The 144,179-nt window shown below is 40.4% G+C and overlaps 3 protein-coding genes and 1 long non-coding RNA gene across 9 annotated transcripts in view; 1 reads left to right on the forward strand and 3 right to left on the reverse strand.

Annotated features, from left to right (window-relative positions):
- Nucleotides 1–1,988: 1,988 nt before the first annotated feature.
- lhx5 (LIM homeobox 5) lies at nucleotides 1,989–27,325 on the reverse strand. Of its 2 annotated transcripts, none has more exons than XM_074690932.1 (5): nucleotides 27,309–27,325; nucleotides 22,197–22,420; nucleotides 21,323–21,600; nucleotides 17,991–18,156; nucleotides 1,989–3,612 (listed from the first exon to the last, which is right to left on the reverse strand). In XM_074690932.1, coding segments are annotated over exons 1-5 (1,020 nt in total). In that variant the 5' UTR covers nucleotides 27,311–27,325; the 3' UTR covers nucleotides 1,989–3,262. The 2 variants fall into 2 exon arrangements, with proteins under 2 accessions (XP_074547033.1, XP_074547032.1); XM_074690931.1 differs by lacking the exon at nucleotides 27,309–27,325 and adding an exon at nucleotides 24,556–25,381.
- A 3,261-nt stretch (nucleotides 27,326–30,586) lies between these two features.
- On the reverse strand, nucleotides 30,587–92,064 carry LOC141805744 (uncharacterized). 2 transcript variants are annotated; one of them, XR_012599729.1, is made up of 7 exons: nucleotides 91,976–92,064; nucleotides 86,894–87,048; nucleotides 54,266–54,382; nucleotides 36,996–37,181; nucleotides 32,211–32,423; nucleotides 31,897–32,038; nucleotides 30,587–30,690 (listed from the first exon to the last, which is right to left on the reverse strand). It is a non-coding gene; the product is annotated as an uncharacterized LOC141805744 (long non-coding RNA). The 2 variants fall into 2 exon arrangements; XR_012599728.1 differs by lacking the exon at nucleotides 30,587–30,690 and having other exon boundaries at nucleotides 31,455–32,038.
- A 35,988-nt stretch (nucleotides 92,065–128,052) lies between these two features.
- Nucleotides 128,053–133,304, reverse strand: mzt2b (mitotic spindle organizing protein 2B). 2 transcript variants are annotated; one of them, XM_074690441.1, is made up of 5 exons: nucleotides 133,186–133,304; nucleotides 132,809–132,986; nucleotides 132,408–132,571; nucleotides 130,737–130,877; nucleotides 128,053–128,291 (listed from the first exon to the last, which is right to left on the reverse strand). In XM_074690441.1, exons 1-5 carry the CDS (start codon nucleotides 133,289–133,291, stop codon nucleotides 128,146–128,148), a joined length of 735 nt encoding a protein of 244 aa, XP_074546542.1. In that variant the 5' UTR covers nucleotides 133,292–133,304; the 3' UTR covers nucleotides 128,053–128,145. The 2 variants fall into 2 exon arrangements, with proteins under 2 accessions (XP_074546542.1, XP_074546543.1); XM_074690442.1 differs by lacking the exon at nucleotides 130,737–130,877 and having other exon boundaries at nucleotides 128,056–128,291; nucleotides 133,186–133,303.
- A 1,155-nt stretch (nucleotides 133,305–134,459) lies between these two features.
- The window catches only part of trim23 (tripartite motif containing 23), a 10,840-nt gene continuing 1,120 nt past the window's right edge, over nucleotides 134,460–144,179 (forward strand). Inside the window, exons 1-11 of one of the 3 annotated variants that reach the window (XM_074690647.1) lie at nucleotides 134,460–134,589; nucleotides 136,386–136,548; nucleotides 137,768–137,889; nucleotides 137,982–138,260; nucleotides 139,820–140,002; nucleotides 140,977–141,192; nucleotides 141,281–141,415; nucleotides 141,500–141,629; nucleotides 141,713–141,823; nucleotides 143,653–143,777; nucleotides 143,879–144,179. The exon at nucleotides 143,879–144,179 is cut by the window's right edge and continues 1,112 nt beyond it. In XM_074690647.1, the coding sequence (XP_074546748.1) occupies nucleotides 134,491–134,589; nucleotides 136,386–136,548; nucleotides 137,768–137,889; nucleotides 137,982–138,260; nucleotides 139,820–140,002; nucleotides 140,977–141,192; nucleotides 141,281–141,415; nucleotides 141,500–141,629; nucleotides 141,713–141,823; nucleotides 143,653–143,777; nucleotides 143,879–144,058 (1,743 nt within the window). In that variant the 5' untranslated portion in view covers nucleotides 134,460–134,490 and the 3' untranslated portion in view covers nucleotides 144,059–144,179. Of the gene's footprint in view, nucleotides 134,590–136,385; nucleotides 136,549–137,767; nucleotides 137,890–137,981; nucleotides 138,261–139,819; nucleotides 140,003–140,976; nucleotides 141,193–141,280; nucleotides 141,416–141,499; nucleotides 141,630–141,712; nucleotides 141,824–143,652; nucleotides 143,778–143,878 lie in introns of those variants that run through there. The other 2 variants (XM_074690648.1, XM_074690649.1) reach the window with 2 other exon arrangements.

Genomic DNA, 144,179 nt, shown 5'->3' on the forward strand with positions numbered 1-144,179 from the left:
CACATCCCCCTCAGAGTGTGTGTGTGTGTGTGTGTGTGTGTGTGTGAATATATATCCACACACACACAGTGTCTGCCTGTCTCCTCTCACATTACCCTTTACATTAAAACCAGTCAGGGGGAAAATTACTGCAGACCTGGGCCACCGTCAGGCCCACCTGGCCTCTCACCGAGAGGAGGAGCTGAAGCCAGAGGAGGGGATAAAGAGGGGAGGGGGGGGGGGGTAAGAGGATGAGGAGGTGGTGGGGGGTCAGCCGGACCTGGTGGACTGCCAGGGCTGCCCGGTGGTGCTCGGCTGAAGTCGGTTTGATGTGAAGAAGAGAAAAAACCGAGCTGCTCCCTCTGTTAGCTGCGTGAGCTAATCCTCATTTAGCATGAGAAAGTTGATTTAAACAGTGTCTTAAATCATCTTTTTTTAAGTGTTTGAAATATCTGTGTTCTTATGTCAACATGTTTAATTTAAAATAAAGAAAAACAGAGAAAAATCTGCTGTTTCAGAAATGCACGTTTCTTTAAAATGAGATAATCAGCGTTGAAATCGATTATTGCTAAATGCTAATCCTCAGTTTCCGTGTTGTTGTTGTGTTGTGTGTAAAAAGCTGAAGCTCCTCACAGGAACTTGCAGTTTGAGCCGAGTATTTTTAAAAATGAACATCCCCCCCTTTATGGTTTTAAAAAATACTTTCGTCCACACGCAATGCAAACATGAGACCCGTGCCAGCCAATCAGAATGAGCCGCCGTCATTTATCTGTGACGTCTGACAGCCAGGCGTCTACGCAAAACCACGAAACCAGAGTTTTCCAGAATCTTTCAGAAAACATCATTTTTAGTGACATAATCAGGCCTCCAGAGGGACGGCCAATCAGATGAAAGGGGGTTTCTGGAGCAGGGGGGCTTAAAGAGACAGTGTCTCAAACAAAAAGAAGTGTGATTAAAAAAATACATATTTTAGCTGTGAATCAAAGATAGAAAGATTTATCAGAGCTACAGACAGATTAAAGGGACAGAATAAAGACTTAACAAAAAAAATTTACCAACACCCCCCCTTTAAATCAAATAAATCAATTATGGAAAATATTCATGATGTATAAAATAAAAACAGGCAGTTTAAGCTTTAAAAAATTTTCAAATTTGGTCCTATTTGTTTATTTAGCTTACAGAGAGATTTTTATATTTTGTTAGCCTCAAAGAATAATGGACTTGAATTAAATTAAATTGAAAAATATGAATATGTTTATTTAAATAAAATTAAAACAAAACAGTATTTTTTGAAATAATATTAAAATAAATTAATATTAATCAAATTGTTGATATTTGGTCCTATTTGCTTATTTAGCTTACAGAGAGATTTTTATATTTTGTCAGTCTCAAAGAATAATGGACTTGAATTAAATTAAAATTTAAAAATGTAATAATGTCTATATTAATAGTATTTTATATGAAATAATATATTTTTTAAAATATCTGAAAATATAAAAATATTTATCAATTTTTTGACATTTGATCCTATTTGCTTATTTAGCTAACAAAGAAATATTCATATTTAATTCGATTTAATGGACTTAAATTGAATTGAATTAAAATAAGTTTATATTAATAAACTATAATATAAAATAAAATATTTTCAAAATAATGTAAAAATTTACAAATATGAATAAAAAAATAATAAATACAAATTAAACAAGGGGTTTTCGTATTTCTGAATTTTTTTACATTTAGCTAAAGTGATAATGCTGTGATGCTAATGGATTATTTCAGCCTGTTTCAAAAGGGAGATTCTTTAAATTTTGTTTTCTTTAAACAGAGAGTAAATATAAATAAATAACATATTTTTATTTGTGGTTAAACCTCATTTTTTCTCAGGTTGATGTTTTTTCTTTGTTTTAAAAATGTCTCCAACGTGACGTTACTGAAGAAATCCAGGAGCTCGTGTTGTAAGAGAAGGTTTTATTACCAGTGCTATTTACATAGAAATAATACAGCCACGTTCCCTTTCCCCACTCACACACACACACACACACACACACACCATACATACACACACACACACTCCCCTTTGTATCCAAGAATATCTCAATACATCAGAAATTAGACACATTCTCTCTAAATCTTGTACAATGTTTAAAGGAAACTCCAGAAACGAGACTCCAGGTGAGCTCAGGGTGGACGAACGGAGACGGAGACGTGTGGGGGATGAAGGTCTGAAGTGTTTTCTGCTGCTCCTGGTCTGTGTTCCTGTGTCCTTTCTGCAGCAGCTTTAAAACCAAAGATGAAGCTTTTGTTTAATCTTTCTCAAACGGCAGATTTATGTAAACACGGCCGGACCGGGCTGAGGACTGGGCTGAGGACCGGGCTGAGGACCGGGCTGAGGGTCTGGACTGGGTGCGTTTTAAGGCCACTAGATGGCAATGAGAGGTTGTGAGCAGACGTGCAGCGGTAATGTCACAGATGTTGTCTGCCCCCTCTTTTGTTTTGTGCCTTTAGAGGAAGGAGACCTCAGCTGTTGAAGGAGATTCTCCATTATGGGCTCAATGTTCTTTTGAAAATCATTTCCATTAAAACATGTTTTTTAAAAGGGACAGTAACAAAAGGAAGGTCAGGTGAAGCAGTCTGTGAGGCAGAACTATCAGGGCCGGGTGGATGGATGGGTGTGAGACTCTCTGCGTGTGTGTGTGTGTGTGTGTGTGTGTGTGTGTGTGTGCTTGAGTGAGTACAAGTGTCTGTGTAATTGTGTACGTGTTTTGAATAATGGTGCAGACATCCTTCTTTCCAGCTCTGATCAAGAACACTTTTTGTGCATTAAGAGATTTAAAGCAAAGATGGAGAACGCAGATGTGTGTGTGTGTGTGTAGCGTAGGTGAGTGTGTGTGTGTGTGTGTGTGTGTGGAAAGCCGGCTCTGATGTGACACACTGACATAAAAGTGAGAATATTTAAAGCAACATCTGTGATTTCTGTGACGCCGAGCCGGAGTGGGAAACTCGTATTGCTCTGAGGAGTTTTCTGAGCGATGACGGGAGCGACGCCGAGGATTCACAACATTTACCGTAAAATAATTCAAGTCCAGTCCGTGATCCAGGACAGGAAATGCTTTGGAGTGTCTACTGGGCGCCACGCGCTGGGTTCCTGCCCGTTAATCCGTGGGGGGTTTGAAAAAGCCGTCTGCAGAAACGCCAGCCCGGCTTTCCTCCTTCCTGTTTCTCCTGAATGAACCGGACTGACCGTCAGCCCAGGAGGGTCCACGCTCTGCGCTGCGTGCGTCCTCTACCACGCCGTGCTTTCTCCCATCTCGGGGCCTTGGTGGGACATGGGGGCGCTGTAGCTGGAGTTGCTCGCCAACGAGAACGGAGGGCTGGGTCCGCCCCCGTAAGCCTCCCCGGGGACGGGCTGCAGGGAGCTGGGTAAGCCCGGCTCCGGACTCGGGGTTTCTGCGTGAGAGATCATGTCCGTGAACCTTTGGTCGTCTGACGGGTGGTGGCCCGAGCCCTCCATGGCCCCCGGCCCCGAGCCCAGGATGTACGGGGACTCGGCGGGGGACTGGGCCTGCGAGGACGGAGGGCCGTGGGGGAAGAAGTCGTAGTTACTTCCTGGTCCGTAGTAGTCGCCTTGGTACTCTGAGGAGAGAAAACAGGAGGTGAGATTTCTCTGAAAGCATTTGCATAAAAACCTCCCAGCGCTTCCACCCACCTCCACCTCCACCTCCACCTCCACCTCCACCTCCACCTCCACCTCCACCTCCACCTAAGTGGGTGAATTGATCATGTCCAATTTCCAACCCAGCGCTCTCCGACTGCCTCATCTGAGTGTATAAACAACTCCACACCTCTCCACCTCACTTCTCTCCGCTTTTACTCACTGCCTCCGTCTCCCTCACTCATTCAGCTCGCAGCCAAGCGATCAGCCCCACGGACCCCCCCATCCTCCATCACCTCCTCCCCCCACCTCCGCCCGGCACCGCTCAAACTTCAGGATCTGGAAGAGGAGCTCTGAAATGAGACCTCAGACTCCCTGCAGCTCCGCCAGCTCCTGTGTCCTCACTCCGTCATGTCTGCAGCTCCAACGCCCCATTATTCCCAGCATGCAATGCACACAGAGCTAACAGTGGGTGTTATTTACATCAGCACACTGATTTCACCATGATTTCTTTTTGTCAATAAAACCACAGGAAATAGAGCGAGAGGCCTCGGACCAGAGGTTCCTAAACCAGCTCAGATCCTGAGGCTGAAGACGCCACGAGGAGACCACCTCTGAAACCTGGGGTGTTGTTGTCTACATACCGTCCCCTCTCCAGATATCATCCCCTCAGCTTTTGGGGTGGGAGTAAACAGAATTGTAAATAAAACCTCAGCCCTGACAGGTGACAGGTAACACCTTTTCAGTGTCTACAAAATCAGCCCAGAGTCCAGGGGATGTCACCGGACACTGACCAATCGCTGAGCTCGCTGAATGTTAAAACCCGCCTCCACTACGTCACCGTCTGTTCCTGAAACCGTGAAATGAAGCCAATCCGCGCGCGCAGCCACATTTGATATGACATCGACTGTGAGTTTCCTTTCTAACAGCTACAGGGCGCCCTGCAGTCACATGACCTGAGCTGTGTCTCTGATTGGACATCAGATAATCCTAATAACTTCTAAACCGTGAAGCTAAAAAAATATTCACTGAGCGTACAGCGTGTGCTGATGGAGAAATCAGCGTTTAAGACCGTTAAGCCGTTGTTTGAACCAGGCTGTAAATATGTTTTTAATGCCAATACCCCAACAGCCGGTCCTCTCCTGTCCCCCCAGTGTCAAAGCCACAAAACCCCCAGCCCGTCCCCCTCGAACACTGGGCTGACCTGCATCTTTGAGGTTTGAGGCTTTGACAGAAATAACCTTGAAACATCTGAAGAAACTGAACCTGAGCCTACAACAATTGGGGTTAAACAGAAGTTTCCATTTTGAACACCTTCCAGATACGGATCTACGGACATCAGCATGCTTGATTGGGGAAAGGGAGGTCTTTCAGATCATCAGATACAGAAGGAAATGCCAAACACAAGGGTATCAAAGATTTTTGGGGTATAAAAGTCTTTTGTGGGAGGCTGTGAAGAGTTTTGGAGGAGGATAAGAGTTGAGAGTGGACACTGAGTCGTTGAGCTGAGTGTAGGAGATCGGTGTTGGTTGGTTTTCTGCAAAACCATCAACTCACTTTGCCCAAAATGTCTTGTTTTCAATAAAGTTTTTGGATTCAAAGTGACTGAACTCTTTGGCTGATTGGACTCTGTGTTTTCCTCCTCAGTAGTCAAAGATCAGGGTGTCAGAAAATCCAGTTATGAAGGATTCAGGGCCCACCCAGACCAGGCCGGTAGGAGACCTTGGGAGACCCCCAAGCACCGGGAAAAGCCTCAGGGATATCATCTTAAAGTTTCTCTCAAATTAAAAATGAGATATCTGTATCTACGGCGAAGCTCAGACTCTAAAATCATCCTTCAGTTTGACGTTTTGCAGAGTTTCTCCTCTGGATGTTTCAACGTTTCCTGCTGGACGAAGGACCCAGATTAAACCTGAGCTGCTTCCTCGTAGTAAGACTGAGGATATGAAGCGTTATCAGAAAAAAAAGACGTATCTGTATCTGAAACCATCGGCTGATTTTCACCTGCACGCTGAGAGACGCTTGGGGCAGAAGAGACGCTGCAAACACTCAGAGCTAAGAGTGAGTTTGTCTGGTTTCTACTCAACGTGTCTCAGAACGAGCCACACGGACAGATTTATGTGTCAAGATATCACAAAAAACAAGATTCTCACAACAGGTTTGTCCTCATTTATGGTGTCATCACTTTAAGATCTACTTGCAGACCTTTTTTTGGACACATCCACTGAAAAACACCCAAAATATTATTAAAAGAAATGGATATGAAATGTTTTTTAAAGGTATGGCGGTGACAGGAAATGATTTGGAAGTCTAAAACATCAAAGTTCAACTTTCTATTAAAAAATAATAATGACTTTCTGATGGTTTTTCTGAATTCACAGGAAAAATTTACGACAAACTAGGAAATAATTTACACTTGGAAAGATTGTGATATGAATCAGCAAACAGAGAAATTACTCACATGAGAATCTGGAGGCCTCTTTTGGAGTTTCAAAGCTGTCACTGATCTACTTTGGAAAACACTGATGCTTCTTTTTTGTTTTGATTTCTTTTACTTTTTTTTGGCATTTTTTTACCTAGTTTTTTTCCACTTTTTTTTGTTACAAAAATTGTGGGATACTTTTATTTTGAAAGGCTAACTGCTGACTTCCTGTTTGAGATAGGTCAGGGGTGTTAGCATAAAATTTGTGTGTCTCAATGAGACGAACATTTTGACACTGGTTTGATTTCTCTATGACATTCCTACTGCCATTGAGAGCCATTTTAGTGTGCCTAGGTGGCGCTAAAGAGCACATTTTGGAATGTTGGGGGTCAACTTTGATTTATATTGAATATTAGGATGAATCTGAGGTGTGCCCCAATTTTGGTGAGTTTTTGAGCACAATTAGGGGGTGTAATCAGAGCTCAAAGACAGGACAGGAGAAGAAGAAAGAAACGGACGAAATACCCTAAACAAAAAAAAATAAAAAACAATAAAATAAAAATTCAACCATTATCAAGCAAAACAAACATACAACTGGGACTTAAAATGTGCCAGATTCAAGTTTTTACAGACTTGTGCCTTAAATCTCCATCATTGTGCGTTGGTAGTTGGTTTGGCTTATTTAGTCGTTCATTTTTGTATTTTTTGTTTTCAGATTTTAAGGTTGAATCACTGCAGCTTTAACTTCAGTATCAGGTCGGTGAAGCAGCTCCTCCAATCTAAGGATTCATGATTCATTTATTTCTAATAACAGGAGCAGGTATCACCCAATGATCTCATCTCCTCTGCTGTCAGGGACTGTTGGACGTTTTTTTGCTTGCCCAATTAGTAGAAGAGTTACGGTAATAAGAATAACTCGCTTAATTATCACCTGTGATTGAAATGATAATGCACGCTGGTTCCTGTGCAGTAACGTAACACCCCTGATATCCTAGAAAAGCTCGACTTTTCTTCTTCAAGGAGAATTTTCTTGCCTGCATTGTTGAGGAGTTACGGTAATTTAGAGAGCACTTTAAAAATGGGAAGCATGCACATGTAAGAAAGTCTCAGTCTGCAGGATCCAGCCTCTGTGGACCATGAGAGTCTCAGAACCAAAGTCGTGGTCTAAAAACTCGACTGTTTACATCCTGAGACTTTGTGAGACTTTGACCTGGGGTTAAAAAACCTCCTCCTCTCCTTAACGTCGGAGCAAAGCTTGATGAATTCACTTCAAGGTGCAGCAGCGACAAACTGACACGTTAATGACAGGAAACAGCTCAAATTCCTGCTTTCACTGAAAATCTGCTGCACACTCCGAGTCTCACAAAGACGCTCTAACGCTGACTGACGTGTTTGTGTTCCTGAGCAGTTTCAGACAGATTTAGAGCTCGCTGCAATGTTTGATGTACGCAGGTGTGCTCGCGCTGATATGTCCCAGAGTTTCAGACTTTATTTATAAAACTCAGAGAGAGACTCAGGTCGTCTTCCCTCAGTTAACACGAGATTTCAAGAAGAGAAAAACAGATCGTTAGAGGATTGATGGCATCAAGAGAGAAGTTTTGCAGCATTTAAAAAAAAAGCAGATATACACTCACCAGCCACTGTCCAACTGCTCGTTAACTCAATGCATTTACGAAACGTGGCATGGTTGTTGGTCTGAGTATTTCAGAAACTGCTGATCTACTGGGATTTTAACCCACAACCATCTCTAGGGTTTACAGAGAATGGTCCCAAAAAGAGAAAATATCCAGTGAGCAGCAGTTCTGTGGGTAAAATGCCTTGTTGATGCCAGAGGTCAGAGGAGAATGGACAGACTGGTTGGAGCTGATAGAAAGGCAACAGTAACTCAAATAACCACTGGTTACAACCGAGGTCTGCAGAAGAGCATCTCTGAACACACAACACGTCCAACCTTGAGGCAGATGGGCTACAGCAGCAGAAGACCACACCGGGTGACCCTCCTGTCAGCTACGAACAGGAAACTGAGGCTACAATTCACACAGCAACACCAAAACTGGACCATAGAAGATTGGAGAAACGTCGCCTGGTCTGATGAGTCTGGATTTCTGCTCCACATTCAGATGGTAGGGTCAGAATTTGGCCTCAACAACATGAAAGCATGGATCCATCCTGCCTTGTATCAACGGTTCAGGCTGCTGCTGCTGGTGTAATGGTGTGGGGGATATTTTCTTGGCTCACTTTGGGCCCCTTAGTACCAACTGAGCATGGTTTAAAGTCCACAGAAAAAAAATGAAAAAGAAAAGGGAAAAAAATAAAAAAGAGAGAAAAAAAAGGAAAAAAAAAAGGGGGGGGGGGGGGGAAGGAAAAAAGAAAAAAAAAAGAAAAAAAAAGAAAAAAAAAGAGGGGAAAAAGAAAAAAGAAGGAAAAAGGAAATAAGAAAAAAGAAGAAAAAAGAAAAAAGAAAAAAAGAGAAAAAAAAGAAAAAAGAAAGAAAAAGAAAAAAAGGAGGAAAAAAAGGAAAAAAGAAAAAAGAAAAAAAAGAAAAAAAAGAAAGAAAAAGAAAAAAAGAAAAAAAGAAAGGAAAAGAAAAAAAAGAAAAAAGAAAAAAAAGAAAAAAGAAGGAAAAAGGAAATAAGAAAAAAGAAGAAAAAAGAAAAAAGAAAAAAAGAGAAAAAAAAAGAAAAAAGAAAGAAAAAGAAAAAAAGGAGAAAAAAAGGAAAAAAGAAAAAAAGAGAGAAAAAGAAAAAAAGAAAAAAAAGAAAGGAAAAGAAAAAAAAAGAAAAAAAGAAAAAAAAAGAAAAAAAAGAGAAAAAAAAAAAAAGTCCCCAGCCTTCCTGAGTATTGTTGCTGACCATGTCCATCCCTTTATGAGCACAGTGTACCCATCTTCTGATGGATACTTCCACCAGGATAACGCTCCATGTCATAAAGCTGGAATCATCTCAGACTGCTTTCTTTAACATGACAATGAGTTCCCTGTACTCAAATGTCCTCCACAGTCCCCAGATCTCAATCCAATAGAGCAGCTTTGGGATGTGGTGGAACGGGGGATTCTCATCATGGATGTTCAGACCACAAATCTGCAGCAACTGTGTGATGCTATCATGTCAACATGGACCAAACTCTCTGAGGAATGTTTCCAGAACCTTGTTGAATCTATGCCACCAAGGATTAAGGCAGGTCTGAAGGAAAAAGGGGGTCCATCCCGGGACTAGCAAGGCCACATGTCGCTCTTCTTCAACAGGAATTAAACTCATAGAAATCCAAAATCTAAACCAGAACTCACGCTGCCACAGTCAAAAACCTGAGTTTACCTATATGCATTTTCTGGTGTAAAGCGCCACCTACTGATCAAACATAAAACAACATATGCACTGAATGTTCTTCCTTAAAATAAAGGAACAAAAATTAGAGACAAAACCTAAAACAAACAGAAACTTTATAACGGCTCCAAAGTATTTTTGAATTTTAGCATAAAGAGCTAGACGGACGGAGATCAGACCTTTAGCATCAACGTTAGCGTAGCCTGACACCATGTTTCAGTTGGATGTGACTTCATGGACGCGACTTTATGACCTCCATTTGACGACAGGAACAGCAGAGGGAGGATAGAGCGTTAATAAGAGTCAACAAGCTAACACAGGGGTGGCCAACCTGCGGCTCGCGAGCCACATGTGGCTCTTTGCCCTTCTGTGTTTGGCTCTTTGAACCATTCATAAAAAAAAATTATATTATATACATATAGTTATGAGTAGTGGTGTACCAATCAATCTCAAATATTGATATAATGATGTCAACGTTGTGATCAGTATTGATCAATACTTGGATGATGGGATTGATACTTAAGTTTCGGTTTCTTTTCTCTACATCGCTAATGTGCTCATAGCTATCTAGATAGATGGAACTTCATGTCTCCTGCAGTAAAAACAGAAACTTGTCTTTGTGGTGTGGCTCTTCGTAGTACCACGGTAGTTTTTGTGGCTCTTGGTCTCCAACTTGTTGGCCACCCCTGAGCTAACACACGCATGACTTAGCCAGTCGCTGCAACCTGAACTCAACGCAACCTCAGAGTTTAATTAGCATTTGGAAAAACAACCAGAAAACAGCAAGATTCAACCCTCCTCCTCCTCCTCAGCTCCACCCTGACGTGAGATCGGTGGTGGCCTGTGTTTGCCGCCCCAGATGTTGCTCCATCATTCCTCCGCCCCTGACAGATGTTTCCCTCCTTCTTCAAGCAAAATCAGAAACTAACGAGATTCAGAGAAAGACGTCGTCCAATTACAGCCACGCTCTGATTTAGCGCTCTGCTTTAGCGCTCTGCTTTAGCGCTCTGCTTTAGCGCTTTGCATTAGCGTGTAGCTGCAGGGGAATTATCAACAGAGACAATAAGACCTGACATGACTTCCACAAACAAGCTCATTATTCGATCACAAACACGCCGCGCTCGTTTGGCCGACCTTGAGATTAAGCAACAAGCTTGTGCTGTGGCCTGGATGGTGTGTATGTGTGTGTGTGTGTGTGTATGATTACACTCACACCAAGCCACACACAGGCATTCCCCCCCTGCAGGCGGCGAGCAGAGGCCTGTGCCGCTGCTGCTGCTGCTGCTGCACAAAGGGTGTGAAAGCAGCGAGCGCAGAGCGATGAGAGCCAGGGAAGATGTTTTTGTCCTCTGTGTTTCTCCTCCCACTCTCTGAGTTGCAGCCTTGACGGCTCAGGCCCATTGTGTCCTCAGAGCGCGGCTCCTTCAGGCTGACGTGCAGCAGACGTATAAAAACACGGCGTCTGTTTCTGTGGAATCAGACTTCTGAGAATCACAGGTGTGTTTGGTTTGGTCCTCCACTTCACGGTGGGGCCGTTGTTGCTTTAACGCGATGCTATCATCAGACACCCGCACACTTTTGTCTATCAAAGATTTTTCCTGGATCCATCTTGACCAGTGGAGGCTAAAATACTCCACAATCCTTGTTTTTCAAGTAGTCCTGATGAGTGTTTTCCTCTGAATGGGTATCGATTTCCAAGTCTGAACACCAACTCCAGGTTTGAAATGCAGCGTGTGATTTAAAAAGAAGAGAGTGGACGCAGCTCAGCGAGTCATCAGCTGGTACTATCACAGGAAACAGAGAAACAGCTGGAAACAAGCTCACAGTGCAAACATGGAGGATATTTACAGAAATCAAGCTTTAAGTTCTAACGAGATGAGAGGAATACTTGATTCTGATTGGTCGAAAGCCTCTAACAAAAGTAGACAACCAAACGTAACTCAGATAAAATCCATCTACATGAAGAAACCCATCTCATCTCCCTCTCTGAGTCCATCCAACCCCGTCCTGCAATCCGGACACCAACAGCAGAGCTGATCTCTACAAAACCACTTGAAATCTCAGCGTTTGTAATAATATCACTGATATCAAATGTTCATTTCTGAGAAGATGAGCTGAATGAAGACAGAATTGTAAACGTAAATTATCCGTCAGTCGTCTTGTCAATAAAAATATCTTCCTTGAGGTGGACGAAAACAAACAGGAAGCTTGATCCTGATTAAAATGTTCGATTTGATGAGGCTGAAAACATTTCTTGACGTGGAAACATCTCAAACAGGAGAGTCTGAGTGTAAGAGTCAAAATTAACCACGTAAGTTAATTAAAACATTTAAATCCAAATTCATAATTTCAGTGTTTTGTTCGTTGAATGATTTCACTCTTTTCTCTTTGAGCTTTTCGATCAGTTGCGGCTGCTGGTCAGTCCAGGAGGGGAAGCTTTTTCCAGCCTACATCATAAATTTGTTTTTTTATTTAAACATTTTTTCGTCTTTAAGAAAGGTAAACTCGCTGAGGATCGATAAAACCTCCGGATCAGTCCAGAACACCTGACTGTAAAACTCAGAAGATGCTCCGGTGGAGGGTTATACTTCAAGATCTCTGACTGGCTCATTTCACTGTCAATCAAAAAGGGATTCAGCCTCAGACAGATCATCCAATCATCATGCAGAAGCCCAGCGTCCAGGCCAGCCCACTGCCTCATAGACCCCCAGAGACGCTGAGCGTCCGATGGGCGGGACAAAGCCCAGCGTTTATCCAATGACCGTCCAGTTTCCACAGTGGAACAAACCACTCTACGCTTCCCCGCTGAAGTCAGAAGACGCTCAGCGTCCGACTGTGTTAAAGCGCTGAGACGCTGCGGGGATGAATGAGAAGGAGGTGGAGCCAGTTACCTGTGATAGGTAGGTGGACCAGCACCTGTGTTTTGATTCACTTCCTGCACTTTAGCTAAATTTATTTTTAATTAATTTTAACAGTATTGTTCTAATTTTTCTTGCAATGACTGCACTGTATTTATTAATTCATTATGACCATAGTCTGTATAAAACATGGACGTAGCCTCCACGACGTCACCGTCTGTTCCTGAAACAGTCAAATGAAGCCAATCCTCGGACGTAGCCATGTTGGATGTGACGCTAGCTTAAAACTTCCTTTTTAACAGCTACAGGGCGCCATTAGTCACATGACCTGAGATGATCAAACGGTCTTAATATTTCCTAAACTGCTGATGGAGAAATCAGTGTTTCAGACCGAAGCTGTTTTTTGAACCAGGCTGTAAACATGTTTTTATGACTGGGTGTTTTCGTGGTTTCTGGTCTTTCTGTAGCCAGACTCAAGCAGATCCTCAATGTATCAGCTTCATTTTCTAAACTGGATGTTGCCCCTTGGTTCAAAAATGATCTGGTTTTGACACAGTTTGTTTTATTTTGAAACTACCTGGCTCTTTTTAGACTTCCTGTCTCACTTGATCAGTGCTTTTTGTAAATTGGCGCCTCTCTGAAGACGTCCTACATAGAAAGGACGGGTGGGAGGAAAAAATCGTTATATATCAGGATTTTTTGTTTGGCAATATCAAAATCAGGATTCTTTGACCAAAAATCTTTTTTTTTTTTCAAATTCAAAATCTTAGTTTCAGTCTTCATTTCAAAAGTTGCCACTTCTCTCCAGCAGGGGGCGAAATGTTTCTCTCTGACTCACGTCATTCAACAGGAATTAAACTCATACAAATCCAAAATCCAACACATAGAAACCAGAACTCACGCTGCCACAGTCATAAACTGTTTCCCTCCTCCTACACACACCTTGAAACATTTGTAAAGCGCCACCTACTGATCAAACATAAAACAACATACGCATTGAATCATCTTCTTTAAAATAAAGGAACAAAAAATTAGGAACACGTTTTTAAATTTTAGCGTACGCCACTCGTGTTTTGTTTCAGCTGCGCCAAAAGTTTCCACTTTTCTCCAGCAGAGGGCGAAATGTTTCTCTCTGACTTACGCCATTTTATGGGAAAATATGGCTCCTGATATAATCTGTAGACATTAACATCATCATTTAACTGTTCCCTTGGTCTGGTGTTAAAAAAGCAAACTAAAAATTGCAAAAATGTAAATATCGAAGAATCGCAATTTAAAAGGAATCGGCACCCCACAAAATCGTAACAGAAAAGCGAATCATCCCAGCCTTAATGGACAGGACGGATCAACAACCCTCAAGTTCAGCAGGATAAATCCATCAGGACTGCTCTTGACGAAGATAATAACCAGTTACCAAAGGCGGGGAGAGCACACCTCTCCTCCCTTTCCTTTGTCCTCACTGACTGACAGACAAACCTCTCAGATTTAGCTTATCTTAATCATGTTTACACATCAGACGTAGATTAAAAACTCTCATGATCAGCGACACAAATTCAACCACTTTTTTTAGAAAAGACTCAGAAACCGAGCAGGGAGAGCAGCAGCAAAGACAGAGCGAGCATCAGTGAGGAGACGTGTCTTAAAATAGCAGTAAGTTCAAACACTCGATTTCTAACATCAGTAAATGTGTTTAACGTCGGGGTCAGAGCCACAGGTTGATTTTAGACAGTTTTTCACCCTCGCTATGACAGCTCAAAGATCTCGTTCCCAGCACGCGGCGTGTTTTAATCCACTTCCTGTCAGGCTGTTTTGTCTTTTTCCCATCATGTCAAACTTTCTCGAACACTCCAGAAACTTCTGTTATAGAATCTTTAACGGTAATGTTTCTTCGACAGGTTTATTTTAAAGCTGGGGGCTGACGACTTTTCAGAAAGAAAGTGAAACTAAAGGAGTCACCTGTGAGAGATCACAGGGTTCAACTTCACCCGAGTGTGACATCTCAGCGTTTCATTTGAAGTGCGTAGCTTTGATTTGTGTCGTATGTGCTGAAGAAAGCCACCGCATTCCTCCCATAAGGAGCAGACTTCACTCCTGTGTGTTGATGTGTTAACAAAAGTCCTTTAAAGATGTTTTTAAAACTCCCAGTGAAAGTGAAAGCACCCTGGCTGAATGGTTCCCAAGGTTAGAGTAAAATAAAGTGGATCATATGCCGTACGTCTGTACAAAAGACGAGGAGATGAAAGAAAAACACGCCACATTCTATGTCCACAGAAACGCCGCGTTCAGACAGGAACAATGTTAGCGAGTCGCTGCAGGAAGTAGACGTAAAGTTTCACAATATTTCAACTTTTAACCACAGCGAGGACAACATCAGACATAAAAACATACATCAAGAAAAAAAAACATCTTTTTTATGGTTTCATGGGTGAATTTCATCTGCTGGGTCAAGGTACCCCTCACATTCAGCTAGCTTTCAGCGTCTGTCAAAGCCTACACTTGGTACCAATGATCGACTTATGGTGGTACCCATTAAACGCTGTCTCTGGGTACCTTTGATAATCTGTTTTGGGGTATCATTCAGCATCCAATCAGAGTTTTACTGAGGTGTCTTTCAGCTGCAGGACAAACCTCATTGTTATGACGAAGATACCCAAAATTTAGTTTGATTTGTTTAAAGCTATGGTCTACGATGTGGAAGCTTTGTACATCCTAACAACACAGTTTATACATCTACACAATATAAAGACCAAAAAGAACAAAAAAATCCATTCAGTATATCTGTGAGTCCATCCAATCCATCTCCCTTGCACCGTCCTGCCCATGGTCCCACCTCGTCCTTCCCCACTACCCCTCTCACGTCAGCTAGCTGCTCAGCTACTGAAGCGTCATGGAGCCAGAGAAAGACCCAAACCAGGAAGCTGTTACTGTGACCCTCCTCAGGGAAGGGAAGAAAACCAAAAAGTTTCAAAGAAAAGGCTGAAGCAAGCTTCTTGCTCTGTCAGAGGGGGCGTGTTGTTAAGAGGTGAAGAAGAGCGATACGAGCTGGGGGGCGGGGTCTTGGTACACAGAGGGGAGGGGTGAGTGAGTCTGCGTTTTTCAAATGTGTCTCATCAGACAAACTGGGTTTTAGATCGTAGACCAGAGCTTTAAATAAAAGGGTTAGGGTTAAAAACACATCAGGTTTGAGGTACCCTTTAGCATCGACTGTTAATTAAAGAGTTTAAAGTTTTCTTATATTAAAGAACTCACAAGTTGAGTCTAGTTTCTATAAACGAGCTGAATAAGCAGAAACTTTAAGTAACGGCCTGTATGTGACTCCATTTAGCGTCGTCTCAAGGAACCCTTGATAATCCTTTATGAAGTTTCCTTTAGCATTTCATTAAAGCAGCACTGTTTGCTCTTTTGCTGTTACAAAGCACCCATGTGCATATTTTCTCAGACACATTATCAGAGACTTCTTTTGACTTGTAAAGGTCCCTTAAACTCATATAAACCAGGGGTGCACCGATCACAATTTTCTGTCCAATCACCGATCTTCAAAGAGCCTGACCTGCTGATACCCATTTTTATTTTTTATCTTTTATAACTGACAGAACTGACTTTACCTCACTAATTTATTTATTCCTTGTACGGTTTCTTTCAAATTGTTTTTATCAACGGCACATGTTTCTCTTTTAGCTTGGTTTGACATATTTTAGGCCTTTTACCCCCTGATGTTTTAACTTATCTTGCTTTTTTGTCTCAGGGCTGTCTTTCTTGTTCTTTTAGCCTAAGCACTGTCGTCACTTTGTCTCGTGCTGTTTTGTGTGCCTATAACACGAGAGTACTCACTCACTGTGAACTGAATTTACCCAAGGGCAGAATAAATATCCTGAATCATCTGAATATACCCTCATTATTCCAATCTTATGTCAGTGAAAATCACTGAACGATACCTGTGAAACAATGAAATCTTTATAAGATCAGTTTCAGATGTAAGGATGGGCCAATCACTGATCACGATCGGTGCTTGTCTGATATAAACTAGTTTCAGTTAACATCTGGTTTTTGGAACCTTTGAGTATCTGTTTCTGATTTTAAGTTTCCTTTAGCTCCTGGTACCTCCTCACAGTTTGAGGGACCGTTTTGCATCTTTTAAAGGAAAGACAAGTTTATTTGTAGAGCACAATTCATACACAAGGTAATTCAAAGTGTTTTACAGCTGAAATAAAATCATTGCCAAAAATCACATCATAAAATATTAAAAAGGATGAGTTGAGGCCTGTCTCACGTCTTCTGGCAGACTGATCCAGATTTTAGGAGCATAAAACTGGAAAGCAGCCTCACCGTGTTTAGTCCTGACTCTGGGCTCCAGCAGGAGAGCCCTCCCTGAGGTTCTCAGAGACCGAGTTGGTTCATATTCATGTTAGGGGTGTACTTTGGAGCTAAACCATGAAGAGACTTGTAAACAAGCAGAGCTGTTTTAAAGTCTTGTCTCTGAGCCACAGGAAGCCGGAGCAGAGACCTGAGACCTGGTCTAATATGGTTCTGGTCAGGACCCGAGCAGCAGCGTTCTGGATGTACTGACTCTGGTCTTACAGCTGGTTTAACTGCCCATTATCATCTTTTAAAGGCACCATTCAGCTCATGTTACCGTTTATTATGGGGTACCCTCGATCATCTGTTTGAGGAAGAATTGAGAGTTTCATTCAAAGTATCATTTCCCTGCTTGTTGGAGCATTTTTAAAGGTGCCCATTATTTATTTTTATTTTTAAATTATTTTTTGTTTACTTATTTTCATTTTTTAATTATTATTTTTATTTATTTTCATCTTTATTAATTTTAGTTTATTTTCATTTTTTAATTATTTTTTGTTTATTTTCGTTTTTAATTATTTTTTGTTTATATTCATTTTGTAATTATTTTTAATTATTTTTTAATTATTTTTTAATTATTTTTTTAATTATTTTTTAATTAATTTATCATTTATTTTATCTCATTCATTTATATTTTATTTTATTTTATTTATTTTTCATTTTATTTCATTTATTTATCTTTTATTTTATTTTTTTTATTAAATTGTATTTTATTTTATTTTTCTTAATATATTTTTTAAAATAAATAAATAAATAGAGGTTTGAAGCTTTGAGAAACAACTGACACAAGATTCAGCACCTTTTGAAGACTTCCTCTATTTTCTATTTCGATCAGTTTTGAAAGGTTAGTATCCTCAGTAATCAGTAATGAAGACTGGTTGTTTCTTGGTACCCTCTAACATACATTTAGTACTTCTTTTACTTATTTCAAGTTAAATAGTTAGAAACGGTGTAAAACTATAATGAGGAATCTGTCATGAGGTTTTTCCTCTTTGGGAATGTAAATAATCTTTCAGACTTCCTGTCTGGGTACCCATCAGTATCTATGTTGGATCATCTGTTTGGGTTACATTTTGTGTTTTTAACATTTTGAAATGTCTCATTCATCAAATTTCAGTTTAACCTTTCTGCATTCATGTGAGTCATGAGTTTATGTATGGGTCACTCTGAACAATCTGTGTTGAGGTACCCCTGAAAATCTGATACAGACACAGAGAGAGTCCTTATGGTCACTGGTGTCTTTAAGTCTCTGTTTCACCTTCATCTTTAGCATCATGTGTTAATTTCTGTTCTGAGCTAAAGTAAAGTTTCCTCTCGCCTCTTTTTGTCAAAGCGCCCAAATTAAAAATGCTAATGCTTCACAACCCGCACACAACATGCTAACAGGTGTAGCTCATTACCTCCATAGTATCCGTAGGCTCCAGGTCCCAGAATGTCCGGATCCTCCAGTCTCCCTCCGAGGGGCCTCATCCTCCTCGGGCCCCTGAAGAAAGCGTGTCGCCGCGCCCCCAGCGCGCTCAGCTGCTTCATCCTCCGCTCTTTGGATCTCCTGTTCTGAAACCAAACCTGTGAAAAAACAAAAGAGTTGATCTCATCACCTGATGAAGCTTTCCTGCGTCATGTTTAAGACCCCACGGTTCCTCCATCAGCGCCACCCACCGAGCACAGAGAGCCGAGCGGACCGAGCTGAACTCACATGAATATTTATCAGCTTCCTTTACATTTTTACTCAACTTTTCAATTTCATGCTCAGTGTTTCAGAGTCTGCGCTGGAGCCATGAATCAATCAAAATGCAAAAGATCTGATCCTTCAGAGCCAGGAAGACGCAGAGTCTCCGACACCTGTGCCACAGATTGACTCTGATGTTCGGGCCTCTTTCAGTTTGCATTGATTCAGCTCGGAGTTAAGTGTCAATATTGATTGTGTTCAGGTTTAAAAAAGGTTTGTGGCATCCAGCAGGAAAAGGCTAAATATGTTTATTCAGTTAATTTATGATGATTCAGTGTTTTTAATGAAGCTGGAGACGGAGTTAAAGCAGAGAGACGGATTCTTGCGACATTTGAAAGTCTATAAATGCAGAATCTGGAGTTTTAATGAAGGTCAAATCTGGGGAGACAGCATCAAAACATGATAACACTGCTCTGACCTTTAACTGCTCTCATCCAGGGGCTAAAAATGAAGATTTCTGAATGTTTCGATCATTTTTACGCAAAGACGAAAAACTGAGAAAATGATCCAACTTGGAAGTCTTGACTCTCACTTAAGAGCTTTTCATGAAGCAGTAATTTTATAATTTTGCTTTATTTTCATTTTTTAATTATTTTTTAATTATTTTTTTAAATTAATTTATCATTTATTTTATCTGATTCATTTATTTTTATTTTATTTCATTTATTTATCTTTAATTTAATTTTTTATTTCATTTCATTTATTTATCTTTAATTTAATTTTTTATTTTATTTCAGCATTTTTAAAGGAACCCGTTAACAATTTTTATTTTAAAATTAATTTTTTGTTTATTTATTTTCATTTTTAATTATTTTCATTTTTTAATTATTTTTTCATTAATTTATCATTTATTTTATCTGATTCATTTATTTTTATTTTATTTCATTTATTTATCTTTAATTTTTTATTTAATTTCATTTCATTTATTTATCTTTAATTTAATTTTTAATTTTATTTCATTTATTTATCTTTAATTTTATTTTTAATTTTATTTCATTTATTTATCTTTATTTTTTTTTTATTAAATTGTATTTTATTTTATTTTTCTTAATATATTTTTTAAAACAAATAAATAAATAAATAGAGGTTCCCTTCAGCAGAAGTTTTGAGAAACGACACAAGATTCAGCGCCTTTTGAAGACTTCCTCTATTTTCTATTTCTATCAGTTTTGAAAGGTTAGTATCCTCAGTAATCAGTAAAGAAGACTGGTTGTTTCTTGGTACCCTCTAACATACATTTAGTACTACTTTTACTTATTTCAAGTTGAATACTAAAGAAACGGATCAGGATGAAGGTGTTGGAGTCACTGAGACATTTTCTGGGTTTTAAATAAACGCAGCGCAGAGTGATTTAAATGTAAAACCCTGACGCAGCGCAGAGCCGGCTCAAATAAACAGTCAGCGCCATAAATCAGGGAGTAAAAAGGCTCATCACTCCTGTTCAATAACGCGTCTTTGAGGAGGGAACAAAGGAGGATTTGAGGGGGAAACCATCACACGCCATATGGAAGAATGTCTGCGTGAGGAGCGCATCACACATCCAGCTCCGCGGCTGCGTAATGATGTATGTTCAACCCCAGCGAGGCAGCACCAGAGGCAGGATCCCACTGTGCTGCAGATTAACAAAAACACACACACACTCTCACACACACACACACAGAGTGAGAGAGTGAGGAGGGAAAAAAACACCTAAAACCACTTAGGCTGTGTTCTGCGTGCTCCAGCAGGCAAAGGCGACACCTGCTTATTGAGAACAATCGTCTAACTGTAGGCTACATTTTTATGGAAATGCTCCCGCTCCCCTCCAGAGAGCGTTGCTTAGGGATTACACACACACTCACACACTCACACACACATGCTGGAGAATCAGTGTGTGGCTCCCCGTGTTGAGTGCAGTGGTATTTAACACACAGTGGATGAGGAAGGAGGAGGATGACGAAACAGAGACTCCATTTTGGCTCCGAGCGACAAACACAGACGGACAGAGGGAGAGGATGGAGAGGATGGAGAGGCTGGCTGATTGATTGAGCTCTGCTGATGCTCACACACACACAGGCTGCAGTATGTGTGTGTGTGTGTGTGATATAGATGAGGTCTCCTCTAATAAGCAGAGGCAGCAGGCTGTAAGTGAGTAAGAGCAGAGAGGTGGGAAAGGGGAGGGTGGGATGTAAATCTGTGAAATCAGCGATAATTACAGCGACTGCACAAAAAGCCACATCACAGTTGGCAGAGATGGTGCTAATCATCCTGACACAGTCTGCACCCAGACACCACCAGTGTGTGTGCATGTGTGTGTCTGTGTGTGTGTTTGAGACAGGTCCAAAAACAGTGCTACGCTGCAGAACATGTTTGTTTACGCGTGTGTGTGCCTCAGTGTGTGTGTGTGTGCGTGTGCAGGGGTTCCTCTCCTCCTCTCCTCCTCTGCTGCTTTTGGCATAAACCAAATGAAACCTTTCATTAATTTCATGGCTGCGCAGCTGAAACAAAACACGAGTGACGTCCTCCACAAAACAAACCAGGATATCTGCGCATCGAGAAATGGGATTACAAGATCCTGATTTCACAGGAGGAGAGGGACGCCTGCAGGTATGACGCACAGGAGTTGGAACAGAGAGGAGAAATGCATGATTAAAATTTAAAAAAGAAAAAACAATTAATTAAAAATCAGATGATTCCTCCTCTAAAGGTGTTATTCTGTGTTTTAAAGCAGCCATCCTGGATTATTTCTGTCTCTTTTTATGGAGGAATCAGATGCAGCCTGTTTGGAAAACGCGTAAACTCTGTTGTATGTTTTGGTGAACGTGATAAAAGAGGGCAGACACAGCCCTCATGAAGCTGGATCTCCTGCTAATAGATCACATCATGTGTGGACGTTTCTGCAGCAGATAACGAGGCCTTCAATTAAAGCTCGGAGTGAAATTAACAAGTCATTCCGCTGATTTATAATCCTTCATTTCTCTCTGATACGTCTTTGTCTCGCGCACAAAGACAGCCCCTCCTCACCTGGATGACGCGCATGTTCAGTCCCGTCTCCTGGGCCAGCTGCTCCCGGATGTGCCGAGTCGGTTTCGGTGTGGCCACAAACGCGGCCTTTAACGTTTCCAGCTGCTTGGCCTTGATGGTGGTCCGGGGCCCCCGCCTCTTGGTGCCCGAGTTCTGCTCCTCGTTCTCAATATTGTTCGTTTCCTTATCAGAGGAGGTGGAATTGTCCGTCTCCTTTATGTCGTCCTGCGTCGGGTCCTGGAGATCCGGCGATAAACTCCTATCCGTACACGACGAGACTGTGAGGGGACAGACAGGGAGGAGGGAGGTCACGATCCGGGAGGGAGAGGAGGGAGAGGGGGGAGGTTGATTAGGCCTTGAGATGCGCAACACACCTGGAAACATTCGGCAGATATTTGTGCTACAATCATGGATGAAATCATCCAAACATTAATTTATTTTCTTCGTTATTTTAAAAATATATTTCTCTCTTTTTGGAGGAGTTTTAGAAAATGCGTAAAATCAATTTTGGAGACATGATTACGCACACAAAAATTACAGATAAATAGGATTAGAAATAAAAAATGAGGTTTAGTAGCAAAGAGGCTCTTCGTGAGCTCGCACAGTGATGAGCAGCAGGAGCAGGAGGCGCAGAGCATCCAACACTCCCAGCAGACCCTGGCGTACAATAACAGAGAGCCATTGTCCTGTGAAAGGTAAATACTGGAGCCACTCAGCTGACAAGGCTGTTTCCAGACTCTCTCCGCGGACTCTGCTCAGAAAACCCCACATTTGTATCAGAAAGTCTCAGATTTAAAAAACCTGAGCGCGCACAGAGAGAGAGAGAGAGAGAGGAGGAAGCAAAGCGCGCACGCGTCTCCGTTTGTTCCCTTACCTGAGTTCAAGTTGACTTCCTTGATGGCTCCGGAGGTCATATAATCTTCTTTGCACACAAACTTGTTCTCGTCGATCACGTAGAGCTCCTCTCCCGTGGACAGCTGCTTGTTACACACCATGCAGGTGAAGCAGTTCAGGTGGAACACCTTGCTGCGCGCTTTACGCACCAGGTCGCTCGGAGAGATCCCCTGCAGGCAGCCCGCGCACTTGGTGCCAAACCGCCTGGGGAGGAGCAGGGGGGACATGACATGATATCAGTGCAATTTATATTCATCAGGAATTATTTCTTCAAATTAAAAGAGAAAAATAAAAAAAATCATTATCGAGCAAAGAGCTGCGTAAAAACGGAAAAAACATCACACGCTTAAAACAGCAAAAACACACATTTTATCTCTATTAATGCGAGAATTCACCACAACAAAATATATTTATAATCAATCTGTGATGATAATTCGTTAGGTGTAAATAAAAACAGCGATTTAATTCTGATTTGCACTAATATCTGCAACAGTGTCTCCAAAAATGCGTAAAATGCATTTTTCTCAAAACATGATAAAGAAAGATTCCAGTCTTTTGATTCCAATATTAAAAAAATAAAACTGCATCATTCAAAATAATTAGGAAATAAAAGTCAAATTAAAATCAAAATAAAAAAAATACTCCTAATTTATAAAAGATAATTATTTTCCTTCCGGATATTTCGATGAAGTAAAATTAAACTGATTATTTCTCGTAATAAACAGAAAATAATGAATTTATTCTGCGTTGTTTCCCTGATTAATAAAGAATATATTAGTCCTGATGTTGGGAAATGTTTGGATGACAAAATATTTTTTGTGAATGATTATTTTTTATTTCCTGAGAGGCTGACAAACCCCGCGTGTTGAGCGCCTGTTCGTTATTTTGACGGAGGTGCTGTGACAATAACCCCACGCAAACCGTATTAGTGACAATCAACACATTGTAGCGAAGGATATATTACAGGATTAGGCAGAGTGAGAGCATCTTAGCGTGAAAATCTGCTCTTAATCCATATTCACCGCGTTAAACTGAGACAGACTGGGTGGAGGAGAGGACTCCTCCTCTGAGCCACAATGAGAGAAATGAACGCGGAGGGAGTCACCTCCTGCTTCCTCCTGTTTCCTCCTGCTTCCTCCTGCTGGATGCTTTAAAAAGCTGAATCTGATGTTTGTTTTTATGAGGTGTTGGAGGCTCACACTGCTCGGCCTTACCTGGATTTCCAGGAGGAGGAGGTGGAGGAGGTGGAGGAGGTGGGGGTGCTTAAACCTTCGGGTGAAATCAAGCTCTTCCTTTGTGCATCATTGTTTTAACACTAATGTCGGCTTGTCCCTCCATTTGCAAAGGTATCGCTTCACTCTCCCTGTTTTTTTCACATGCATGACCAAACCCACCCCCCACCTCCTCCTCCACCTCCACCACCACCTCCTCCTCCTCCCAGGGAAAAGGGCACAACTCTACTTACACAACAAATGGACATATTAGGGTGATTACTGTTTCGCCCAGCTAATGGCTCGACCATTTAAATCCAGACCTGCCGTAAAATGATGGCCAAGGCCGCGCAGGGCCAGCAGCAGCGCGTCCCCACAGAAAAAAAAAGGAAAAAAAAAACCTAATGTGTCTTACATGTCATTAGAGAGTTTGGGGAGGGGTAAAAACGCGCACACAGAAATGAAAATGATGCTAAGAGACAGAGAGCGGCGGGACAAACAAGGGCTTCACTTATCACTCAATTACCTGAAACACTTTTGGGGAACTGTGAACCGGTTAATGGCCTAATGGCTGTTTGGGAGAGTGTTGTCTGCACGTGCAAAAAACATTAAAACCAGGCACGTGCCAGTATTAAATAAAACCATCACTTTGAATGGGTTTGATCTGAGCTTCATGGTGTGACTCGTTTTTATTTTTCTGGATAAATTAAAACCTGAGTCCTAAAAAATTAATTTCTTCCTCTATTTTAGAGAATAAAAAATACAAAATTAATCTGTTTAATTTCAGATAATTTTAATTAAAGCAAATTCTGTAAGCACTCCAACCTCTGAGTTCATATTTTGACCCCTGATGCGCACGCGTAATTTCAGCTCAGGCCGCATTCTGCAGCTGCTGAAATGCTGAATTTATTCCCTTTGATTTATTGTTATTTTCACATTTTATCTGCTGCATTTTAGGATTTTTTTAAGACTAAATTTAAACCTTAATTGTGCAAACATGAAATGATCTGTTCCTCCTCTTTTCTCCACCTTTACGCAGAGACATGGAGCAGATCAAACCTCCTTCCTGTTGAGTGAAACGTGTCGTTATGAGCTCCTCTGCAGAGCTCCGAGTCCTCTCTCTGTTACCTGAAAAAGTCCATTTTGCAATAAAGCTTCCCGTCCCTGGAGAAGCACTTCTCGGTGAGGTTGCAGTTGCACTCGCAGCACTGGACGCACTTGGCGTGCCAGGCTCGGTCCAGCACGTTGAGGAGGAACCGGTCCAGGATCGGCCGCTCGCAGCCGGCACAGTGGACCATCATGTCTCCGGCCTGCAGGACGCCGAGTGCCGACCTGTCCACACGGACTGCGCTGCTCGGACTGGGGACGCCCGGCTCTACGGGGAACAACGTCTTGGCTCCGGGAGGTGTGAGCTGTCAGGTGAAAACTGGGCGAAACCTCCAGAGGTGGCAGGGTGACAATCCTTGAGGTTTATTGTAGTCCTGGTCCTGTTCTGGGTCCAGTCCTGGCACTTGTCACAATCCAAAATCCAGAGCGGAGGAGAGGCTCAGCCGCGCCAGCTGACGGAGGGAGCGGGCATGTTCCTGACGCGCGGAAACTCGTCAAACCTCGTCATTCAGGCGGCTCATTCCTGACATTTCATCCCTCGCTCCGGCTTTGTTTTGGGGCTCCACGCATTTCCTTCAGGCTCACCTCACGCCGCCACTTCCAGCATCACTGTGCCTGGGTTATCACGAGGTTCTGCCAGCGCGGCGCGCGTCCTGCGCTCACATTGGATGACGCCCCTGTTAATTCCCGTGCCAGGAGAGCCAATCAGAGCGCAGTTGTTATGGTTACGCGCTCCTAGCTGTAGCCTCCGAGCGCAGCCTGAATCACACGCCGTGGAAAGAGAAATACCAGGGCCGTGGATGCAGCTCGGTCCTGGTTTTGAGAGGCCAGCTCTCATGGAGACATCAGGGAGTGTTCAGGCTGAAAGTGTCTCCAAGAAGCTGCCTTCAGCTCCTGATCAGAGCGCGAGAGAAGGAGCAGAGGAGGTGTAGAGGAGGTGAGGAAATACCTGCACAACAGGCGCGGGGAGGCCGTGCGTGTGTGGCTCCTGAATGAGAAAAGCAGCAGAGGGAGTGGGAGTAGCCGAACAAGAGGCTAATGCTACACAGCCTCATAATGGCCCTGTGACAAAACGCTCGTGCATTACAGTGCGGGGGGGGGGGGGGGGGGGGGGGGGGCTTTCTCATGCAGAAAGCTATTTACAGGGAAATGCGATGGATTAGCTGCAGCTCATCAATAGGCAGAGCCTGCTGGTCAGCTGCTGCTTTAACAGAGTGGCCTCCAATCGAAGAGGGGATTTCAAATATTTACCAACACACTCGTTTTGTTAGTTCCAGTTAAGCAAACAGGCAGGAGGAGGAGGAGGAGGAGCAGGAGGAGCAGGAGGAGCAGGAGGCCTCACTGACTGACTGCTGATGATGCGAGGTGTGAAATCTGACTCATTTTCTGAGATGATCCCAAACATTTAGAGAGGAAGAGATCATCAGGAGGGGGGAGATATCTGAGCCAACCATCAGACAAACCTGCTCACAGCACCTGGGTGGAGGGTTTCCAGGGCCTGGTGAAGGGGTGGGCGGTAGGGGGTCATTTTACTGAATCTGCACCCTGATATTTACAGATTCCTGTTACTTTTTCGGTAGACAATGCTAAATTTTTGGTTGAGCAAAAAAAACCAAATCTATAAGATAAAAAAAATCTTTTTGTTCCTAGATTTAGTAGAGATGGGTGTCTCAAAATTCTACGGTGGTCCTAAGAGTCCACTGTATAAAACACTTCACAAAATGAAAAAAAAATATGTCAAGAAACAAACATTTTTTTGTAAGTGCATGATGTGATTTTGTACATTATATATATATATATATATATTTTTACCAACAAGCTATTTATTTATCTATTTAAATTATGGCTTGTAAATCTTTGATATTTTAATTTCCTAAAATTTGAATACTTGTGTATTTTTTAAATGTTGTTGTGAAATGTTTTAGGGTTTTTCATGTTTACTTTCTTAATATTTAAAAATTGGAATAGACATGTGTATTTGCTAAAAATTTTTGTGTAATTTTTTTAAATGGAAATGTTTGTGTATTTTCCTTTTTTATTTTGTTGTGAAATGTTTTTGTGTATTTTTTTTTTATTTCTAATGTTCGTTTTTTTTTTTCCTGTTTTTTAAATATTGCTGTGAAATGTTTTTGTGCATTATTTTTTTCAATTTGTAATGTTAGTGGGTTATTTTTTTCTTTTTCTTTTCTTTTTTAAAATTTTGTCGTGTTTTTGTGTATTTTTTAAAATTTGTGATGTTTTTTTTTTTTTCCTTTTTTTTTTAAATTTTGTTGTGAAATGTTTTTGCGTTCATGCAGTTGATCTCGAGGGGTATGGTAAAAACCCCAGTGGAAGCTTCCATGTTTTTTGTTTTGGTTTGAGGCATTTTCAAATGAATAGAGTAGAATAGAATAGAGAAGAATAGAATAGAGAAGAATAGAACAGAATAGAGTAGAATAGAACTTTATTTGTTTATTTACCATAGAGGTTATTGTTATATTGTAATTTTATGACGACAAATGAGGAAGTGATTTTAGCCTTTGTTCAGTAAATGCTCGTGTAATTAACATTTTATTGTCAGTGTTTGGTGACGTTCAGTCTGCGTCTGTAGAGCTGGTTCTGATCCGCTGGGCGTTGGGTTTCTGCAGGACCAGCTGAGCTGGGATAAGGTGACGCATCTGAAGCAAAAGCTAAAATAGTGGATGCACACAGAAAAAAACAAAAACATTTGTGTTGTTTTGATGAAATAATAAATGATCCTTCCACAGATAATAAATCATAATAGAAAATATTACATTAAAAAATTTCATCCAGACTCAGACGATGAGGCGAATCCAAGGACAAGAGTCTGATTTTGTTTTTGAAAATCGAGTTCAGTAACTGCAGATAAAAAGGAAAAATTCAATGATTTAGACTAAATTCTTGTGATAGAAATAAAAAGTCACTAATCAAAACACATATTTTTCATTTGATTTGATTTAAAAATGATTTTCTTGCTCTCAATTTACCATTTTTCCCATTTATTGAAACACAGAAGAGAAACTCTTCTTAAAGGCACAGTGCGCAGTATATGAGCAGAATTGGCAAAAAACACATTTTTGTATCAGGATGATGATTTAATATCTACCTTAGGGATGGATCCACTTCCATACAGGATGATATTCTACACCTTCATGTTACTACGGCAACACAGAGAGGACAAACTAGTAACGTGTTTTTGAATGTAATTAGAAGGAAAAGAAGCACTAAAGAATTTGTACTGGCAAAACGGATCATACCTGTCATGTATCACGGTAGCTACTGGTCCTCACAGGCCACCGTAGCTGCAGGAGTTTCATCAACAGAACAGGAGGGTGAGCAAGGGAGTGTTTCAGACTGGGATCTGATCTGCTATCACTTAATAATTTCATTTTTCTGCATCATGTGGGAAAAAGAGTAAGCAAATAAATGATGAGAAACGATCAGAGCACTCTCCAGCCAGCAGAAAGGAGGAGAGAAAAGGAGGAGAGGGCGTTAAGGAGAGCAGGCGGTGGGAAAAGGAACATGTGAGGCAAACCCCGTCTGAATGTAGCCACACCACATTGTGTAAGAAGAATAAGAAATAAAAAAACCCAGTTTGCTCTGTGCACTCAGAGGCCCAGAGACGCTCACCTGTGCAGGGAGAGACGGGGGAGCTGTCTGTGGTGCTGACGTGCAGGAAGCACCAAGGACAGCAGCAGCAGCTTTTTCTGCTTTCAATGAGGATCTGCCTTTCCCGCCGCACACAGACCATCATCGTCTCCATTGTGCTGGATTTACATGTTAAACGGATTCAACGCGCTGATGTTCTGCTGGATTCAGGCGCTGACCTGAAGCCGGGCGTCGTCATAACACGGCGTGACACTTGAGCCTCCTATAGGAGCTACATCCATTTTTCACTCACATAAAACACATTTTATTTCTCCTGTCAAGGTCTTTATATCTGTTACGTCTGTTTGATGCTTTCATTGTGCTTCTTTCACGTGTTGGAGATGTGTATACGTTTGTAGATGTTCATGATCCTGCAGCTGCTAAGACTCAGATACCTGCCTGTAGCTCTGTGAAGAAAGAAGACTGAACACTGAGGCTTTGAATTGTTCCCTTTAACCTTTTTCTCTTCAAGTTCTCAGACACTGCTCTCCTGTACTGAACCACAGCGTGATGATAGATACAGGTCCCTCTTCAGCTGGATTTTTTACATTTATATTTGCAAACTCTAAACCTGCAACTGACCATATATGCAGACAACTCTTTTCCCTTTTTCTCTAGCTAATAAAAGGCATAAAAGTCCAAAAAATAACTTTAACACAAACTGCAGTTCCTCAAGTGTCCACTAGGGGCTGGCTGCAGAGGCTCCAGAAAACACATACACACCCATTCAAACAGACTGATTAATAAACATGTTTACCACCTGGTTAAAAAATACTTTGAGTCTTGAAAGCTAGTTTCTCGATTTGCACAAACATCATCTTTTTTAGCTTTACTATTAATCTCAGATTCGGTTTGTTTTCTTGTTTTGAATGTATTCTAACAACTTGTTTTTTTGTGTCATTTTTTTAAATAACAACAGAAAAAGACATAAGGGACAAAAAGACTGCAACTTCTTTCGCTTAGAGCCAGCCTGCCTAGCTAAAAATAAGTAGCTAACATTAGTATCTTGATATGCTAACCATACATCAGCCATTAGCTATGGAGTTGCATCTTTCAGGGGGACATTTTATGTAAAAATGAATTACAAATTTCTACAGAGCATGTCGATGGATCTTGTTTTATCCTAGAACAACAATAATTTCTACAGGCCTAGTTTCCACCTCTTAAGGTTTATACTTAGAAAAAATTCAGGCTCTTTACCTCATCCTATTTGACCAAAGTTAGGCTGAGTCAGGCTTTTTAAATATGGCATCTGCTGACACTAGGCTTCAAAACTCTGCATTAGAAACAAATGGGTGACATCACAGAGATGACGCCTTTAAATTATACAGTGTATAGAAGCATGTACCCTAACCATCAGGCCACACTGTTACTGTTTCTGTAATCGTCACAGTATTTTACCGTAATGTCTGTAATATCATTGTAGTAAAAATAATTTGTAATGATAAGTAAAATTAACAGCTACCTTTTTTCAGTACAGGGTTGATCTCATGGTTACAGACTCAATCGTAATCAGACATCACATACTATACATTAATAAATGTATTATTTTTTTTAGCAGATCTTTAATATTTCAATTTATTTCTAACTAAATTTTCTGGCAACCACAACTGCCAGTTTTTCTTTCGTAAAGACAGGATTTTTTTTCAGTATAAGTTGAGTCTTTTTCAATAAGGCATCTGCTGACGCTAGGCTTCAAAACTCTGTTTTAGAAACAAATGGATGACATCACAGAGATGACATCCTTAGATTAAAGAGTGTATAGAAGCATGTACTCGAAACCATCAGGCCACACTGTAACTGTTTTTGTAATAGTCACAGTATTTTACCGTAATGTCTGTAATAGCATTGCTGAAAAATAATCTGTAATCAGTACAGGGTCGATCTCATGGTATATATACACAAATATATTATTTTTTTTATCAACTCTATAATTTTGTAATTTACTCTTTTTTTAAAAAAAAAATTCTCTGGCAACCACAACCACCAATAATTTTTTTTCGTACAAACAGGATTTTTTTTTCAGTGAAGGTTGAGTCTTTTTCAGAATAGCATTCTGACACCAGGCTTCAAAACTGTGCTTTAGAAACAAATAGGTGACATCACAGAGATGATGACCTTAGATAATTCAGTATATAGAAGCACAAACACAAATCCACCAGGCCACACTGTTACTGTTTTTGAAATCTTCACAGTATTTTACCGTATTGTCTGTAATATCATTGTAGGAAAAATTATCTGTAGATACCATAAAATTGACAGCTAATTTTTTTTCAGTACAGGGTCGATGTCATGGTAACAGATTCAATCCAAATCAGACATCACATACTATACATAATTGAATAAATCATTTTTTATCAGATTTATGATACTTCACTTTCTTTTCTTTACAAAATTTCTCCGGTAACCACAACTGCGGGTTTTTTTTTGCGTATAAAAAATGATTCTTTTTCAGTGAAGGTTGAGTCTTTTTCAATATGGCTTCTGCTGATGCTAGGCTTCAAAAATCTGCTTGAGAAAAAAAATGGGTGACATCACAGAGACGACGTCCTTAGATTATACAGTTTATAGAAACACATACATCAGATCACACTGTAACTGTTCTTGTAATCTTCACAGTATTTTACCGTTATGTCTGTAATATCATTGTAGAAAAAAAATTGTAATCAGTAAAGGGTCAATCTCATGGTTACAGACTCAATCTTAATTGGACATCACATCCTATACATTCATAAATATATTTTTTTTTTTACCAGATCTAAAATATTTAAATTTATTTTTTAACCAAATTTATCTGGCAACCACAACTGCCAGTTTTTGAAAACAGATTTTTTTTTTCAGTGTAGGTTGAGTCTTTTTCAGTACAGCATCTGCTGACACTAGGCTCTAAAACTCTGCTTTCGGAACAAATGGGTGACATCACAGAGATGACGTTCTTAGATTATACAGTGTATAGAACTATCAGGCCACCCTGTAACTGTTTTTGTAATCTTTACAGAGTCTTACCGTAATGTCTATAATATTATTGTAGGAAAAATGGTCTGTAATGATATTGTAAAATTGACAGCTACCTTTTTCAGTACAGGGTTGATCTCATGGTTTCAGACTCATTTAGATTAAGACATCACATCCTATAAATACATGAATAAATTATTTTCATCAGATCTGTAATATTTCAATTTATTTTTTACCAAATTTTTCTGGCAACCACTACTGCCAGTTTTTTTTTTGTAAAAACAGTTTTTTTTGTTTTTTTTTTAGTGTAGGTTGAGTCTTTTTCAGATTAGCATCTTCTGACGCTAGGCTTCAATACTTTGCTTTATAAACAGATGGGTGACATCACAGAGACGACCTTAGATCAAACAGTGTATAGAACCATGAGGCCACACTGTAACAGTTTTTACCGTAATGTTTGTAATATCATGAACTGGGAAAGGCCTTTTTTTAGAATATAGCTGGGGTAATGATACTGTAAAATTTACAGCTATATTTCTACAGTACACTACTTCTTTCCCCAATTTTAATCAAGATGATAATCAATCGAGTCATCTTTGAAAACATACCTGTAACAGCGTCCCCTTGGTAGAGAAAGTTTGAGTCAGATGAAATGAGTTTTGTGATTTTCGAGCCTCCTCTGAGATGTTTCATTAACAATAATAAGAAAACATCAGCAACCCTTTAAGTTCTTCAAGCACCGCAGCACAACTCAAATACCTGCAGCCTCGAATTCATCTGAAGTCCCAACACATTCTTCTCTGAGTGGCAAAATCTCGTCTCTTCCTCCTCTTCACACCACGTCTGAAAGAAGCCTTCACAGGTTGGCGCTCTGAAGGATGGATTGTCATTATCCCAGCGCCTGAAACACAGATCAGAAAGCCTCCAAGTCATGTGAGGGTAACAGAGGAGGGCTCACAAAAGAAGAAAATCATTTTTTGTGCTGGAAAAAAAGAAAAAAGAGCCTTGAAAATGTATTTATGAACTTTTTATCTGGAGGATAATGGGAGTGTGTACTGTTTACGTGTGCTTACTCAACAAACACAACACTCCTGTTTCAAGGACTGATGTCTGAAGTGAGCATCGGGCCCCTTTCTCTGCAGCTCCACGAGGCCTTCAGGAAATATCTGCCGCGCCGCACACGCTGCCTCTCCCTTTCCAGGCTTTCAAGTTTCTTTTTTATGCACACGGAGCAAACATTTCCACAAACCCTGAACCGGGGTTTGCTCCTCGAGCTCGTGGAGGATCTGGGAGGGATGAGAGGGGAAGAAAGGTTTGTGTGTGAAATAACTGACGTGTTTGGAGGAGATGAGAAATATTTGTTTAAAGGAGGAAAAAAAAACTCTGCTCCTCTCTGCTCTGTGACAGCCCAGGCACCTGAGTTCCTCCTCCTCCTCCTCCTCCTTCTGCAGCCACCACTCCACGCATGCGGTGTCACCCCCCAACCCCACACGCTCGCACACACGCACGCTCCAGACCACCTCCGGGGCCCCTCTTTGGCAGGGCCCGTCCCAGGGGAGAGGTTAGTATGATGGATGTCTGATTGGTAGCCCTCCCTTAGGGCCTCCCTCCCCGTCACCTCTCCGCGCTCTGAATTAAAAGGCCGTTTGTCTCCTCCGAGTCCTCAGCTGTAGAGCCCCGGCCTGCAATTTCACAGCACTCAGAGGGAGAGAGGGAGACCATTACAGAGGAGGTTGTCAGGGGAGCCATCAGAGCCCGGACACGCCTGAGGGACTCTCTCCTTCGCCTCCATCTTCCCCCCCTGCTCCTGTCTCCTCCTGCTCGGCTCCACAACACCTCCGTCCCACTGCAGGCAGCCAGTCAACCCTGAGCCCACAAATATATAAATATTCAAGGCCTGCGTTACACTCCAGCATGCATGCACCTATATGCATATAAGCACCACACACACACACACACACGCACACACACACACGCGTCATCTGGGACATTTTTAAATCCATCTCTGTGTTGCTGCTGAAATAAATTAACACATCACCACCGCCGAGCTTCGGTGTCACACCCTGCTCAGCTGTGTCAGAACAAAGTGAGGAACCTTTAGCTTCTCTCAGTCCGACCTTGAAATCATTTCCATCTCTTCACGCTGGTTAACACAGTTCCAGAAGATTCCTGCGCCCAGATACGCCTAAAAAACTAAAGACTAACACGCGAGTGGTGTCACAATCAGGCTGGAAAGAGTGTGACAGAAAACGGAGACCACACACGGTCTGCAAAGTTACCCGATGAGTTTCGATGAAGCGATAACGCTGCGATATGTGTTTTCCTCACAGCTACACACTGGGCTCAGGATGTAGGTGCAGTCATTCATTTACATCATTTTACACTCACTATTTTTTTTTTATTTAAACAAGTTGCATTATGGGTAAGCTCTTTTGGAATGTAGCTGTTAACAGCAGATTGTAGGAATCACTTCTTTTTTTTACAGTGTAAACTGAGTCAAGTTTTTTCACTATGGCAGCTGTTGACCTTAGGCTCCAAAACTCTGCTTTAGAGACAGATGTATGACATCACAGACTTTACCGTAATGTCTGTAATATCATCTGGGAAAGGTCTTTTTTGAATGTAGCTGTTAACAGCAGATTGTAGGAGATCAATGCATTTTTTCCAAAATTTCTCGTGCTACCGCCACTACCGCTTTTTTTTCTGTCAAACAGCAGGATTTTTTTTTGCAGTGTAGGTTGAGTCAAGCTTTTTCAACATGGCATCTGTTGATGTTAGGCTCCAGAACTCTGCTTTATACACAGATGGATGACATCACAGACTCAACTGTAATGTACGTAATATTATCTGAGAAATGCCTTTTTTGAATGTTGCTGTCAACAGCAGTTTGTGAGAAATCTTTTTTTTTCCCCAAAAAAATTTCTCTTGCAACTGCTGCTGCCACTTTTTGTCTGTAAAAACAACAGGATTTTTTACAGTGTAGGTTGTGTCAAGCTTTTTCAATATGGCATCTGTTGACGTTAGGCTTCAAAACTCTGCCTAAGTAACAAATGGATGACATCACAGACTATGTCCTTAGTTTAAACACTCTAAAACTTTCAGTTTAACAGTGGAAACCATCAGGCCACACTGTAACTGTTATTGTAACTTTGGAATATTTTACCGTAATGTCTGTAATATCATTAAATGGGACAAGGCCTTTTTAATTGTAGCGGGAAACAACAGATTGTGGGAAATCAATTTATTTTCCGAAATTTTCCTGCAACATTTTTTCTGTAAAAACAAATTTTTTTTTTTACATAGTAGGTTGAATCAGCTTTTTTCAATATGACATCTGTTGATGTTAGGCTCCAGAACTCTGCTTTAGAAACAAATGGATGACATCACAGACTCTACAGTAATGTCTGTAATATTATCTGTGAAAGGCCTTTTTTGAATGTAGCTGCTAACAACAGATTGTGGGAAATCAATTTATTTTCTCCAAATTTTTCCTGTAACTCTTTTTTGTCAAAACAACAGAATTTTTTTTATGGTGTAGGTTGAATCAAGCTTTTTTCAATATGACATCTGTTGACGTCAGGCTCCAAAACTCTGCTTTGGAAAGAAATGGATGACATCACAGAGACTACATCTTTAGATTATACAGTGTAAACGATCAGGTCACACTGTAACAATTTTTGTTACCTTTACATATTTTACCAAAATGTCTGTGATATCATCTGGGAAAGATCTTTTTTTAAAGTAGCTTTTAGCGGCAAAGGATTGTATCAAGCTTTTTTCAATGTCATCTGTTGACGTTAGGCTCCAAAACTCTGCTTTAGAAACAAATTGATGACATCACAGACTCTATGTCCTTAGATTATTCAGTGTAAACCATAAGGCTATGCTGTAACTGTTATTACTGTAATGTCTGTAATATTATTAACAGGGAAAGGGCTTTTTTTGAATAACGCTGTTAACAGCAGAAAAAATGATTAACGATACTGTAGAATTTGCAGATACCTTTTTACAGTATGCTCGTTCTTCCCCTACTTAATGGACCAATCAAAATCAAGATAATTAAATGAGGCATCTTTGAAAATATATTGCTGCTTTAAAACAAATGGATGACATCACAGACGCCACAACCTTCAATTTTACAGTGTAAACCATCAGGCCACACTGTAACTGCTTTTGGAACCTTTGCATATTTTACCGTAATGTCTGTAATCATTCAGTGGGAAAGGCCTTTTTGGAATAAATCAGTTATGATACTGTAAAATTTACAGATACTTTTTTACAGTGCACTTCTTCTTTTCCTATTTTTGTATAAAGAAGTTGCACCATGCTTTCATGCTTAAAAAAAACTGTTTTTTGTTTACGCTTCAGCCATGCAATGTGTGTAATTACAGGGTCTGACCACTCCCCTGGTGGCGCTCTCACTACTTTTGTGAGTTTACGTCTTTTCTTGAAGTTTCGAATGTTTCTTCCTGTTTTGGTTCAGATGCTAGCAGCACTGAAATGTTGCACAACTTGTCTGTTCCTACTTTTAATTAAATCCAATTATTTACACTTTTATTTCTCTGCACAGGTGTCTTTGTTAAAGTTTGAAAGTTCTGAACATGTTTTTTTTCTAGGTTACACTTATTATACCATTCTATCTTATAGATTTTATAGTAAAGAAAAAAGTACACTACTCTCTTTGTTGCTGTAGCTCTGTACATTCCCTCATTGTAAATAAAAGATTATTTTATCCTTTATGTTTGGGAATGTTTAAATGTTTTTCTGACAGTGTGTATCAGGTAAACTGAAATGTTTCTGTCTCTGTGAACAGGGTTTGCTTGTATATATTCATCAATTTCAAGGCCACCACTGACTCCTGTCCGAAATCATCCAAACAAGAATAAAAACAGTTTTTTTTAAAGGGACGTCCTGATTTCAGATCTTTTGTAGACATATGTTTATATAAACTTTTTAGATTTAAATGTCTTTTCAATGTTTGGTCCACACTCAGATCCTGAGGTGCAGCTCCATCCTGTACGGAGAGTTTGGTTTACATGCTTCTTGTTTGGTAACATCAAAACAAAACAGTTTCTTTTTCAGCATTTCTATTTTGAAATGTACCAAAGAAGAAAAACAACCAAAGCAGGAAACATGTCTGTGTGCACGTGTATATTTCCTGATCGAAGCTGAGCAGAAGGAGAAACCGTCACCGAGGAAAACAAACATGGCAGAAAGTTCAACCTGACAGGTATAATTGTGTCAATTATCCAGAATTAAGACTAAACACAAACAAACAGAGTCGCCTTAGAGCCTGCGAGCAGCAAACAGCTGATAATAAACACCATATGCACACATACTTAACACCCCGTCCTGTGTAATAGCTCTGGATACCAGCCACGGCGGCTCTACTTAACCAGGATCAGGTCGGAAGTCGCTGACGGCAGCGACGGCTGAGTAAAGTGCTGCGACTCTGTGTTTGGGTGTGAAAAGACAGGTGGAGGGACCTGGTGGTGGTAGAGAGTAAAAGCCTCACACGGCGTGGAGTTCAGCCCCCGTCATTGAGATATAATGAGGCAGATCACCTTTCACTGTGGGCCATCCTAATGAGGTAATGAATGGGGGTGTGCAGCGCACCTTTGCCCTCACCTACTCTATTAATCAGAGGAGGGTCACACACAGCCGCCAGGACCCGGCCTCCCCCATCTGGCAGCACTAATGGACCGAGCGATGGAGTGAAGGTGCTTTTAGTTAAAGAGCTCTGGTTAGTAACCAGGAGAGGAGCGAGAGGGAAGAAAACTCAGAGGGAATAAAGCTGCACAGACGCCTTTCACACCTCCCAGGTGGTGGGAGTGAGGAGTGTGGTGTACGGCACCGACCTTTGACCTCTTCTCGCCACCTCGACGAGAGATCAGGAGGGTCAGTTGGCTATCAGCGCCACCCTGGCTGCTTCAGCAGCTTCAGCAGCTTCAGCAGCTGAGAGACAGTTACAGGATGAGCCGTAGTGATGGACAGCGTCTGAGCACACCTGACAGGTTCATCCAGGAAACAGAGGGAGGGTCCGCCTTAAAGGGACAGAAACATCACAGGTATGACAGTGAGACGATATGATGAGAAGCCACAAATACAAGTCAGAAAGTCAAAATTATAACACAGTCAGTCCAAATTTAGAGATGAAAAGTCGTTATAATGAAGCATTGAAATCATTATTACAAGATAAATCTGAAAAATTACGAGTTCATCATGAGAAAATATGAATTTATGGTGGAGTAACTTAAAAAATATAAAAATAAAACTATGAAAAAGTTCATCATATTAATGAAAGAAGTCAATCTACTCAAAAAGATGAGTAAAAACGTTATAATTCTGAGGCTAAAGGTGGAAAAAAGTCAAAATCAATGGACAGAAATTTCAAATAAAGAGATAAATGTGAACATAAGTCAGTTAAAATTATGGGACGGTTATTAATTATTAAGAGAAAAAAAAAAAAAACTACTACATTCTTAAGTCATGTGTGAATGAAAAAAACACCAACCTCAAAGTAATAATAAAGTATATTATAATGATGAGTAAGTCAATTTAATGTAAGTGTGACCACGAAGTATGGAAAAAAATCATGAAACAGCAAAAACGAAGGAAAAGTTTTGAGGTTTTCATTCATACACAAGTAAAAAAAATGACAAATGATGAAATAAAACATTAAATATGTTAATCCAACATTTGTATGAAGTAGTTAATTTAAGTTATGTTTCAGTGAGTCATAATTAAGAGGTTAAATCATTGATTTTGTAAGATGGTACAGGGGTGGCCAACCTGCGGCTCGCTAGCCACATGCCGCTTTTTGAGCCATTCGTTAAAAAAATTATTGTATTGTTATGAGTAGTGATGTGCAAGTCAATCTAAAATATTGATATATTGATGTCAACGTTGTGATCAGTATTGATCAATACTTGGGTGATGGGATTGATACTTAAGTTTCAGTTTCTTTTCTCTACATTGCTAATGTGCTCATAGCTATCTAGATAGATGGAACTTTACGTCTCCTGGCTCTTGGTCTCTGACTGGTTAGCCACCCCTGAGATAGTAGGTCATATATTTAAAGCTGCTGGATGGATCTGTTTTAATGTGACTGCAGCGCCACCTTCTGACTTTTGACCAGCACCACAAGTTAAGTTATTTATCAGTGAAGTCACGTAGCGCTGTTGTTTGAAATATGACAACAAGGAAACACAAGTTTGTACCGCACGTCAGCGCTACTAGCAGGCTTGTGCTACGATGTATCCATGGGCTAACATGACAACAAGCTAACTGTCAGTTCGTACAGTAGTTTAGTAGCCCTCCATATGTAGTGCTATCGGCAGCCCGCTATAGACTCTCAAGTTTGAACAGACCACTGCAGAATAACTACTGACAACATTAGCACAAACAGATTAGCCCTGTTAGCTTTTAGCTCGTGCTCTATTCTGCTCTTGTGTCTTTTTTCTACACGAATGTTTCAATCAACGTCTTCATCAATGCTTCATGAAATGTTTACCTCAGTCTATTTTCACTTGGCGTAGATTAGTTTATGAGCAGATTAAAACTATGACGTTGATGGAGCCGTTTGTCGGAGCAACTTTTCATTAAAAACAGACGAGTTAACCTCAGGTTGAATAAGCACATTTTGATTATTTCAGACTTCTTCTTCTTCTTCTCTTTATGTCGACGACTGACTCGTTTGAGTGAAGCTGACCTGATCCAGTAAAAGAGTAAACAGATGTATATTAAAAACTTGAGTTAAACACTTGAGAGAGACACTTTAGTGAAAGAAGGTGTCAGAAAATGTTACAGAGAATTATTTTGAGTTTAGCTCAGTTTTTCTGTGGGAATGATGAGTTTTTAGAAGTGGCTCCTCCTCCTGGTTTCAGCTGAGTAATGACTCCAGCGTGCACCCTTAGCAGCTGGATTAGCAGCTGAATTAGCAGCTGGATTAGCACGGGCTGCATGAACAACAAAACAATCACATAATCCCTGTCATAAGATGAGAACAAATGCAGCAGGAATCATTTCAAGATCCTGATCAAACCGTTGGATTTTCCTGTTCATACACGTCATGAACGACCCCTCCATAGAGCTGCAGACCAGGAGGATCTGGACCCGAGCCGGACTGGACTCAGCAGGGAAAGACGAGGAGTCTGAGCAGAGGGAGAGGAGGGCTGGAGGAGGAAGGGGGAGGAACTAATCTGGGCTCTGTATGTGCTCTCAGCATCCCGTCCTCCCCTGGCTAACTGCACCGGCGACCACTTGAATTAGCAGCAGAGGATTATGGGCAGAGAGCCTCATTAATCTGGGCAACAAACAGCGGCCAGTGTGAATATTTGCACCCAGAAATTGAAAAGATTAAGTCCTATTTGACAATGACTGGCAGGCTCAGCGCTGCAAGAGGCTACTGTTAAATATTCATATCCTGGACTCCTTCGCTCTGTCTGCTGCCTAATGCGTGTGTGTGAGCGTGTTAGCGCGCGTGTGTGTGTGTGTGTGCTGATGTTTAAAGGAAAGCAATGTGCAAAGACAATAAACGGGGATTTTGTCATTTATTTTGTTCAATCAGGCCTAGAAATTGAATATTTAATACCAAATTGGCAAAACAAGAAAAGAATAAAGCAGAAAGTTTTAAATCGATCCAAAGTGTCCCCCAACAATTATTTCTTAACAGAAATTATGTTTTTTTTTTTTTTTTAAACCTAATCCCACTGTAGTACAATTATTTATAACTCATGCTCAGGTAAAGGTACCCTTTAAAAAATCTCTTTTCTCACCAACTGTTGAGTCTGTTTTTAGCATTTTTCTTTACTTTTAAAGTAAGGTTTGATCTGCTTTAAGGTACCTCCAATTTTTTTTTACAGTTAAAGAACTCACTATCATCTAATACTAGTTTAAAAACAATGGTTTGAGCCATTTAAAAATAACATTTATTGTGTTTTTCTTCATGAACATGTCTGAGTCTGTTTCAAGCCGCCCTTATCTATTAACCGTCTTTGTTTGCAGCAGCGTTTCAGCCTGTTTTAAGGTCCCCTTTATTCATCTTTGTCTGGTTTTCTTACGCGGTTTGGGTCTGTGAGGAGTAACCTTGAGGAGATACTTAGCGTCTCCACCTCCTTTGTTGTAGCAGTGTATGCCTTTTTTTGGGGGGTACCCCTCAGCTTCTGTTGAGCTGGTTTCTGTCCTGTGATGTGGTTTGTTGAGGTGTACTCTCTGAGCCTGTTCCTGACTGGCTTTGATTCATGTGGTTCAGCCTGTGTTGGAGAAATCATCAGAAACTGTCTTTAGTCTTTGTTTGCTGCGAACGCTTTGGTGCGTTTTGAGGTTAGGTACCTTTATCACCTTTTTCACTCTGTTACACGGCCTAGTCTGTTAGGATGAACCTTTAAATTTTAAAAGACTCAGTGGCCCTCATTGATCGTACGCCTGATCAGCTGTTGATAAAAGAGGCGGCTGAAAACAATTGTAATTTACATAAACACGCCCCTAAATATTCAAGGTTCAGCTGGCCCAACCCAAAGAGTTTACGACACTGAGGGACGCATTATGGGAAAAAGGAACTTCTCCATGCTGGTAATCGCCATAGCAACAGAGGTAGAGAGAAATGACGCTGTGTTGTTTGGCAGTCGCAAAAGTAGAGCGAATCAGAAAAAACTCACCTACAAGGAAACCAGTGCAGCTGTCAGCAGCGTGGATGACAAACTAAAATACAGCAGAGTTTTCAACATTTAGTCTACACGTCCTTCGTTTATACGGTGATTAATTAATCTATGTTGTCAGAGGCCACAATATTATTAAATGTTTCCGTTCAGGTCCAGAAACGTGGATAGTTTTCTTTTAAAGACGTGTTTGAGCTCAGCCGAGACTTTATCATGGACATGAGAGTGTATCAAAAACTGATAACAGCGTCTTTTTATATTTTTATTTTTTAGTAAATCAATACATGAAATATTTTTTTTATGGGGAGAAATCAGCTGACAGCTCGCTCTGCTCTGTCATAGCAAAGTATTTCATAGATCGTCGGAAGAAGAGCGAAATGTTAGAAACATTCTTGGTGTCATATCTAATCCAAGGATCTAAATATTAATCTAAGAACATCAGTTTTTATTTCTGAAAATGTTTTATGCTCACATGATCTAATTATTATCCTTCACATACGGATTTCCCTCGCTGCACTCCGCTCTCCTCTGACATGAAACTTGCGAACACGAACTCAGACCTGGCGTGGGATTTGAGCGTACCTGACGCCCACGCTCAGATTGATAAATGCCAATCTGTGGAAAGGAGTGTACACCCGTTTTTTAGGCGTACGCACGTTTGATTCAGTAGTAGTGCTAAAAAATCATTAGCACTGAATCTTAGACCTCCTGACTCCTTCTCCCCCTGAGGACAAAGAGGAGAAGACTCAGATTAAGGGTCTAAGTGTTCCCTGATCAGATGAGTCTTCAGACATCTCTTAAAGTAGAAAGGGACTCTGTGGATCATATAGTTAGGTAATTCATTCATCATTTGGGAACAACAGAGGAGAAGAGTCTGGCTAGAGATTTGGAGCCACGCTGGGCTGGGAGCACCAGGCGTCTTTCACAAACAGAGCGTAGAGGACCAGGAGAAGTGTAGACCTGGATGAGGGACCCCAGGTAGGCAGAAGACGTTCTTGTCAATGTTTTGTAAGCCAGAAGAAGAGTTTTGGATTTGATTGGAGCTGCTACTGGAATCAGTGAAGAGAGATGAACAGCAGGGTGATGTGTGCTGTTTGGGCTGGTTAAAGACCAGACGTGCCTTGAGGTGTGGTCTGTTGAGGGTTACCTTTAGGGTTAATTCATTTGATTGGGTCTGTCTTCTTTCTTTTTAACGGATATTTGTTTTTGGGTACCCCTGAGCGCTATTCTATCACAAATTGAAGGTGAACTCGGGCGTTCTTGTGTTTCAGAGCATGTTTCAGTCTGTCTGATGAAATATCTGACTATTTCTTTTTCTTGATTTTAAGAAAGTAGTTGGGTCTGTTTAAATCTTCTCTTCTTTTTTTTCTGATTTCCTTCAAGGCAACAAAACAAAGTCTGTTTCTTTGTACCCTTGAGAATTTATTTCACACCTCCAGAAAGTTAAGCTTGTTTTTAGATGCTCTGTTACCATCTTTTAGTTTTTAACACATTGTGGTTTAAGGAAAAGTTGTAGCATGTTTTTTTTTCTTTGACAAAGAGATGTCTGAATTAGCGTGATTTTTTTTTCTGACACGAGGTTTGATTTATTTTCGGTCTGTTGTCTTTTTTCTTTTATTTTCGTGTACGTGATGTTTTTATTTGAAGCTATTTTCTGACTTTCTTCTTTGTAGTTTTTGGTGGTTTTAAGGTTCACCCGTAGCGTCTATTTTCTCTTCTTCAAGCAAGTACCTTTAAATATCTGTTTGACTCATTTTCCCATCAGTTAAATAGCCCTGTACATATTTTTGTCAAACTTATATTTATTAAATGAATCTATTCAATATATTCTGATTGAAATGTCTCCACCATACACTTTCTTGTTAGTTGCTGTCATTCTGTAATTTTCCTGTAATTATTGTCCTCCTTCTACGGTGGCCCAGAAGTGCAAAACCTCGACCACAAGAAAGAAAACACAACAAGAAAAGATAGAAACACAACAACTAAAGGAGCTTGACAACAAAACAAAAATGGAGGAAGTAGGCAGGTTTCCCCTTTTGATTTAAAACTGAAGTTGTGCACTTCATGGCCACCATACAATCCTGTCAAATGGCTTAATTGACTAAATAATAATAGGATTACAAGCCATAGTCTGTCAAATAGAATATAGAAAAGTGGAAATATAGAACATAAAAAATATAGAATTAAAGAATATTTCAAAAAAGGAGAATCGGTGCTAGGCCAGATGTTCCCTATGAGCTGAGGAAAAGACCTTTAGAATCTTGTGGTAAAATAGCCCTGTACATATTTTTGTCTCTTATACTTATTTAATTAATCTATCTACAACAACCATCCATCTCTAACAACTGAAGGAGCTTGACAACAAAAAGAAATTGAAATTTAATTGCTACATCAGGGAATGTTTTGGTACATGGATTTGGCACTTCATGGCCACCATACACTCCTGTCAAATGGTTATTTGACTTAGAAAGTAATACACTTGTATCAATGGGGTCATGGCGTTGCTGTGTTTGATAACTGAAGGTGTTTTACTCATTTTCCCATCATTTGGTGGATTTGAGGTAGAAAAATGTTTATTTCTACTTTATTTCCTTTTTCTATCCAGCATTAGCGTTGTGTTTGTTTTATGGTACCCATGTCATTAGCGGTTAATCTGTGTGGAGGTATAAAACTACAGTGGATTAATTGACTTTATATGAACATGAAATGTGGATCACAGGTTGTTTCAAGAAGCAGAAAATCGTCTGATGCTCATTTCAGGAGGTGGTTGGAGGGGTACAAAGACAGGCCTCAAACAATCCTACGCTATAAATACACACATTACTGGCAGAGCCGGGTGGGGTCTGCCGCCGTGACATCCCATCGTTCTGCCTGCCCCGTCAGCCTGGCAGGAGATCCCCTCCTGCAAACGCTCAGCAAATACACCTGCTATTCATTTCCTACAAGGCAGAGGAGGCTGGGCAGACCTGACAAAGCTATTTACCCACCTCCAGCCCCGGCCGCTGCAGACGCTATCGCTAATGTTTTCCCTTCTGCAGGAGATCAATATGTTTGGAAGCAGACAAACAACCCTGCTCTGCCAGGCAGGCTCTTCCCGTTTAGCAGGCCACCACTGGGGGCCCTGACAGCAGATGTACACAACCGAATCAACACGAGGCGCTCCTCCAGAGTCAACACCGGACACAATCAACAGCGAGGGATCTGCCGCGCCAGGAATGAACAGCACAGCCCGTATGTGCCATACGAGGATCAGCGTGTTACATCCAGGAAACACGGCTCAGGAATATTCACACAAACAGCCTCAGGAATAAAATATGAAGCTTTGATTGGGTGTCGAGTCAGAGAGCTGCACGGCGAGGCGTCCTGAGAGGTGCTCGACGGATGATTCAGACGGTTTCAGCAGCAGATAAAACAAAGATCTGAGCCTGAGTAAACAACAGCAATCACAGCAGACAACACAAACACGAGGAGCCAGACTAAACCAACATCCAGGTCCCCTGATTCCTCCTCTGGATAAATCCTCAGGCTCTCCTCGGCCTCGTCTTCCCCTCGGCTGTAAGCTCTGTTTACGATTCTGCATAAAAACCAGGAACCTGTCGGAACGAGGGGGAGCTGTCCCAGGTGTTTCAACCCAAGAAGTTTCAACATTTAAAACTACAGAAATGTTTTTAAGACTCAAAAAGCTTGGGTATTAATTCTGAACAAAAATAGCTCATTTTCTGTTTCATGGCGCTGAGGTAAGACGTCACATTTACAGTGAAACTGAGACTCTCCTGAACAGATGCACAGTGCTTCTCTCTGGGATGTAACGCACCAGAGAAACGACTGTTTACTGCGTTTCTCTGATTCCTCTGGAAGTGTTTCCTGAGCCGCTCATCGGGTCATATAAAGTCTCCCCTGCAGGTCGTTCATCACTTCCAATAATACCAGATACATTTTCCAGTTTCCAGAGAAATACATCATCGTCAGACGGCAGCTGATTGGTTCTTAGATTGCACCGTCTCTGACCTCCACCCTCCCTTTTTTGTTTCTCCCACTTCCTTTTTCTTTTTCTCCCACTTTCTCTCTGCGACCATCTTCGTCCTGCGTCCTCTTCGCTCCTCGACTGTTTAAACTTTCACGTCTTCATTAAAAAGGAAAAGGAAAAGTGTTTCCCTTTGTTACTTTTTTAGTTCTCTTTGTATTTGGAGCCTTTTTCACTTCCAATGGATCATTTGTTGGATGTTTTCAGAGGTGTTTTTACTTTTTTTCTTCCCATGTGTGTCCAGGGATCCTAGATTTAACAGCCACATTGTTTTTACACATAAAATTGGTTTTAAGCAGCCTGTAACATGTCGATGCTAATCGGTGCTAGGCCAGATGTCCCCTATGAGCTGAGGAGAAGGCTTTCAGAATCTTGTGGTTACATAGCCCTGTACATACTTTTTTCTATCTTATACTTATCTAATTAATCTATTTTATATATTCTGATTGTTGTGTCTCCACCATACACTTTCTTGTTTGTTGTAATTATTGTCCTCCTTCTACGGTGGCCCTGAAGTGCAAAACCTCGACCACAAGAAAGAAAACACAGCAATAAAAGATAAAAACACAACAACCAAAGAAGCTTGACAACAAGAAGAAAATGGAGGAAGCAGGCAGGCGTCCACTTTTTGATTTAAAACTGAAGTTGTGCACTTCATGGCCACCATACAATCCTGTCAAATGGCTTAATTGACTAAATAATAATAGGATTGCAAGCCATATGGTCTGTCAAATAGAATATAGAATATAGAAAAGTGGAAATATAGAATATAAAAAATATAAAATTAAAGAGTATTTCAAAAAAGGAGAATCGGTGCTAGGCCAGATGTTCCCTATGAGCTGAGGAGAAGACTTTCAGAATCTTATGGTTAAATAGCCCTGAACATATTTTTTGTCTATCTTATACTTATTAAATTAATCTATTCAATATATTCTGACTGAAATGTCTCCATCATACACTTTCTCGTTTGTTGCTGTCATTCTGTAATTTTCCTGTAATTATTGTCCTTCTTCTACGGTGGCCCTGAAGTGCAAAACCTTGACCATGAAATAGAAAACACAACGAGAAAAGACAAAAACCCAACAACTACAGGAGCCTGACAATGAAAGAAAACAGAAAAGACAGGCGTCTCCCATTGATTTAAAACTGAAGTGCTACATCAGGGAATGTTTTGGTGCATGGGTTTGGCACTTCATGGCCACCATACACTCCTCTCATATGGCTTTTTGACTTGGAATGTAATATTATCGTACCAATGGGGTAGTGGTGTTGCTGTGTCTGAGAACTGAAGGCGTTTTAAACTGATTGGCTCTGAAAATATTATATAGAAAAATTTAAAATATAGAGTATAGAAAATATAAAATTAAAGAATGTTTAAAAAAATAAATAAATAAAAATGAGAAACAAAAGATATAAGCTTCACTTCCTGTTCCTCTCTTGTCTCCTTTTCTATCATCTCTTTTTGTTCACTTTCCTTCTTTCCTTTTTCTTTCATCCCCTTCTAATATCTCCTTGTTTCCTTTCCTCTTATTCAGCCGAACCTCCCCTGGTTTTGTCTCCTTGTGCCTCCTCGCCTCCTGCGTTCATTCACACACACACATAAAATCAACGTCTGATTATTTCTGTGTTTCATAATGACTCAGGATGAGGAGGATGATGTAAATTTGCGGTTACAGCTGTCGTTTGATGGGATTTAAATTGGAGAATCAGAGGTAAGAGGGAGCACAAAGAGGTAAACGGATGCTGCTGATTTGTTTGTGTGTGTGTGTGTGTGTGTGTGTGTGTGTGTGAATATTCCTTTTGCATGAAGCAGCTGGGTGCAAATGTGCACACACTGACTGGTCACTGGGTTGGTTTCTGCTCTTATGCACGTGTGTGTGTGTGTGTGAGTGTGTGTGCAGAGCGGGTGTGTTACGTCGTCCTGTGTTGTGCAGATAACAGCCGATCCCTATCAGCTGCATCAGGGGAGCTTAAGACCCCGACGGGCGTGAGGGGAGAATGAGTTTTCCTCAGCACTCTGCATATTACAGGATTACACTGCACCTTTAGATATGCTGGGCTCAGCCCGTCTCTGCCTTTTGGCCAAACACATGTAGATTATTGAAATAGACTGTCACACTGAGGATGAATAGAAGCAACACCACGGGGACCGTTCCTGCTCCTGAAATGAAAAACTGAAGTGAGATAATCGAGATAGGATTTGGGGTTTGACGTTGTTCAGACAGAATAGTGCTGATAATCCGACTGTGGGACTTTTTTATTTACAAAAATACGACTGAGTCCATGCCTAAAAGAGGAAACAGAGTTGGAATATATCACCAATAAGTGCACTTTATTTATTCTTATATTTTAAACACCTGTCCAGGTAAACGCGGACTCTTTAGGGGAACACAGATCTTTATTTTTTCAGAGAAGGTTTTTTATTAATCGTGATTTTTTTGTCACTGAGTGAGGTCAAACCTCACCACTCTCTGATGATCTGTGTCAGTTTCCTGCAAACTCTGCTTCTGACCAAGGAAAATGTTCTCCATTAGGGGGCGCTGTGGGGGAAACATGTCAGGATGGTTTTATGGCAGGATCAGGATTTTCTTCAATATTCAGACTATTTTTGACCTGTAAACAATATTTTTAGCCACAATTATTTCAATCATTAAATTATTATTTTTTGTCTTTGATGCACATCTTTTGATTTTATATTTATTTATTTATTTTATTTTCCTTTTTTAAGTTTTAATTTTTTATTTTTATTCATTTATTTTATTTTCCTTTTATATTTTTTATTTAATCTATTTATTTTTTATTTTTATTTATTTATTTATTTATTCATTTATTAGTTTGTTTGTTATGCACATCTTTTTAAAGCAAACTTAAAACTTACCTTTTTAGTGTAGCTTTTAACTAATTTTTACTTTTACTTATTTATCTAAAAAAGTTTGGATCTTCTTCTTAAAGGTGTATTATCTTAACCTTTAGTTTAATACATGTTTATCTTTTTTTCTATTTTAAATTCATTATTTATCTTCTTATTTAGTGCACTGCTACTTTCAGTTTTTTATTCTGTATCTTGAAGTTTTAGTTTTACACTGTTTTCTTTTGTCTTTCAATATTTTTTTTTTTTTCATTAATTTGGTTGTTTTACTTTCTTTTTTTGAGTTTAACATTTTATCTTACCTTCAGTGTTTCCTCGTTAAGGTCTCCAGAAAGCATTTCCTCAGTTTTATCAGGTCACTTATGATTATTATTATTATTACTATTTTGTTTATTTTGTTTTGTGTTGCCACTATTATGCAGGAAAAAGTGTTTTATAAAGTTTGATTGGTTTGGGTTATTTGTCCAACAGGAAATAATCAGTGTTTCTAATGTGGAAAAAGTACAATGTGGTGTACCACAAGGCAGCTGTTTGGGACCTTTACTCTTTTTAATTTTCACTAATGACCTTCCTCTGGTTGTAAATGAAGCCTGAGTAGTGATGTACAAGACATCACTGTACAAGACAACGTCCTGATGTGGAACGATCTCCCATCAGACACTACGAGTCCAAAACTGTTTTTAAACCAGGACTTAAGAAATATCTAGTGTGACTGAGACACTGAGAGGAAAATCATTTGAAGATTTCTTGCACCAAATACTTCAAACACAGATCAGCTGGGAGAAAAAAGAAGAAGCTGTAGGTTTCGACCTGCAGGGGGCAGTCTCTTTGCACATATTTAACTGTATTTCGATATCTGGTTATTTTATCTACAGGTATAAAAATGTTTGTTTACCTGATTAAAAAGTTGTGAAAATCACTGACGTTGGCTTTATTAGAAGTTAGGACTTGCGCCGTCAACTGCTAACAAGCTAGCATAACTGGGAGTAAAACTTCTAAATAACGTTACGTACATACCTTTGACTTTTTGGCGTTTCTCCTCCTCCTTTCTTCTTCTCTTTCAGCCCTGGGCTCCTGAAGGCTTCGGCTTTTTGACGATACCTGTTATTTAGCGTACTGTCGGAGCGGCGTTGATGTTGTCATCATGCTGCCTTCAGGGCCAAGCTGAGAGCAGGAAAATAGAGCCTTTTTTAGGTTTTTGTCATGTTTTGTTGGATTCTTTTGTGACATAACTGAGTTTAAGTCTGGAAATCCTTTATACATAAAAAATAGCCGCGCTGGCGCCCCCTATGACTGCCAGTGTTGTGCCAAAAGTTGATTTTTGCCAGAAACTAATTTCACTAATTTCAGCTTTTAATCTGGCTTGTATTTGTGCTAAAAATAATAAATGAATAAAGACAAGTTTTTTTTCTGCACCAAAATTACATTAAATCCTCAAAAGAGTAATTTGACTCAACCAGGACTTTTATTCCAATTAAAAAAATAAGTAAAGGGACATTACAATGTAAAAATCAGCTTATTTTGTTTGCCAAAAACTGACTCATGCCTCTGGTATTGTATGTAGATGCATGATTTGCCCCAAAATGACTTAATAAAACGCATCAGAGCGACATTTGCAAGATTTGACTCCAACCAGGTCTTTTATGACCATCTTTACTTATTTTTCTTTTCTTCTTCCTTTTTTAACATCTTGGTTGGAGTCAAATCTTGCAAATGTCTCTTTAATGTGTTAGATTAAGTCTTTTTAGGGCAAAATATTCTTCTATGTACAATACCAGAGGCATAAATTAGTTTTTGGCAAGCAGAATAACCTGATTTTACACTATAATGTCCTTTTCCTTTTTTTTTAAGTGGAATAAAAGTCCTGGCTGGAGAAAAAAAGAAGCTCCCTCGGTGATACATCTTTGCACAAATACAAGCCAGATTAAAATTATTGAACAGCGATATAAGGCAACTGGACGCACAGGAGGCTCTCAAACGCAAACATAAATAAATATCGTCAGCTGATCATGAACAAACTCGTTGTTTGAGCCCGACGACGCCTGATGCAGCTATTAGCAAAGATCAACTTTTAGCACAACACCGGCCCCCAGCATTTGCTCAAACGGCCTGAGCTCAGTCCAGATGTGGTTTACTGAGCTGTTGTTGGAAATATGTTGGTTTGTTTGTGCATTTGACAGGAAATGTAAGTGCAGACATAATTAAGACGCTGTAAGATGAAAGCTGGAGGTCTCAGGTCGCTGAATAAGATCAAATCTCCATCAGAGTTTTCAAACCGCCACGCGCTGCTCAGTCTGGTCTGTTTCTGGACGGCGAGGTTTCAGAGGAGGACCAGCCTGGCCTCTAGGTTTGACGGCGGACACGTGAGGTAACGCAGAGAGCAGAGAGGGCCCATCTCCTACGCCTTCGTCTTCTCCTCTTCCCCTTTCACGCCTCCTCCTGCGCTCAGCCCCGTCTCCCCCCGCTCCTCCTCCAAGCCTCCGGCTAATTACACCTTTTTTCAAATGCAAAGCAGCGGCAGAAAGTGAGATGATTTCTCGGCGGCCGCTTTAGGGAAGAAGCGAGGAGCGAGGAGAGAAAGAAAGCCACGGCGAGAAAAGAGGAGCGAGGAGAGACGCTGAATGGAAGAAAGAGGTGACTTTCTTTCCTCGGCTGGCGGGGACCTTTGAAGTTGGGAGAGACGGAGATGGGAGGGGGGGTCTTTCTGCGACGGAGGTAAGAAAAAAGCGAGGGAAGATCGTGTTAACGAGATGGCCTCTAAAGACGAATTAAATGGTGGGAGAAAAGAAACACGATCAGGCCCGGCCCTACTTATAGACTCCTCACAGACTCTCCTTTCAGCCGCCGAGGAGCCCAAAGCCTGAATTCCTCAGCTCAGCTCTTTAAAAGGCTTGGAGTGTGGGGTGTGTGGGGTGTGTGAGCGCGGGGCGGCCGTGGGGGCCACGGGGTGTGTGTGTGAGGGTCACCGTCCTTTAGTCACACACCCCGGCCCCTCAATGGGGAGGTCAGGGACTTACACACCGATGGAGGGTCAGAAGTGGCGGGGATTACACGTCTGCTCTAAGCCCCCTAAGATCCCAGTGTTTTCACTCCCTCTCACTGTTTGTTGTTTTGTGGTGCAGCAGACGAAAGGAAAGAAAAGGAGACGGTCGGGGAATTAGTGTAAAGCTCGGGAGATGAATGGGCATCTTATTCGCACCTCTTGTTGGCTGTTTTTCAGCCCCCCTCAAACAGCCCTCCCATTCCTTGTCGCGGTGAAAGCGCGTTAGGGTTGCCTTTGTGCGGACAAAAGGAGACTCCCCTCCTGGCTTTCATGCTCCTGCTGGAGCAACAAGAGGATTTGGCCCGCCGTGCAGCGCCGTGCAGAGCCGTGCAGCGCCGTGCAGCGCCCCCAGAGCTGCTCCCGCTTTGATTGGACGCGGACGGGAGAAAGCTCTGCGGCTCTTTCTTGATTAATCAAGTGATTCCAGTGCTCTCAATAACACCTTTCTACACTCTGTGTCTCAGTAATCCCGTGCTCCTCCACCTCACCAACCCACAGCAGACCCACAGCAGACCCACAGCAGACCCACCGTCTCCACACATCTCTTCATCAGCCTCTAATCTGATGTCAGACTGGTTTTTATTCCTCACATGAAAACAGTCGACGCTCTAATTTGGAGGATTTCATCAGGGATTTACTCCAGGAAGTGTTTCATTTTGATCCTCGGTAAACAAATCCAGACCACTTTATCCAATGTTTCACACCCCAAAAACTGGAACCTTATCAAATGTTTTTGTCTTATTTTCAATAAAAATAGTCTGATTATTCGTCATATGAGCCACGTTCACCTGACCAGTCCAGGAAAATGTCCTGTTTCAAGTTATTTAAAGACTAAAACACGACCCACGGCAACTCAAGCAGCAGGAGGTGTAAAGTGTAATTACTAAGTGAATGAGGGTCAGTGTGTTTAATCCTCTCCAGCTCAGTTTGTTCAGATATAAAAACACATAAAGATCGTGTTAAACATCGTCCTGTTCGTGACCTACTCTCAGACTGAGCAGAGTCACAAACGCTGCGTCGACGTACGTCAGCTGTTAGGAGGCGTCAGGGTCTGTCTCTGCTTTAAAACATCCAGGATGTTAAAGACAGAGAAATGAGTGTGTCTGATGTTAAAAAGAAAAAGAAATGAGCTCTGCAGATTTTCTGACAGGAGATGGCTTTGATCAACAAAAAAGATTTACCATCATGGTTTGGTCATTTTTCAAATTCTTTTCTTAAATAAATTATTATTTTATTTTATTTTATTTTATTTTATTTTATTTTATTTTAATTGTATTGTATTTATTTATTTTTTATTCTTTTATTTATCTATTTTTTATTCTTTTATTTATTTATTTTTATTTAAATTTAATTGTTTCAGTTTTGATGGATTTGAGATAGAGAGCGACATAATATGACCTCATGGGCTGATGCCTCTCCCACATACCTGTTTATCAGTTGAAAAATAGACTTTTAAAGGAAATGAAATTTTCATAATACGTGCAAAATAAAAATAAAGAGTCTTCATCAATTAAAACAAAACCTCATAAACAGAGAAAAAAATCTGTTCTCAAGCTGTTTACAGATTAAAAAAAGTTGTTGATGATTAATAGCTTTTTAAATTTAATTTTCCTTATTTTGTTGCTGTTACTTCATGTATTTATCTTTTTTATTTTATCTTTTAATTTTCAAATCATTGTTATTAAATTTTACCATTACTTTTTTTATGTATTGCACTTGTAACTTGGCCAAATTACAGCAGTACATTCCTGGATCAGGTGAGTTTTTATTCGAGTCAGAATCAGAAATCCCTGAGGGGAAACTGCTTATTAAATAAAATAAAATTAAAAAAAAATAATAATAAAATATTAATTATTTTTGTCAGTTTAATTTAATTTAATTTAATTAAAATTTCATTTTTTAAAAATACATTGAAGTCAATACGTCAACTAGCACTGGATCCGCTTTGTTATAGTCTGTCCAGTCCATACCTACTTTATTTATTAAGCACTTTTAAAAACAACCACAGCTGTAAGCAAAGTGTCGTACGGGTAGATTATATCAAAAGGGTAAAATCAGATAAGAAAAAAAAAACAGGCACATAAAAGAAAACACAGTAAAAACAACTAAAAGCAAATAAAAACAAATAAAAGAGAATCAGATCGGGCAAAGAAACTAAGTCTCGCCGATGTTAAAAGTCAAAGCATCCAGAGTCATGTCCACATGTAGCCAGGTATCTGGGAAGACTCATATATGTTTACATGTTAAGTCCTGTCGTCCTCACCAAACCACAGCTTCACGTCACTGGTTTCATGGTTTCCTGTAGACGCTGGGAAACAGAGTTTTTGGTTCTTGAATGTCACAACTGAATGATGGGGCTCATCCTGATTGGCTGGCACAGTTTTCAGGTCTAAAACACACCGACAAACATGGGTTTGAAACGCCTCGAGCCGCAACTATTGGCGTATTAGCCTGCTGTGTGTGGACGGAGGTATTTTTACAAAAGAAAGAAGGGGGGATATTTGTTTTTGAAAATACCCAACTACATGTGAACAAGGCCTTCGTCCCTGCTCCGGCAGGTTGCAGCAAATTTGCAAGGCTCCTATTCTCGCCAGATGCCAGAGCTGTGACGCGTCATTCACCAAAACCAGAAGGAGCGGGACAGGAAGTTATGGACAGAAACCACCTAAAAACACCCAGTGACTTTCAAAATAATAAAAATAATATCAAAACCAGATCGTATTTAGCTTGACGACAATAACGAGCAGACAAAACGAGCACAACCAGACCAGGAGTCAAGGTTTGAGGTTCAACAACCCAACGTGCACTTGCAGTCTGTTGATGTGTACTGTAAGTTTATCAATATGCTTTTAACTCTATAGTGAGCGGCACAAGTATTATCATAGAAAGTGAAACTTAAGGTGTCCATACCAGGTAGTTAGCCAGCTACTGACCCAATGCTAAAGCCTCATTTTCACTATGTGGTCCGGTTTGGATCAGTTTATCCTGATCCTGTTTGTGTTTCCACAGCCAACCACGCCCCCTGGTGGTAGGCAGCTGGATGCTGATAGCTGCGTCGGCTACGTGATAGCGTGATAGCGTGATAGCGTGATAGCGTGATGCCATAGCAGCGCGACACAGTGTACCCCACTAATCCAACAAAGAAGAAAAACGTGACACGGTAAACGCCGTAAAATTCATGCCGTACTGAGACGAACTGGACTGAACCGCTTGGTGAAAACGGGGCTTAAGAGACAGAGTCGGCGCTCTGTGACGCAGTCTGAAAAAAAACACCTGGAGAGCTGCCGTCTCTGGATTGGTAACTTACATAAAACGTGTACTTGAAGTAATTTTTCACAAAGGAACCCAATCAGAGGAGGAGACCCCGTACCTTTGGTCTGCTGGCGTTTCCAGCGCGTTGATAAATATCTTAATTGTATCTCGCAGATTGGATTAAACCTAACATCGTTTCATTCAGACACGGTTCGTCACCCCTCCCCGTTCCCCCGTCGTACCTGTCCTTGTGTCTCTCTGACAGTAAACAGTACAAACACCTGATATCTCTTTCTTCACGGCTCGTCGTTCCAAACACGCAGTGCGCTCCTTTCACTCCTGCAGCTCCGTTTCTGTCCGGGGGGTCTCAGCGAGGAGGTGGGCGGCTGCTGGAGATGCTGCAAAGACAAGAGACAAACAGAGGGAGGCGGGGGAGGCGGGGGAGGAGGGGGAGGAGGGTTAGAGGTGGTGATAAACAGAGCTGGGTGGGGGGTGATTTGCAACGATAAATCAAGTTCCAGACTAATCTATTTAGCATGCTCTCACCATTATCCTGTCAGTGAAACAGCTAATTAATTAACTGATTCTACATTGAAGAGCTTTTGAATGAGCCCATTTAGATAATTACTACAAGGAGCCGATCGGGCCGGGCTTTCACAGCCCTCACAGGTCCTGCTTTGGCAGCTGCCCTTCACTCCTGTCCTGTTATTCAGAAACGTTTGCTCACTATATGATCAGGACATGAAGTGTTAAACACAACAAATCCAAAAACACAACAGGAAACACAGGATCTGAAAACACAACCACAGAGAAAACACACAGATCTGAAGAGAAACGAGAGACGATGAAACAAGCATGAGAATGAATCTAAGAAACAACAAACCTGAAAAACAGATCACTAAACAACCAAACCCAAACACAACAACCAATCACCATCACATGAATCAGAAACAACAAGCGAGAAAACACAACAACAGCAAAAATGGGAAACACAACTCTCTTTATTTGTGGCTTCTTCCTTCTTTGCCCTTCAGGGCCACCGTAACCTTCCTGGTGAAGACTTTGGTTAGCACAGCCATCACCGATTCCTAGATATTTTCGTTTTGTTTCGTTTCATTGTCCACCGCTTATCCTGGTCCGGGTCATGGGGGCAGCAGTGCCATCAGCGAAGACCGATGACCCCCTGTCCTCGGCCACTTCCACCAGCTCCTCTGAGGGGATACCAAGGCGTTCCCAGGCCAGTCGAGAAATATAATCTCTCCACCAAGTCCTGGGTCTACCCTGGAGAAAGCTCATTTCAGCCACTTGTATTCGCGATCTTGTTCATTTGGTCACTACCCACAGCTCGTGGCCACAGGTGAGGGTTGGAACGTAGATTGAGCGGTAAATTGAGCTTTGCCTTCTGGCTCAACTCAACCACAACAGACCGGTATAGCGTCCGCACCACTGCAGACGCCGCCCCGATCTGTTTGTCAATCCATCGCTCCAATTTCCCCGTCACTCGTGAACAAGACCCCGAGATACTTGGACTCCTCCATTTGGGGCAAAGACTCTCTCCCAACCTGGAGTGGGCAGTCCACCCTTTTTGGACTAAGAACCATGGCCTCAGACTTAGCGGTTTGAGCATAGATTATTTTAAGACTCTAAATTGAAGTAATGTCCATGAGATGATTGTCCTGTGTTCAGAGTCTCTCAGAAATTGGAAATTTCTCCTGACGTCGCAACAGTTGGTCAGGCCATGAAGACATGGACTGGATTTCACTGTAAATTGAAATCAGACGGAGGGTCATTTCGAATGTTGAAGCACGACCAAACTATGTCTGATTCTTTGTTGACCAAAGTTAGCAGGGCTCAGCATTTCCATCCATCGATTGGCTTCCTCGTGTCTCTCTAGATTCAAATAGGTGATGTCATTGAGAGCTATGGGCACTGGATTAGGTATGACTGAATTCTGTTCGTAGTACTGAGTACCAATTCACATAAAATCAAACGGTACCATGTTTAGGTAAATAAAGTTATAAATAAAGAAATAAATATTTTACACATACATACAATGGGGAAATAAGTACTGAACGCGTCAACTTTTTTCTCATCACATTTATTTCCAAAGCTGCAATTCAAACCAAATTTCTCCCAGACATTGGTATTAACTCAAATAATCCACACATGAAAAGAAATCACAACGTTCAGGTCCATAAATAATGATTATGGTGAATTTAGTACGATAACACAGGAAAAAAGTATTGAACACACCATGGAAAGGCTGAATACTTTGGACAGGAAATGCACCATACCACCTGAAATCTGTCAGTAATTATTACTTGAACTTCCAATTAGTGCAAACCAACATCAGCTGGGCTAGAGCAAATTGATGGTCCTATAAAAAAGGTGTTTTTTTTTCACCAAGCAGTTAAATAGCACACACCTCATGATGGGTAAAGGCAAAGAGCTCTCTGAAGACATTCACAACCTGATTGTTGCTCAGCATCAGAATGGAACTGGTTACAGACTTATATCAAAGCACCTGAATATTCCAGTCAGCACCGTTGGGGCCATTATTCACAAGTGGAAGAAGCACCACCTTACCATCAACAGGCCACGCACAGGAGCTCCTTGAAGATTTCTGACCAGGGAGTCAGAAAGATAGTCAGAAGAGGACTCAACCAGCCAAGGACCACCCTGAAAGTGCTCCAGAAAGACTTGGAGGCAGCAGGTACAATTGTTACAGAGAAAACAATAGGCAATGCACTCCACCACCATGGCCTCTATGGACGCTCAGCTCGCAAGACTCCATTCCTCAAGAAAAGGCATGTTGAAGCTGGTTTAAAGTTTGCTAAACAGCATCTTGACAAGCCTGTAGAATACTGGGAGAATGTTGTCTGGTCAGATGAGACCAAAACTGAACTTTTGGGCTGTCATACTACAGACCATGTTTGGAGGAGAAATGGCTCTGCACATCAGCCAAAAAACACTACACCAACAGTGAAGTTTGGAGGTGGAAGCATCATGTCGGAAGCCCATTTCCGCCAGTTAAAAAAAAAAAAAAAAAAAGGATAATAAAGTCATAATTATCAGATAAAACTTGGAATTAATAAAAAATCTATTACCTCATAATTTTAACTTTTTTTTGTTTTCATTTCTTTTAACTGATGTTAATGGGCCTCCATACCACTCAGGCTGCAGCTATCTTTGAAACAGACCATGATGAATAATAAACATCTGGGTTATTTGCAGTGGATTTCATTTCACAAACTGAACTCACAAACAAATAAGAGCGCAGCAGGACTCTGAAACCTCCTTCATCGTTTCTTAACATCTGAAATGATCGACCTGTGGTGGTTCACCTGAAAACGATGTTTGGTTGGAGACCATCACTAGCACGACTAGGGCCGAGCAGGAAGCTCTTTATAGGGGGATAAAAACAGAGACAGAGCCCAGTGCTCCATGTGAGAGGCTGCGCTTTAAAAACACAACTCTTCTAATCCCAGAGGTTAAATCTGAAGCACTTATATCGAAATTACAGAAAAAAAACAAGCAGACATCGTAGGAGGAGGTTAATTAGTTTTACAAAACAGGGATGCTGGTACTCGAGTTATTTTTATTTAAAATAAAAATCAGTTAATCACTTGAATTACTTGATTAGTTGTTTAATTAAAGACACAGGAGCGCTCAGCAGCTCATTATGATGGTGGATTATATTTTTTCACTCCTCCTCCCGTAGAGTTGGTGTGATTGAGGCTATTTTTCTGACCTCACTGTTTCCAACTCCTGTTTCATTAAGTTCCTTCATGTTCAGATTAACTTCCTGTCTGCGACCTGAGACAAATGAAGCAGCCAATGAAACTTCTTTAGATGAAGTTATCTCTGCAGATTAAAAAAGGAGTGATTAAAGTTCACTCCACTTGTTTTTCCTCTCCAACTGTGTTGCATGATTAAAGCTATAGACCGTTAGGAGACGTTTCCTCATCAGGCGTGAGGAAGAGGAAGAGGAGTCTGCAGGTTATCACAGATCTGTGCACTAGAAATTTAAATTGGATGTTATGCACGTTTTGAAATGTCAATTTGTATTTTTTAGTTTTTTAACTTATTTGTTTTTGTTTTGCTTGTTTTTGTTGTAAAAATCAATGACCATATGTTTTTTTTTTTTAAATTGTTCAAGTAGGGGCAGACAAATATAAGAGCAACTTCTCTTCTTGCTGCTCCTTTCCTATCATGAATGTGAATAAGCAAATGAATAAATAAACGAATAAATAAATAAATTAGAGAGTGAGTTAAGAACTAAAGGGATGGACCATGAAGCCATTCTGAATTGAAAGTGAAGCACAGCATGAAAAAAAAACCCTGCAGTTCATCATGTGTCCACTAGAGGCTAGCTCCAAAAGCCCTGGAAACTGCAGTCACATTCATTCACATTCATTCACATTAGCCGAGCGTTACAGCAGAAATAAACATATTTACAGCCTGGTTCAAAAAAACATTTTCCATCTGAACAGCTCATTTCTCAACCTGCGCACAGCAAACTTTAATTCAACTTTCCAGCGCAACAGTTTAGAAGTTGTAAATATTATACTTTTTGCATAACCAGAGGCACGGCTAACTGGACTAACAGGTGGGGACAATGTAGCTGTTAGCATGGAGGCTCAAACCTAGCTTTAAGTTCAACTTTTCGTCTCATGCCTAGTTGATTAAATGCTAGGTTTAGTATGCCCTTTTGGGACGGCTACCTTTGGATTTGAGCTAGCATATTTATCAAAACAAAAAAAATGCATAACTTTAAAAAGCAGTACACAAATTCAAGCTCACAGCCACAGACATCACAGGTGATTCAGTGTAAAGTGTCACCTTTAACCCTGTTAGTTGGTAGCTGTCAATACACAGTAACTGACACGTCCAGCTAAAAGCTACCAGTTAGCATGGTCACTCTTACAGGAACTGTTTGAACTGGACTGCAGCGACACCTGGAGTGGCACACACACTATGGTGAAGACGTTACTCTGAAAAAAGCCTGTGTTTGTTTTTGAGATCAATGGAGATCAGATCTTCTTTTTAACTTTTCTTTGTTCAAGAAAACTTTTTCCCAGATCCAACACCACATGCTAAGGTATTTATCAACAGTTAAATAGAGTTGCGCTTTGAAATGTGACAAGCTAACGTTTTCAGTTTGTATCATAGTTTAGTAGCTGTCTATATGACTGACAGTCCAATAAAGCAGAATAACTGCTGACTGTGGGTTGGGATCAACATTAGCACAAAGAGTTTAGCCCTTTTAGCCTTTAGCCTGTGTTTTAGCCTTTAGCCCGTGTTTTAGCCTTTAGCTCGTGCTCTATCTCTCTCCTGTTTCTCTTTCTTCTGCTCTTCTGTCCTTTTTCTGTCTGACAGTTAGGCTCCACCATCACTACAAAATTCATTCATTTATTTTCCGAGCTGCTTCATCCTGTTCAGGGTCGCGGTGGCTGGAGCCTATCCCAGCTGTCATTGGGCGAGAGGCGGGGCACACCCTGGACTGGACACCAGCCAATCACAGACAACCTTTCATGCACACACTCACACCTACGGACAATTCAAGTGACCAATTAACCTGATGAGCGTGTTTTTAGACTGTGGGAGGAAGCCGGACCTGGAGGGAACCCACTGGCCAAGCTGGGAATCGAACCGGTGACCTTCTTGCTGTCCGGCTACAGCATTAACTACTGTGCTACCGTGCAGCCCTCACTTTAAAATTAATCCCAGAAATCATTTTCAGCAGAGAAAAACTCAAAAATGTGCGCACATCTTCATGATGAAGTCAGCTGTAAAGGGGTCTATGGGATGGACTCTCTTTCTGACCAGCCTCAAGTGGCCACCAGAGGAACTGCAGTTTGTTGCGCTCAGACATTTGCTTCATTATGAAGATCATCGTCTCATTTTAAAGAATAATGAAGTCACAGTGTTCCTGCGTCACTGAACCTCCTGAATGTGAAACATCAGCCCGTTGTGATCGTCCTCATCATCTGTGCTCCCTCAGGTCATCACGGTCACCTCACACACACACACACACACACACACACACACACACGGTGCGGTCCTGTTCATAGTGTGGGAAAGCCTGAGTTAAACCCAGACCACCACTGTGAGCACAAAGCCCTGAAACGGGCTCATCTCCTGGCCTGACTCTGCTCGGGGTTTTGTCTTGTCACCTTTTCTCCGTCCCTCAGCGGCGGACGGCTCAATCCACTCCATCAGATCACAGGCTGTCCTCCCCATATCTCCTTTTGCTCTCCTCTTTCTTTCTCCCTTTCTCTCAATACCGGTCAATCCCACATCAATACGCAGGGCTCCTTTCACAGCGTCCATTCCCAAAGGTGGCCTCATTACCCTGGGGTGTTTTGTTTGTTTGTTCCTCTGTTAAAGCAGCTGAATTGAGCAGCCGGCAGGGGTGGACCGTGGGGTGAGGAGGGCCAGAGGACGGGGGGAGGGTGGAGGTTTAGGTGCAGGAGTCCATGAGAGTCTGAAGGAGGCGGATGGAAGATCAGAGGGTGGGAGGTCAGGAGACGGAGGTGCTGTGGGTAACGTACAGTGAGGAGTGAGGAGGAAGACCTGGACTTGACAGGGTCTGAAGACAGATCTGCTCCATGGTTCTGTCTGTGGACTTTGTAGAAATCTGCAGATCTGCCTGTTGACACTGTGGCATTTTCTACATCACTTTGAATTCAGCCAGATCAGATAGGCCTGATCCTGCAGTGTTTCTAGCTCCACCTTCTGGGGTTGGATGGTTTAGTCTTCTACCTCAACCGAAGGGAACCAAAAAGTGGGACGGTACAGGTGGGTAAGTTGGGGATCTGTCCTGAGATGAGTCAGTGGAAACGCTGTAAAAATACGAGCTGTGCTGAGACAATCCGCTTGGTGGAAACAGGGCTTTTGGTTGACTCTGGTTTTCAGGAGTCAGATCTTTACCAGGAGCCACGTATGTTTTGGCAAAAACAAAGCCATGACCCCGACTTAAAACATGCGTAACAAGACAGTTTTTACTGTCTTGTTACTCATGTTCAGTTTTTTTGCAGTGTACATACTGCACCTTTAAGGAGACTAATGGTTTTGACCACAGTTGTTTCTGGTTTTTAGGAAATAATTTCGTTTTTGTGTCCAAAGTTTAATGAAATAAAGATCAGAAAAAAAATGGATGTTTTTCTACACTGCAAAAACTGGAACCTGATCAAGTGTTTTTGTCCTATTTTAAGTAAAATTGTCTTGCTATTCTCGATATGAGAAAAATCTCAGATTTCAGGTTATTTAAGGAAAAATGAGCTCTGATTTGCTGTAACAAGTTAAAAAAAAAAAAAAAAGCCCCGTGCTTTTGTTACTGGCCGGATCAAATAAGCCTGATCCTGCGTCACTGAAATCTAACTCAAATACAGGGTCGTCCAGAAAGATCTACCCATTGTATGTCTCTATTTTGTTTGCTTAGCTTTTGTCCTGGAAACTTACAATGTTGGATAGTTTCTCTTAAAAGGTATAGCTTTTGATGAACCTGAGTTAATTTGTTTTCTCCTAATGACTGTCGAGTACAGCATTGAAGGAAAGCGTGACCAGATTGTGGCCTTGAAGGAGGCTGGACTGACAACAATGCAAATCATGAAAAAGGTGAATGTTTGTCGTAAGACTGTCTGCAATGTCCTGAAACGATACAAGGAGACTGATAATACCAGCAGCAAGCCAATCCCTGGAAGAAAAAGTTCAGTCTGGACCAAAAGGGTTGTTGAGATGGTGAGGAAGAGAAACCAGAGGAATCCTCGCAGGAGCATGAGGGCAACAGCAAAGGAAGTGAACATCTCAAACAGGATCTCGGACTGAAAGCACTAAAACTGCAACATAGACGACTGATTTCAGCCACTTGTAAGAAAAAACGTCTTGACAGAGGGAAAATGATGCTGCAGGAGATCCAGGGTGCCACAGACAAAGTCCTGGTTTGGTCTGATGAGAAGATCAGATGAGAAGATGCTTGAAGTGTTTCCTTGGTGAACCGATGAGTTTGGAAACCAGTTTGTCTTCACACAGGATGGAGCAGCAGCTCACACATCCAGCGTCACACAGACCTGGTGCAAGCAGCACGTTCCTGGCTTCTGGGACAAGAACATGTGGCCTCCGTCAAGTCCCGACATCAATCCAATGGTCTTTGCGATCTGGTCTATCCTGGAGAGGGAGGTCTGAAGAGTATCTCACAGCAGTGTCAGCGCTTTGAAGACAGCTCTGATGAAGTCATGGTCAAAACTTGATGCAGAGACAGCGCGGTGCTCATGCCAGGCAGTGCCAGATCGTCTCCAGGTGATGATGAAGGCAAATGGCGGCCATATTGAGATGTTAATCTTTTTGGTGACAGAGAATAAAGTTTAGAAACTGTGTTCAATGTTTGTTATGTTTTTCTGCAAGCATGTTTGGATAGTGCGGGGAAACCGATGGGTACATTTTTCTGGCCCACCCTGTAGATCCTCTGTTGGCGTTTCCACAGCTGACAGAGCCCCCTTGTGGCAGGCGGTATGTACACCAGATGTAGTCGCATCTGTCACGTAATAGCATGACGCCATAGCAGCTCGACACATTTTGCCCGCTAATCCATCCAACGAAGAAGAAAAACGCAACAAAATGTCAGACTTTGGAGACGACAGGGCAGATCTTAACCCTGCATCTCCGTCAGTTGTTGCCTCTGTTTTGACGTTAACGAGCTTAACGCTAACGTGGCGTACGGCAGCCTGAACAGAGTGTACGTTAAAGCTTCACCACAGAGAGCTAACGGCATGTTTTCTGTATCTATGTGAACAGGTTTAAACAATTTCCTCAAACTATTTGTTTCTTTCACTGCAGTCAAACATGCGTTTTCTTCCTCGGTCATCTGACAGTTTTTAATTTGTCAGGGAATGAAGTGCATCCGTAAAAAATACCTGCCGCTCACCTTGACTCCAAGAAACGTTTGAAGCTCTGCATCAGAATTCTTTGACCACACAGAAACACAGACGCCGCTTATTTTAAGGTCTGATTTCTTCTTCTGTGGGTTTGAAAAGAGTATGACACACACACACACACACCTCCACACAGTCTTTGCGCCTCGTGAAGGACACGCGGGCCGATTAATTACGAGGAGCACGTCGTTTTAAATCTGGTGGAAGGACAGCCTGTTGTTCCTGCAGAATGGGCTGTAATTAAAAGGGAGCCGAGCGGCGGCGGCGGAAAAGGCCACACATCAGCCCCCTCGTGGGTCTGGACGCCATCGATGGGAATTTATGGTTTTCTCCTCACAGGCGTACGTGCTCAGTGTGCAGCTCTGAATCCAGACGTGTTAACTTTGAAACCATCTGCATCTGGCTGTATAGATGTACAGACATCCAAGGGTACGCCGCACAGACGAGTCTAAAACACATTTAACGCCACGGGAGCAGGAAATACACACGATCAGGGAGCACCTCGACGGATTCATTCACTGAACCTCAAAGTTTGTCTTTTTAGTTTCTGGAAAAACCTTCAAACTAAAACACGTTTGCATCAATGTGAACATTTCAATCAGAGCTGATGGTTGTAATCTTTGATGCTCGTAGTTAGTAACAAGTAGTACTGACATCTTCCTCACCACTTTATCACTTTTTGTTGTTGTTGATGTTTCTCTTTCTACGGCTGCTTGTGATGTAGTTTAATTTATGCTAAATGCTGAAGCAACTGTAAATCGATTCGCTCAAAACTGACTGAGCAGGACAGGAAGTCAAACGCTGAAACCACATTTAGACCCTGTTTACATTTCACCCCCAAACCTGCCCACTCCCCTCCCCGTTCCTTCTCCAGCAGCCATCACTGCCATCACTGCTCTGTTTTTGGCTGTAAACAGCCACATAGCTCCATGCTCAAGCTTCCCATCTCAGAAGAAGACAGACTAAGTGTCTAGAGTTCATTTATCAGGAAATGTTCCAGCTACACTCAGTAAAACTGAGCATGTGTGTGCTAGTCACTTCACGGCCGACTGCTTTTCCAACTTTGGACAGTCCAACAGAGGGCTAGCCAATAGACTGGTCCTGAATCCAGGCGCATTACCAACCATCCTCCAACAAACCTGGGACCCTGGAAATGTGAGTATTTTAGATGCTGTGTGCTGTGGAGCAGATGGAAGAGCTTTTCCTCAGTGTCCCCCCTGTCTCTGTGTTAGCTTCAGGATGCTAACTTTAGCTGCAGTTAGCCTGTTGTTTTAGCCTGTAATGTTACGGTAAAGGAGCTTCTCTGTTTTCTAAACATTGTGCACTCGGAGCTCGTGGCGCCGCTCTCAGTGACGTGGAAGAGCGGGGCGGTATCAGCGGTGGCTCATTTACATATGAAGGCCACGCCCACTAAATCAGAGCGTTCTGAACAGAGGGGCTATGAGAGCCTGGAAACAATGCTGCTGTGCTTGATTTATTGGCTTTTTGGACCAAAACATGTTACTACCATTTCATGAAGACATCAATGATCCAGATTAAACTGCAGGAAAGGAGCAGGATATGGGCGCTTTAAACCTTTTCTGAAGTTTTGCAACCAAAACGCTTCTTGTTGACATCTCACATACAAAAACATTCAACATGGCTGACTGCTTGATTGTGCTCCTAGTTGTTTGAGGAAAGACATAAAAACTACAGAGACAACAATTAAAAAGACAATATTTGCTCGTTTTTATTCGCCTATATTTCGTGATGTTTTTTTCACATCGTCGTTGATATGCTAAAATGCCGTTTTTGTGGAAACAAGAGGTTGAGACAAAGCAATGCTTCTATGTTTCATCCTGAAACTGTTGTCTCATAGACGCCCCTCTGGTTAAATTTCAGAATAAAACACTCTCAGTCAATGATAGATTGTATTTCGCTTTACATCAACACTAGGGGTGGGTGCCTTTAACATTTAAAACAATATGATACTGATGCCTGGTACTTGATTACTGGTACCGGTACTCAACACTACCAATTTTCAGTATTTTTTTTGTGTTTATGTGGTTAAAAATATTCATTTGTTTAATAATAAAATATAAAAAGAATTCAACTTAACATATTTATTCTTCAGTATATAGCTTTGCAATGCTGTGTTCATGTCCACCATGGAAAATCTCCTTCTCTTCCACTCCTTCACACTTACAAGGATGTGTTTCAGTACCGAAACATGGTACCGTTTGATTTTACGTGAATCAGTTTCCGTGAAACGGAACCGGTACTTTTGACAGAATTCGGTCAGTACCTATAAAAGTACCTAATTCGGTACCAATCCCTGGTCACCAACAAGCAGGAATAACGAGTTGAACCAGGCCAGGAGTGGACAGGCAGTTTTGCCAACGTAGCAGCTTCGTTGCTACATTTAGCAACTTTTCAGACCCATCCAGAGACTCTTTTCCCAATAAGCGGAAAAACTAGTAACTTTTCCTGGAGTTTAGAGACCCTGACGTGAAAAGAGCAGTAGGTGCTGCTGATGGTGAGGATCGACTTTAAAGTTTATCAGTAGCTCTGATCATATTTACAGTGTTTCACTGGCTTTTTATCTCTCCTACAATCACGATCTCTGCATTTTGGGATTTAAGCCCAGTGGTCCAGTCTGGTAACCTGACACACCAGACGGACAGTTTCTTATATTTCACTAGTCCATCTGGGCGGCAGCTCTTTGGATTTGTTTTCAGAGGAGGGACCTTCAGCGGCTGGTGATTGGACGGCTGCTCTGATTGACACACTCAACACAGACCAATCCACATGAAGCCACGGTATGATGTAGCTTATGAGCGCCGCTGCTGAGAAACAAGAGACGAACAACTACAGGAACACGAGAAACAGCTGTGATAAAGGCGTTAGATGACTGCTGCCGTTTCTGTAACGTTAGCTTAAGAATCAAAGGAACGCAGACGAGTACGAAAGTCTGCTCGTCACTTCCTGATGGCTTCAGCGTGGGTTCAGGACTACACCAACAACGTGAAGTTGTGTTTCCTGGATGCTGGAAAGTATCCCCTAGCCCCAAAAATAAATAACTAAAAACAACAATCTGTGGCGGCGCTCAGGCCCGTCAGAAGCTCAGGTTAGCATCCACACGTTTCCTCTCTCCAAACAAAGAGAATTGATCGTGGATGACTCCTCTTCAGCTCAGCGAATTATTTGAACAAGCTGGAAGTGTCTCCTCCACTCCGCTGTGCAAACTCTAACCCCCCCACCACCAAATTTAACACTCCTCTCCCCCCCCTCCATGAAAATTATTCCCATTTCATCTCAGCTCCTCATTTGCCTCCTTTCTTTCATGTTCTTCATCACCTCCGTCGTCCCCTCCTCCTCCCGTATCTCACGGCCTGCGACGTATATACGACCGCCTGTGTGTGTTTTTACGTCTCTGCATTTTCACACTTCCATCCTTCTCTTTTCCTAACGTCGGGCTCTTTCCCTATCGCTCCATAAAACACTGCCTCCACCCGCTGCTTCCCCACGTCTCCATCCATCCTCCTCCTCACTCACTCCCCTCCTCCTCCTCCTCCTCCTCCTCCTCAGTCGCTCTCACAGCCGTTCACTCCATTTCTCTGCACATGAGATTTGCCTAACAATAAGTGGCTCTGCCCAAGGTCAGATAAGAGAAGCAGAGCCCAGGAAGCCACAGCCACTGTTTCTTTCATCCTTTTCTCCTGCTCTCCTCACAGCTTTCGAATTATCTCTGCAGCACATAATAATAATTACTGAGGACGGCAACACAGAGATAAGAAAGCAGGAGCTGAAACAGGAGGGAGGGAGGGGGGAGGAAAGGAGGGAAGGAAAGGAGGGACAGGTTAGAGAAAGTATAGAAGCAGGAGGAGCGTGGTTAAGGTAAATCAGAGCGGAGCTGCGAGGCGTGAGGGGGAGACGCTGGGTGACAATGGAGAGGAGAAATCAGTCGACGAGGAGCAGAAAACGCAGAGAAAAGAAAACTATTAAAGGCTGAGGCTGGTCTCATTGTATGTTTCTCTTCCTGCCAACAAATTATAAAGAAAAAACACAATCAACAAATCAGCCGTCTGATTTCTCTACACTGAAAGATCTCAGGTTGGACGCATTTCTATAAAACCCTGAGTTAATCTGCTCTGAGACGTTATTCAGAAAAGAAAGGAGAAGGTTTCCACATGTTCGTTAGTTCATTAATAAACATGTGGCTCTGATTAAAGGTTTAAACTGAGGATTATCACTTTAAAAATTATATAAATCAACAGTTTAAGGGATGAAACTTAAAATACTCTCAAAGGATTTTAACACGCAGCTGAAAATTGACACAAACTCAACGTTTCTATGGAGCATTATTGTCCCAAAATGATCAAATTATTTGTGCGTGTTTAAATTCATCCACAAATGTGAAAAAAGATTTGCAAATAGAAAGCAAATCCACAAATGTAAATCTGTACATTTGTAGACTGATCTGCACATGTGGAAAATATTTACAAATGTTTTTTTGGAAATCAACAAATGTTTGTGCAAATCTAGAAATATGTATTTAAATCCACATCTGTGTACACGTAGCTACACATGTGTTTGCTAATGCACAAATGTGTCTGCATATCCATGTATATGTGCACAAATCCACAGACATGAAGGCAAATCAGCAAACGTGTGCACATATCAGAAATCCATAAATTTATAGACCGGTATGAAAGTGTGAAAAACTTACAAGTATGTGCAAATCAACAAATGTGTGGACTGATGTTTAGATAAGTAAAATATGATGTTTTCGGGATAAACATGTGTACAGATATCCATAAATTTGAACATTTTTCTACCAATGTGTTTGCAAATGCACAAATGTTCAGCTAACCCACAAATGTGTATACATATGCAAGTATGTGTTCACATATCCACAAACGTGAAGGCAAATCTACAAATGTGTGCAAAAATAAATTGTGCAAAATCCCAATAATTTGTGCGCAAACCCACAAACGTGTGCACATATCAGAAATGCAAATCCATAAGTTTGTAGAGTGGTCTGAAAGTGTGAATTTTCAAATGTGTGGACTGATTTTCAAAACAGTTAAACATTCCTAAATGTTTCAAGAGTTCGCAAATGTGTTCGCAAATGCACGAATGTTAGGCTAGCCTGCAAATGTGTACACAGACCCACAAATGTTTAGACTGATTTTCAAATATGTAAAATATCTACAAACGTGTTTGCAGTTGCACAAGTGTTCGGCAAACCCACAAATGTGTGGACTGATATGCAAATGTGCAGAATATGAACAAATGTGTATGCATATCCAGGTGTATGTGCACATTTCCACAAACATAAAGGCAACTCCACAAATTTGTGGAAAAAAAAAAACGTTTGCAAAAATCCAATAATTTGAGCCCAAACTCACACATATGAGCACACGTATCAGAAATGCAAATCCATAAATTTGAAGAGTGGTATACAAATGTGTGAAATATTTACAAATGTTTTATAAATACGCAAATTTGTACACATATCCATAAATTTGTACATCTATTTACAAATGCGTTTGCAAATACACAAATGTTCAGCAAACCCTCAAGTGTGTAGACTGATTTACAAATCTACCAATGTGTCTGCATATCCACGTTTATGTGCACATTTCTACGAACATGAAGGCAAATCTACAAATATGTGTGTAAAATAATTTGTACAAAAATCTAATGTTTGCAAAAATCCATACATTTGTAGAATGGTAAACAAATGTGTGAAATATTTACATATGTGTGCGCAAACTTTAAATGTGACTGATTTGCAAAAAAGTAAAATATTCACAAATGTTTTTGAAAAACCACAAATGTGTTTCCAATTGCACAAATGTTCAGCAAACTCGTAAATGTGAAAACGGATTTACGAATGTGTATGCAGATCCACAGGGATATGAACCTCATACATTTTAAATATAATACTGATGCCCAGTACCTGCTAATCGGTACTGGTACTCAACGGTACAAATTTCAGTACTTTTTTGGCTGAATGTGGTTTAAAATATCAATTTTTTTAACAATGAAATATTTTTTCAATCTAACATATTTTTTCTTCAATATATAAACTTGCAATGCTGTGTTCATGTCCAGCGTGGAAAATCTCCTACTCTTCCCTCACAGTCACAAGGATGCATTCAGGTACTGAAACAGGGTATCTTTTGATTTCATGTAAATAAGTACCAGGTACTTTTGACAGAATTCAGTCGGTACCTTTAAAGTACCTAATTCAGTACCCATCCCTACTTACCCCAGTATGTGAAATCTACAAATATACATACACATATCCAAAACGCAATCCATACATTTGAAGAGTGGTCTGAAAGAGTGAAATATTTTCAAATGTGCGGACTGATTTTCAAATAATAGCAAAAATATTTACTTTTTTTTTTTCAAAAAATCCACAAATGTGTACACAAAGCCACAAATGTGTGTGAAAATCCACAAATGTGTAAAATACTTAAAGATGTGAACATAAATCCTATAATGTGCGCTCCAATCAACAAATGTGCAGACTAATGTCGTCTTAAAGACACATTTGCTAATTAATGTTTTTTTTTCCAGAATCAGTTACAGATCAGTTCACATATTTGTAGATGCATTCACACACAGACACACTTATAATACTGCTACAATAACAGCTCCATAGATGTCACATGATTGTTAGCATTAATGCATTAATGCTAACAAAAGCCCAAACACATCCCAACTTCCCCTCCATGGATCTGACCAAATCCAGTCTTGGTTTATTTATGGTTATGGTTAGTTTGAGTTAATATCTGTGGTTTTGTTGAGTTTACCTTTGATTTTCAGCCCAAACACAAACACACTCAGCCTCACCTTGACTCAGCCTCAGTCACCTTTCACGTCCGGCAGAAGGTCGGTATTTTTAAATCAGACTTTCACCATGCAGAGCGTTTGTAATTAGAAAAGCTGAGCACCGTACAGAAGATGGAGTCAAGAAAAGCAGCTGATTGTTAAAGGTAACCTGAGTGCTCACACTGAATGTGTTAATCAAGACGGAGAGAGGAGGATTGTTCACCAGGGTTCAATGAAAAACCTCCACTGACTGAAATCAAACTGGAGACGTCGACACAAGTCAAAGGTTCGTTTCTTTGAGATGGAAACAGAAACTGTTCAAGTTCTGGATCCACGTGGACCGGAAGTCCCTGTGACGACCTCTGACCTCTGACCTGAGCTGGCTGATAAAGTTCAGTAGAGAGGAGCAAGGTTTGTTTTTTTTGTTTTTTGTTTTTTTTTCCCTGGAGTTGGACTGTCAAAAAGGATTATCATTTTTTAGTTTTAGACTTTTTAGTAAAATAATTTAGCAATGAGTTTCGTCCTTTCTGTCAACAGATTTCAACAGATTTGGAAAAATATTTTCCACAGTTTGAAAATTTTATCTGGTAATGAAAGAAAAATGCAAAAATGAACGTCTTATATTCAAATCCTAACATCAAGTCCAGACTCAGAGGATCTGCTCAGGATCCGTTCACTAAAGCAGGAACACGAGCCACAGAGTCACCGGACCAGGAGGCAACAGGTTTGAAGTTTTACAGCCAAACATGAGAGTTTAAAACACAAACCTGTCAACAAATGAGGAAATTAAAAAAGTAAAAAACTGATGAGACAAAAACCTAGATTTCACACATTATGCAGATGATCAACAGCTGTATGTCTCATTTCAGCCTGAGGACACAGACAAACTGTCTTCCTAAATGTTTGACAGCTGTTAAAGACTGGTCCAGAGTACTGCTCTAAGACCAAGTCCAGCCAGACGACTCACATCACGCCAACTTTAGCTTCCCTTCATCAGCTTCTAGAGAAATCAAGAATTCATTTTAAGGTCCTTGTCACCCGTCTGTTTCTGAAAGGGATTTTTTGAAGCAGATCGGCTATCGCGGCCATATTGGTAGTAGCAAAGGCTTCATGTACAGCCATAGAGCGCCTGTCGGTCATGTGACCCTCAGCTGTGCCTCTTATTGGGGGAGCTCGCGACCTTAATATCCTCTGAACGGCCAAGTTAGAAAGAAACTCACCCCCGTACAGTGGGAGCTGGTAGTAAAATTATCGACTCAGACAGGAGCATTTTTTTGAACCAGGCTGTAAATAGGTTAATTTCTGCTTTGAAAAACAGCTTTTTTGGGGATTAAATGAGCTCAGAGTTTCAGCAGACCTGATCATTTCTGGCAGCTTGTTCCAGATATTTGGAGCATAGAAGCTGACTGCTGCTTCTCCATGTTTGGTTCTGACTCTGGGGACTGAAAGCAGACCTGATCCAGAAGACCTAAGGGGCTGATCGATATTTATATGAAATTGGGGCTGGTCCAAAACAGGGGGGGTTCCCAAACTTTTTTTGGAGCACTGGGGGGGGGCATAAGATTTTTATTTTGGCTTTAGGGGGGGTCATGCAGCTTTAGTTTAAGTTTTGTTTGCTTTTTTGTTTGTTTTCCATTCGTATTATACTCAGAGGTTTTGATTTATATTCCCCTATATAAAGTTACCCTGCATGGTCCACAATGGTATTTCCCCATAGACTGTATTTCCCACTTGTGCACACGTCACTTTCAATGCACACGTCACTGACCGGAAAACCGAATAGAGTAGTAGAAGAAGAATCAAACGCAAACAATGAAAAATGGCTACTGTGAGGAGATCGGTCAATCGAAAGGAAAGTTTCCTTCATGCTAATTTGAGAGCGTCTTTACAGACCTTAAAAGCGGATGACACGCTGGACAAATTTAATTGTATTATACAGTCGACAAAGAATAAGAACTTACACGACAAATGTCTAGCGCTGAGTCGGATGCTGAGTGAGCCGCTGCTTCTGGTGGGAGCAAACCTTGTGGATGGCTGGACTACGAGTATGCGTACGAACTGTTCTCCTCCTTCTTTGTCGTTCGGCCTGAAAGAAGTTGGTTCAGCGATGCTCTGCTCGACAAAGACTACGGCATACCTGTTGCAATATTCAGACCGCCCACCGGTGCTCTGATGCTCGTGCTAAATGATCCCACCGCTTCAATCCCGAGCATACTTCTCCGTATTGCACAACAGGACGGGGCTCATCGTGCAGAAATGGAGCAGCAGGAAAACATCAGTGTCGATCTCATTCACCGTGCTCTGGATTCCATTGTGTGTGAATATGATCAGTCAGTTTGTGCTGGGAAATCGCATTCGGAGCAATATCAGTTAGTTAGTTTCACAGTAGCTTTGTGAACTCAATACTGACCCCACCCGGCAGAGTAAGGTTTTATATAGAAACTAGGGCTGTCATTTTAACGCGTTAATTAGATTAATCAATTACACCGCAAATTAACGCGTCATAAAAATTAACGCAGATTAATCTGGATCCCAAACCCGCGAGGCGTTCAAAGACGCACTTATTTTCAAATGTCTAGCATTTACAAACCGTTTGTCCTACATGAAAAAAGTGGTGTTCTCGTCAGATTTTCAAATTTCCGACGGTCCCTGAATGTATCACATCTAGCAACATGCTTTGAACCAGGGGGAAGAGAGAGCGCTGTTAAAGGATAAGTTCGGTTTATACAGCTTTTACATTGTTTATAGAATGAAATAGAACAAAATACTCACCCAGAAGGTTTTCCTGATCCAAGCAGTGCTTCAGGAGATATTTAGATCCAAAATCGTGCAGCGGACGTCCGTATGATGGGATCCATCGGGGCATAGACAGCACTGACTCCTTTCTTTGAGGGGCAAGCGTAAACAAAGTCTTCGTCAGTTCAGAGGTCAGTACAGCCGCACAGCGCTGTCTGGAGTGACACAGACTGCAGCAGAGGACTATCTCGGAGCGGACCATGATGGAATATTGGTGAAAAACACAGGTTTTTGGACGATTAATGCAGTTTTAAGGAGCGGCGCTGTCTATGCCCCGATGGATCATAGACGGACGTCCGCTGCACGATTTTGGATCTAAATATCTCCAGAAGCACTGCTTGGATCAGGAAAGCCTTCTGGGTGAGTATGTTGTTCTACTTCATTATATAAACAATGTAAAAGCTGTGTAAACCGAACTTATCCTTTAAGGGGACTGCCGTCCACATCTCGCTTATTCACACGTCCTTTTTGAAAATCTACAGAAAATCAACCGTTTGCTCAATTCTGTAAAAAACAGGTAATTTTACACTCTTTACTGCATCAAACAAGCCCTGAATGATCGATATTTGTCCTGTATTTAAATCTAAAGAATTCTTTGAAAATTTGCTTCCATCTTCCTGGTGTCATGTTTCAGCTTGGGGCTGCTCTGCACCAATCAGCAACAGTTTGTGTGTTCAGAGCATGTTAAACTGAGAATACTTCACTTTTCTTTGATCCAAGACTTGAAAAAAGTGTTTGTACATAGTTCCTCACAGTTTTTAGCCTTTAGCCCTGGTTCTCCTGACCTCATAGAAGTATAGAAGTTCATATTGCAGTGAAAATTGAGTCCACATCGAGTAAAAATGTGACAGAAGCAAAAAACGTCCTAAAAATTAAATCAGCTTATCTTAGGTGCAGGACTGTGTAGATTTTGTAAAGATAGAACCATAAAACTTTTTTCATGTGTTCCTTATGCCTCAGGGTACCTAAAAATGTGTTGGATATATTTCCACCTTATTTTTAAATGTTTTTTTTATGTCTTTTAATGTAATTTTAATGTCCTGGACTCCAAATTCTTTATTTTGGGACCTTAAACTGATATGAGATTAAAATGCGATTAATTTGATTAATTAATTCAAATCCTGTAATTAATTAGGTTAATTTTTTAATCGCCTGACAGCACTAGAAATAACACGTGGCTCCTCCTGTTTCTTTCTGAGTTTATCTGAGTTTGAAATCCCAAACTTCTCTTCCTTTAATCTGCAGCGACTCATTTTCAGCCGCAGCTCGTCCAAACCGCACACACAGCTGTTAAACCATCTCCACGGTCAGGGTTTGTAAAAACAGGAGCGTGTTTGATTTAACACACTGTTAAAAAATGAAACAGCACAACAAAAGTAATCACTGAATTCTGAATGTGCTGGAAAAAAAAAATCTGCGGATGAATCTTCTTTAATTTGAGGGAAACTTCAGCTCGGAGCCGTCGGACGCAGCGTGAGCGGCAGAGCGAGTGGACACCAAACAAAGGAAATTGCTTTCTGTCTTTTTAATGCTGGCATGTGGCTCTGAAGCATCTCTGCACCTGTGACAATACGCCGCTCGCCGTCACATCAGACCTGCTCTCCGCGGGGGTCAAATTGCCATTTTGCTACGAGATGAAGTGTCCCTCTGAATTGATTATATTTCCACAATCACTCAGGGAAAAGAAGAAAAGAGGACCATTTCTCTTTATGAGTTGTTACACCTGCGCACACACTCGTCTGCTGAGGAGACCGCTGTGCGCCGGCTCGAGCCACGACCACAAACGACCTGCCGAGTCAATCAGAGCGCAGATTGAGCAAAGTTATGATTATCGTAGCTTAGCGTGGATCAGACGCACGGAAATACACGACGATGGACGCACGGACGGAGCAGAGACACAGCGACACTCAGATCTCTCTGTTTGGGTCTGAAAATTAAAAAATAACCCGTCTGAGGATGAGGCAGGAACACGTCCAAGTCCTTTCCTTCCTCCTTTTCCTTCCTCCTTATTCAGTGTCCTCGTCTACGTGTGATTTCATGGGCGACAGTTTTTGGTTCGGTTCGGTGTATATTGTTTTGTTTTTAACACCACAGATCACCATTTTCCCTAATAATCCACTACTAACAGATTGTCTTTAATCCATTCTGTCATGTACAGTGAGGAAAATAAGTATTGAACTTTTTTCTCATCACATTCATTTCCAAAGCTCCAATTCAAACCAAATTTCTCCCAGACATTGGTATTAACTCAAATAATCCACACATGAAAAGAAATCACAACGTTCAGGTCCATAAATAATGATTATGGTGAATTAAGTACGATAACACAGGAAAAAAGTATTGAACACACCATGAAAAGGCTGTATACTTTGGACAGGAAATGCACCATATCACCTGAAATCTGTCAGTAATTATTACTTCAACTTCCAAATAGTGCAAACCAACATCAGCTGGGCTAGAGCAAATTGATGGTCCTATAAAAAAGGTGTTTTTTTCACCAAGCAGTTAAATAGCACACACCTCATGATGGGTAAAGGCAAAGAGCTCTCTGAAGACATTCACAACCTGATTGTTGCTCAGCATCAGAATGGAACTGGTTACAGACTTATATCAAAGCACCTGAATATTCCAGTCAGCACCGTTGGGGCCATTATTCACAAGTGGAAGAAGCACCACCTTACCATCAACAGGCCACGCACAGGAGCTCCTTGAAGATTTCTGACCAGGGAGTCAGAAAGATAGTCAGAAGAGGACTCAACCAGCCAAGGACCACCCTGAAAGGGCTCCAGGAAGACTTGGAGGCAGCAGGTATAATTGTTACAGAGAAAACAATAGGCAATGCACTCCACCACCATGGCCTCTATGGACGCTCAGCCCGCAAGACTCCATTCCTCAAGAAAAGGCATGTTGAAGCTGGTTTAAAGTTTGCTAAACAGCATCTTGACAAGCCTGTAGAACACTGGGAGAATGTTGTCTGGTCAGATGAGACCAAAACTGAACTTTTGGGCTGTCATACTACAGACCATGTTTGGAGGAGAAATGGCTCTGCACATCAGCCAAAAAACACTACACCAACAGTGAAGTTTGGAGGTGAAGCATCATGGCATGGGGTTGTTTCTCATCTCATGGTGTTGGCAAACTTCATATAACTGACGGAGCAATGAATGGAGCCATGTATGGGGAAATTCTTGATCTGAATCTGCTGCCATCCACCAGGATGATGAAGATGAGACGTGGCTGGACCTTCCAGCAGGACAACCATCCAAAGCACACGGCAAAGTTGACTCTCAAATGGTTTCAGAAACAGAAAATCAATCTGTTAGAACGGCCTAGTCCAAGGGTCTGCAACCTTTACTTTCATAGGAGCCGTTTTGCCTTAGTACACCTGGATTAAAGTCATTCAGGAGCCACAAGATCGACTTTATCTTATAACAATAAAGGCAAAAAAGTAAATATAATTCTATACATGAAAAAAATCACATGTATGATTTATAAAATGAAACGTGATCGTTTTTTTTTTTTTTTTTTAATGTTTAAGAAATTTACTAAAAAGAATCAAAAAGTTGCCAAAATTTGCCAAAACTTCATTAAATTTCACAAAATGTGTGTGGCAAAAATTTGCAAATTTTGTTTAAAAAAAATTTTTTTTTTTAATTTGCAAAAAAAAAAAAAAAAAAAAAAAATCATTATTTTAAAATTCTTTAATTTTTATAAAAATGTAAAAAATGAATTTTTGGTCATTTGCAAAATTTCATTTTTTTTAATTAAAAAATTGCAAAAAAAAAATCTTACGCTTAAAAAAATCCATAAAAGTAAAATGTAAAAAATATGCAAAAATTTCTAACAAATTTTGAAAATTCAAAGAATTACAAAAATATTAAATAAACTTGAAATCTAATACATTTTCCAAAATTTAAAAATTTTAAATACTGCTTGAATATGATAAGGCATGAATTTATTAAGAGACAGTATCTGTAATCATTAACACCCACTGTAAGAAATTTTTTAATTTTATTGTTTTTAATAATATTCTTCTAAATCTACTAAATCTAATTTGAGTTAATACCAATGTCTGGGAGAAATTTGGTTTGCATCGCAGCTTTGGAAATAAATGTGATGAGAAAAAAGTTGACGCGTCGCATTCCATCCCCAGTCCTCGCCTGTCCCGTTTGGTCCGGGTCATCAGACTTTTCTGTGTGCTCCAAACCAAACGGGACCGTCTGGTTCATGCCCAGTATTAAAGCATTACTTTGAAAGGTTTGGACCTTCAGAAAGACATCACTACAACAAAGCAAGCCGTGGGAGCACACTGGGAGAGGAGGAGACGAAGTGTTTGCATTTCTTCCCTTTTCCTTACGACCACGATAAAGTTTTCGTCAGATCATAAAACTAACAGGACGGTGGATCAGTCTCATGTTCTTGTCTTCAAAATATCCAAGAAGGAAAGATGATCTCATTCATTGTTGTCAACATTCAAGACTCACGTTTTTCTAACATGTTGAGGTCAAATGACCGATCAGTGTGAACTACAGAGACACAGTAAGCACTCAGTCGATGACGATATCTCGTAAGTTCGTCACATGAGGTCTGTTGATTCGTTTGAGATAATAATAGAAAAAATCTGTAATCAGATTACTGCTTTATTTGATAAAAACAGGGATTGTTTATCAGGATTACACTTTAAAACCAAACAGGATAAACTACACTGCAGCAGACACACGCACGGTGAGCACGCTTTGCAACACCACAACAAACCAACAGGTGGAGCCCTGAGCGGTATGCAAACCTGACGTGAGCTAAGCAGCAGCAGCTCAGCTCGCAGCCTCTCAGACAGACTCTGGTTTCTACCTTCCCTCCGTGTCCACCAGACTCTGACTGACGTCTTTCTGTCTCTCCTCACACCTTGAAGTCAGAGATCCTCTTTGCTGCTTTAAAGAGGGAGCGGCCATATTGGATCTGTGGTGGGGGGGCGTGCGGCGAGCTGTGGTTGTTCCTGCTCAGGATCAACAGAAACGACTCCTGAAAAATGAGTTGTTTTATTCTGGGCTGAGAGTTCTGGTGTTAGTCTGTTCATCAGAAGCTGATCCTGAGTTTCAGGAGGACTCTGGATCTTTAGGACCCAGAGACCAGCAGCAGCTGATCCTGAGTTTCAGGAGGACTCTGGATCTTTAGGACCCAGAGACCAGCAGCAGCTGATCCTGAAGTCCAGCGCTCGCACAAACAGCGCGCCGCCCCTCCTAACCCCTGACCTCCATATCTGAGGGAGCAGAGTAAGCCTCCTATAGTCCCTGAGCTGCTGAACACACACACACACACACACACACACACACACACACACACACACACACACACACAAAGCAGCACCTCCACCCACCCATGTCTCACCCCTCTGCTCTCCACCCCCAGCCCCAGAGGACCCTCTATCAGCTGGGCTGAGCCCTTCTGCTCCAGCCTGATATCCACGGCGGCGTGGAGGGAGGGGTGGTGGCGTGGAGGGGGGGGTGGTGGCGTGGAGGGAGGGGTGGTGGCGTGGAGGGAGGGGTGGCGGCATGGAGGGGGGGCGGAGGCTGGAGGAAGTACAGAGAGCGGTGATTTACAGTGAGAGGAGGAGAAGAAGAAGCTGTCTGTATTTCTGTTTGTTGTCCCTGCCTCTGTGTGTGTGTGTGTGTGTGTGTGTGTGTGTGTGTGTGTGTGTGTGTGTGTGTGTGTGTGTGTGTGTGTGTGTGTGTGTGTGTGTGTGTGTGTGTGTGTCAGCTCTCTGCATGTACAGATGACTATCAGGAATGTATTATTACTTCAAACGATGGCAGATTAGCCCCCCCACCCTCTCCTGTTTCATGGCGGCTCTGCATCCAGCCGTCACCCTCAGAGTGTCGGGCGCAGTGACGCCGCTCTGGCCTCGCCGCTCTGGCCTCGCCTTATCTCCCGACTCAGGCCCTGTCACCCGGGTGACCCATGAACCAACCATCAGGAGGGGGAGACGAGGAGGGGGGAGTGCAGGCAGGATGAATGGGTGACCGGAGAGCGGACGAGGAGGGAAGGAGAGGAGACAGAGAGTAGAAGGAGGAGTGAAAGGCAGCGTGGGTGGTTTTTATTTCTCTGAGGAGTCCAGCAGACAGACCTGATCCAGTCCTAAAATAAAACCAGACTCAGATTCAGGTCCCCTCAGTGGACTCTGTGGATCCAACAGATCCATCTCCATTATTTTCTGTTTTATTATCAGGAAAAGGTTTTATCTTTTACAATCTTAAAAAATATATTGTTTTGTTTTGATATTTATTTTGATGTTTTTCCTTTTTTTTGTTCTTTGATGTTTTTTGTTGTTTTTTCTTATTTCTTTTTGGTTGTTTTTCTTGTTTTATTAAGGTTTTTTTGTTGTTTTTATTGTATATAATTGGCATTCGTTGCTTATTTTATTTTTTTTTGTTTGTTTTTTGATGAATTTTTTGAGTTTTAATTTAAGTTTTTTTGTTTGTTTTTTTTTATCTGTAATTTGTGGTTTTTGTTGCTTTACTTGGGTTTTTTGTTTGTTTTGGGGTTTTTTTCTGTTTTTTTGTTTTGTTTTTTTCTTGTTTTTTTTCCATTTGTTGTTTTTCTTGTTTTTTTTTCTGTTGTTGGTGGTTTTTGTTGCTTCACTTGGTTTTTGTTTGTTTGTTCTTTTGCTGTTTTTCGTTTTCGCTGTTTTTTTCTTTTTTTTGTTTTTTTTTTCTTTTTCTGATTTTTTGTTTCTGATGTTTTTTTTTATTTTTTGATGTTTTTTATTGTTTTTTATTTTTTGTTTGCTGTTTTTTATTTTTGTTTGGTGTAGTTTTTTTTCTTGTTCGTGGTTTCTGTTGCTTTACTTGTTTTTTTTTTTGCTGTTTCTTCTTTTTTCTTTTTTTTTTCAATTTCCTTTTTTCTTTTTTGTTTTTTGTTTTTTAATCTTTTGATTTTTTTTTTTCAATTTTTGTTTTACTTATCTGTTTGTTGTTTTTGTTATTTTTTTCATTTTGTTTATTTGAATGTTTTGGGGTTTTTTTAATACATTTTTGTGGCTTTTTTTTCCTTCTTGTAAAATCCATCCTACATTATCATGAATCACAAAACCAACTTGAATCATGTGAAGGGAGCTGCAAAGGTGACACAAAAAATAAATCAACCTTTTAACCCCAGATTTGATGAAACACAAATCATATTTTTTCTCAGAGGGTTTTTTGTTTTATCAAGCAGAAACCTCCGGCCTACAGGTGTTAAGCTGATGCTTAATTATACACTGCAAAACAACAAAATCTTATCAAGTATTTTTTTTCATGCTGTAAATATTTCTCTGGTTGCATTGACAGATTCTGTTTTAACTTGTTACAGCACTTCAGATCTCATTTGTCTTTATATAACTTGAAATCAGACATTTTTTCTGGACTGTTCAGGTGAATGTGGCTTATGTTAAGGCTAAAAAGACGATTCCTGAATAAAAACAGACGTTTCTAAAAGTTTGGGAGTAAACATACTGAGGATATTTGATGAATATGAGTTAATTTAACAGAAATTATTTTTAAATTCAGGTGAACTTGTTATTCCTCCTGCCCAGTGTCGGCTGTGATTTTATCTGTTTGCTTTGGCAGCTCTGCTGACGGTTAATGATCGACCTGTAGGGATTATTTATTCTGGGCGCTCTGAGTGCTTCCTCTACAGGATAATTCACGTTTTAAAGAAGTTTTATTAAACACAGTTTGACGAACACGTCAAACAATGAAGCTGTAAACACGACAGATCTCTGATTTTTATCCTGAGCAGGAAACTGAGAATTTATTCACATCTGTCGACGCCATCAGCACAGATTTCCTGCAGAGCAGCGAACGGAGAAATGTCAGAGGATGTGTGGAGAAACGCTGAGACAATGCTCCTGAGGTCTGCTCAGAGTATGACAGCCAGCGAGCAAACGCCTCATTTGCATATTTGTCGGCGCAGAATCCAGCAGCCTCCTGTCTGATCCGGGCCGACCTTATCTGTGTGTTTTTAGCAGGAAAAGCTGCCAATGAACGACTGTTAACCCTTCACAAATTCATCATTTGGCCGCATTGATTAAAAGATGAGTGAACTTATTATGCATTAAAGCGTCGTGTCAAAGCCCTGGCACGGAGAGATAGCGGCCTTATCGCTCCTCTACCTGATAAGAGACAACATGGGGGAGGCGGGGGAGGAGGAGGAGGGTGATGGAGAGGCAGAGGAAGGAGCAGGAGAGATACAAGATGGGAGGAAGGGGTGAAGGGAGGTGGGAGGAGGAGAGGAGAGGAGCGTACAGTACGCTGAGAGCAGAGATGGAGACGCTTCTGACGCTTTTTCTGCCTCCATTTGCATTTTTTGCTATTTTCTCCTCCACTGTCCAATGATCTGTCTCACTTTCCTCCCTCCTCCCCCCTCCCCTCCTCTCCTCTCCTCCTCTCCTCGCCTCCTCTCCCCTCGGTGGGTCTTTGAAGGGAGGTCATGAGGGAGACAATGCAAACACAGCCTCTCTGAATAGAGAATGGGAAGAGGACAGCTGTTGGAGATGACAGCGATGGCTGTTAAAACGCAATCTGTCTCCCTTCCCACCGGCCTGTTGCAGCGCACACACACACACACACACACACACTCACACACGAACATATGCACACACATGCACTGCAGCTCATGTCTTTTTAACAGAGGCCACGGTGTCACAGCGACACTCCCAACTGTCAAACACAAGTGTGAGAGCACACACCCCCGGTCATGTGTCATCACACACACATATATGTAAATGCACACACTCTGCATAATGTGTCGAGGCCGTGGAGCACGTGTGTGTGTGTGTGTGTAACATGTTTATCAGTGTAACAAAGTGTGTTCATGTGCAGCATGAGTCGTACTGTCTTCACGACGATTTTAGGGTGAAACGCTAAAGTATCGCTGCCTTTCAGCCTCTCGTTTCCATGGCAACAGCGTTTTAACCGATCTAAAACTTTTGAAAACAGCCTCCAGAGTTTTTTTTTTTCTTTTTGTCCAAAATTTATGTTGAAAAATAAATTGTTGTGTTAATCATGTTCACACACTCACTCTGAAACTTTTATCAGTTGTTATTTTTCTTTCATTTAGTTCGAGTAGTTTGAGTCTTCCGAGACGCCGTAGCCCACTAGAAACATCACTTTTTCACGTTTTATGAAATATTTTCTCGACACATTTCAGCATTAAGATCAGGGGTCTGTAATCTTTAATTTGTAGGAGCCATTTATTTTCAGCTCACCTGGATTAAAGTCATTCAGGAAACACAAAATCTACTTAATCTTCACAATAAAAATTAAAAAGTATATAAAGTTCTATAGACAGCTAAAAACGAGTAAATAATTATCTAAATGAGCTGTTTTTTTTAATTTATATAATTTCACGTGTGATGGTCTTAGATTTTTCTTTTTTTTTTTTTTTTTACTTTTTTTTTTTTATTTCATCAACACAATTCATGCAAGGAGTACAGGATACAAAATGTAAGCAGGCAACTCAAATTCACAACTTTCTTATTCTGTGTTCCCAGCATTAGCTCATTAATTTGCCTTAATTAATATATTTGACAAAAGTCACAACAAGAATGAAACAAAGTAGAGAGAAAAAAAATACACAAATACACGTACACTTAGGGGTGAGATGTGCAGTGAATGGATAACAAATACAGGATTAATGATTACAGAAAATTAAAAATCAAAAAAGATTTTTCTATTTAAAATTGCAAAAAAGTTCAAAATAAAAAATTGCAAAAGCAAAATAATAAATTAAAAAATCAAATTAAATGCCAAAAATTAGCTTTTTTTTTCAAATGTAAATTTTTTTTTTTTTTTAAATTGAAAATTTTACAAAATTTTCATTTTTTTTCCAAAAATCACAAAAAAATGTAAAAAACAAGTCAAATTTGATTTATTGTAAAAAAATTATAAAACTTTTGTAATAATACTTGAATCCAATAATATATTGATAATAGCGCTTAACTCATGTCTCACCACATATCAATCATGTTTTTTGATCTGGCACATTTTGAATTTATGAAATTTCACGTAATGTCTTAGATTTTTCTATTTTTAATAAAATTGCAAAAAAAATTCAAAATAAAGAATTGCAAAAGAAAAATAAATTAAAAAAAAAATCAGATTAAATGTTAAAAATTTGCTTTTTTTCCAATTTCCAAAAAATTCAAAAATTAAAAAAAAAATGAAAATTTTACAAAACGTTCAAAATCTTTTCCAAAATTCACAAAAAATGTAAAAATCAAGTCAGATTTGATTTACTGCAAAAATTATAAAACTTTTGAAATAATGCTTGAATTCAATTCTATATATTGATAATACCCCCCCCCCCCCAAAAAAAAAAACAAAAAAAAAAAAAACATGGAAATGCTGACGTCACGACCCGCTTCGTGCATCCAACAGCCCAACTCTACTTCAGAGGAGATCTACCAAAAACTGCTCCTGGACAAGACAGTTAAAGCTCCACCTACAGGCCTGGCATGCTCACTGCAGCATTTTCAGTCCCTCAGTGTTTCTGTGTAAACGCAGATTTTTTTTTCTCTGCATTTTTGTGGTTTGAGGTGAAACATTGTCGTACAAACCGGGTCTAAGAAACTGGTCTCCTGGTTCTGGTCTGGCTTTACCAGTCCCAGTTCCTGAGTGTCTCTGGATGCTGAAGGAACCTGGACTCCCTGAGCTCTGGATACTCCTGGATTTTATTTCTTTCTCTGGACTTGAATCTCAGCTAAACCTGGAGAGCTGGAGGTGTTTCTGGCTCTTTACCTGAATGCATTAAACGTACAGAGGCAGAGGTAGAAGTCTGATCCTGCGTGATATAAAAAGGTAAATGTCTTCTGCAGAAAGAGTCACATTAGGCGTCACCACATGGATCTGTTATCCAGAAGGTGTCAGATTGGTATTGGATAAGAATTTACACGTTTCCCCGCAGCTCCCTTTGCATTAAATCCTAAAACACCTGAGAAAAATGTGCGTCTGAGTGTCATGAATTCAGAGGTGTCAGGGTTTTTATGGGACACGCTCCTCGTGCATAGAAACAATGTAAAAGAATCCATATTCCTGCAGCTTAAACATGAACACACGGAGCGTCACTTTAACATGAACACAGCCACATTACGTGGAGCGTGGAGCGTGGAGCGTGCAGCGCGCGGTGACCTTTGTTTGATGAAACACAATCACAGAAACTAAATCCTGAACACCTGCAAGAGCCTGCAGCTAGAATCACACATTCATTCAATTTTAGATTACAAGCTTATACATTTTCATAAAGCCAGCAGAGTGTGTGTGTGTGTGTGTGTGTGTGTGTGTGTGTGTGTGTGTGTGTGTGTGTGTGTGTGTGTGTGTTTCTGCACAATGCATTTTAAACAGCAGAGAAATGAGATGTTGCTTACTCGGTCTTCAAAGACATTTCTACAAATAAAGCCAAGATGAAATTACTGTAGTTACCGAGTGAAACTGATTTACATTTCTCTGACTCAGACCAGTGAGATTAGCTTAAATCTGAGCCGGCTAACAACCACTCTGAGATTGATAACAGAAAAAACTGGCTGGTATTTTTGCTAAAGAACAGTAATCCTAAAATTTTCTGTAACCACACTTCAAAAAGCTGCTCCTTTACATTTTGTTGTGAAACCGTGAGTGAGGAGGGAACACAGCGGATGTGAGACCCTGCTAAAGAAGCGTGGTTGGGAACCCGGGGCTCCACAGTGCAGAGCATGGAGTGTAGTGATGGGAATCAAAAACCAGTTCCTGTTGAGAATCAATAAGAAATGTTTCCATCCATGGATATCGTTAGCCTTTGTGCTTAACGAGCTTAGCAGTTAGCTAACGTTTCCCAAGAAAACTCAGGATTTTCAGCTTGAAGTTTTCCTGAAGAACTGACTTCATAAAGAAATGTTCATCACTATCTCTCAGGAGATTCATATTCAGTACATTCAACATGGTATAAATCACCTTATTCACCAAAATAACAAAATAGCGCTAGCTTGATGCTAACGTATATGGGAAACTGCATTTGTATGCTAGCAGTTAGCATACATCAGTATAACTTCAGCTTCAGAATAGAATTTCAACTTTCATCACAGAACCATATCACATCAACTCTTTGTAAAAAATACTGAGAATTTCAAATGCTAAAAGCTAACAGGCTAATGAAAGGCTAATGGCTGACGGAAAGGTTCCAAACAACTTAAACCATTGCTATAACCACTTTGAGACACTAGATGGCCTACTTGAATTATTAATATATTACAACACAGAACATCAACGTCACATTGTGTGAAATTTTGACCTGTTTCTGTTTAATTATGTCCAGAAATATCCAGACTCAGGGAACAGTTACATTTTATTCACTTACAGTATAAACTCAATTAAATGTTGTTGACACAGAAAACCTGTAAAGATACTTTTTGTACCAAGAAAATTCACAACAGGAAATGATAAGGGCATCATGTGGCACAGAGCACACACGGACGGTTCATGCCATGTGAGGCACAAACAGCAGGTCTGTGCCTCATGAAGTAAAGACAGCTTGTCCGCGCCACTTGATACACAAAAACAGCCTGTCTGTGCCATGTGTTGTACAGACAGCCACATGAATCAAAGAATAGAATAGAAATGCAACAACAATAAAAAGTAGAACAGTAATAGAATAAGAACATGAAATTAGAAATTTGAAGAAATATAGAAAAGTAGAAAAATATTACTATTAACATATTTACATAAAAACTAATAAGTACAGTATAAGATCAGCACTCGACCATAACAGTGAGTTCTGGGATGATGTGCATCAATAATCCAATACATTTTGTCTAAGTCATAAGAAGCACAGTTAGCCTGCAACGCATTATCTCCAGGTACAGCAGGGTCTCACATCCTCTGTGTCCCTCCTCACTCACGGTTACAAAACACCGTCACAACAAAAATGACCTTACTGAAACTATTTTCTTCAAATTTGGAGGAGCAGTTGGAAACAAACGTCAGAAAATCAACTAATTTGTTTCAGCTAGATCAAAATCTTACACCGAGGTAGCCACGCTGAATTTGAATCAATATGAAACAAAAATACTCTGGAAACCTCAACTTAAGAAAAAATGGGTTATTATTTTAAATACTTTTTTAACGTGTTACATCTGCTCATTAAATCATGTTAGCATAAGGTACGTGAGCTCATTTTGATTAGTTCAGTTCAAAGCGCTTCCTGTTAGTGGGTGCGGAGGAGTAGCTAAGGTGAATTAGTGGAGCAGTAATCAGCTCAAACAGCTGACTGATGGGATTCAGGGGGTCGGACGCTGCTCTATCTCTGGCCTCCACATCCCCCTGATGGAGGAGGAGGAGGAGGAGGAGAAGCAAGAAATCTCAGGTACCAACAGTCCTCTGTCGTCCTTGTTGATGTGTGTGTGTGTGTGTGTGTGTGTGTGTACATGTGTGTGTGTGTGTGTGAGCGGTATCTCTGGCTCCACACTCCACTGACAGCAGGAGATAAACATAGGCCTGTGCTACTGACCACATGATTTATCAACATGAATTTCACCCCCTCTCCTCCCTCCTCCTGCTATCTCCTTCTCCCCTTTCCTCCTCCACTTTCTCTCCCTCCCTCTGCAGACGGAGCTTACAGCCACACACACACACACACACACACACACAGATACACACACACACGTCCTCTCATTAACTGTCAAACGCACTAATGAGAAATAAAGCGATTGTCTTCGAGTACGAAAGGAGGTGAAGGAGCAGAAACAAAAGAAGGAAACAAAGAAAAATCAGAAATCAGAGAAATGTGAGGAAAGTCGTTTGTAGCGATGCTAAGAGCTGAAAGTGCAGAAAGATCCGCTCTGAGGCGTTCGTAACGTCAAGGTGAGACGAACACACGACTACAAAGCAAAGTGCAGGCGTAAACACTCACAGAAAACACACAGACGGTCTCTGCACACACACACTGGAGCACACACACCTTACAATTAGCCAGGCAGCTCTGCCCGCTCTGCTCAGTGTGTGTGTGTGTGTGTGTGTGTGTGAGGGGCTCTGGTGTTGAAAAGGGTGTTAACACCACGTCTTACTCCCTCCTCACTCCCTCCTTCTTTCCTTCCTTTCTCTCTTTCTTCCTTCCTCTCCTGGAGCCAGATTTGGACAAAAAGGTGCCAGACACTGGGAGCCAGAGCAGGCCTCACTCTGCTGGAGATGGAGATGAGGAGGGAGGAAGAAATAATGATGTGAAGGAGCTGTGTGTGTGTGTGTGTGTGTGTGTGTGTGTGTGTGTGTGTGTGTGTGTGTGTGTGTGTGTGTGTGTGTGTGGGAGCACTGGTCCATGTGTTTTCTTCCTTTAAGTGTTAGCTTGTTTACTCACTGTTTGGACTGTGTTGATTGTCCCTCTCCAACCTCGCCCGGCTTGATGAGAGCGACTTTTCTGGAAGTGTTAACGAGCACCGAGCGTCTTCTGCTCAGTTCCTCCTGCTGCGCGGCGCTGATCAACAGATTAACCTTTAATATCAGGGGAAATACCTGAGGAAGATAAATGGATCAGATTAGAAACGACGGGAAATAAGACTCTCAGATTTCTGTTCCTCATACACCGAATATTACGGTAATTACCGTAATACCTGGTGTATGAGAAACACGTTAAAGCTTCTTCATCACCTAAAAACTGAGCCACGTCCCACACTCCAGATTAACCAGTACACCAATGTAAAACACAGAACAGGAAGTGGAAGCAAGTTGTAGCTTAAACATGCAAAGCATGATGGGTAAACAGTGAGCCAACAGATGTATGGGCTCTAGGTTAAAATAGTCATTGTGAAGAAACAGGTGCTCAGCCCCCACCTAGTAATGAAATGTACGGTGGCCCTAAAGTGCAAAACATAACAAGAAGGAAACACAAAATTAAACAAATTAGGAAGAAAAAAAGTTCTCATAAAACAGTGACTAAAAATAAAAACAATAGCACATCTCAAGGGGGTGTCTTTGGAATAAAACAATAATTATAATTTAAAAAAATAGTTAATCAAAAAAATAAATTAAATTAATAAAAAGAAAAAAAATGCAACTAAAAATAAAATGCCATATTGTATGTATATATATATATATGTATATATATATATATATATATATATATATATATATATATATATATATATATATATATATATATATATATACATATATATACGTACATATACAAAAAAATGAAAACCAGGCAATTAAGATCAACAAAATGTAAACAAGACAAAGAAACAATGCAACAATGAATAAAAAACACAACAAAAAATAAACAATAGGAGAAACAAAATTACAAAAATATTAACAAGATGACAACATTTAGGACAACCTCAAAATAAAAAACGCAAAATTATGCTACGATAAACAGAAATATGACATAAAAAACAGATTTAAAATAAATAAGTAAATAAAAAAGAATACTTTTTGTCTGCCACCGTCTTTAATTGTACTGTTTGGTTAATTTTAAATCCACACCTGTTTTAATTTAAAAAAAAAAAAAAGAAAGAAGCTCAATCAAAGTTTTCTTCAAAAACATTATTACTAGTTTGCTAAAAAAAAAAAAATATGGGGAGAAGTGATGAGGTAAATCCTGATTTTTGTGCTTTTGGAAATAAAGGAAGTCAACATGGAGGTCTTTTATGATTCTTTGTTTTTTGGGAACAAGAAAAAATGAAGTGTAATATTTATGATTTCTAATTTTTGTATTGAAACATTATTTTCTTGACGAAATAAGAATAAAAAGTCAAACACCCTACACGTTTAGCAGGACGGCTCCCTGTGTACACAGGTAAAGTCTGACTCAGTGAAATGAATAAATGACTGTGTTGAGCCTGTACACAGCTCTGTGCTGACTGTTTCACTAACTGCTGCTGGGCCTGGTTCCCTGAGCGGGTGTCAGACTCGTCTCTCAGCTCCTGTAATTATTTCTCCCTCTTTGTCACTAAAAATTGACGTCTCATCACTGGAAACCCAGTCGGTCTATTTTTGGACGCTATCCGTTTCTGCACACACTGAGTATTGATCAGGAGTGTTTTTTAACAGACTACTGTGAGGTCCATTAACCTGCGCTGATGACAAAGCATTAAGAGACTAATGTGTCCCCTGGGGGACGGCGGGGCCAGAGACGGATGAGGACGGCTCAGCAGACGACGCCAGGCGCTGAGGGATCAAAGTGCTGACGGGGGACGGTCTGAGGACGCTTCGTTTGGTAAACTTCAACACAGGGGGCAGAAATCTGATCAACTACACCCAGAATATCTGAAAGTTGAGACAATCTTCATCTTCTCCTGTGAGAGCAGAGTCCAGGATCTTTTCCTTCTCAGGCAAAAAACCCGTTTATAACTCAGACCTATTCTGTGATCTGGAGCATTTAGCTCAGCGAGACCAGACACGTTCAGCTCCCAAACGTCTCTAACCAGTGACTTCAGAGACCACGAGAAAAACCGCTGAATGAAAATGTCTCAATAACTGTTTTTGAAGTTAACATCCATGTAAAAAGCGTAAAAAGGAAAACAAAGAACAGCAAAAAGCTGTGGTAACATCACGATCAGGAAACGATGTGGTGGAAATTCTCCATGACAACAAGCTAACTGTCAGTTCATACAGTAGTTTAGCCGCCGTCCATATGTAGTGCTATCGGTCGCTCGGTGCTCTGAGACGTGACACATGACCTGGTTCTGTCCTACCAGAGCTCATCTACCAACTCCAACCTCACCAAGCAGAGCTAACGTAACCTGGCTCTTCATTTTATTGATAGACTCTCAAGTTTGAACAGACCACTGCAGAATAACTGCTGACTGTGGGTTGGAGGCAACATTAGCACAAACACATTAACCCTGTTAGCCTCAAGCTCATATTTAAGCCTGTTTTAAGCCTTTAGCCCATGTTTTAGCCTGTATGTTGGGATTTAGCTCTTGTTTAAGCCTTTAGCTCATGTTTAGCATTTAGCTCATGTTAAGCCTTTAGCTCATGTTAAGCCTTTAGCTCATGTTTTAGCCTGTGTTTTAACCTTTTGCTAATGTTTTGGCCTGTTTATAGCCTTTGGATCATGTTTTAGCCTGTGTTGTAGCCTTTAGCTCAAGTTTTGGCCTGTTTTTAGCCTTTAGCCCATGTTTCAGACTGTTTAAATTCTTAAGCTCATGTTTGAGCCAATGTTTTAGCTTTAAGCTATTGAAACGGGCTGTGTTTTAGCCTTTAGCTCATGTCTTAGCCTGTGTTTTAGGTTTTAGGTTATGTTTAAGCCTGTGTTTAAGCTTTTAGCTCAGTTTTTAGCCTGTGTATGAGTCGTTAGTTTTTGTTTTGGCCTATATTTAGCCTTTAACTATGTTTTAGCCTGTGTTACATCCTTTAGCTCACGTTTTAGCCTGTGTATTAGCCTTTATCTCATGTTTAAGCCTGTGTTTTAGCTTTTAGCTCATGTCTTAGCCTGTGTTTTAGCCTTTAGCTCAGTTTTTAGCCTGTGTATGAGTCGTTAGTTTTTGTTTTGGCCTATATTTAGCCTTTAACTATGTTTTAGCCTGTGTTACATCCTTTAGCTCACGTTTTAGCCTGTGTATTAGCCTCTATCTCATGTTTAAGCCTGTGTTTTAGCTTTTAGCTCATGTTTAAGCCTGTGTATTAGCCTTTAGCTTTTGTTTTAGCCTGTGTATTTGCCTTTAGCTCATGCCATAGCCTGTTTATAGCATTTAGTTCATGTTTTAGCCTGTGTTTTAGCCTTTAGTTTCTGTATTAGCGTTTAGCTCGTGCTCTATCTCTCTCCTGTTTCTCTTTCTTCTGCTCTTCTGTCCTTTTTCTGTCTGACAGTTAGGCTCCAGTGTCCACCATCACTACAAAATTAATCACAGAAATCATTTTCAGCAAAGAAAAACACAGATCTCTCTTCTTTCTGATAAATTTTATCAGCTGGTGCGGTTTTGTCATGGAGACTTAACAGACTTAACTGTAAATCAAACTGATCAGGAAGCTGAGAAGTAGCATTTAGGAATAACTTATATTGGTGCTGACAATCTTAGAGATTTTCAGAGTAAAACAGCCATAAATACCACAATATACCTGAAACTGAGTTTTTCCTTTTAATCTGATGAGATCCATCAATATTTTCATGAAATAAATCAATAAAATGTATAAAGAAGTAAAAGTAAATCAAGAACAGCTCGCTGACTGGAGCTTATTGTTTTTCTCTTGTTAGATGAATTTAAAGAGAACAGCCTGTTTCTCCGTCTCTCAAGCTGTGCTTTTATTTTGAAGGTTCAGAGTCTGTCTTTTCTGGGAGCGTTGGCTCTGATTGGAGGTGAGACGACACTCACCTGTGTGTGGCGAGGAGGAGGAGTCTGAGCGTGTCCTCCTCTGACGGCGCGGGAGCCAAAGAGCGGCGTCTGTCTCTAATGATTTCTGTGATGGACGACGCTCGTTCCATCATCGCTTCATCCCACACACACCCCATAAATTACCTCCGTATTAACAAGCTGTATGAAACCATGCAACGTGTTAGGGCGCTCATTTAAGATTAATTAGAGCTAATTATGGAGGGAGGGGTCTGAGGAGGGGATCAGGGGGAGGAGACGACCAGGGGACAGGAAGTGAAGAAGGAAAGGTCACTCTGACACTTTTTAATCCTGATCTGAAGGAGAAAAGTTTCATCCACAGATGTTTTCAGACAACGCGGCGTCCCAAGCTGAGCGTGGAATAAGGGAAGCGTGAGGCTGACAGGACGACAGAAACACGTCTGTGTTTGTGAGATTTTCTCTGCAGGAGGAATAAAAATCAGCGAGGAAAAATAAATTAAAAGATTTCTGCTTTTTCCATCCTCCACAGTCAGCTCATCCAGCTCTTTGTGCTGTAACTCATCATGAACCTTCATCCTTTTTGTCCCACTGCGTTTTCTTCCTACGGGGAGCGAGCAGCTCTTAAAACATCGGCTCAGTGTTTGTCTGCCAATGAAAAATATAAAAACAGGGAGGAGACGTTTGGAGCTGCTTGTTTCCCCCCAGCTTTGCTCAGATTTTCAGATTGTTTTAGTCGTGATTTAGTTTCACATCTTAAAATGTCTCTAAATCCAACAAAGCTTCAGTTAAGAGTGAACACACACGTTTGGAGGACTGGTGTGCATGTGAAATCAAGAAAACAAAGTCTCACTCCAAAAGTGTGAACAACAGAAAAAAAACAGAAAAAACAGAAGAAAAATCAATCACAGGTGAAACTGCTCAGGAGCAAACCAGAGGGAAAAACAGTCACACCACAAACAACAAACTACACACTAAGCTACAAACTAAAACAGGAAGCACTAAACGCTCAAACACAAAGATTAAAGAAATGAAGCTCACAAAATACAAGCTACACCTGAAGAGTGTAAGAAAACTTATACTCAGTTTATAAGAGAAGAACTTTTAAATAAAACAGGAAGTGAAAACCAAACAAATGGCAAAAAACTCACCTTCAGTGTTTAAGAAAGAAAATCCAACAGCACAAGGAGCAGGAGCAGAGACTGAACACAGCAGGTAACAGGCAACAGGTGGGCTCAGGTGAAACTGCTCAAAATGGAGGGAAAAAAAACTTCTTCTTCTTTCCTTTTAACAGAGGTAGTAAAGTATTTCAGCTCATAACTGCCACCCTCTGGTCTGGAATGAGAACTGCATCAACTTACAAACTAGAATATGCACCAACATATGGATTAGATGTATATCTTAAAAATGAAAATAATAATAATAATAATAATAATAATAATAATAATAATAATAATAATAATAATAATAATTTAAAATAAATAAATACATAAGCTATCTTTCTTAACCTCATATTTTTTTAAAAAATAAAAAAATAAAAATTGCATCATCTCATCCTCTGTTGATTTACTCAAATTTCACCGATACTAAATATTTAGTATCTAAATATTTCCACGGCTCATATTTTAACCTGTTTTTAGCCTTAAGCTAATGTTTTAGCCTGTATGTTGGGATTTAGCTCTTGTTTAAGCCTTTAGCTCATGTTCATATTTTAGCCTGTTTTTAGCCTTTAAGTCACATTTTAGCCTTTCGCTTGCGTTTAAGCCTCAAGCTCATGCTTTAGCCTGATTTTAGCCTTAAGCTTATGTTTTAGCCTGTGTTTTAGCTTTAAGCTCATGTTTTAGCCTGTGTTATAGCCTTCAGCTTGTGTTTTATCCTGTTTTTAGCCTTTAGCTCATGCTTAGCCTGTATTTTAGCCTGTGTGGATTAGGATCAGGCAGATATCTAGAAGGGAGACTTTTTCAAGATCACTTATAAACTCCTCCTTTTAACTTTAGTGTGTGATTTATTTTCTTGTTTATCAGTAACTGTCAGTTATTGTCAGTAATTGTCAGTAACAGTCACGGTGCCCATGCTGAGGCCTTTCCAGCCCCAGAGACTGAACCAGATCACACAGCATGTGGGGACAGCTGAGAGGAAGACCAGGAACCTGGACTCTGGATCCAGCCTTGAAATCTGGTCTGTGCTCAGACTCTGAGTGCAGTCAGGTTAGAGGGGGGTGGTGAGGAACAGGGTTTGGGTTTGACGACAGTTTAAGAGAAGAGAGACATGTTTCCCTGAACCAGCAGCACTGAAACTGAACATGGACTCAGGAATATTCCTCCGTCCCCTCTCCTCTCCCGGTCCGCCTCTCCTTCTCCTCCCTCCGTCCTTTCTTCTCCTCCTCTCCTCTCCTCTCCTCTCCTCTCCTCTCTGGTCTTTGTGCTGTGCGCCCCATTTCAGAGGCTTTTCAGGGGCTGAAGTGGCGCTTGGCTACGCTGAAGTGTCTGCACTGCTGTGCCTGAGCCTGCAATTCAACCACTGTGTGTGTGTGTGTGTGTGTGTGTGTGTGTGTGTGTGTGTGTGTGTGTGTGTGTGTGTGTGTGTGTGTGTGTGTGTGTGTGTGCCCGAGCCTGCAATTCACCAATTTCACCGCTAATTAGCCCACAAAGGCTACCGGCAGGGAGGAGGAGGAGGAGGAGGAGGAGGAGTGGGGGGGGGGGGGGGGGGGGGGTGGGGGGGGGGTGAACGCGGGAGGTCCAGGCCTGAAGGGGGGGGGGGGGGCTGGCACAGCTGAGACACATATCACGGGACCAGACAGACGCCTTCCATGTGTGTGTGTGTATCCATGTGTGTGTATCCATGTGTGTGTATCATGTGTGTGTGTATCCATGTGTGTGTGTAGTGTGTGTAGCAGAGTGTGTCTGGCGGTGGCCGGGTTGGTTGCAGCTGTAGTTCAGCGAGTCTCAGCTCCTGAGGCTGGTCCCAGCATGCCCAGCGGTCCCACAACACCCACTGGCACAGACTGCTGGTCCTCTGCCATCACTCAGTGTGTGTGTGTGTGTGTGTGTGTGTGTGTGTGTGTGTGTGAGGCAGACACACACAGAGGAGCAGAGATTCACAGCCCTCTTGCCAATTGTTGTGTTACGTATCAGACAGCGCCTTCAGGGAGACGGGCAGCTGGCTGCTCGCCACCCGCGCTGTGGACTTTGTCCAATGTTTAGGTTTTGTTCAGTATTTGTTTGTTTCTGTTTGTTTGGCTTGTTAAGATCAGCCTGTATGGATTTCTGTGTCTGTGTGGATTACTGATGGGAACGCTGAGTCCTCTGCAGACGGTCAGGTATGAACACGTCAGCTCAGACGTCCTGTAAACAGAAGATGAGTCGTCTTCATCAACGTGTTTCCTTGAGTTTAGTTTCTTCTGACTCTTCCATCTTTGTTTCCTCAACTTTAAAATTCTTCTACCTTCCACGAGGAGCTCAAAACTGGGACTGAAAGACGTTTCGGCGTATCACAAACCACACTGGGGTTGATTTCCAACAAGTCTTGATCAAGGGGCAACATCCGGTTTAGAAAAATGAAGCCTGTGCCGAAGTGCTGAAAGTTTCTGTTCATGGAGGATCCTCTGGAGTCTTCCTCACTGTATTTATCAGCAAGTTCATTTCCATCAATTTACCCAATGTGAAGGAACCAAAACAAACTCAACACATTCTCATAACTTTATATGATTTATGCAGAGAAAAAAGAGGAAGTAAAACCAAACCAGACACACAGAGGACTACAAAATGAAACAGAGAATGTGACGTAAAATTAGAAACATCAGATAATACATACAAAAAACATCAATGGGAAGCTGCGCAGAAATAAACAGGAATCAGACAATCAAACTCAGATTAATTTTAAAAAAAAGGGGAGAAAAGGTTAAAAGAGGTAAAAGATCAGAATCAAAAAAAAACTCATAACTGTGTGTTGCATTCCCAAACAGATCTACACATGAAATTGAGTTTACATTACCAGTGACTGTCAGTAATTGTCAGTAACTATCAGAAACTAACTGTCCATAATTTTCAGTAACTTTCTGAAACTGTAAGTAACTAACTACCAGTTACTGTCAGTAACTAACTGTCAGTAACTGTCAGTAATAAACTGTCAGTAATTGTCAGTAACTGTCGGTTATTGTTAGTAACTTACTGTCAGTAACTTTGAGTAACTGTCAGTAATTAACTGTCAGTAATTGAGAGTAACTATTAGTAACTGTCAGTAATTAACTATCAGTAACTGTCAGTAACTTTCAGTAACTGTAATTAACTGTCAGTAATTGTCAGTAACTATCAGTCACAGACAGTAACTGCCAGTTACTGTCAGTAACTAACTCTCAGTAATTGTCAGCAACTGTCAGTTACTAACTGTCAGTAACTGTCAGTAACCGTCAGTAACTAACTGTTGGTAACTGCCAGTTAATGTCAGTAACTAACTGTCAGTTACTGTCAGTAACTTACTGTCAGTTATTGTCAGTAACTGCCAGTTAATTTCAGTAACTATCTGTCAGTTGCTGTCAATTACTAACTGTCAGTTACTGTCAGTAACTTACCGTCAGTTATTGTCAGTAACAGTCAGTTACTGTCAGTAACTTACTGTCAGTAACTCTCAGTAACTGTCAGTAACTTACTGTCAGTAACTGTTAGTAACTGTCAGTAACTGTCAGTAACTGTCAGTAATTGTCAGTAACTGTCATTAACTAACTGTCAGTATCTGTCAGTATCTGTCAGTAACTGTCAGTAACTGTCAGTAATTGTCAGTAACTGCCATTAACTAACTGTCAGTATCTGTCAGTAACTGTCAGTAACTGTCAGTAACTGTCAGTAACTGTCAGTACAAAGTGAAAGTTGTTGTTCATTGAGGATCCTCTGGAGTCTGGCTGTAGAAAAACCAGAAACCATGTTCACACTTAGCCATAAAAACAGAATTTACAGCCTTAAAACATGTTTACAGCCTGGTTCAAAAACAGCTCGGGTCTGAAACGCTCATATCTCTATCAGCACACACTGTACGGGGAATTAGTCTTTTTTCTAAGTAGGGGGTTTAGAAGTTATTTGGATTGTCTGATTGTCCAATCAGAGACACGGCTCAGGTCATGTGACTGACAGGCGCCCTGTAGCTGTTAGAAATGAAGCTCAAAGTCTGTGTCTTATCCAACATGGCCACGTATGAGGAGCTCGTGGAGACCACGTCCATGTTTCAAACAGTTTTTGGTCTGGACCCAGCCGTCCTCAGAAACACCCTGAGTTGGTTTCACCTCCTCACCGTCTCCTCTCAGAGATGACTCAGTTGCTGCTCTGTGAGGACCAAACAGGAGCCGAGGACGTGACTAACTTACATTTGTTGGTCTGGTTGTCTTGGCTCGTCACTTGGACGCTGTGAGAGCTCAGAAAATCTCCCTGTTATCATCCATAATGAGAGTGTTTGTAGCAGTGTTTGAGTCTGTCAGATCCAGGTCCCTCTCCTTTAAGATGCTGTATCGTCTGAGGAAACCTGTGGAGATTTTTCCCACAGTGAAACGTGTTTCTGTCTGCAGCCTGCAGAGTCTGAAATATGAAAACAGAAACTGTAACACCCCGCCAAGAGGAGATGAAGACAGTTGCTGTTGAATTATCTTTTGTTGCAGTGATTTTATCTGTCATTACAGTAACGCTGCTTTCCTTCCTCTCTTCATGACACAGAAGTTTGATTCGGTTTGATTTGACCGTTTACCTGCAGAGAAGAAGGTAATTGTCTTTTTCTTCTTCATGTGACAAAGAAAGGCAGAACTTGAAGAAACACAAATAAAACTCTTCACTCTCTGGGACGACTGATTTTCCTGAAACAGTTTTCAAACGCCTCTTACTGAATGTTGCTTTAGCCCTAGGGTGTTCAACCTGTGGCTCTGGAGCCTTATGCGGCTCTTTGACTCCTCTGGAGTGGCTCCTTGAAGCTTTTAAAAATATCATTGCAATAAAGAATTTGTATTTTTCCTACAGAGGGTATTGATGATTAAAGACACTGACACTAAATATAAACATAAAATATAATTTTGTTAAACTAAATCTGCATCACATCTGTCAATAAAGATTTTGATTTTTTGAGGTTTAAGCAATTTTGATTTTTTTTATTTCTGTAATTTTTGCAAATCATTTTAATTTTTCTAAAAGATTTTGCAACTTTTTGAAATGTTTCAAAATAATTTTTAAAAATAGCATTTTTTTAATTTTTTTTTGCAAATTTATGAAATTTGGCAAATTTTTTAAATTTCGAAATTTTGGGAATTTTTCATTAAAACTAGCAATTTTTTTCAATTTCAGTTTTTTGAAAAAATATGAAACTTTTTAAAATTTTATAAATTAAGCAAAATTCAAGCCATTACTATTTTTCAATTATTTTTCAACTATTTTTCAACTATTTTTCAATGTTTATAATTATTTAAATTTTTTGAAAAATAATTTAAAATTAGATTAATTTTTTTTGCAAATTTATGACATTTTGACAAATTTTAAAACTTTCAAAATGTTGGGTTTTTTTCCAATAAAAAAAGTAATTTTTTTTATTTCATTATTTAAAAAAAATATGCAACTTTTTTGAAATTTTATAAATTAAGCAAAATGTATGACATTACTATTTTTCAATTACTTTCCAACTATGTTTATAATTACTTAAAAAATTTAGCACATTTTTTTTAAAACAAGTTTTCAATTTTTTTGCAAATTTATGACATTTTGACAAATTTTTAAAATTAAAAAAATAAAATTAAATAAAAACTTGTAAAATTTTTATTTTTTTAAAATTAATTATGCAACTTTTTGAAATTTTATAAATTGAGCAAAATTTTTGACATTACCATTTTTCAATTAGTTTTGCAAATTTATCACAAATAAAATAAACTTAAATATCACATTTACAACAATATACACCATAACTTCTTAATTAGTTAACAATTGACGGTTGACGGTCCTGTATCCAGATACTTTGGAATTTGCTGTGCTCCTGAAAACTGCGGCGCTGACGGACCGTGATGTGCTCAGGGTGGGTTAGTTTCTGCTGACAGGAAGTTGCAGCTAGTGTCTGCTAGAGTTTCACCTGATTCAGCTCTGCTTCTTCTTCCTGGGGTTAAACCGGACCATGGGCCGGGCCGATCAGGTCTAAATGAAGTTTTAAAGACTTGTTAAAAAACTTAATTCCTGCAGCTAACACTTAAACAAAAAAAAAATAAGCGCAGTAATCTACACCGAGGAAGTTGAACCCAACCTCCCCCATCGTCTCAGCTCTCCACCCCCTCCACCACCTCCCCTCCCCCGTCCTCGCTCCAGCTGATGTGGGCAGCCGTGGCAGGTGAGATCAATAGGGCTGAAACCTGTCCAGAGCTTTAATCCATCTGTGGGAGCTGGGAGGAGAGACGGGGCCAGGGAGCCATCACTCACAGCCAGACCTCAGCTCCTCACCTCCTCCGCCTGCTAAATGGACATCTGGAGAGCTACGTCAGTCAGTCAGTCAGTCAGTCAGTCAGTCAGTCAGTCAGTCAGTCAGTCAGTCAGTCAGCGGAGAGGCTTTCTACAGCGCCACGTGTCTGAGTGTTCAACAAACTCATTCTTCTCTCAGGATGATGGGGCTCTGGGATATTTTTTTAAATAAAAAAAGCACATTAATGTGAAAGACAATGACAGGTTTTAACCATAACCTAACTTAGACTACAATTTTACTATTTTTTTCCATCTATGTTGAATACTTACTCTATTGATGCTGATTTGCAAAAAGCCAGTTCACCACACAGACCAGGACTCTGAGGACACACAGACAGCTGCTGTCATAAAGGGCACAGATTGTTTCAGAGAGTAAACTGTTTGAATTTAAGGCTGTGGCGATCAGATGAGCTCCACCACCACTTCATCCAACCACCAACCTCCACCTGCACGACCAGCACCAAAGATCCACTCACAGACAGAGCCCTCACTCTGACACAAATCCCCAATAGCAGGTCCAGAGCACATGGAGCACACCGGACGCAGAATAAATACCTGAAGAAGCACAAGATTCACAATTTAATATTCATACCTTACATCTGCCAGGTTAGCTGTTATGTTACGACGGACATTCTTATGTCTCTGACAGATTCCCGGATTGTAAAAGTCAATGAAACACACTGAAAGAAAAGAAATTAGAAAAAAAACCCAGCAAAACTTGCGAAAGAAAAAAAAATGAAACCAATTTTAAACAATAAGCATTAGAGAATGTGCAATAAAATACATATTGAGAAAATAGACAGCTGCAAAACAAAACAGTTAAAAGCACAAAAATAAATATTTAATGAGGGCCACATGCTTTAAGATATTATCATTATTAAAAATAAAAATAATAACAATAACAACAACAACAACAATAATAATAACTATTATTATTATTATTATTATTATTATTATAACAATAATAATTATAATTATTATTACTATTGTAATTATTATTATTATTATTATTATAATTATTATTTTTTTATTTTAATATATTGATTTTATTATATTATATTTATTATTTATTATATTATATTTTGTTATATTTTTTTCATTAAAATTAATATTATAAAAATAATAACAATAGTAAATAAAATTATTTTTTGTTATTATTTTATTTATCATTATTATTATTATTATTATTATTATTATTATTATTATTATTATTATTATTATAACTCAAGGTTTATGACTTTATTATGGTTACGTACAGACTGAGAAATATGAAGACGTTAACTTCTGTCAATATTTTGGAAACCCTCTTCAAGTTTGAGAGCTGGGTCAAAATGAAGGATCCAGAAAACCACATCCAGACAGAGAGCTGCTCAGATTTAGACAAAAAATAATTCAGTGTTTAAGGATTGATATTTACCATAGTTAATAGTCCGACAATAGTTTTACTCTGAGCATTAAATCTGTTTCTGTAAATTAACTTTTATTTCTTATTTACTCTGCATATTGAGTCCTAATCTGAGGAGATGTCAAAGATCAGGTCATTGGCTCTCTAAAGATTTAGAAAGTGATTTTAAGACTTTATGGGAAGACTTTTATGGCTGTTATCCAATACATCCACCAGGGGGAGCAGTCCAGGAAGAAGTGGTGGTTGGTGAGGCTGTTAAATACATCACGAAAGTTCCTCCAGTGTTATTTCCTCTTCCTGTCTCACTAAAGCTACGTATCAGGTAGTAACAACAACACTGCCCCCTGTGGTTTCAGGAGGAACTGCTCCATTTGTCCTGTATCTGGAAGCTTCATGGGTTAGGGTTTTTGTAGAGCTCTTTGTACCCCGTTTTGAAAAGTGCTGAAGAAATAAAGTTTATTTTTTTATTTTCAAGTTTCGTATTTGGGCTTTTTTAATGAACGACACAAAGTAAAAACTGGATTTTATATTTCATCAGGTGATATCTCTCACTTATTGTTCACTGGTAACTGTCAGTTGTTGATCGCTGACTCGTTCAGGTGAAGGTCTCCACTTTTCTTCCTCACCTTTCTCGTGACGAACGCTGTAAAAACGTCACACACCCGGTTAAAAAAAAGCAGATCCTGCCTCCAGGTGTTGGGTCTTTCAGCTCGGTAAATAAACCTGAACCTGTTCACATCTTTAAAGCTCCTCACTGTAACTCTGAATAATCTGCTTCCCATTATTTTATTTGTGTGTGTGTGTGTGTGTGTGTGTGTGTGTGTGTGTGTTTTAAGATAACCGAGCGCAGTGAGCGTGTGCAGAAACACCCTGGGGTGCTGTGTTTGTCGCCGTCGATCCGCTATCACGACTGGTTTTTGGTGCTGGACTATCAGCGTCCTGCACGCCGGCTTATCTGAGCGGCTGATAAATAACACGCTCTGTCACCACGATAACGAGGTCAACCAACGCGCTGACCAGCAGCACGGCGCCCCCTACAGCGCCGAGCAGGCCCATCTGATGCCTTCACTGACCTCCATGCTAATGAAGAAAACACAGAGCGGCAGCAGCAGGATGAATATGAATGAAAGGCAAATCTATCAGAAACACGCCTCCTTTAAATAACCCCCTCCTCCTCCTCCTGCTCCCTGCTCCCTCCCCCTCCTCCCTGTTAGGTTTTACTCTCCAACGCCTGCTGAATTTAATAAATATATGCAAATGTGTGCTGTGGAACATGACGAGTGTAAATCAGGCGAGGATGTTCTTTGAGCGCTGCCGAGATTGAGGCTGAGAGCTGACCCCGGGTTAATCATTTTTCACTTCCCTATCGCATTCAATTCTGCTGCCTGTGTGTGTGTGTGTGTGTGTGTGTGTCCACGTGTTTGTGTGCACGCTGCAGCACTCATGTGTGTGTGGGTGTGTGTGTTACAAACTTTGTACACATGATTAGGAGAGTGTTTGCTTCAGATTCATGCTAACGCTGAGGTTACACATCCACATCCTGGTGTTCCTGCTTTAATTCTTCTGCTGCGCGTCGTGTTTGACAGCTTTAATTGAAGCTCCTGTCGCTCTCTTTAATTTCTTTCTGATTGTGTTTTTAAAGGAATGAAACTGAGCTAATGAAGATTACATCTATCCCATAATAAGCCAGGATGATTTAGAGTCAGTAATCTGATCTCAGATTGAGGTGCAGCTGTGTGTTAGCTTTAACAGCTTTATGCTAACACGCTGTAAACAGACCAGGTGTGTGAGGACGTCCACCTACAAACACACTGCAGATTTACATCAGTGCAGGCTGAGATGTGTTAACATAAATATTATCTTATTCTATCAAAAAAATAATAAAATAAAAAATAAAAATGAGGAACTTTAACCTGTTTATAGACCAACACTGGTTAAGAGCATCTGATTACCAAACTAACTTTATCCAGAAAGCACTTTTAAAAACAACCACAGCTGTAAACAAAGTGCTGCACAGGTAGATAAAAAATAAAAAGATTAAAAAAAAAAAAACTCAGAAAAACAGGCACATAAAAGAAAACAACTTAAAACAACTAAAAGCCAAGAAGATAACATAAAAGTGACCAACAAAACAAAGAAGACTGTCAGAAAGTGCTAGAAAGTCAGATGTCCATCTAACTTTATTAATTTATCTATTTTTTATTAATCACTTTAAAACAGCCAAAGCTTAAAAAATGCTGAACGCTTGCGAAAACTTACTTAAAGCAAATTCAAGTAGATAAGTTCACATTTGTGAAGAAGAAATGGGTTTGAGTGTATTTTTCTGCATCATTGATGTGTTGTGTATCTGCTGTGCATGTTTAAAGCTGTTAGTAAACAAAACAAAGTGTTATAATTTTAGTATAACACAAATCAAAGGGGTCAGAGTAGATAAGGATACCTCTTTCTGCTCTTTTTCACTCATGAAAACTGAGAATTTGATTATCATTTATTTGTATTTTTCACTGTTTGAGTTGTCATCTACAAGAATGTAAATGACGAATGTAAACCTCACTGAGGTTAAAAGCTGAAGAATTTTAAAAAAGGGTTGAAAATTAGTTTTAAAGGTGGACGGTGACGGGGGGCTCTCTGATGTACAAGAGCAGATGGTTCCTCCATCGAGGAGCAGGACTAGAGGAAGTCCTGTCCCCTCTGAGCTTCTTTCTAGACCTCACTACCTGTAGGAGCAGCTGGTACGCTGACCTGAAGAACAGGTGAAGAACAGGTGAGTAGGAGTGAAGACGCTCTGAGGCGTTAGGCAGAAAAAAAAACAAAAAAAAAGTAATTGAAAAAATAGATAATAAAGTCACAGGCGGCCCATGAAGTGAACAATGATAATAACAAAAAAATAATAAATACATTTTTTTTTTTTAAATAATTATAATAAAAAAATAAAAAAAATAAGAAAATAAAAAAATAAAAAATAAAAAATAGAATTATTAAACAAAATCAACTCCAAAAGTCACAGGCAGCCTGTGAAGTGAAAAATAATAAAAATAAATAAATAAATAAATAAATAATAAAAATATATTTTCTTTTAATTTTAAATTTAAAATAAATTTAAAAAAATTAACTCTAAAAGTCACAGGCAGCCTGTGAAGTGAAGCCAGTACAGGCTGAACCAGCCTTGGGGACTCACTGACTCCCACACAAAGTGCGTTACAGTAATCCAAACGAGATAAAATCAAAGCATGAATAAACGTTTCAGAGTGCTGCCTGGATGGATTTAACTTTTACCATCCGCCTTATTCTACAAAAACAATACTAGACTTGAGTTTTTATTTGGCGGGCTAGTTTAACATCATTGTTCAACTGAAAACCCAGATCAGTGTCAGCTGTTTTAAAATTTACTGTCAGGGGTCCAGGATCCACAGAGGTGGACTCACAGAGACCACTGGGTCCAAACACAGTAACTTCTGTTTTCTTTTTATTAAAGCTTAAAAAGCTCAGGAGCAACTAAGATTTCATGAGTTCAAGACAATCAGGGAGTGGTTTCACTGAAAAGATGTCTTTTGCTTTTTATGACTCATATAACTGATACTCATGAGGAAACTATCCCATTTTTCCTTAATACATAAAAAGAAAAAAGCCTCGGCCCCAAAGCTGAGCCCTGTGGGACCCCACATGCTCAGCAGCTTCTTTAAACGAGGTATTAAAACTCTTTTGTTTTGTTTTTTTATTTCATGTTTCTGAGTGTTGTTAAGTTACTTTGTTTGTAATCTTTGCCTCAAACTCTTCATGTCTCTGTTCTCCCTCTTTAGTTTGTTTCCTTGAAGTTTTATTTTGTAGTTTAGTTTCGTGTTTCCTGTCTCTGGTCTACCTTTTTTCCTCGTGTGTTCTTATCTTTTCTTTGCCTCGTGTTTTATTTTGAAGTAGTGTTTGAGTCCAGTTTTACTTCCTGTGTGATTCTGTGCTCACACTGTTTAAACCTGTGTCTCACTGCTCTTTACCCTGCGTGTGTGAAACTCTCTGTGTTTCTGTCGTCATGTCATCGTATTTCCTCACAGCTCTTTTTGTCTCTTCCCTGTAAATTTTCATTTTTCCATCAAAGTGTTTGGAGTTTGTTGGAGGTTTTCAGTGAGACCAGATGGATATGAGGGTCTTTGATGAGCGAGTCCTGCAGCCATGACCCTCTTTTTGGGAAAACCTCCAGTGGAGCTCCTGGTGGTGTCAGAAAGGTGTAAAGACCGGTTGTTCTCACCTGTCGGGTCAAATTTCTGCTTTGACTTTTAAACCTCAGAGAAAACATCAATTAATATTTAACAGACTGAATCCTCACAGTTTCTGATCTCTGCCTCTGAGCCAGGCTTTTTTAAAGATGTAAATCTATTCACTGGGTTTTTATTTATTTATTGTGATGTTTAAAGTTTAATTATCAGCAGGTGATCTCTGGGCAGGTGATCCTGACTCCTCTACGGGAGCGTCGGGTCGTGAACCTGCTGTTTGACGCCACAGCTTCATGTGCAGGTCACAGTTTGTGTTTTTAATACCTCACATCGTCTCCAGCTCCAAAGCTTTATTTTATATCTGTGATAAACAAAATAAAAATCAAAAACAGTCTCATCTTTTCAGCTCAGATAGTTTCAGAGAGATCTGGAAATTAAATCTCACATGTTCAGAAATAAATCCGAGGCCTCGAGTCAGACGCAGCATTTCAACATATTTTTAGTTTATCAGAGACTTTTGTTAGTAAATGTTTGTTTTGTTAAAGCTCTGAGTCTGTGCTAAGTGTTAGCGCTGGGTTAATCAAACAAACTGAGTCTGATGAGGAGGTGAGGGGGGAAACTCAAACGATATCATGAGCTCAACCGTTAAGGAGGCTCTCATTATTAAACTGTTTCCAGCAGATTTCTCCTCATCAGTGTTCCTCTAAACAAAACTCTGTCACTTCATATTTTAGGTCTTGGGTTAAGTCCGAACGCTCTGATTTAGTGGGCGTGGCCTTCATATGTAAATGAGCCACCGCTGATACCGCCCCGCTCTTCCACGTCACTGAGAGCGGCGCCACGAGCTCCGAGTGCACAATGTTTAGAAAACAGAGAAGCTCGTTTACCGTAACATTACAGGCTAAAACAACAGGCTAACTGCAGCTAAAGTTAGCATCCTGAAGCTAACACAGAGACAGGGGGGACACTGAGGAAAAGCTCTTCCATCTGCTCCACAGCACACAGCATTTAAAATACTCACATTTCCAGGGTCCCAGGTTTGTTGGAGGATGGTTGGTAATGCGCCTGGATTCAGGACCAGTCTATTGGCTAGCCCTCTGTTGGACTGTCCAAAGTTGGAAAAGCAGTCGGCCGTGAAGTGACTAGCACACACATGCTCAGTTTTACTGAGTGTAGCTGGAACATTTCCTGATAAATGAACTCTAGACACTTAGGCTGTCTTCTTCTGAGATGGGAAGCTTGAGCATGGAGCTATGTGGCTGTTTACAGCCAAAAACAGAGCAGTGATGGCTCTTCAACTTTGGCATTCAGGGGTATCTGCTCCGGTGGACCAATCAGGTCAGACTTGCTCCTGATTGGTCAAAAAAGGGAATCGCTGACGTTGGCAAATCCCCAAAATCCAAACAGCTGGTTTTAGGTCAGGATTTTACATTCACAAGCTCTACTAAGAACAGGTTTGGTCATTAAATATCACATTTTGTGGGCTGGGAGGAAAGACAAAGACCCACACATTTCACTAAAAGACTTAATAAAGTGATTTTTGCAGAATATGGGACCTTTAGGTTTCTCTGATCACGCCCTGTGTGCATGGAGTGAGCAGGGTTATCATGATTATCATATCATAATTCATCTTTAAGTTTCACTTTCGTTTTCAAGAATTGTAAGCTGTGTGGTGAGTGACTTTAAGAAAGGATTTATGTTGCACAGACGATTTTAAACTTATTAAAGTTAATTTGAGGATTTTTTCGTAGAGTGGGGAGGTCTGCAGTTGAGGCGTAAAGTTTCTGTTTCTGATAAAATACAACAACCGATGGTTTTACTTTGGAAGCAGGAAGTGTCAACGCAGTGAAACATCACTGAGTGACCGTTGAGCAGTAAATGAGTTGATTGATGTTAGTTAAGAACCTGCTGGATGAGGAACAAGGTGTGTGCGTTTGTTTTGACTAAACTTAAACTGAAGTGACTTTTTAACCTTTTTTTTTAATAGTTTTCTTCAGCTTTACGTCAAACTGTTTTGACATCAGTAAAGTTTGAAGTTGATATTTATGGTTAAAGCTAAACGATGGAGCTAACGTCACCGGGGTTCGAAGGAGATATTTATAACAACACAAGCTCTCTGTGTGTAGGTTATTGTTTGATTTAGAAAAGAGATAATTCATAGGTTTAAAGAGGCTTTAATCATCATTTCTTACATGTTAATGTTTCTTAATTTCAAGGTTTTGACTAAGCTGCCTCCTGTTGAGCTTCCTGTACGTCTCCGTACGTCTCCGTCCTCCTCTGACCTGACGTAAACACCTCTTTCTCTCCTCTGTCTCTTTCTAATCAAACACATTTACTCCCTGCTTCTGTCTCAGCGCTCTGCAGCCCTCCTCACCTGCACCTCACCCGTCCTCACCCCATCCCAGTCGCCCCTCACCCAGGGCCTGTTTCCACGGTAACCAGCTCCTCATTTCTGATGTGTCAGTTTGTGTTATTGTCTTCACGCCGTCCTGCAGCACCTTCCTCTCTTTCTCTGTTTCTCCATGTCTGTCTCTTTCTGACACAGACTCATCCCTCCTTCATTTCATCCTGTCTCCACCTTTTCTCTGTAACTACACCCAGAGGAAAACACACACACACACACCGTGATAACTCAAAACAAACAGGAAAAGGATTTCGCAGAACGATGAAAAAGATTTGTTTAGAAAGTTTGAATCAGATTTTTAGAATTTATCCTGGAAGCAAACGCATTTCAGAAAGCTTTTCTTTTCACACACCTGGTATGTTTCTGTCAGTGTGTGTGTGTGTGTGTGTGTGTGTGTGTGTGTGTGTGTGTGTGTGTGTGTGTTTGGGACCTTCAAATGAAAAAGATGGCATGCCTTCAAATATTTATTCTCTTAGAAACTGAGTTCTTCAGATATCTGAAATAGCAGAGAAGAAGAAGAAGATGCAGGAGGCTGCAGAGGCACGGAGAAAAGAGGATGAAAATTAAAGAGAGGAGGAAGATGGACAAAGGAAAGGAGAGAGAGAAAGGTGAAAAATGAGATGAAAAAAAAAGAAATATAAAAGGAAGAAGAGGAAAGAAAAGGGTAGGTGTTGAGAAAAAAGGTGAATGATGAGGAAAAACAATCAAGAGGACAAAGAAGCTGAAGAAGAGGTGATGAAGAAGAACACAAGGATAAAAAAACAAAGTAATCTGCAGGAAAAGAAGAAAAACAAGAAGACGAGGGAAGATGGAACACAAGAAAACAGAGGAGAGGAAAGAGGAAAGAAAGGGATGAATATGAGTGAGCTGTAGGAGCAGGAGAAGAAAAAGAAATAATAAATACTTGGAGATAAAGAAATCCAAACACTGCTGAATCGGCCCACGCTGTGAAACTTTGGTCCACTGCTCAGGACAAAAAAAATGCTGCTACATTTTATCTTTGCTGCTAAACATCAACAAGAAAAAAACATCACGTGGCAGGATTTCTGCAACTCATCGCTCAGTTCTCCTCCTCTTTAAGCTCCACGTTTGGGCCCCACCAGTTCGGCTCTGTGACGTAATAAATATTTCCTCAGTGAGCTAAATTTTGGAGTGAGAGCTGGGAGTCAAGGTTTTTATAGTGCTACATTTTTCTTTTTATTATTATTAACATCTTTCTCTTTTTTTATGATTTTATTATTATTATTTCATTTTGACTTTTTATTTTCAATTTCAGCTTATTTTTTTAGAATAATTATTTTTATTAATTTTAATAATATTTATTTATTTATTTATTATTTATTTTTATTTTATTTTATTTTTACTTTAGTCTTTATTGGTTTTAGTTTTAGTCTTTTTTTGTAATATGTGGTAGTTGTCAGGGGCTTGTTAAAAAAACGTCAGATAGAAAAGTGTTATAAAAACTCAAAAAATTGTCCCAATCATAAAAAATGTGTCACTCGGTGTTATCCATCCTGGCCACTGGGCGGGCGGCAGAACATAAAGCAGTGACATTTCTCTAATTTCAGTTAATTTTAGTTCATTTTGCAAACTCACAATATAGTTCTAGTTTGTTATTTATTATTTGTTTTTGTTTATCCTCAGTTTTTATATCTGTTTCAGTTTAAACATTTTCACTTTGATTTTTTTTATTTACATAGTTTTCTTTAAGGGTAGAGTCTGCAGGATTTTCCTAAAAACTACTTTTACAGGATTAATCCTGCTCAGTCGTCTCCTCTGGACCTCTACACATGTTTCAGTGTCTGTGACTGCCTCAACCCCCTCCTCTGCCTGGATGTTGATGTTTGGTTTGTTTCAGGACGTTTCTTGGCGGAGAGTAAGTGTGGTTACCTCAGCCAATCACAGAGCACCCAGTGCGTGAGTGACTTTGGTTGTTGGTTAGCGAATGGAAGAAGCTAATCAGAGCGGCTACGATAGACGAAGCACGAAGGAAAAAAAAAAAGTGAAACAAAACTCCATACTGATAAAGCTTGTTCCTAAACGAGGGTGAAGCTTGGCTCCACCTTCAGGAACTTGGAGAGCAGCACGTGACAAAGAGTTAAGCAAGTTAGCTTTCTGCTAACCAGGTTGAGTCAAATACCTGTGGTTAGCTTGTTCTAACATGTTAAGACAGGTGCACGGCCCTCAAGTCTCTCCCACGTAGAAACGTGATGCTACAGGTGTTTTCTGGGATAGTGAGTGAGTTCATGTAGTCACGATTGGAGACTGGGTGTGTGGGCTGCAGCTGGCACTGAGCCCAGGAGGAGGAGCCTAGTTTGGATGTTGTGTTTTCTAACAGGAAACTGAAACTCCTGCAGACCATTAACTGTAATAACCAAGCAGAGATTTCTAAAAGAAGCTGTTAAATGTTTGTGTTTTCAGCTGAATAAAGTTACAGAAAAGAGGAAATCCACCAGCTCTTTGTTTTATTTCCCAGCGTTTTCCCTCCGTTTGTCACATTTGTTGCAGAAATCAAACAGGTCTAAGGCAGAAAAATGCTCGACATGCAGGTATGAGGCGCAGCGTGCAGGTATTTTGTTTAAGTATCACCAAACGTAATGAGCGAGCTCTCCCCCGGCGGGTGCTTGAAGGAAGCCAGCCGCTCGCACAAAGTGAGCACCGGTTCATAAAACAGTTATGTGAAGTGGAGTGTTTTTGAAGGTCTGAAGTGAACATTACCTGTGATCTCATTCTCATTAGAAACTGAGAACACTGTGAAGTGTTGATAGTCCCTGCAGTCTGAAGACGGGTGTGAACGTGCAAGAACGCAGAGACACAGACACGGAGAGATGATCCCCTCCCTCCGCCTGACGGCAGCTCCAAACATCAGCTGACGGAGGAGAGACGGAGGAGAGACGGAGGCTGCAGGAGCAGACAGGCAGCTGGATGTGGGAGCCGAGGAGCGACAGGTGAGAAGACGGAGGAGACAATGTCACACACGAATCTGTGAAGGGTTAGAGATGAAAAGTTCATTTACACCCTGGAAAAACTGACAGAGAGCGTGTCTCATCATATTTACCAACATTTCCTCCAAAACAAGATAAAACTGTGACAAGCTTCAGGTACAAAATCAAATCACAGCTCCCAACGTTACCAAACCTGATAAACAGCATCTAGTTAGCATTAGCAGCTCAGACAACACAGAGGATCAGCATCAGGACAAAAATAAAACCTCCTTTTACCATCTTTACCAAGAGTGTGTCTCTGTTAGTTTGGAGCTACAGGATTTACACTGAATCATCCAGCACAACATTTGACAACCTTTGTTATCTCAGCCATTACAGAAAAGCTAATGAAGCTAAGCTCCAGAAGCTAGCATTAGCTTAGCTAGAGCCCTTTGGACAACTGCAAACAATGATGTACGATCACCAAAGAACAAAAACTAGAACAAATGAACTCCCAACAAACACAGAGACATGATGAACAATGCAGCTAGGAGCTAACGCTAGGCTAACTTTAGCTAATGAAGAAAATCCTAAAGGGTCTGTCAGACTGCAGTGGTGGTTCCAGTGTTAAAGATAACTTTATCATCCTTCTTCATTTCATTCACACAAAGCTGATGTTGGTCTGCTGCAAAACTTTATCCAGAGACACTTTTCTCTGTTCAGGTGTGTCTGAGGAAAGGTTAAAAACTCACCCCGTCACCCAGACTCTCAGGAAGGATACGAAGCTTTGAGCCAACTCTGATATCCTGCATGGAATGGGAACATTTGTGTTTAATGTTGCACCTTTTTTTTTTTTAAATAAGATGAATTAATTTTAGTCCTCCTACTGATGGTTTGGGAAAATGAGTACAGTTTTTATTCTTTAATCTGATCCTTGTTTGCTTCCACAGAGTGGTTCTCACCCTTCTGGGGTCCACATCACAAAAAAAAAAATTAAATGAAATTAAATGTATTTTTATTATTTGATTATTTTTTACTTATCTTGATATCCGTGTTAGGCTTTTTTTATTTATAGTTCTTTAATTTCATTTTATATATATATATATATATATAATTATTATTATTTTGAATTGTTTAGCTTTTTCTCTCCTTTTTATTTCGTTTGCCTATCACTGATTAATTTATATATTAACTTTTTATGTGTTAATTTTTTAAATGCCATTAGGGTTTTTATCATTTGATTATTTTTTATTAATCTTGATATCCTCGTTAGGCTTTTTTATTTTTTTTATTTATGAAGTTATTTTCATTAGTAAAATATTTATTATTATTATTATTAGTAGTAGTAGTATTTTTATTAGTAGTATTATTAATTGTTTAGCTTTTTTCTCTCCTTTTTATTTTGTTAGCTTATTACTAATTAATTTATTGATGAACTGTTTTATGTGGTTTTTTTTTTTACATCATTATCATGTGTATGTGTGAGTATGTGTATGTTTTGTATTATGAATATTGCTGTTTTAATATTTTTCATTTTCTCCCCCTTTTCTTTTCCTTTATGTATGTATGTAATATGTATTTATTTATTCATTTATTTATTTATTTATTGCATTTTATTTATTGATTGATTTTTTTAAATTTAAAAAAGAAATTATTGGTTGCTTTTTCAACCTACTTTATCATTTGTATTAACAACATTATTCACCAGTACCAGGATACCTGGTGTCAGAGTTACATGTTCCCCATTTTTTCTGAAATGTATTTCAAGAGACCAATGTCTTTGTGTATTGGAAGGCTACATTTACTATGATTGGCTAATCACGTTTGTGGGCGGGACTTAGCCACAGGTCAATTTGCCCAAGTCTGTGTTATAGTGAGTGGTAAGGAAACTTCAGGAGGAGCAGGAACTGCGGTTGAACGTGGATGAAACCATGAAGGTGTGCAGGGGAACCTCAATCTGAACTTTGTTCGTGTCGTTTTTAATCTGACTGCTTCGTCCTGTCTGCTCCTCTTCTTCATGTTTCTCTGTAAAGTTATTGATGCACACGCTCAGAGGAGGAGGAGAAGGAGGAGGAGGAGGTTGGATGAGGACACTTCAGATTGGTTGTTCCTGTGATCCGCTCTCAGCGTCCCTCCTCTCCCGTCCTCGCCGTCCGGCCCACAGAGCAGGCAGCGTCGTCGCAGGCCTCTCAGGACCTGGAAGGTTAATATTTGAAGGAAGGATGGCCCATAAATATGAGCAAAGGGACTTTTAATTAAATAAGCACTCCCTAACGATCCTCCTGGGCCGGCTGCTTTTGTTTAAACATGATTGATTGACTCCTGTCTCTCCAGGCAGGACCATTAGTTTCCCCGTCCCTCCCTGGATCCTGTCTCCTTCTGCAGCTCGCCAACACCTCTCCTCCCTTTCTCTCTCAATTACCCTCCTTCCCTCACCTCTCTGTTTCCTCCCTCCGTTCTCTGTGTGTGTGTGTGTGTGTGTGTGCGTGTGTGTGTGTGTGAGAGAGAGTGTGTGTGCTCTCTGCTGTCAGCTCCTGCTCCTTTCCTCTCCATCCGTCCACGTCCCTCAGCCTCTCTCAGGAGACCCATATTTCTCCAAACTCATGACAAGGTAATGAGGCCATGCTAAATCCTGCCACGCCCTGGAGCTACATCTGAAGGTGGAGGGGCCGGTCTGGCCCTGCCCGGCCCGACCCAGCCCGACCCGGCCCGGCAGCCTGAGCGTCTGCTCCCCTCCCAGGCATTCACCATCATCTGTATGCAGAGTTACACCTCCTCTCTGCAGGAGGAGGCGACAGGACGGCTAAACTAACACACAGAGCGACGCCTGCTCCTCTCTGAGTGTTTGTTTACTCCTCCTCTAAGTCTCTCCGTCCCTCCTTCTCCTTCTCCTCCTCCTCCTCCCTTCATGCTCGGCTGATTTCTAGCTGGGAGATGGGGATCGGCGGGGGAGCTCAGTCTGGCTGTGGGCAGCTGAGCCGTGGATAACACACACAGAGGAGCACACACACACAGAGGTGCACACACACAGAAAAGTAGAGAGTTTATTTTTAGGTGAGAAATGCTCAGGCTCCAGACTCAGCAGCAGGTTAGCTTAGCTGCTAAACCACCACCAGCTACACCTCCAGCTTTGGTTCAAGTCCCCTCCCCTCTGCGGCGTGTCCTGACTCATGGTGACGCCAGGATCAGCTGTAGGCCTGAGTTTGAGTCTCACCTCGGCTGAGCTTAATTTATAAAAGCATGAAGAAACCTTTCATTTTAACTCTCAGCTCGTAAAAACGTTGATGGTTTCCTCATTTGCCTACACTCATCCCCAAAGCTGCATCCGCAGACGATGATGCGTCAGTGTGAGGATGATGCCTCTGATGGTCAGGACTAAGACGTCCACAAACTGTCCTTTTTTTTGATGCCTTATTAAATGATTCAGAAAAAACTGAAACAAAGCGTTGAACTCTGACTTTGTGGCTGGTACAATAATAAACAAACATTGAATTAGTTTGCTATCTTGTTTGTTAAAGTTAAAAGCAGGAAGTAGCTCAGAGTCTGTTTTAAAAAATCAGAAAGAGAAAAGGTTTGTTTCAAACACACATTAGTGAATAATTATTATAAACTCAAGCTGCAAAGAAGATTTGGGGTTTTGTTAAATTTAAAATCTATAGAAATTGCAAAAATGAAGCCTTGAGCTAACTCTGACACACTCCATTAAATGGGAACAATTGTGTTTAATGTTGAACCTTTAATTTTTTAATGAGATAAATTAATTAATGTCTCTCTGACTGATGGAGAAAATAAGTAAGGTCTTTATTCTTTTTCTGGATCCTTGTAAATTTCCCCATTGTGGTTCCCATGTTTTTGGGGTCCACATAACGAAAAAAAAAAAGAAAAAAAGTTAAATTAATTAAAATTTCTTGTTTATTATTTGATTTTTTAAATTAGTTTTGATATCCATGTTAGGCTTTTTTATTTTATTTTATTTTTTTCATTTTTTCATTATTATTATTATTATTATTATTATTATTATTATTATTATTATTATTATTATATAAATTGTTTGGCTTTCTTTTCTCCCCTTTTTATTTTTTAAAGCTTTTCACTAAGTAATTTATGTATTAACTTATGTATGAATTAATTTTTGAATGTCATTATCATGTATTTGTCTATGTTTCTTATTATCATTATGATTATTGCTGTTATAATACTTTTCATTTGCTCCCCCTTTTTCTTTTCATTTATTTATGTATTTCTTTTATTATTTAATTTTTATTTTTTATTTTTTTAATTTATTTTATTATTCACGTTTTGTATTTATTGTATTTTTATTACTTATTTATTTAATTATTTTTTTTTATTTGTTGCATTTATTTATTGTTTTATTGTATTTATTTATCTATTTTTATTTATTTATGATTTCTTTTTGATTTACTGTATTTATTTATTTAATTTTATTTATTTATTTATTTATTTTACTTTTTTTTGGTTGCTTTTTCAACCTTCTGTTACATTTTTATTAAAGACATTATTCACCAGTACCAGGATGCTCATAATCAGTCTAAGAAATAGAAAAACTTTTGTTGTTTTAGTGCTAGAAAAATTAAATAAAAAGAATTTGAGGGAAAGAATAAGCAGGAAGCAGCGTGACAATGTTTTAAAAGAGAAATCTGCAAAATACTGTCAGGATACTGTTTTTCTTTTCTTCCTGGGTGGACTTGTGCCGCAGGGGAAATTCAGTGGTTGTTCATAGAAAAGAAAAGACTGTACTTCATAAAATCATACTTCTACAGAGCAGATGTTTCACTCATAAAGAAAACTGCTCTCAGTGTCAGACGTACACAAACAGCGTAAAGCTTTAATAAGAAACCAGAGAATGTGCCGGAAAGGAGGGAACGTTTCTGCAGCTTTGGTGGAATTCATTAACACGTATTGATCATGTAAACACAACAACATGTTTACCAAACACTCTGATGATACTCCAGGAAAAGTGAAAGGCAAACAGAGACTCTGACACGGAGCGGCGCGTGTGTGTGGGATGGAGTGACACTCCACAGACAGGAGGAGAGCCGGCAGAGGAGGAGGCAGGAGGAGGAGGTGATGGCGTGATAATGGAGGCGGTGGAGAGAAAACACTGGGAGGGGAAACAGAGACGATGGCTGCACGCCAAGCCTCGGACAGACGCAGGTAGAGTAGGCTGCAGGTGAATGGTGTGTGATGATGGTGTGTGTGTGTGTGTGTGTGTGAGGGAGAGGAGGAGGTGGAGGAGGAGGAGGAGGAGGAGGAGGGGGGAGGCATATTAAAAATGCAGCAGTGGGGAGCAGGCCGGGGATTCACAGTAATTAGATGACAAAACGGCGGCGGGCTGGAGATGAGAGAGAGGGGTCACACACAATGCCACTGCCGCCGGGTAATTTGTAAGTGTCAATCACCAGCCTGCCAGGGGAAAAGGAGGGGGGGTTGGGAGGAGGAGGGAGGAGGTGGGGGGTGAGATAGAGGCAGGGAGGCTGAATATGAGGGTGCTAGGCTGCAGGAGACAGGAGGGAAGGAGCTTCATAAAAAATAAAGTCACAGCAGAGGAAGAGAAAAGTGAGAGTGTTTTTAAAGAGGAGCCGAGTGTGAGAGCCCAGAGACAAAGAGACGGAGACACAAACCTCCACCACAGCTTTCATCCAGTCTCATATCAACGGTTTCTGATCGGACGTCCTCCAGTTAAAAACCCAGAGCCATCACTGCTCTGTTTTTGGCTGTAAACAGCCACATAGCTCCATGCTCAAGCTTCCCATCTCTGAAGAAGACAGACTAAGTGTCTAGAGTTCATTTATCAGGAAATGTTCCAGCTACACTCAGTAAAACTGAGCATGTGTGTGCTAGTCACTTCACGGCCGACTGCTTTTCCAACTTTGGACAGTCCAACAGAGGGCTAGCCAATAGACTGGTCCTGAATCCAGGCGCATTACCAACCATCCTCCAACAAACCTGGGACCCTGGAAATGTGAGTATTTTAAATGCTGTGTGCTGTGGAGCAGATGGAAGAGCTTTTCCTCAGTGTCCCCCCTGTCTCTGTGTTAGCTTCAGGATGCTAACTTTAGCTGCAGTTAGCCTGTTGTTTTAGCCTGTAATGTTACGGTAAAGGAGCTTCTCTGTTTTCTAAACATTGTGCACTTGGAGCTCGTGGCGCCGCTCTCAGTGACGTGGAAGAGCGGGGCGGTATCAGCGGTGGCTCATTTACATATGAAGGCCACGCCCACTAAATCAGAGCGTTCTGAACAGAGGGGCTATGAGAGCCTGGAAACAATGCTGCTGTGCTTGATTTATTGGCTTTTTGGACCAAAACATGTTCCTACCATTTCATGAAGACATCAATGATCCAGATTAAACTGCAGGAAAGGAGCAGGAGATGGGACCTTTAACTGCAGTGAGTGTAAACACAACAAACCCAGAGCCAGGTGAAGTTTTTAGGAAAGAAAGACCAGCTTCAAACATCTTTTACTTCCATTTGATGCAACACGACGCTCCAAGACGGTCAAAATGAATCACCTTCATGTTCGTTTAGTTTCTGAAGTCACATGACATTTGTGAGCTCTGATGTGTTGAACTTGCACAGAAATTTCCCTGTAAACTAACTTGAGAGCAAAGTGTTGCAGAGACACACATTTGGTTGAGCACACGTCACATCGGCATCAAAAGTTTAAACCAGACACGACCTCTGGGGTAACAACTTAGAGCATGCAGCTTCACATCCTGCTGTATGAAAAAAATCAGAGACGTGGGAATAAAACCACAGGAAATCTGTCCTAACAAAGTGACACGTCTTTAGATGAGCTGGAAGTTATTTTAAAAATCCTCTGCGCAATAAAAATTCACCAGAACACAGAAAGAATCCCGAAGCTGAGCTTCCTCCTCCAAACGAGCGGGTCGAGCAGCGTTCAGTGAGTCGCCCTCTCATGACGAGGAAGAAAGGTCACGGACCAAGCGTGACGTTCCCCTCATACCTGAACGTACGGTTTCTTCTTCTCTGCTCCTGAGCGTCTGACATAGAAAACAACATTCCTGATCTCCCCGCCATCGTCCTCTGCCTTCACTGACTCAGCCGCCGTTCATCACATCTCTCCTCTAACATCGTCTTTCTTTCTTTACTCTGTTAATTCACAGTTTCATCAACTTTTTTCCTTTTTTCTTTCTTTTTACTTCTTTTTTTCCTTTTTTCCTTTTTCTTCTTTTTTCTTTTTTCCTTTTTTCTTCTTTTTTCCTTTCTTTTTTCTTCTTTTTTTCCTTTTTTCCTTTTTCTTCTTTTTTCCTTTTTTTCCTTTTTTTCTTCTTTATTTCCATTTTTCTTTTTTCTTTTTTTTTCGTTTTTTCTTTTTTCCTTTCTTTTTTCTTCATTTTCCTTTCTTTTTCTTTTTTCTTTTTTTTCGTTTTTTCTTTTTTCCTTTATTTTTTCTTCTTTTTTTCTTTCTTTTTTTCTTCTTATTTTCCTTTTTCTTCTTTTTTAGTTTTTTCGTTTTTCCCTTTTCCTTTCTTTTTTCTTTTTTTCTTTTCTTCTTTTTTCCTTTGTTTTCTTTTTTTCTTTCTTTTTTCTTTTTCTTTTCCTTTTTCTTCTTTTTTTCTTTCTTTTTTCTTCTAATTTTCCTTTTTCTTCTTTTTTCTTTTCTTCATTTCTTCTTTTTTCCTTTCTTTTTTTCTTCTTTTATTCTTTCTTTTTTCTTCTTATTATCCTTTTTCGTCTTTTTTCCTTTTTCGTCTTTTTTCCCCTTTTTTCCTTTTTCTTCTTTCTTCTTCTTTCCTTCATTTTTTCCCTTTTTTCAGCTCTTCCAGCAGAACAGTCTGTTGGTTTGACTCCTGTGGCTCGTAGAAAACTGCAGAACGTTGGTGTTTTTTGTGTTTTTCTGTAAAGAAGAATCAGAGGAACCAACATCCAGGAGACTTTGGAGGACGACTAACATCCGATTGTGTAAAATCGAGCTGTGCAGCCCCATTATTCACAGCGCTGCCTTTATTCTCAAACACCAGGACGCTCCAGCGTTCATTAATAAACTGTCAGGCCTCAAATTAATTGCAAACTTCTGAATTCAGGTGCAGCGGCGTGGACACGCTCGGCTCACTGAGGCACAAAAGGAGGCGAATGAAAACGGCGTTAACCTTAGCGGGATCAGCGGTGTATGTAAATATTCATCATGTTACAGGCTAATGGTATGGGCTGCGTGTGCGCCGTGACAGACAGGTGAATGTGTCTGAGCCACGGCGCTCTTTATTCTCCGCTGAGCGCCACAATGGGGGCAGTTGTTGGCTTTATTCCAGCAGAGCGGTGTGTGCAGCCAGCACAATGGGCAGGCTGCGGCACACACACACACACATGCTCACACACATGCTCACACACATGCACAGGAAGAAGGAGGATGTATGTAATCTCCCTCTGCACATGCAAAACACACGAGTCAGGGCAGCGACATGACATGACAACGCCACAACTGACACGTATCAGACGCCTCAGACCGCCGCCCTCTGCAGCTGCTGAAGCTCAAGAAGCTACGCTAACGGCTCAGGAAGAAGAAGACGGCTGGAGAAGCGACCAAACGCTGAAATATTAAAAATTAAAAACAAACTTTTTCACAGAGAGTTTGTTTCTTCCGCTGATTCGATCCAACGAGCGACGGACGAACAACAAAAGCAGAAAACAACTCGATCCCAGCAGGTTGAAAAGTTCCCAAACTGCAAAGCGAAGGTGTATTAATTAAAACCGCATAATTAAAGGCAATTAAAATCTTCACAGCTGAAATAGGCGGGATGGAAAATTCATGAAACGCGACTGAGACAAAGATAGATGCTACATCAACCTCTGGCTCTGCTTTAATTAAAGGGAATTTGGAGCGTGCTAACGTACACATGCACGGCGGACACCTCTGGAAGCGCGGTAATTGGGAAGTGATTAAACTCGTCTTTTCTTCCTTGTTTATTCTTCAGTCAACAATTAGCAGATCATAATTTGCAGAGAAGTGATTGTTAGCTCTCCGTCTTCTTTCAACAGCTCGCGCACTTTGCCTTCATGGAGGAACAACACGCTGCAAATAGACTCCATGGAGTGGGACATAAACCGCTAAACAGCCTGACAAGACCATGTAAAAAATAAATAATGATAAAATCAGGATAAATCTTTTTTCATAATCAGAATGAAATATCAAAAATGTTTGAGGTTAAAGGTGTAGTCAGCTTGTCATGGAAACAACTGTAGAAACCGCGTAGCTCACCAAGATGGCGCAGGCCAGACCAGCGAACGCTCGAGGGTCAGTTCACGATAATACGTGAAGCCCGATTTATTGCCTTGAAAGTACAGTCCCCTCCAGAAGTCCTGTCACCCCTTTCAAGTTGCAGAAACAGCAAACAATGACTTGACCTGTACTTGATAAATTGGAATCAGAAATGGCTCATATGAAAGACAAAGACCTCTAGATTATTCTAGTTGTGGAAAAATTAAATTTGGATCATGCGTTGTTTTTCTTACAATTTAATGAAGACAGGCAGGTCAGATTTTGCTGTGGCAAAAGTCTCGTCCCTTTCAAAAATAATGTACAAAACAGCTCAAATATTAATTTTGAAAACTTAAAAATGTTACATTAACACCAGAATATAAAGTCAGGGCTAAGAAGAAGTAGTATCGTGTATGACCCCCATGAGCTTGGAGAACTGCATCCATTCGTCTCGTCTTATGGATGAAATCATCTGGAATAGCAAAGAATGCTGTCTTGCATGTCTGGTGATTGAGCTGGCCAGTCCTGGAGCACCTTGACTTTCTTCGCTTTCAGGAACTTTGATGTGGAGACTGAAGACCCGTTTCTCTCCCGGGCTAACACAGAGACGCTAATGCATGCTTTTATCTCCAGTCGTATTGACTATTGTAACGCCCTGCTTTCTGGTCTTCCAAAAAGAAACATCTCAAGTTTACAATTATTACAGAATTCAGCAGCACGTGTGCTGACGAAGACCAGAAGGTGGGCTCACATTACCCTGGTTTTAAAATCACTGCATTGGCTCCCTGTGTGTTTTAGGATTGATTTCAAGGTTCTTTTAATGGTTTTTAAATGTCTTAGGGGTCTTGGACCTTCTTATCTTTCAGAACTACTTTTACCATATGAACCCTCGCGGACCCTGAGATCCTCTGGCACTGGCCTCTTAATAATCCCTAAAGCTCGAACACGGACTTACGGTGAGGCATCTTTCCAACATTATGGCCCCCGTCTGTGGAACAGCCTGCCAGAGGACCTGAGGGCTGCAGAGAATGTTCATATTTTTAAAAGTAGACTCAAGACCCACCTTTTTAATTTAGCATTTAATTAATCCCATATTTTTATCTGTTATTATTTATTTTTTTAATTTTATTTATTTATATAATCTCGCCTTTTTACTTGTTACTCTTATTCTATTACTATTTATTTCATTTACTAGTGTTTTATTTATTTATTTATTTTATTCATTTTATGATTCTTAGCATATGTAGTTTTATGTTTCTACTCCATATCTCCAGTGTTTCCTCAGCAGGGGGCTGCCTGCACTGGGGGCCGCTGTTGGCTCTGGCTGGGATGTCTCTGTCTGTGGCGGGCGTCGTCTTGGCCAGGTGGGGGTCTGCAGCAGCGTTTTGCTGCAGTGGGCCCCTCGCTGGTCCTGTAGCGAGGCATGCCCGGGTGGAGGCGTCCTGGCTTTAGACTGTGGACGCCGCCCAGTGCAGTCGGCCTCCTGGCGTTTCCTGACCTGGCTCCTCTGTACTCAGCCACACGATTTTATATCTACACATTAAAATCATGTATTGTGTGTGCATATGTATGTGTGTGTGTGTGTGTGTGTGTGTGTGTGTGTGTGTGTGTGTGTGTGTGTGTGTGTGTGTGTGTGTGTGTGTGAGTGTGTGTGTGTGTGTGTATATGTGTGTGTGTGGGTGGGTGGGTGGGTGGTGCTTTGGGGTGGAGTTTGAATGGGGGGGCGGGGACTGTTTTTAACATGTATAGCACTTTGTGCTGCATTTCTTTTAATGTATGAAAAGTGCTTTATAAATAAACTTGATTTGATTTGATTTGATTTGAAGTGTGAGAAGGAGCGCCATCCTGCTGAAGAATTTGCCCTCTTTTATGGTTTGGAATGTAATGGGTAGCAAGGATTTCTTGGTACTTAAAGGGATAGTTCAGTTTTTCTGATGTGGGGTTGTATGAGCTCTATGTGACCACTAAGGACATTAGATACAGTAGAAAGTTGTCTCCTCTCCCTCAGTAAGACACAAACTGTAATCGATGGTGACGAGGAAATAGACGCTAACAGGGACAGACGGTACGAAATTCAAAGGCTATTTTCTCTGCCTACAAGAACTAAAATCAAAAAGTAACACCACAGTTTAAGAGTACGATACATAAAATATTTTTTAAGTGCATTAAGTCTTCGGAAATATAAACATTTATCTGGACCTAACTAACTCATGTGTCCTAGCAGCGCTAGTGCGCTCCGTCCCCCCTCCTCCTTTCAGCTGTAGGGAATGTAAACAAGCTATGCTTCGAGCGCCGGTTTTAGCCTCGTGTAAGTTTGATCAAGTATCGTAATTCTTTTGTTTGTACTCTAAGGATTTTGAGGCAGCGTAGGAAATTCAAAATGAGTGACTATGACAGCGACGATGAAGTTTCATTCACTTTGGAACCAAAAGGATACCTGTATGAACCGGAGCACACAGAAGAGGAGCTGCTACAGATGGAGACTGAAGATGCTGAGTGTTACTGCTGCCACGACTGTTGTTGTTGTTGTTGTTGTTGTTGTTGTTACAGGACACTCCAGAATTCAGAAGAGCAGGGAAATCTGTGTGATGAGTTATACAGACGGCTTGAGAGCCAGCAGTGTCCTCTAACTCAGACAAATCCTGAAGAGTGTCTGTAACCAAGTTCCACTCGTGACAGCAGTAACACTCAGCATCTGTGGCCATTGAGTCACAGCTCAGACATTTACACCACTGAGTATTTCTGACTTTATCTCAATGTCCAGTGTCCGTGGATGTTTCCTCTGTATTCCTTTCAGTCTCCATCTGTAGCAGCTCCTCTTCTGTGTGCTCCGGTTCATACAGGTATCCTTTTGGTTCCAAAGTGAATGAAACTTCATCGTCATTTGACAGAATTCAGTCTGTACCTATAAAAGTAACTTATTTGGTACCCATCCCTGTGTGGCAACAGTGGAGGAGGCTTCCAGAACGCTTGGAACCAAAATGCAAAGGAGGGCTTCATAAAAACAGCTGATGACGGGAAGCTTTGCAGACAGGATGACTTTCTGAGATATGGACCACGTCAACATGCTACAGAGCGCTCACTCTGCGCCATGGCGGCGTCAGTTTGGTCATGTGACATCACCTCAGTCTGCTCTGTATCAGTTACAGGAAGTGATTCATGAAACAACAACTGCAGATTACTGAATCAGTTCAGACAGGTAAAGACTCACGGACTGTTTTTAAACCAGTTATTGTTTTTAACTTTGTCTCCTCAGATGTTTCCTTGATCCTCTTCCCTAGGAGCAGCGGTTAGGATGCTCTGTGACCCAGTGACTGAACGCTCCTCTGGGGTCAAAGTATTCAGGGAGAGTCTGGATTCAAGTTTTTATGTTTTAGAGATTCTTACTCTGCCCAAACTCCATATTTTGTTGAAAACACCGAGTGTTCACGAGGTTAAAGAGCCCGATCCTGTCACACAATGAGACTCCAACACAATAATGAACTGAAAATATGAAACTCTTGACTTTTACTTAACTTTCAGAGCACAATGAAGAAACTCGTCTTACCTTGCTGTGGTTAAATGGAAGGAGGAGGATTTCTTTCCAACAATAAACCAAAAAAACCTTCTTTACAAGGAAAGATCAGCAGTGAGACGTGAAGTACCACTTTGAGAAAAACCATCAGGAATCGTTTCCTCAGCGTGGCTCTAACCGGAGCTGCTGTGTGTTTTATTATGATGCAGAAAAAGGTTGAAAATAAAGGTTTGGACCAAACAAAAGTCCACGGCGCGGTGAAACAAAACTCAGACACATCAGAGGAATAAAGGAGGTTTACAGCGAGCTAAACGTGTGTCACACCTGGCGTCTTTATGAAAGCAGACTGTTGACACAGCTTAGCAGCACCTTTCTACTGTAACACTGTGAGCAGCGCTCAACAATTAATCTGAGACGCTCCTCAGGCAGCTGTGCACCAACTCTCACCGTGTGTGTATCAGTGTGTGTGTGTGTGTGTGTAACCTGACAGTCTGTCACACAACAGGGGTCCCACTGAGTGTGAACTCTATTTGTTCCCACAGCTGCTATTAACAGACTCAATGAGCAGCTCCGCGCTAATAAAGCAAATAAATAAGTAAAGCTAAGAGGCCGTGTTTCCTCCTCGCTGCCCGTCTCAAAGCAGATCTTTGGAGCAGGTAGAGTCTGCCGTCTGACTCAGGGAGGGCGTTTCTACAGGAACACAGAGAGGACATTAAACCACAGAGGGTTTCACTGCTCTCATGTTCCTGTGTTGATCTCTCTACACGAGCAGAGCTGCTGATTGGACGAGATCATTTCTTCTGATGATCATTTCAGACGATGGAGAGACGATGGAGGAGGTTTATCATGACTGGATCAACAGAGTGTGACAAGCCGACAGCTTTTCTCTTTAACTGTGAGGAAGCTCCAACACGTAAAGACGAACACAGACTGAGAGAGAGGACCTGAAACTTCAGGAGGTCTGTTTGAAGAAAACCAGCTCAGGCTTTTTTTTTTTTTTACCCTGAGGTCGACCTTTAGTGGCTTCCCACGCATCCCAGAATGCACTTTGAGTTCCTCCTCATCACCTACAAAACTCCAGGAACATCACTAAGGATGGATGTCTTTCAGTTTTGAAACAATACAATGTTTAAGTGGGGATTAAAATTAGTTTCTTTGAATTAAATCTCAAGGTTTTTCAATTTAACATATTCATTTCTGTGTATCATAATAATAATAATAAAAATAATAATAATAATAATAACAATAACAATAATAATAATAATAATAATAATAATAATAATAATAATAATAATAATAAAAATAATAATAATGACAGTGATATAATAATATTGTGAATAAAAATAAAAAGTAATTATGAAAATAATGATAAAAATAATGATTATTATTATAATAGTAAAAATTATAATAAAATAATTATTCTAATAATAATAACAATAATGATAATGATAACAATAATAATGATAAATAATAATTATAAAAATAATAATAATGACAGTGATATAATAATGATAATATCTAAAAAAAATAATTATGAAAATAATGATAAAAGTAACAATAATGATAAAAAAAAAATAATAATTATAATACAAATAATAATTAAAATAAAAATAAATTCAAGCAATCCAGGCTCAGTTTATCTTTTGATTTCTTACAAAAAAAGATGTTCTAGACTAGTCGGGGGAAAGTGGCTCTGATTAATTCTGATATAGGACTGAACGGATTTGGAAAATAATCTGACCAATATTGCGATTGGGATTTAGCATGCATTTTAATTATTTATTTTATTTAATTTTATTCTTAATTAATTAATTAATTAATTTTATTTTTATTAATTAATTAATTTTATTCATTTATTTATTTATTTATTTATTTATTTATTTTTTTGGGGGGGGGGGGGGTATCTTTTGCATTATTTACTTGAAACAATACATAAATTATTCTATATTATTCTGTCGTATGAAGGCCAGGCCTGCATGTTATGATGAAATGAAACAGATTGAAGCATGAATTGATACAAATAATAAATCTTTATTTAACTATCACCATCACAGAAGAATATTGACTGATTTATTTCATTTATTTATTTTGAAATATTTTTCCCAGAAAAAAAGCATTTTGACTTTTTTTTGTACATTTTTATTCACGGTGGTCTAAATTTCCTCTGCAGAGTTAAATAAGTTAGATTAGTCCAGTTTTTCAGGTTTTAATCAAACAACTGAGCTGTAAATGCCTGTCTTTTATTAAATCAGTGGTATAAAAATGGGACACTTCCCAGTATCTGTATATTAGTACAGCTTTTTGGATATATTCTCTTTAAAACAGACTTTATTCTAATGAAACTCACAGAAAACAGGATTTAAACCAGATTAAATGTTAAAACTGCACTATTTCTAAATGATTTCGACATATTTTAGGAAATTCCTCAACGGGGACTCGTCGTGGCCTCAGATTGTGAAGTGCTGGCCCTGGTCCTGCAGATGATTACTTTTTATTCTGGATCAGACAAAGTAAATCCTGCAAACAGCTTCAGTCAGACTATTTTTAAGAGAGAGGTTATAATTTTTTAATATTTGCTCGTCTGTGGAGGAGCCGGGGCATTGTTCCTGGAAACAAAAGCTTCAGATGAATTTAAAACCAATTTTTTCAGCCCTTTATAATTTAAAAATGATGAGAAATCTGAGAAATCTGAGAAATAGTTTGTATTTGTGTGGCTTTCCACCTCCAGCAGCAGAAATTAAGCTGCATAAGAAATGAATCGATGTTTACGATGAAGATGCTGATCCAGATACGAGAGGAAGACGGATGCTCCAGGAGGAGGAGGAGGAAGAGGAGGAGGAGTGTTTAGCTGCTGGTTGAAAGACTGTGGAGCGTAGCAGAGACTACAGAGTGAATGGAGATAGAGACAGAGGATGGAGGAGGAGGAGGAGGAGGAGGAGGAGGAGGGGAGCAACAAGATGGAGAGGGACTGCCTGCACATACTGTCAGGGCAGTTAATATAAGGCGTGGAGATAAGGCCCCACAGACAAACATTGACCAAATCAGGCATTTCAGCAGCGCAGCCCCAACTGTCAGTCAGCCTGAGAGACAGACCAACAATCAGCACTCTACCTCTGATAAGGGCTCTACTGAGCGCGTGCAGGAAATAGCCAATCTGCAGCCAGCCCTGGCAAGGAGGGTGATGGCAGGAGGAGGAGGAGGAGGAGGGTGTGATGATGGAGAGGAGAGAGGTTAGAGGAGGGAGGACAACAAGTGAGGGAAAGTGGCCTATAAATTCAGAGAGAAATGTGGACCCAGAGTTCAGAGGAGAGGATAATACCCGAGAGAGGAGGAGGAGGAGGAGGAGGAGGAGGAGGAGGAGAGGAAACAGGATGATATTCCAGCACCGAGGGCTCTCACAGAGACACGTTCAGCGGGGAATAGAAATGACGGGGTTTGGGAGAAAAGAGGAGGAGAGAGGTGTGATACCAGCTCCTAAAATAGTGTCTCTCCCCAGTTTGCTGTCACCTGGGAGCAGCTCGGAGGGAGCGGGTGTGAGAGCGCGGCGCAGACCCACACCTTGCTTTAATGATTCGCCAACAGCTTTGACTCTCTCATTATTCAACACGCCGGGCCTTGCCTCGCACACAATGGCATCATTTCATCGTCTCTATTGATTAATGGTGCGTGTAGCGTGGACACACACACACACTCACACACTCACACACACACGAGTGAAAGATAACACTGCCGTTTAATGGAGGAGTCCACGCTTGCGATGAAATTCCCTCATAACAAAATAAACACATCCAAAAAACGCAGCAGAGCGGATGCCTATGGAAAACCACAGCACCACAGTGTGTGTGTGTGTGTGTGTGTGTGTGTGTGTGTGTGTGTGTGCAGCCACAGTGGCCCCTAGAGGCCGCGTCAGGAAGTGCAGAAGTGGAGTTGGAGGAATAAATTCCCAGCTGTTTAGCTTTGTCAAACACATTTAGGTTCCCTCCAAGCAAAGCAGCAGCGAGCGCAAACAGCTGGCGAGTGTTTATTTTGGGAAGTGGAGTCAGAGGGGCGTCTGAGCGCGCCTTGATCGGGAAGCAAGCCGCCATTAGCATGACCACTCATACCAGGAGGCTGGTTTGTGTCCTGCTCTGTGTTTGCATGCCCTGCAGGGGGGGTTATTAAAGAATGAGAGGAAAACAAGGCGAGGGCCGCGCAGGGAGGCGGTGTGAAAGGGTTAAGTTCCCTCCCTGGTTGCATGCTGCTTTCCCTTGCTCTGTCAAGCCCCATTAAACCTGCTACACCACGGCAATAAGGTGCCATCAATTACAGGCAGGCTGCCATCAATGCAGAGCGCAGAGGAGAGGAGAGGAGCAGAGAGGAGAGGCAGGAGCACATAAACAGGACAAACGGCCACATAAAAGACCTGCAGTCACACGCGGCCCTGCAGACGGCCCTGCAGACGGCTCTGCAGACGGCCCTGCAGACGGCTTCTCCCTGCAGACGGCCCTGCAGAAGGTTTCTCCCTGCAGGTGGACGGGCCCTGGGTTTCTGAATGAGAGCACGCTTTGTTTCACTTATGCATTTATTCCACAAACACTTTCATTCATGATAGTACGCAGATTCACAAAAAAAGAAAAAAAAGACCTGCTGGGTGATGCTGCAGCGTGCTCATACTGCCATCTGGTGGCGGACAGATGAAGAGCAGGAGAATAAATCCCCAAACTTTTACAAAATCAGTGATGAAAAAATAACCATCCCACCTTTTTTTCTTCTTCAGTTTCTTGTTCATTTTAATATCTGGTGCCATTTCAGGTTCATTTGTTTGGACAAATATGACGGTAAAAACAAAAACAGCTTTTATTTATTTATTTTTTTAACTGTGATTGTTTCACTTAACTCTTCTAATTCTTATAACGGTATTTTATTATTAATTAATTTTCTCGTTATTATTGTTATTACTATTACTTTGAATGTGTATGTATGTGTGTATAGATTATTTTCTTTTCCTTTTCTCTAAATATTTTAAACATTTAATTATTTTTTTATTGAATTATTTTCTGTCATTTTTTTTTCTTATATTTTGAAAAACTTTATGCAGATATGGCCTTTTTTTTGGGGGGGGGGGGGGGGGGGGGGGGTTATGCATATATGTCTACGATTATGTATGTTTGTAAATACGCACACCTTTATTCTTCGTAATGTTATGATTTTCCAATGTGAAAATGATATAACTTTGTGCCAAAAATTCAATAAAAAAGAATGTTGAAAAAAAAAAAAAAAGAAAAAGAAACAGCTGATAAGAGTTAAATGTAAGGGCTGATATCTCCACATTTTCCCTGGTTTCCTTAATAAAAACAAAACTACCTGAACTAATGTCAGAGTGATTGAGCTGTCTTTGTTCAAAATGACCTGTCATTGATAATTTAAATTTTATGTATCAAAAGTACTCGTGGTATCGGTACTTCGTATCAGTGCGTACTCAAAAGGCGTCAGAGCATCTTTAACAACAACAATAATAATATAAAGATCATATATCCACATCTGATATGACTCCAGTGAAGAGCTTTTAGCTGGTCGTTGTACTTCCTGGTTAGCATTAATTACAGTGACACCTGTGGCCAGACTTGGTAGTGTGAAAACTCAGTATCCCATGATCCCCGTCACCCCCTGCTGTAAAGCCCTGAGTTCGTAGGGCAGGTCATCTTTTCTACACCACTTTTCTTTGTTCAGGACTACTTTTCCCAGCATGCAAAGCAATGAGGTAATGTTTTTGTTTATTGCTATGAAACGTGACAACAAAAAACTTTGTGAACTCAGTTTGTGGCGTGGATAACTGCTGCATGCGTGTTAAAATGAACATTAGCACAAACAGTTTTAGCTCGTGCTCTATCTCTCTACAGTTTAGCTTTCTTCTGCTCTTCTGTCCTTTTACTTTTTAACACTCAGTTTCTCCTATTACTACAAAATAAATAATATTAATAATATTCTTTTAAATCCTACATTTATGGCTATAAGCAGAAAGTGAGCACCACGGTTAATCACAAAACTCAACAAGGACAGAAAAAACTCCAAACAGGAAATGATTTTTATTCCATATTTGAGGTAAACAAGCATCTTAAATCATCCAACACAGAAAGATTCACTGTACAGAAACATATTTACAAACAGAGTCATGGATCTGAGTCTCATGTGGAGTTAATCTGTGAGGAGGAGCTGCTGCTGCCTGAGCTTTTAGTCTTCTGCCCCCTTGTGGCGCTGGGCTGCCGCTGCACCCTCTGGCTGGAGGCCTCTCTGCTCTTCTCGCTGTGGCTGGCTCCGGCTTTGCTGCGAACTGCCGACACACAAAGCCAGAAAACAGAGGTGGTTAGAGCGCTGACGGACTCAAGGAGTCCAGGACTGGAGCTGAACACACGCAGGAGCAACGATGGAGCAACGATGGGACATGGAAATGGGAGGAGCCATGTCAAAGACGAGACGTGAGGAGAAATAAGATGGATTCACTTTCTACAGCTCCTCATTTCCATTCAGTAAAAAACAAGAGCGTTGAGCTCCCTCCGAATGGACATGAGGAGAAAATGAGTTACTCCTAAAAAACGATCCTGGACAAGAAGGAGACGATTAAATTTACCAATAACAAAACAGTCAAACAGCTAACTGAACATCCTCGCGTGATTTCCTTTGGTCTGGTTATAATCTTATTTTCTAGAGATTTTAGAGAAACTGACCTAAACTGGGTCCAAATTTCTCCTTTTAAAGGGGCTGTGAGGAGTTTCTGAGTGAGCCTGAAAAAGTCTCTTCTAGATATCTGCCTGATCCTGATCCAGACTTAAACATGAGATTATCAGCAACAATAAAGTTTATTTCTAAAGAGAGATCTGTGTTTTTCTGAAAACGATTTCTGTGATTAATTCTGTAGTGATGGTGGACACTGGAGCCTAACTGTCAGACAGAAAAAGGACAGACGAGCAGAAGAAAGAGAAACAGGAGAGAGATAGAGCACAAGCTAAAGGCTAACACACGAACTCAAGGCTAAAACACGAGCTCAAGGCTAAAATACGAGCTAAAACACAAGCTAAGGGCTTAACACTAGCTCAAAGCTAAAATGCGAGCTAAAACAAGAGCTAAAGGCTAAACAAGAGTTCAAGGCTAAAACACAAGCTCAAGGCTAAAATACAAGCTAAAACACGAGCTAAGGGCTAAAACACTAGCTCAAAGCTAAAATGCGAGCTAAAACGTGAGCTTAAGGCTAAACATGAGCTTAAGGCTGAAACGCGAGCTAAAACATGAGCTAAAGGCTAAAACACGAGCTAAAACATGAGCTAAAGGCTTAACTTTGGCACAAACTAAGAATGGGAATTTACAATAAATTCTGTATTCTTACATTTTAAATATCCAATTATCGAATACCCACAGATTGTTTACATGTTTGTTTGAACTGTAAACAAAAACAGGATCTGATGGACACACACCTCCTGGATTAAAGTCTTAAAGTCCCACTTTTTTAAACTTTTGTAGATGTCGTTCTCTGCAGAGGTCACTTTGCGCCGGCTTCGTCGCGTTTAATTGTTCTTGTCAAAGTTTTTCCAGACGTCACTTTTCTTGACTGACATGTCGGTTGCAGCAGACGATTCTGCGTTTGTTATGCCGCCCTGAGTGCGCTCATATAGACACACTGGCTTTAAAAGGCTCTTCTTGGCTAAGTTGAAGCTTATTTCTGGACTTTTCTTCAGCGATATAAAAGCTGTTTTGCCTGACGTCCTGTGAAATCCTCCATCTCTCTGTTCCTCTCTGTTCATCGCGTTCAGTCACAGACTGATCTGAAGCTCTCAGAGCTGGTTTGGGTCCACACTGATAGATTAACATCATGAAACCACTGAACAGAGTCTGTGTTTCTGAATTGTTTTAATGTTTAAGTTACTGCACTTTATTGAAAAACACCAGGCTTTCATAAAAACGTGTGTATTCTAACTTATTGTTTACCGACTCCACTCAGTTTGTTTTTAATGACGTGTGCTGCTGACCTCTAGGCCACTTCAGCTTTGGGAAACAGATCTTGATCTCAGTGGGTTTCATCTGCTTAAATAAAGGTTAAACAAAATAAAATGCACGGGTCAACGGCGAGTATTCGAGTACTCGATTACTCGAACCCACCCCTAGTACAAACTGACAAAGTTAGCTTGTTGTCACGTTTCAAAGCGTTGATAAACACCTACCCTCATGGAGTTGTGTCCAGTATTTAGTCGTCTTAAACAAAGAAAAATCGAGTTAAAAAGAAACTCTGACCTCCATTCATTTCAAAACAAACACACGCCTTGTTCAGAGTCACGTTATAACGGTGGTGTCGCTGTGAACGGAGAGTCCTCACAGCCACTTTAATGATTTAACTGTATTAATTTGTTCTAATCTCAATGAATACACAATCAGTTATAGATTACTGAGTAAAATCAGAAGAAATAAACCCACTCAGATATCTAACAGTCTTTCTACTTGACACACACACACGTGCATGCTCACACACCCATGCACTGACAGAGTTCACACTCGACACACACTGTGAGATGAGGAATGCAAAGCGTGTGGTCTGGACACGTCCCTGCTCCGTACAGCAAACACACACACACACACACACACACACACACACACACACACACACACACACACACACACACACACACACACACACACACACACACTAACACACACACAGTGAGGATCTGCAGACAGCAAGCAGACACATGAACAGATGCATTCTGGGACACGGTGCAGCACAGGGGACCTTGAGCGTGAGCAGGACTAGAGTCTTGGGGGCCGTAGACCACAATCTTAGTGTTGACCCGTGTGGCTCTGGGGCCAGACGCGGCAGGAGGGGGCGCTGCAGAGAGCTTAGGGCTCTTTCCAGAGACCAGAGAGTCGTCCTCTTCAGGAAAGAAAGAAGCGCAGAGAAGATCAGGTTTAAAGAGGAGCAGAGAGACACGTTTCCAGTCAAAGGAGACAAACTGATCAGAGCAGAGAGGAGGAGGCTCAGCTGGAGGGACCAGGGCAGAAGAAGCAGAAAAGTCTACGTTTTCTCTGTTTTTAGAAACATTTTTGGGCTTTGGTGCCTTTAATGCGAGAGGAGAGAGGACAGTGGAGGAAATAAGGTGAGAGTGAAGGTGAAAGTTTCTGGCATTTTCTTGAAGTCAGAGCTCTGAAGACCTCGACTTTTTTATATTTTCATTTTCTAACAGACACACACACGTTCAAACACAAATCTTGTTCCAAAAAAATGAGGCTCAAAACCTGAACAGACAATTATTAAACAATTTCTGCCTTTCATGTTTTTTTCTCTCCTCCCTCACATGAAGGTGTGAGAGTATCAGTGATGGTTTCTGATACCTGCAAGTCACATGACTTATCTCCATGGTTACCGTCCTGACAGACTGACCCAGTGAGCTCTGACCGGGGCTTCAGAGTTAAACTCTGGTTGAATACTGGATTAAAGAGGGTCTGGATATCCTAACAAAAAAACAAAAAGTGGATAAAATTCTAAAAATAGTAAAAGTAAATTAAATATATATCTTAAAAAGAAGCTTTTGGTGTCAATAAAATTGCACATGTGATGTCTTGGTTTTTAATTTTTGATTGATTCATTGAATTTAAAAGAAAATGCAAAAAAAACTGTAATGTCATGAGTTAAAAGAATTACCAAAATTAATGAAAAGTTCCAATATTTTCCAAAAAAAATAAAAATAAAAATTTTGCAAATAAAAAAGAAAATTCAAAAATTAGCAAAAATTCCAAGTTATAAAATTTCAAGAATTTGCAAAATTTATAAAATATAAAAATGTTGCAATATTTTTCAAAAAATTTAAACTTAAAAAAAATTTGCAAATAAAAAAAGAAAATCAAAAAATGAGCAAAAAAATTGCCCAAATTTCAAAAGTTATGAAATTTCAAGAATTTGCCAAAACTTTTTAAATTTTCAAAAAAGTTAAAAATTGTTATTTTTTAAAAATCGCTTACAAAAAGACTTTAAATAATTTGCTAAAATTTGCAGAATTTCAAGAAATTTGGAAATTTGAAAAAAAATATAAATAAAAATGGCAAAAGCTTCAAAAAAAGTTTTTTTTTGTTACATTGGAAAAATATCAAAAAACATGCAAAAAAAATGAAAAAAGGTTAAGGAAATTCCCTCTGTAAGAAATATAACAATTCTTTATTTCAATTATAATTTTTAAAGCTACAAGGAGCCACTGCAAAGGAGTCAAAGAGCCACATGAGGCTCCAGAGCCGCAGGTTGAAGACCCTTGTTTTAAGGGATTGAAGAAAGGGATAGCTTTCTGGGTTTGTTTCAATCTGCTCCAAGCAAACACACTAATTCAAATAAAGTCATGAACACAGGAGCTCACAGGCTGTGGTTTTAAAAGGGTTAAATTTCTGAATAAAAACCAGTCGTCCTGGCACTCACCCCTGGTCTCTGTGGGCGCCGTGGTAATGCTGGTGGTGAGGGAGGCGTTGGAGGACTCTGTAGCCCCACAGCCTTCTGCGACTCTCTGACCTGCACACATTGCCTTCAAGGTCTGAAAGACGGCTTGAGGAGCCACGTTCATCTTCAGGAGGTCCACGATGATCCTGAGGAGCAAAGAAGAAAGAAGAAGAACGCAAAATTTAGGTAAAAATGAGATCCTGGAAACAAAAACAAGAAGATGTGAACTAAAGAAGAAAGCAAAAACACAAAAAGCTGAAAGACTCTAAAATTTTGACAACCCTGTAATAGTACAGAGTTTAAGTGATAAAGGTTTTTATCACTAAAAACAAAAGTAAAATCCATTTTCTTTGACTGACAACTGTGAAAAGCTGAAGACTCACTTGAAGACCTCCTGGTCCACAGTGATCCCTGCAGCCTGGGTCAGCTCGAACAGCTCCAGCTCCTCCGCACTCAGCACTTTCTTCTTCTTGATGGCATATTTCTGGACGTTAGAGGTGACCACCAGGGCAGGAGAGTCCGGGGCGGAGGGGACGGTCTGTGGGGGCTGCTGGGACATCTCTGAGTGGGGATAGAGAAGAGTAAAATGGGACAGTTCATTAAAAGACGGATGTGTCTCAGCGAGGATGCACAATATTTCAACGGTGAGATTCAGCCTGTCCTAGCGTCTGTGTCTGCTTCATTTTTGAGTAAATAGAGAAATTCAGGCACAAACTGGGTTAAAATGAAACTTCCTCTCTAAAAAATATGATGTACATACCGTTAACTTCGATAAAATCAACGTTAGCAGCGTCGCTAAGCGTGGAGCTAACCACAACAGATCCTCTGGGCTGAATCAATCTCGGCGCGCCCAGCAACGTCATCATCTAGCGACAATCTCTGTAGTTCTGTGGGCCTTATCTCATGGTTATTGTATTTTTTGGCACAAGTTTCAACCAAGTTAGCTTTAAAAAACAAATAGATAAAATAAAATTAATTAATTAAGTAATCAGTAAATGGCAAATGTATCTTTTGAACCAACTCCTCTTTTTTTAACAATTAGGCCATTTGTTCCTGCTGTACTTGCGGATTTTTGGGGCTAATATTTTACATAATCTCAGTGTGGATTAATAAAAATGTTTGTATAAAAATATGTAGAAAAAAATGTAATAAAGATTTTCTGTCTAATTCAGACTGGTCTTGAAATGGTAAATTGTGCATTTTTTGTGAAATGTTTAATTGGTGGTCTTAATTTTAATAATTTTCCTTCTAATATTATTTTGTATATTATATTATTTCTGACAAGTATCAATGCCCACTGTTTTGATGTGAATATAATAAAAAAAAAAAACATAATCTAACTCATGTAAATTGACCCATGTGTGACAAAATAATAACATGATTTAACAACATGATTAACAATGGCCAATAATTGTATTTTAAAATACACTTTTAAAACAACTGCACTTGTGTTGAGTGATTTACAAGCTTTAAACACAATACTCTTAATACAAAGAAGTTGACATAAAAAATTACAAAATAAGATAAGATAAAACATTTATTTGTTTGTCCTACAACAGGAAAATTTACAGCTACAGAAGCAAACAAGAAAGCATTACACTTATAATTCCGATAAGAAAATATCCTAAAGAAAAATATAATTACTATTACCAAGGAAAAAAAATATTTACAGGGCTTTTGAACCTCAATAAATATGTAAAGAAAAAAACCAATATAGAAGAACGTAATGTACAGAGACATATTTGGATTGTATTCGATAAAGGTTTTTCAACTCCTTTTAAATAATGCGCATGCGCATCAAAGAAGATTCACTACCGTTCCTCTCTCATAACGATACTTTGGGTTATTTGCGTATCCGTTTCATGCCAGGAAAGAAATTTATTTAAGAAAAAAAGAATGACTGACGCTCGAAATCGACTGTGTTATTTTGGGATTGTAGAGACGAAAGGCAAAACAAGAGGGAAAAAAGTAAAGACACCACTCATGATGCGCAAAGAGCAAAACCGGAAGTACTCGTGGGGCGTTCATCTCGCACCTGCTCGATACTCTCTGCTGTCGTCTAAGAATGGCCGCTGCTGCAGCAGGAATAAACAAGCAGGGCGCCGTGGCGACGATGGAGCCGTGTATCCGACACGGCAGAGGAGCTTCTGGAAACACCGTCAAGGTTGTAATGTTGTCATTTAGATACTTAACTGGCTTCTATTCACAAGTGTTTTCTTCCTGGGTTAGTTAATAAGCGCGATCGGCAGCTGGCTAGTTAGCTTTCATGGCTGCTGGTTTTGGCGAATGCTGCTGCGTTGGCGTTGGCAGAGGATGTCAGAGACAGTCCTCTCTACAGAGTCCTGAACAGATACGTCCACAAGTCCCACCAGGAGAAGATATTTAGTTATGATTATCACAAAATCTCTATATTCTTTAAAATCATCACTGATGTCAGAGTCTGCAGTGAGCTAGCAGCACTGGCTCAGCGTCTGCAGGAGCCATTTAGGCAGACTGCAGCTCCTCTGCGTGATCCCAGAGCTCACATGATGGAAAAGTCGCTGCACACTTTGAATGCATGTTAATAACCTGCTCTTTTTTAAAGTAGTGAGGGAATTTATCAAAGCTTTTCTGTAAATGTCATAAATCAGAGGAGAAAATCTGCTGACATGTTTTTGGGTCAAGGTGACTGCAACTTCGACTGCTGAGTTAAAGCTTGTTCAATTGTTTTCTTTAGTTTTGTGTATTTTATTTAACCAGGCTTACTGTGAGTTCATTTCTATTGCATTTATGTTTTTTTTCGTCATTTGGGATACCTGTTTTTGTCTGAAAAGATCTGAAATGATACGGCACAGATGCCCCGTACCTGGCAGTCATTATCTGAACTCAGTGGTACCATTTTTAGTCATTTAGTGTATATTTATGAGGTAATAGATGTGAATTTGTTTGGTAATAATATCTCAAATTTTTCAATTTAACATATTTATTATTTTATATGTAAACATGCAATGCTGTGTTCATGTCCACAGGGGCGTAGCTACAATTAGTCAAACACAGGCAGTTGCCTGGGGCCCCAAGATTCCCCCAAAGCATCTCTTAAAAACTGATTGATGAAGTTCTCTTCAACTGAAAGCATTTCTTTTTTCTAAATCTTACTTCACATGCTTCAAAATCCATCAAAGTCTTAATCTGTAATGATGGTTTTGGCTCCTCCCCCTCCATTCTTATTCAATGGGCTATTCCATGTTACAACACATCTGAACATTTGATTCAGGAAGAAAGTGGTAAAAACACTTTTTCCCTTTTTTTTCTTATTTTCAACCAAGTGTGAAATAAAACCAATGTTGCTCTGAGATCTGAGAAAAACATATCAGACTTTTAGGATTTTAAGGACTTTATCTAGCCCAGGAAACAGGATCATTTTCTCTAAATCAAACTTTTGGAGTTGGTGATAAACATTATTGTATAAATCTCTTTTTTGGAAACATAACTCACTGGACAGGGGGTCAAATAAAAATACATTCACTTTAAAATAATAGGACCAAAAAGTATGCTAACTGTAAATATCACCTCTTTCAGTAGATTTTTTTCCAGTTTGATGTTGTGCTTGATATTTACATATTTTTTCTTTACTAAATTATTTTTCCAATATTTACCTATTGTAATGTTTTTCACTTCATCCTTTCTTGTTTGTTCCTGTTACTCTGTAAATTCCCCACTGTGGGACAAATAAGCTTCAATGGACCATAAAAGATTTCAAATCCAGGACAAAGTGGACTAAATGATGGATTCACTTTTTTCTAAATCAAACTAAAGTACAGAACTTGAGGAAATGCATTTAGTTGTGTTAAGTTAGCATGTACAAGATTAGCACTGTCTCATGCCTTGATTCTGGGAAAGAGACAGTGGACCCAGGGAAGGCCAGTCTAGGCACCGGCAGGTTTCTCTCTGGATATTAACGTGTTGTGTTTATGATCTCAGGTGCTGGAGTGCGGCGTGTGTGAGGATGTCTTCTCTCTCCAAGGAGACAAGGTCCCTCGCCTCCTGCTCTGCGGCCACACGGTGTGTCACGACTGCCTGACCCGGCTGCCCCTGCACGGCAGAGCGGTCCGCTGCCCCTTCGACAGACAGGTCACTGAGCTGGGTGAGTCACCGAGCTTTCCTTCATAGAGTAAGAGTTTAAGGTTTGATTTAAGGAGGTGATGCAAAAGCAGTTTTTGATGCAATAAAACCGTTTCCTACTCAAAGCAAATGCTCATATTGCAGCATTGTGACGTATTGTGATGCATTGTGTAACTCCAGCTGAAAGCGCGAGTATTAAACAGAATTATCCAGGTTTTAAAACCTTTGAGGAGTGATACTCGGCTCTGTGGAGCAGAGGTCTGGAAGATCAGGTCAAACCAGCATCGCAGCACCACGCAGGGTCCTTCAGGTTTTTCCTCTCTGACGTCCCACCAGAAACTTTGTGAAATCAAAGCTCTCGTGTGTCACGTTGAGGTTGTTTGTCTTGGAGGATCATTTAAATCTTACGGTTGTGATTTTTTTTTACGTCATAAATCACATTTTGCTGGGCTGCAGCTGTGCTGTCTCTCTGTCAGTCTTATTCTGAGGCTTGAGTTTGATATGATGCAGCAAAGTATTTTGCACAAGAAGAAGAGATATTCTGATGTATTTTTATCAAAGTTCAGCGTTTTCCTCTTTGTTTAGTTTAATTTCTGTCTCTTGCTTTGAGGTTCTCATTTTTTAAAGTGTTCACATAAACATCCAGGTCACTTTTGAAGCTTTAAATATCGATCAGTCTTTGTTTATGAAGCCCCAGTTTACAGCAAATGTTCACCTAAGCTGATTTATATAATCAGCTGCTCATACTGTGCTCTAAATGGATTTCTTTCCTCTATTTTCTTTGGATTTTGATGCAAACTTTTGGTGAATAAGTAACTCCTGTCACCCTGCAGAGCGCGCCTGGTGCTGAAAGTTTTGTAAACTAACATGTCTGTCTGCAGCACATGTGCCAAATCTCCCCAGCTGAGCAGACAACAGACAAAAGTTAAGGATTGGGAAAATTAACAAACAGATTTAATCCAAAAATCACAGAGGAGGAAAAATGTTCTGTCTTTGTTCCACCTCAGAGATTTCTCAGCATTAATAATCGGTCTTAAAAAGCCTGTATTGTTTGCTCCAGTGTGCGTGCATGCTTGGCGTATTAAGCTGATTGGAAATTGAAAAAGCAGCTCCAGCTTCTTTCCTCCAGAAATCCCTCTCTGCCTCTGAAAGTGTGTAGTTATTGTCTCCAGCTCTCGTTTTGTGAGGGTGGAGCTCGTCTTTGTCCTGAACTCTTGTCTGTTTTTCTCACACATGTGCAGGAGACTCTGGAGTTTGGGGTCTGAAGAAAAACTTTGCTCTGCTGGAGCTCCTGGAGCGGCTCCAGAATGGAGCGTCGAATCAGTCGGGGATGGCGGAGGACGCGCTGAAAGGCATGGGAGAAGTAAGCAGAGTGACTTCCTGCTCTGATGTGATTTGTTCGCAGTGTTTGCCCCTCCCCTTCACTGCCCTCTCCTCTCTCCTCTCCTCTGTTAGTGTATCATCCGCTGCGATGAGGACGAGAGCCACACGGCCTCCATGTACTGCACGGTGTGCGCCACACACCTGTGTGCAGAGTGCTCCCAGCTCACACACTCCACGCGCACGCTGGCCAAACACAGGAGGGTGCCGCTGGCCGACAAACCTCACGAGAAGACGCTCTGCCCGCAGCACCAGGTCCACGCCATCGAGTTCGTGTGCCTGGAGGAGCCGTGCCAGTCCGGGCCCCTCATGTGCTGCGTGTGCAAGGAGTACGGCAAGCACCAGGGACACAAGGTAGGACACACAAAGAGCAGTCTCAGAGCCAGACAAAAGGGTCTGCAACCTGCAGCTCTTTGACTTTTTTTAAAAACATTATTGAAATGAAGAATTTTTATTTCATTTATTATATTCCTCAAAAAGACTAATCTGGAAGGAAATACAGATTTTAATTCTGTTTGGATGGATTCATTTAACTGACAACGTGCTTGATGAAACAAGTGAAACCATATTATGTAATCAAATTCAGGAACTCTTTCAAAAATGTTAGATTTTGACAAATTTATTATTTTATATTTTTTTAAATTTAAACTCGCGTTTTTATGAAAATATTTGAAATTTCTCAACCTTTTAAAAATTCCCAAATTTTTGGAAAGGGTTGTTTTTTTCTGTTTTTTTTTTAGATTTTTGGATTTTTTTTCTAATCAAGAATTTTTTAAGTTATTTAAAAAAAATGTTGCAAAAATGTTTGCAACATTTATTTTTTGAAAATTATTTGCGGTTATTTTTTTGCAAATTTTTGACATTTCAAATTTTGGGAGATTTTCTAGAAATTTTTTGTTTCAAATTTTTGGAAGATTTTTAAATTTCAATTTTTTTATTTAAATGTTTACAAATTGATATATAAATGAAATAAATGATTGATCATTCGTTTGTTCTCTTAAAAATTGAAATTTTTGGATATTTTTTAATTTTTGCAGATTTTCAATATTTTGTAAATTGTCAAGTTCCAAATTTAAAATTAAATTAAAAGTTTTTAGAACTTTTGCAAATGTATTCAGCTTCAGCATTTTTTGCAAATTTTTAATCTTTTTCAACCTTTTTGCAATATTTGCAAATTTTAAAAAAAAAAATTTTTTGAAATTTTTGTAGATTTGTTTTAATTTTTGCAAGTGTTTGAAATTTTAAAGGTTGTTAAAATTATTGCAAATGAATTGAAAATAAGAAACTAAGACGTCACATGTTCAATTTTATAAATTTAGAAAACTTCTCGTCCAGGTAATTATTAACTATTTTTCAATATTTTAATTATAGATAGAATTTGATTTGCTGAGGAAAATGGCTCCTATGAAATTAACAGTTACAGATCCTGCTCATGTGGTTCAGGGTGGATTTTTTCTTGCACATATGTCTGAAAATCTCTAACTGTCTTCATTCTACTCCTGCCAAAATCAGGAACAGCACATTGTAGTAGCTGGTCTGACGCTGCTTCATGAGTTTCTGTGAGGCTTTGGTTTTAAATCATAGGCTTAGATCAAGAACAACACAATAACTCTGTTAACTCTTCAAGGCAGCGACAGCAGCTCTGGAGTTGAGGGAGATAAAACGACTGCTCCTGTGGCGTCTCAAAGACACAGATTATTAACGGCTGTTTCAAGTTCAGACGCTTCAAATTCCTGTCACTGCTGACTCTGAGTGAACGTACTGTGCTTCGATGATTTGCCCAAAGGGATCGAGCTCAGAGCAGTTTCAGCTTGTTTAGACTTTAGAGGTGATCTGGAGATCCTGACGGCAGCTTCATGTTCAGTAGTTTCATCCAGAGAGAGGCACAGATGTTTCTTCTTGTCTCCTCCCAGCATGCTGTTCTGGAGACCGAAGCCAATCAGATCCGTGCGTCCATTCTGGACATGGCTCACTGCATCCGCACCTTCACAGACGAAGTGTCCGAGTACTCCAGGAAGCTGGTGGGCATCGTGCAGCACATAGAGGGAGGAGAGCACATAGTGGAGGACGGAGTGGGCATGGCACACACTGAACATGTAAGATCTAACCCTTTCTTATTCATTTTTTATCTGACGTGAAGGGAGAGGACACTCATATTTCATCTGTTTCTGTCTTCTTATTCCACCTGCTCTTTGAGCCCTAATTCACCCTCTAAACATGCTCAAAAATTCACCAAAATCGGCTCACACACACCTCAGATTTGGCCAAAAATTTGACATGATACAAAAATTGACCCCTAACATACCAAAATGTGCTCTCTAGCGCCACATAGGCACACTAAAATGGCTCTCAATAGTAGTAGGAATATCATAGAGAGATCAAACCAACGTCAAAATATTTGTTTCATTGAGACGCACAGATTATATGCAGGCACCCCTGACCTATCTCAAATAGGAATCCAGAAATTTGCCTTTCAAAATAAAATTTGGCCAAATTTTGGGGGCCTCAAACAAAAGTTATCTTCTCCTAGGCCTTAAATGGTATCGGCTTGAAATTCACAGAGATGACAGAGTGGACCCTGCTTTACAAAAGCTATGTATGAATTTTTTGTTTCCTAAACGGTTTTCGAAAAAGAAGCCCTCTAAGTTGTTGAACCCCAAAGAAGCCCTTTCAGCTCCTCCTATTAGAATGAATGGGAGAGGAGGATCCAGCTCCACGCAAGCTGTGGCATTTGGGCATCTAAAAAAAAAGTAAAAGTGGTACAGCTTTGAAAGTGACATGGATGGATTCCTGACAAAATTTACTACAAAAATATGTTTTTAGAGAGATTTGGTCTAAATTGTGGCATCTATGAGAAGATGTTTCTAAAACTTCAGTCAGTTCCACTCCTGAGAGGACAGCAGTTGGTGATGATGTCACAATGACTGACAGTTCCGTGCAGCTGGTCATGTGACTCACTGAAGGCGGGAAAATGGAATGTGCAACACACACACATTATAAAGGGATGAAACCTTGTTGGTGGAGGTGAAACCAGAGCAATGCAGCTTTAACTCTCTGTGTTTCTCATCAGGTTCCCGGCACGGCAGAGAGCGCTCGCTCCTGTGTCCGTGCGTACTTCGCCGACCTCCATGAGACTCTGTGTCGGCAGGAGGAGATGGCGCTGAGCGTGGTGGACGCTCATGTCAGGGAGAGGCTGATCTGGCTGAGGCAGCAGCAGGAGGACATGACCATCCTGCTGTCTCAGGTGTCCACGGCCTGCCTGCACTGTGAGAAGACGCTGCAGCAGGTACGAGACTCTTCAGCTCCCCCTGATGGTTGGAGGGCTGCGTCTCGTCTCTGATCTCCTCTGACGTTTATCTGTTTTACTGTCGCAGGACGACTGCAGGGTCGTTCTGGCCAAACAGGAGATCAACTGTTTGCTGGAGACTCTGCAGAAGCAGCAGCATCAGTTCACGGAGCTGGCAGATCACATCCAGCTGGACGCCGGCATCCCCGTCACCTTCACCAAGGTACGCGCTGCTTCCTCTCAGAGCGGCTCCACGGTGAAGCTTCAGTCTGTGTCAGCTCGAGAGTTAATCTCTTCTCATTTTCAGGACAACCGGGTCCACATTGGTCCGAAGATGGAGATCCGTGTGGTCACTCTGGGGCTGGACGGAGCTGGAAAAACCACCATCCTCTTTAAGCTGAAGCAGGATGAGTTCATGCAGCCAATCCCCACCATCGGTAAATAACCGAGCAGGAAAAAGGTGCAGACAGCTGATAACTTCATGATTTATCTGACCAACACTGTTTCATTCCTGTTGAAGGTTTCAACGTGGAGACGGTGGAATATAAGAACTTGAAATTCACCATCTGGGACGTGGGAGGCAAACACAAGCTGAGGCCTCTCTGGAAACACTACTACCTGAACACCCAAGGTACCGTCTGCGCTCTGTGTGCCGTGACTCCTGAGGTCAGACCTGCACATGCAAAAGTATTCAAATCCAAAATCCTGTGTGACCACGCTGAAAATCCTCTGTTTGCAAAGAAAATCACAGCGAGCACAGTTCACTGCGTCATTTGAATATCATACCTGCTGCGTCTGTGCAGAGACGCCTAGGGATGGGAATCAAAAACCAGTTCTTGTTGAGAATCAATAAGAAATGTTTCAATCCATCGACATGGTTAGCATTTGTGCTTAACGATTCCCTTATCAATTCTTTACATTGTGCCAGAGCTGCAGGACCTTATGTGACTAGTCTGCTGCAGATTTCTTAGCTAGAAAACCCTGTTAAAGGATTTCTACCTTGAAAAGTTACTGAAGAGCTAAACAAAGAAATCTACATCACTCTCTCTCAGGAGATTCCTATTTAATACATTCATCATGATATAAATCTCCTTATTTACCAAAAACAATATAAACAAAATAGCGCTAGCTTGGTGCTCATGTGTATGGAAAAGTGCATTGATACGCTAGTGGTTAGCATACATCGTCATAACTTTGGCTTCAGAGTAGAATTTCAACTTTCATCAAAGAAACATATCACAGTTACTCTTTATAAATAACACTGAGGACTCCAAATGTCAAAATACTTTCAAGCTAATGAAAGAAAAGTTAGGCTAATGGTTAGCTTCATAACTACAGAAAGGTTCCAAACAACTTAGAATATTGCTATAACCACTTTGAGACACTAGATGGCCTGCTATAACTATTTTTATTATTATAACTATCATTACTATTATTGTGATTATTATTATTATTATTATCATTATAATAATAATAATAATAATAATAATAATAATAATAATTATTATTATTATTATTATTATTATTATTATTATTATTATTATTATTATTATTATTATTATTATTATTATTGCTAGTATTTTTATTTTTATTATTATTGTCACTATTATTATTATTATTATTATTATTGCCAGTATTTTTATTTTTATTATTATTGCTATTGTTTGTATTTATTTTGTATTTTGCTGTATAGAACCTGTGTTTTTATTTATCTTCTTTCTACTCTTATCTATTCTGCACATCTTTTTTGTACTACGGTGTTACTTGCTGCTGGAATCTGAATTTCCTGAGGGAACCCTCCCAAAGGATTAATAAAGTTCCTATCTAATCTAATCTAATATTTACGCCGGTAGACACACAGATCCAGTGACCAATTACATATTTATTCACTTGGAAAAGAATTGAATCAATAAGCAGAATCAATAAGGGCATTGATGTTGATAAAATCTTATCAATTCCAATCCCTACTTATCATGGGACTAGGAAGCTAATTTGGTCAATGTGACTGCAAAGCAACTTAAAGAGGGAGCATGGTGCTTTTTTTTTGTCTTTATTTTGTCCCTCTGGTGCCACCATAGTTGCTTTGCATGATTTACAGATCATAACAAATCATGTTTTTTTTTCGCTGGTGTTTTAGGAAACTCTTCTTTAGCCTCTGTCTGAAACTCTGTCTCTTTAAGGCTCCCGTTAAGATCTCGTTAAGACCTCGTTAAGATCTTGAGCACAGTTTTTGATCCGTTCACAGACAGATTGAGGGATTTCTCCAACATTTTTACATGTAGAGGTTTGAAAATCGTCACACGCTCAGTCTGAACACCCAGCTTTGTTTCTTTACCTTTATGTTTGAATACAGGAAAGCAGAACACCCCCTCTTTAAGTTTTCACCACGCCTTAGCTTTTGTTATTTTTTAAGTTATCCAGAGGCTGAAGTTTAACCTAACTCCTCCTCTCTCCGTCCAGCGGTGGTGTTTGTCATCGACAGCTGCCACAGAGACCGTCTGATGGAGGCCCACAGCGAGCTGGCCAAGCTGCTGACGGAGAAGGAGCTGAGGGACGCTCTGCTGCTCATCTTTGCGAACAAACAGGTACGAGGAGGAAGACTGAGGCTCTTCATGGAGTCATGGAGTCAGAGCTGGACGGAGCACATCACCAGTGTGTGTGTTTCTGTGTGTGTGTGTCTGTGCAGGACGTCCCCGGCGCCGTCTCCGTGGAGGAGATGACGGAGCTGCTGAGCCTACACAAGCTGTGCTGTGGGAGGAGCTGGCACATCCAGGGCTGCGACGCCCGGAGCGGGATGGGGCTCCACGAGGGCCTGGATTGGCTGTCCCGACAGCTGGTGGCGGCCGGCGTCCTGGACGTGGCCTAAACGTCGCCCCCCTGTGGACATGAACTCAGACGGCTGTGAGCTGCTCTCCTCATCTTCTCGTCTTTGTGTGCGGCGCCGTGGGCAGAGGAAACAAAGATGTAAATACTTTCTCTCGCTTTAC

This window comes from Halichoeres trimaculatus, unplaced genomic scaffold, assembly GCF_033239565.1.
Source record: "Halichoeres trimaculatus isolate MK-OKI-2021-1 unplaced genomic scaffold, fHalTri1.1 fHalTri1_scaffold_16, whole genome shotgun sequence".
In the NCBI taxonomy this organism is placed as follows: Eukaryota; Metazoa; Chordata; class Actinopteri; order Labriformes; family Labridae; genus Halichoeres; species Halichoeres trimaculatus.

Coding starts and splice junctions, on each gene's coding strand:
- lhx5 (XM_074690931.1), bottom strand. CDS start 24,728: ATGATGGTCCACTGTGCCGGCTGCGAGCGGCCGATCCTGGACCGGTTC. Junction 22,421..24,555: donor TGCAAAATGGACTTTTTCAG/GTAACAGAGAGA, acceptor GCTCCTCCCCAG/GCGGTTTGGCACCAAGTGCG. Junction 18,157..21,322: donor TGAACATGCGCGTCATCCAG/GTGAGGAGGGGC, acceptor GTTTTTTCACAG/GTTTGGTTTCAGAACAGGAG.
- mzt2b (XM_074690441.1), bottom strand. CDS start 133,291: ATGATGACGTTGCTGGGCGCGCCGAGATTGATTCAGCCCAGAGGATCT. Junction 132,572..132,808: donor GTGGACCAGGAGGTCTTCAA/GTGAGTCTTCAG, acceptor TTTGCTCCTCAG/GATCATCGTGGACCTCCTGA. Junction 128,292..130,736: donor TAGTCCTGCTCACGCTCAAG/GTCCCCTGTGCT, acceptor GTGTGTCGGCAG/TTCGCAGCAAAGCCGGAGCC.